Source organism: Mytilus edulis, chromosome 3 (genome assembly GCF_963676685.1).
Source record: "Mytilus edulis chromosome 3, xbMytEdul2.2, whole genome shotgun sequence".
Lineage (NCBI taxonomy): Eukaryota > Metazoa > Mollusca > Bivalvia > Mytilida > Mytilidae > Mytilus > Mytilus edulis.
The window spans coordinates 40,792,667-40,907,924 of record NC_092346.1 but is presented as its reverse complement, the minus strand read 5'-3'; the positions used below and the strand labels follow the sequence as shown (position 1 = coordinate 40,907,924).

The following is a 115,258-nucleotide window of genomic DNA, read 5'->3' as shown; positions in this document are numbered from 1 at the left end:
GACTTAGTTTAACATAGGACCCTATGGGAAATGCATACAAATGACTTCTTTTAGAGAACCACTGAATGGAATGAAATCAAACATGGCATGAATGTTCCTAATGTGGTGCTGACCAAGTGTTGTTACTTTGTAGCCGATCCATTATCCAAGATTGCCGCCAGCGGGGGACTTAGTTTAACATAGGACCCTATGGGAAATGCATACAAATGACTTCTTTTAGAGAACCACTGAATGGAATAAAACCAAACATTGCATGAATCTTCCTTATGAGGTGCTGACCAAGTGTTGTTACTTTGTAGCCGATCCATCATCCAAGATGGCCGCCAGCAGGGGACTTAGTTTAACATAGGACCCTATGGGAAATGCATACAAATGACTTCTTTTAGAGAACCACTGAATGGAATAAAACCAAACATGGCATGAATGTTCCTTATGAGGTGCTGACCAAGTGTTGTTACTTTGTAGCCGATCCGTCATCCAAGATGGCGGCTAGTGGGGGACTTTTGAATGAAATTAAACATGTTCCTTTCCTTATAAATGAGGTTGTGTTGTCACTTTTAGCCAAATTTTATATTTTTTTATATGATTTCAAAAACCCAAGTAGAATCAGGTGAGCGATACAGGCTCTTGAGAGCCTCTAGTTATTATATCTACTAGAACACACCCCTGATATCGCGGGTCCGTGACTGAATTAAAGTATATAACTATGCGCAAGCCTTATCTTAGTATTAGTACTGTCATCTGATAAAGTCATGCCAATTATAAGATACACAATTTTCTCTGCTTTAAAATTTTTCTGTTTGAACCCGTCGAACTGGAACTTATCAATTATTGGTAATATTAATTATTTGGAAAACAAAAGATCATGGAATGGAGTATTTTTTAATCAACAGCATTGTCCTATATTAGTTATAAATAAAGTTGAATTCTTTGATTCGCTGTTTTACGTCATGCCCGCTAACAAATTGAAACTTATTTTTAGTCTAGATTTTTAGTATTCGTATTGTTATCTTAGAAAGTCTTACGGATTAAAATACTACAATAGGTAACAATTTGACAATTTAGTAGTGTCAACCCTGTGATTATGACTGTGATTATGACCTGTATATATAGCATATTAATCCTGAATACACCGTTTGGTGGTGCGCCTGTCAGATGCGGAACGTACAGATAAGGTAATAGGTAACAGGTGATTATACTATTGGTATCGGTATCGGACTCGACCCAGAACTTCCTAATTATTTGCAAACGTGGAAAACAAAAGGGCCTGGAGTGGTGTAATTTTTAATCTACACCTTTGTACTATATTAGTTGTATATAAAGTTGAATTCGTTGATTCGCCGTTTTTACGTGATGACGGCTGACAAATTGGACCTCGTAATTTTAGTATTATAGATACATTTTACATGATACCGATTAGTTATAATATTAGGAAGAAAACATAGTGTAAATCAACAAGTTTACCTCAGCAATTTATTCATGCAACTTGCAAATGTGTCAAAGTAAATCTCCTCTCATATGAAAATATAAAATAGTAAGGATATCTTGAAAAAGAAATTGCTGCAGAGTTTGCTTGAAAGGGCTGAATGTGAAGTAGAAAAAACATACACAAATGAAATAACATCGGAAAAAAGATAATTTGGTTTCCAGTATAGGTATAGCACCACTAATTCAGGCTTGATCGAAAAGAACATACAAGAAAGTAGTACATATTTTAAACAAAATAGTTCCTACTTATAGCTGTATCTTTGTCAATAGTGGGAATATTTGGGTAGTTTTTGTATCAACCCTTGTTGAAAGTTTTACTTGAATAATGAAGAAGCATATGAAATTTTGATAGGAGGGCACATTTTTGGCCTGTTGTTCAGATGAGATCAGAAGTTCCTGTTTTTGTACTATCAAACTTTCGGGAACCAGTATGCTCTAATATGCAATTAAAAGTATGTTGATTCTTTCAGCACAAGTCAAGATAAGGTACAGTTTTGACATGAAATAACTGCCACTCTGTTTGAACTTAAGACAAAGTAGCTATTAATGCTTGAAATAGCAGAATTTAACATAGAAAGCAATGGGGCGATGAATTAGTGGTTTTATACCTATAATAGACTCATCAATCCCTTTTTGTTTCAAAAAATTTTCCTGTGTGATACCAGAGAAGACTTTTAAAAAAGATGATTACAATAAAATACTGTATTGCTTTTAGAAACCAGTTTTTTTTTTTTTATTGAAACCCTAAATGACAGTCATTCGTAGATCTAGAGGACCTTCCATAAATGCTTTATGTCAAGACTTAAATTTACTACTTGGTTCATGGAAAAGTTGAACATGATTTTTGAAGATTTCATTGGAAAATATGATAAAAAAAAATGTTGGCACCAAAGGAGATGCTGATGATTCAATTTTCTCGACAAAAAATCCCCCATAAGGACTACATTTTCTAAAAAAAAATTCTCTTTATATGCCCCACCTACGATAGTAGAGGGGCATTATGTTTTCTGGTCTGTGCGTCCTTTCGTCCGTCTGTCTGTCTGTCTGTTCGTTCGTTCGTCCGTCTGTCCCGCTTCAGGTTAAGTTTTGGTCAAGGTAGTTTTTGATGAAGTTGAAGTCGAATCAACTTGAAACTTAGTATACATGTGCCCTATGATATGATCTTTCTAATTTAAATGCCAAATTATAGTTTTGACCCCAATTTTACGGTTCACTGAACATAGAAAATGATAGTGCAAATTTCAGGTTAAAGTTTTTGGTCAAGGTAGTTTTTGATAAAGTAGAAGTCCAATCAACTTGAAACTTAGTATACATGTTCCCTTTGATAAGATCATTCTAATTTTAATGCCAAATTAGAGAATTTATTCCAATTTCATTGTCCACTAAACATAGAAAATGATAGTGCGAGTGGGGCATCCGTGTACTGTGGACACATTCTTGTTTTGTTATATGAAAAGATAAAAGACTGGCCATTGGGCAGTGTAGGTGACATTTTCTCATGTGATCAGAACAAAAAGATCCTTAATAAAGGACCTCCAAAAACATGTTTCAGAGAGAGACGACTGGTTAATTATTTCAAAGATTTTAATGCATCACTCAGGGGCATAATGTTTTTCGGTGTTTGTTTTGTCCATCCCTGTGTCTGTCCCGCTCCAGGGTGAAGTTTTTGGTCAAGATAGTTTTTCCTGAAGTCCAATCCACTAGTAACTTACTACTTAGAACACATGGTCTTTTAATTTTATTACCACAATTTCACGGGACATATTCATGTTCCTCTTGCTGCTGTGTTCTTCATCTGATGAGACATATTGTTTTATGATAGACCTTCCATGTGCTATTCCTGTTGTGTTTGGTTAAAGTTATCACAAACTAAAAGAAAAACAAATGAACAGAAACCACATGTATGTGCCTAAAATGTTTAGATCAGATTAAGAGATGTTGAAAATGTGAATTAACTACAGAATGCATATGATGCAAAGTGAGAACAACAGTAAATTGTTAAGGTAATATCAAAATTTTTAAGGGAATGGACAATTTAAAACAAGTGGAGACAACAACAAATAGTGGATTAGCAGGCCATTCATTAGGAGGCGGTACCCAGTACTTTTACCCTCCTATGCTATTGACAAGTACCGCCTAAATGTAGGAATTTTTATATAAGATATTCATGGAATAAATTGAAAAGTACCACCTAGAAATGTGGAAAGTACTAGTCAACATGAAAGATAATGAAACCCCTGGATTAGAACAGACAAAGAGTGTGTGGTAAGCGCATGCAACCCTCCCTCTTATATAGAAAATTTATTTGAAACCACTTCAATACAATAAATCTTTTAAATCAGTCAACGCTTTATTCCTTAAAAGTCCTTAGGACAATAACTTTAATAGAGCTTGATGATAGACAGCATTAATGACCTTGAAATTCTTGCAGTTCAAAATCCAAAATTATTTGATATAAATGTGTTTTCCTTGATCAGAATATTAGTCAATACACCTCTGGTCATATTTGGTGTAAAAACATTGCCGATCAAAATCTGATAATTTGAGCGATGTCAAAAGTAATAACATAATTTAATTATTTTACCGCAAACAATAATTCCAAATTTCATTAACAGCAGGAACAGTATAAATAAAGAATAGACCGGTGTATACACATTATGTTTAACCTTTTGTCTTTGGTCTTGAAAAGGAATAAATTAAAAAGCAACTATCCAATATCTGGCATTAGCACCACATTCCTCAGTATGAAAGTTATGAGGTTGGGACCAATATTGCAGAAAAAGGGACAAAACAATTATGAAGAGAAAAAAATACAGAAATGGAGCACCCCCATCCAGACCCTCATTTATATATACTGATTAAATACAGGAAATTACTGGATATGTTTGCATCAATCCTAATATCTTGACAAAAAAGGAATGTATACACAAAATCATAGATCTTTTAAAGTGGTATAATTTTAAAAATGTACTGAAAGATCAAATCCTAACCTAGATATACTTGAATCAGTCATGAGATTTAAAACATTTGACTCATTACGAAACCCAGTAATGTACAGAGGTAGTAAAGAAATTGTTATATTGTAGGATTATTGGTGAGTTTATATGGGCAGTGGAGGATCCAGAAATTTTCATACGAAGGGGCCCACTGACTGCCAAAGAGTGGGCCTGCTCTGGTTATGCTTGTGATCCCCAATATAATCAACCAAATTTTTCCCACACAAGGGGAAGCCTTGACCCCTAAATAATTGATAATTAATCAATAAACTGAGAATTATTCCTGAATTTGTAAATTTATTGATTTAATACTGGACATCCATGACCTAGACAACATTGATGTCCATGTATGAACAAGACCATGTACGTAATACATTTTAAAGTGAATACAACAATAAATAGAATCTAAATTGATAACTGAAATAAAAACAAACATATAATCAATTACCCTCAAGCCATTGACTAAGATTTTTTTAACCAAAAATACATTTTTATAAAGATATTTATAGTAAAAAAAAAATCTGAGACGTGCCTGTGCAATTACACCAGATAACATATAATCAATTACCCTCAAGCCATTGCCGTAGATTTTTTAAAACCGAAATACTTTTATAAAGGTATATAGATGAGAAAAAAAATCTTAGGCAAGTGCATGTGCAATAACCCCATGTAGTAGTAATATGATACAATGTATATCACACAACTTCTTCAACCCTCGTTAGTTAACCAAAAACAGATGGTTCAATCAGAAACACATGTTTATCATCTACTTTATGTATAAGCTGGAAACAGTAAAATGATCTTGTCAGTGGCGGATCCAGAAATTTTCGTAAGTGGGACCCACTAACTGACCTAAGAGGGGGCCCGCTCTAGTCATGCTTCAGTGATTCCCTATATAAGCAACCAAATTTTTTCCCAAAAAAGGGGGGCCCCCTTGGCCCCCCCCCCCTAAATCCGCCTCTGCTTGTAATAATGATTATGTTTACATATATACTAATGTATATCTTAATAAAATTATAGAAATAAATAAAAATATATATAATTTTCAAGGAAATACACCCTGTTAGAAGTAAAAATTTATAGGGTTAAAATGATGATTTTTTTGCATGCTGACTTATTTGCAGATCTGATTTACAGAATATTGTTACTACATGTATTTACAAATTCTAGATATAAAAAGATGTGGTATGAGTGCCAATGAATCAACTCTCCATCCAAGTCACAATTTGTAAAAGTAAACCAATTTAGGTCTAAGTACAATCTTCATAGCGTAGCCTTGGCTCACACCAAACAGCAAGCTATAAAGGGCCAAAAAAATGACTAGGGTTAAACATTTCAAACAGGAAAACAAACAGTCTAAACTATATATAACAAGAAACACTGAACATCAAGTTCCTTAGGACAGGTGCAAACAAATGCAGTGGGATTAAATGTTTTGATGTATACCAATCTTCACCCTTACCTGAAACAATAGTGTCTTTCTATTTTCTTTTCTTCAATCATCTTATAAGAGCAACTTTTCCTATAAGGCTTCAATTTACTATTTACTGATTCTACGACAGTGACTTACTTTTGATAGTTCCTACCTGAAGTGAGCTTTTCTCATCACTTTGCGTTCGTCATCCCTCATCGTCGTCGTTAACTTTTACAAAACTCATTTGGGTGTCTAGTTTAAAAAATGTGTCCCGTGACCCAACAAACCAACCAAGATGGCTGCCATGGCTAAAAAAAGAACATAGGGGTAAAATGTAGATTTTGGCTTATAACTCTGAAACCAAAGCATTTAGAGCAAGGGATTAAATTGTTTATCAAGTCAATATCTACTTGCCCTGAAATTTTCAGATGAATCGGTCAACTGGTTGTTGGGTTGCTGTATCTAAAGGGCCAAGTTTATTATAGATAAGGAAATTGTAAGTAGCAAGAATGTTCAGTAAAGTAAGATCTACAAACACATCAACATCACCAAAACACAATTTTGTCATGAATCCATCTGTGTCCTTAGTTTAATATGCACGTCATAGATCAAGGTGAGCGACACAGGCTCTTTAGAGCTTATAGTTGGGTTTTTTTTACATTTTTAAAATTGAAAATTTTTCAGTCTACAAGTTTATGCAAAAGAAATAAAAAGCATTATTCAAAGAGACGATTTCTGTTGAGCTGACTTTTTAGCTCACCTGGCCCAAAGGGCCAAGTGAGCTTTTCTCATCACTTGGCGTCCGTCGTCCATCGTTAACTTTTACAAAAATCTTCTCCTCTGAAACTACTGGGCCAAATTAAACCAAACTTGGCCACAATCATCATTGGGGTATCTAGTTTAAGAATTTTGTGTCCGGTGACCTGGTCAACCAACCAAGATGGCCGCCATGGCTAAAAATAGAACATAGGGGTAAAATGCAGTTTTTGGCTTATAACTCAAAAACCAAAGCATTTAGAGCAAATCTGACTGGGGGTAAAATTGTTTATCAGGTCAAGATCTATCTGCCCTGAAATTTTCAGATGAATCAGACAACCCATTGTTGGGTTGCTGCCCCTGAATTGGTAATTTTAAGGAAATTTTGCTGTTTTTGGATATTATCTTGAATATTATTATGGATAGAGATAAACTGTAAACAGCAAAAATGTTTAGCAAAGTAAGATTTACAAATAAGTCAACAGGACCAAAATGGTCAGTTGACCCCTTTAGGAGTTATTGCCCTTTATAGTCAATTTTTATCCATTTTTCGTAAATCTTCATGATCTTTTACAAAAATCTTCTCTGAAACTACCGGGCCAAATTAATCCAAACTTGGCCACAATCATCATTGATGTATCTAGTTTAAAATTTGTGTTTTTAGCTCACCTGGCCTTAAAGGCCAAGTGAGCTTTTCTCATCACTTGGCGTCCGTCGTCCGGCGTCGTCCGGCGTCGTCCGGCGTCGTCCGGCGTCGTTAACTTTTACAAAAATCTTCTCCTCTGAAACTACTGGGCCAAATTACACCAAACTTGGCCACAATCATCATTGGGGTATCTAGTTTAAAAAATGTGTCCGGTGACTTGGCCAACCATCCAAGATTGCCGCCATGGCTAAAAATAGAACATAGGGGTAAAATGCAGTTTTTGGCTTATAACTCAAAAACCAAAGCATTTAGAGCAAATCTGACATGGGGTGGAATTGTTTATCAGGTGAAAATCTATCTGCCCTGAAATTTTCAGATGAATTGGATAACCCGTTGTTGGGTTGCTGCCCCTGAATTAGTAATTTTAAGGAAATTTTGCTGTTTTTGGTTATTATCTTGAATATTATTATAGATAGAGATCAACTGTAAACAGCAATAATGTTCAGCAAAGTCAGATTTACAAATAAGTCAACATGACCGAAATGGTCAGTTGACCCCTTTAGGAGTTATTGCCCTTTATAGTCAATTTTTAACCATTTTTCGAAAATCTTAGTTATCTTGTACAAAAATCTTCTCCTCTGAAACTACAGGGCCAAATTAAATTTAACTTGGCCACAATCATCATTGGGGTATCTAGTTTAAAAAATTTGTCCGGTGACCCTGCCATCCAACCAAGATGGCCGCCATGGCTAAAAATAGAACATAGGGTAAAATGCAGTTTTTGGCTTGTAACTCAATAACCAAAGCATTTAGAGCAAATCTGACAAGGGGTAAAATTGTTTATCAGGTCAAGATCTATCTGCCCTGAATTTTCCGATGAATCAGATAACCCGTTGTTGGGTTGCTGGCCCTGAATTAGTAATTTTAAGGAAATTTTGCTCTTTTCGGTTAATATCTTGAATATTATTATAGGTAAAGATAAACTATAAACAGCAATAATGTTCAGCAAAGTAAGATTTACAAATAAGTCAACATGACTGAAATGGTTAGTTGACCCCTTTAGGATTTATTGCCCTTTATAGTCAATTTTTAACCATTTTTCGTAAATCTTAGTAATCTTTTACAAAAATCTTCTCCTCTGAAACTACTGGGCCTAATTTAACCAAACTTGGTCACAATCATCATTGGGGTATATAGTTTAAAAAATGTGTCCGATGACCCGGTCAACCAACCAAGATGGCCGCCACAGATAAAAATAGAACATAGGGGTAAAATGCAGTTTTTGGCTTATAACTAAAAAACCAAAGCATTTAAAGCAAATCTGACATTGGTAAAATTGTTTATCAGGGCAAGATCTATCTGCCCTGAAATTTTCAGATGGATCGGACAACCCGCTGTTAGGTTGCTGCCCCTGAATTGGTAATTTTAAGGAAATTTTGCTGTTTTTGGTTATTATCTTGAATATTATTATAGATAGAAATCAACTGTAAACAGCAATAATGTTCAGCAAAGTCAGATTTACAAATAAGTCAACATGACCGAAATGGTCAGTTGACCCCTTTAGGAGTTATTGCCCTTTATAGTCAATTTTTAACCATTTTTCGAAAATCTTAGTTATCTTGTACAAAAATCTTCTCTGAAACTACAGGGCCAAATTAAATTTAACTTGGCCACAATCATCATTGGGGTATCTAGTTTAAAAAATGTGTCCGGTGACCCTGCCATCCAACCAAGATGGCCGCCATGGCTAAAAATAGAACATAGGGGTAAAATGCAGTTTTTGGCTTGTAACTCAATAACCAAAGCATTTAGAGCAAATCTGACAAGGGGTAAAATTGTTTATCAGGTCAAGATCTATCTGCCCTGAATTTTCAGATGAATCAGATAACCCGTTGTTGGGTTGCTGGCCCTGAATTAGTAATTTTAAGGAAATTTTGCTCTTTTCGGTTAATATCTTGAATATTATTATAGGTAAAGATAAACTATAAACAGCAATAATGTTCAGCAAAGTAAGATTTACAAATAAGTCAACATGACTGAAATGGTTAGTTGACCCCTTTAGGATTTATTGCCCTTTATAGTCAATTTTTAACCATTTTTCGTAAATCTTAGTAATCTTTTACAAAAATCTTCTCCTCTGAAACTACTGGGCCTAATTTAACCAAACTTGGTCACAATCATCATTGGGGTATATAGTTTAAAAAATGTGTCCGATGACCCGGTCAACCAACCAAGATGGCCGCCACAGATAAAAATAGAACATAGGGGTAAAATGCAGTTTTTGGCTTATAACTAAAAAACCAAAGCATTTAAAGCAAATCTGACATTGGTAAAATTGTTTATCAGGGCAAGATCTATCTGCCCTGAAATTTTCAGATGGATCGGACAACCCGCTGTTAGGTTGCTGCCCCTGAATTGGTAATTTTAAGGAAATTTTGCTGTTTTTGGTTATTATCTTGAATATTATTATAGATAGAAATCAACTGTAAACAGCAATAATGTTCAGCAAAGTCAGATTTACAAATAAGTCAACATGACCGAAATGGTCAGTTGACCCCTTTAGGAGTTATTGCCCTTTATAGTCAATTTTTAACCATTTTTCGAAAATCTTAGTTATCTTGTACAAAAATCTTCTCTGAAACTACAGGGCCAAATTAAATTTAACTTGGCCACAATCATCATTGGGGTATCTAGTTTAAAAAATGTGTCCGGTGACCCTGCCATCCAACCAAGATGGCCGCCATGGCTAAAAATAGAACATAGGGGTAAAATGCAGTTTTTGGCTTGTAACTCAATAACCAAAGCATTTAGAGCAAATCTGACAAGGGGTAAAATTGTTTATCAGGTCAAGATCTATTTGCCCTGAATTTTCAGATGAATCAGATAACCCGTTGTTGGGTTGCTGGCCCTGAATTAGTAATTTTAAGGAAATTTTGCTCTTTTCGGTTAATATCTTGAATATTATTATAGGTAAAGATAAACTATAAACAGCAATAATGTTCAGCAAAGTAAGATTTACAAATAAGTCAACATGACTGAAATGGTTAGTTGACCCCTTTAGGATTTATTGCCCTTTATAGTCAATTTTTAACCATTTTTCGTAAATCTTAGTAATCTTTTACAAAAATCTTCTCCTCTGAAACTACTTGGCCTAATTTAACCAAACTTGGTCACAATCATCATTGGGGTATATAGTTTAAAAAATGTGTCCGATGACCCGGTCAACCAACCAAGATGGCCGCCACAGATAAAAATAGAACATAGGGGTAAAATGCAGTTTTTGGCTTATAACTAAAAAACCAAAGCATTTAAAGCAAATCTGACATTGGTAAAATTGTTTATCAGGGCAAGATCTATCTGCCCTGAAATTTTCAGATGGATCGGACAACCCGCTGTTAGGTTGCTGCCCCTGAATTGGTAATTTTAAGGAAATTTTGCTGTTTTTGGTTATTATCTTGAATATTATTATAGATAGAAATCAACTGTAAACAGCAATAATGTTCAGCAAAGTCAGATTTACAAATAAGTCAACATGACCGAAATGGTCAGTTGACCCCTTTAGGAGTTATTGCCCTTTATAGTCAATTTTTAACCATTTTTCGAAAATCTTAGTTATCTTGTACAAAAATCTTCTCTGAAACTACAGGGCCAAATTAAATTTAACTTGGCCACAATCATCATTGGGGTATCTAGTTTAAAAAATGTGTCCAGTGACCCCGCCATCCAACCAAGATGGCCGCAATGGCTAAAAATAGAACATAGGGGGAAAATGCAGTTTTTGGCTTGTAACTCAATAACCAAAGCATTTAGAGCAAATCTGACAAGGGGTAAAATTGTTTATCAGGTCAAGATCTATCTGCCCTGAATTTTCAGATGAATCAGATAACCCGTTGTTGGGTTGCTGGCCCTGAATTAGTAATTTTAAGGAAATTTTGCTCTTTTCGGTTAATATCTTGAATATTATTATAGGTAAAGATAAACTATAAACAGCAATAATGTTCAGCAAAGTAAGATTTACAAATAAGTCAACATGACTGAAATGGTTAGTTGACCCCTTTAGGATTTATTGCCCTTTATAGTCAATTTTTAACCATTTTTCGTAAATCTTAGTAATCTTTTACAAAAATCTTCTCCTCTGAAACTACTGGGCCTAATTTAACCAAACTTGGTCACAATCATCATTGGGGTATATAGTTTAAAAAATGTGTCCGATGACCGATGACCCGGTCAACCAACCAAGATGGCCGCCACAGATAAAAATAGAACATAGGGGTAAAATGCAGTTTTTGGCTTATAACTAAAAAACCAAAGCATTTAAAGCAAATCTGACATTGGTAAAATTGTTTATCAGGGCAAGATCTATGTGCCCTGAAATTTTCAGATGGATCGGACAACCCGCTGTTAGGTTGCTGCCCCTGAATTGGTAATTTTAAGGAAATTTTGCTGTTTTTGGTTATTATCTTGAATATTATTATAGATAGAAATCAACTGTAAACAGCAATAATGTTCAGCAAAGTCAGATTTACAAATAAGTCAACATGACCGAAATGGTCAGTTGACCCCTTTAGGAGTTATTGCCCTTTATAGTCAATTTTTAACCATTTTTCGAAAATCTTAGTTATCTTGTACAAAAATCTTCTCTGAAACTACAGAGCCAAATTAAATTTAACTTGGCCACAATCATCATTGGGGTATCTAGTTTGAAAAATGTGTCCAGTGACCCCGCCATCCAATCAAGATGGCCGCAATGGCTAAAAATAGAACATAGGGGGAAAATGCAGTTTTTGGCTTGTAACTCAATAACCAAAGCATTTAGAGAAAATCTGACAAGGGGTAAAATTGTTTATCAGGTCAAGATCTATTGGCCCTGAATTTTCAGATGAATCAGATCACCCGTTGTTGGGTTGCTGGCCCTGAATTAGTAATTTTAAGGAAATTTTGCTCTTTTTGGTTAATATCTTGAATATTATTATAGATAAAGATAAACTATAAACAGCAATAATGTTCAGCAAAGTCAGATTTACAAATAAGTCAACATGACCGAAATGGTCAGTTGACCCCTTTAGGAGTTATTGCCCTTTATAGTCAATTTTTAACCATTTTTCGAAAATCTTAGTTATCTTGTACAAAAATCTTCTCTGAAACTACAGGGCCAAATTAAATTTAACTTGGCCACAATCATCATTGGGGTATCTAGTTTAAAAAATGTGTCCAGTGACCCCGCCATCCAACCAAGATGGCCGCAATGGCTAAAAATAGAACATAGGGGGAAAATGCAGTTTTTGGCTTGTAACTCAATAACCAAAGCATTTAGAGAAAATCTGACAAGGGGTAAAATTGTTTATCAGGTCAAGATCTATTTGCCCTGAATTTTCAGATGAATCAGATAACCCGTTGTTGGGTTGCTGGCCCTGAATTAGTAATTTTAAGGAAATTTTGCTCTTTTTGGTTAATATCTTGAATATTATTATAGATAAAGATAAACTATAAACAGCAATAATGTTCAGCAAAGTAAGATTTACAAATAAGTCAACATGACTGAAATGGTTAGTTGACCCCTTTAGGATTTATTGCCCTTTATAGTCAATTTTTAACCATTTTTCGTAAATCTTAGTAATCTTTTACAAAAATCTACTTCTCTGATACTATGTGGCCAAATTAAACCAAACTTGGCCACAATCATCATTTGAGTATCTAGTTTTAAATATGTGTGGCTTGACCCAGTCAACCAACCAAGATGGCTGCCACGGCTAAAAATAGAACATAGGGGTAAAATTCAGTTTTTGGCTTAGAACTAAAAAACCAAAGCATTTAAAGCAAATCTGACACGGGGTAAAATTGTTTATCAGGTCAAGATCTATCTGCCCTCAAATTTTCAGATGAATCTGACAACCCGTTATTGGGTTGCTGCCCCTGAACTGGTAATTTTAGGTAATTTTGCTGTTTTTGGCTATTATCTTAAATATTATTATAGATAGAGATAAACTGTAAACAGCAATAATGTTCAGTAAAGTAAGATTTACAAAAAGTCAACATGTCCAAAATGGTCAGTTGACCCCTTTAGGAGTTATTGACCTTTATAGTCAATTTTTAACCATTTTTCGTAAATCTTAGTAATCTTTTACAAAAATCTTCTCCTCTAAAACTACTGGGCCAAATCAATCCAAACTTTGCCACAATCATCTTTGGGATATCTTGTTTAAAAAATGTGTGGCGTGACCCGGCCAACCAACCAAAATGGCCGCCATGGCTAAAAATAGAACATAGGGGTAAAATGCAGTTTTTGGCTTATAACTCAAAAACCAAACCATTTAGAGCAAATCTGACAGCGATAAAAGTGTTTATCAGGTCAAGATCTATCTGTCCTGAAATTTTCAGATGAATCGGACAACCTGTTGTTGGGTTGCTGCCCCTGAATTGGTAATTTTAAGGAAATTTTGCTGTTTTTGGTTATTATCTTGAATATTATTATAGATAGAGATAAACTGTAAACAGCAATAATGTTCAGCAAAGTAAGATTTACAAATAAGTCAACATGACCAAAATGGTCAGTTGACCCCTTTAGGAGTTATTGACCTTTATAGTCAATTTTTAACCATGTTTCGTAAATTTTTGTTAATTTTTAGAAAATATTTTCCACTGTAATTACTGGGCCAAGTTCATTATAGATAGAGATAATTGTAGCAACAAGAATGTTCAGTAAAGTAAGATCTACAAACACATCACTATCACCAAAACACAATTATGTCATGAATATATCCGTGTCCATTGTTTAATATGCACAAGACCAAGGTGAGCGACACAGGCTCTTTAGAGCCTCTAGTTTTACCAGGCCAACCAACGAAGATGGCCGCCACAGCAAAAAATAGAACATGGAGGTTAAATGCAGTTTTTGGTTATTACTCAAAAACCAAAGCATTTAGAGCAAATCTGACAAGGGGTAAAATTGTTTATCTGGTCAAGATCTATCTGCCCTGAAATTTTAAGATGAATGAGACAACCCGTTGTTGGGTTGCTGCCCCTGAATTGGTAATTTTAAGGAAATTTTGCTGTTTTTGGATATTATCTTGAATAATATTATGGATAGAGATAAACTGTGAACAGCAAAAATGTTTAGCAAAGTAAGATTTACAAATAAGTCAACAAGACCAAAATGGTCAGTTGACCCCTTTAGGATTTATTGCCCTTTATAGTCAATTTTTATCCATTTTTCGTAGATCTTAGTTAACTTTTACAAAAATCTGCTCCTCTGAAACTACTGGGCCAAACATAGCCAGAATCATTATTAGGCTATCTAGTTTAAAACTTGTGTTTTGTGACCGGGCAAACCAACCAAGATGGCCGCTAAGGCTAAAAATAGAACATAAGGGTAAAATGCAGTTTTTGGCTTATAACTCAAATCAAGATCTATCTGCCCTGAAATTTTTATTTGAATCGGACAACTCGTTGTTAGGTTGCTGCCCCTAAATTGGTAATTTTAAGGAAATTTTGCTGTTTTGGGTTATTATCTTGAATATTATTATAGATAGAGATAAACTGTAAACAGCAATAATGTACAACAATTTAAGACTCAAAAATAAGTCAAAATGACCAAAATGGTCAATTGACCCCCTAAGAAGTTATTGTCCTTTATAATCAATTTTTAACAATTTTCATAAAATTTGTAAATTTTTACTAACATTTTCCACTGAAACTACACGGACAAGTTCATTATAGATAGAAATAATTGTGAGCAGCAAGAATGTTCAGTAAAGGGAGATGTACAAACACATCACAATCACCTAAACACAATTTTGTCATGAACTGTCTGCTTCCTTTGTTTAATTCACCAAGGTGAGCGACACAGGCTCTTTAGAGCCTCTAGTTTGTAGATCTTGATGTTCTGGTTATTTTTGCTGTGAATTTTTTTGTTTTTGTTTTAGCCTTTTCAAGACATTAATCTTAAATTTCAAAACATTTTCATTCAAGGGCAATAACTATAAAATCGTAATTTTCTGAAAATTTCGCGTGAGATGGACCTTGACATGTTGGTTATTGTATATCTTTAAACGTTGTTTTCCCTAAGTTTAGAGACACAATGTAGAACCCAAAGGTTTTAACAAGATTCTATAGTAATATCTTTATCTTATCTTATAGTGAACATTTGGGTAATGTTTTGTTTCATTTGACCCAAGAGTTTTAAGGGATAAGATTTTAAAAAAAGTTTTATAAGACAACGGAGCGACGACGACGGCTGAGCTCACATGATGGCTACAAAAACATATCGTTTCTATGGACTTTTCGACATAGAATATTATTATCCACATTGAAGATTCAAAATAAAATGACTGTGTTACAGAAGATGCATGGCCGTCAATTATAGTAATACGACGGAAAACACCCGACCTTGCTATGATATTATATTGAAAATTATATGAATGCCATTGGTAAAATTTATGAAATTGTTAATAATATGAGAAAGCATTGGCGGATCCAGGGGTTGGACCCCTCCTTTTTTAAGGACGATCAAATGATGCATTTCAATGATGACATATAGTTGGAACCCCCCTTTGTCCTGGGTTGGGACCCCCCCCTTTCAAATGGCTGAATCCGCCCCAGGAAAGGCAAACACTACAGACGAAACAATTTTCAAAGACATATCATCTAGGAAAACCATTTTAAACAAACATATTTTGTCTATATTTAATTATTCTGAACATGCATGAAATATTTGCCACTGGACGTTAAGCAACCAACAATTAATCAATCTATATTTAACTAAAATTTCTTCACAAAATTTTGAGAAATAAAAAAAAAACAAATATAAAACACAAACTTAAAATATAATCTTATTGCTAGTACTTACAATTGCATTTTGCATTGTAATGTTTCTTTGGTGGGAAAATGTACTGTTGCCTGTAGATAAAACGCAAACAGTAAATCTGATACAGGAAACCTTATCCATCTACTTGAGAAAAATCAAAGATACTCGGAAACAAATATTCTACTAGTGACTAAGACTTGTGATATCAGATCACTTCCTTTTACACAAAATTATAAAAAAGAATATGAATAAGATTTTGAATTTATTTCTTTATAGAAATAAAATATTCTGTTATTTGTAGGTTGTGTTCTCATAGGGTATTTTTCCTGCAAACAGTTATCCTTCCTTAAAGTTTTTGTTTTAGTATTCAAAATAATACCAAAAATTTAAAAAAAAAAAATGAAATGAAAGGACAATAACTCCAGATAACTCCAAAATCGGTTGTCGTATATTCCAGGAAATTTCAAGGGAGATGGACATTGACATTTATGTCATTATTGTCAGTTTTGCGCTATGAATTTTGTTTTGTATTTTTTGGATAAAAAATTCTAAAAATTAAAATTAACCCCAAAACGTGTTGTTCGATGTGTCTTTAAATACCAGATTAGGGGGGTAGACCTTGATCTGATCATAATATTGGTCATGACCGTTTTGTTCTAACTGCTTTAGTTTTAGAGATATAGGCCCAAAACTGTATGTTATCCCCTTTTTCCCTTTTGTTTTTTTTCAGTAGCCACATCGGCCATGCCACATCGGCCATGTGTATTGGTGTTTGGTGTTTAAACCCAAGGATACATTTCAACAAGATTCCATAATGAACATTTTGGTTAAGTTGGGTTTCATTTGATAAGATTTTTGTCGAGCCTGCAACTTTTGTTGCAGAAAGCTCGACATAGGGATAGTGATCCGGCGGCGGCGTTAGCTCACTTCTTTAAAGCTTTATATTTTAGAAGGTAGAAGACCTGGATGCTTCATACTTTGTATATAGAGGCCCCATGTTACGAAGTTTCCGTCAGTCACATGTCCAATGTCCTTGACCTCATTTTCATGGTTCAGTGATTGATTGAAAAAAAAGTTCAATTTTTTTGTAATGTTAAATTCTCTCTTATCATAAGTAATAAGATAACTATATTTGGTATGTGCGTACCTTGCAAGGTCCTCATGCCCGTCAGACAGTTTTCACCTGACCTCGACCTCATTTCATGGATCAGTAAACATTTTGTGGTCAAGTCCATATCTGAGATACTATAAGCAGTAGGTCTAGTATATTCGGTGTATGGAAGGACTGTAAGGTGTACATGTCCAACTGGCAGGTGTCATCTGACCTTGACCTCATTTTCATGGTTCAGTGGTTACAGTTAGATTTTTGTGTTTTGGTCTGTTTTTCTCATGCTTTATGCAATAGGTCTGCTATAATTGTTGTATGGAATGATTGGAAGGTGTGCATGTCTAGCGTGCAGATGTCATCTGACCTCGACCTCATTTTCATGTTTCAGTGGTCAAAGTAATGTTTTTCAGATTTGGTGTTTTTCTCTAATACTATATGCCATAAATCAACTATATTTGGTGTATGGAAATATTTTATGATCTATATGTCAGTAGCGCAGGTTTTATTTGACCTTGACCTCATTTTCAAGGTTCATTGCTCAGTGTTGACTTTTTGTGTTTTGGTTTGTTTTTCTTAAACTATATAAGCAATAGGTCAACTGTATTTGTTGTATGTAAAAATTGTTAGCTGTTCCTGTCTGCCTGCCATGGTTCATCTGACCTTGACCTCATTTTCATGGTTCATTGGTATATGTTTAGTTATCTTGGTTCATGTTAAGTTTATGTGACAGTTTTAATGAGGCTTTATATTTAGGACTATCAACATAATATCAATGTATAATAAAGAAGGCGAGACATTTCAGTGTGTGCACTCTTGTTTAAAAAAAATAAAGACTATGGACGAACAGACGTCGACCTAGCTCACTAGGCTTAAACAAAACATACATTTTCTCTGACTTTTCAGCAAGATCAGTATAAGATAAGATATTTTTATGAGCAAAGTAATTTATTACAAAATGATTTTCGTTTATAATTGACCCAATAATGTTGATATAAATCATATCTAAATATGAATATAACCATCTCAATTCTTAAATGATAAACCACAGCTAGATCAGAGCCATAATTTAAAAGAAATTACTTTCAAATACGAAAACAATCATAAGCATACAAACAAACATTTTGTCTGTATGTACTTCCTGCACAAAATTCATAAATTAGATAACAAAATTCAATCTTAAATCACAATGTTATGTTATGAGCCTTTTGGAAAAACAGGGGGAAATTAAATAATTTCAATTATAAAACAGTTTATCTGATACAAAAACTTATATCGCCATGGTCCTCTTAAAAAGATCAAAGTTAGAAACAGATACTCATGCACTAACTATATAATATCTCTTCCCCTTTCACATTAGTTTAAGATTTAGTGAAATTCTAGATGCAGTATACAGTGCTTCAGAAATCTATGAAAATTTATAAAACGATGTTATTAAAACGTAATTTCATCGGCTGTTTAATATATAAACAAATTTTAAGAAATATGAATTAAGAAACATAAAGGACACAGACAAACCGAGGAACCTGGAGTTCCTGAAAAAAAAACCTGACAATTCTAGTCAATTACGATTGGAGTCGAATGCACCCGCACGAGCGCAGAGGCGGATCTGGGGGGGGGGGGGGCAGGGGCCGGGTCCCCTTCTTGGGAAAAAATGCTTATATAGGGAATCACTGAAGCGTGACTGGTGTGGGTCCCCTCTTAGATCAGTCATTGGGCCCCCACTTATGAAAATTTCTGGATCCGCCACTGGAGCGTGGTTCGAATTAAGAACATCAGTTTTGACTGGCTAGTGATTACAGTAGACAGACTAGTAAAACTAGTTAAACCACTCAGCCAACGAATTCCCTTAATCATATACGTCATGTATTACGATTCAAAAGTGACACCAAGGATTTTTATAATGAAGTTACAGAAACAGATAAGAAATAGTTAAAAAAAAAATACTGATATAGATTAACTGGACAGTAAAAACCAAAAATGATGGGATGACACGAGGGGCTTATTTTGAAAATCCTGTCTTTTTTTGTATCCCCGGCCCCACTCCATCCCCCACATCCCGCGTTTTACCTTCTCTTTGCCAGATTCCTCTTTTTCATCCCACATCCCCACTTTATATTCCCCTTATATTCATCATCCCCATTGTTTCAACCCTAAATAATAAGATAAGAAAAAAATATTTTGACCCAACACAACTCAATTATACAACACAAGCTCTTTGCCGGAGCTTTTGGTCGAATATAAAAACATGTACATAGCATACAAACAGTCTAGGATATAAACAACATGTAATATATGGTTGAATCTCACACATAGCATGCAATGAAAATTGAGCAACACATTTAGAATGAAGGAAAGCAAAAGTAAAAGTGTCCCACATCCCCGAGAAACGTGTCATCCCCGGGTGACAAAAAGGTTGGTCCAGTCGACAAAGGTGGACAATATAAAATTGAGAATGGAAATGGGGAATGTGTCAAAGAGACAACAACCCGACCAAATAAAAAACAACAGCATAACTTCACCAACAGGTCTTCAATGTAGTGAGAAATTCCCGCACCCGGAGGCGTCCTTCAGCTGGCCCCTAAACAAATATATACTAGTTCAGTGATAATGAACGCCATACTAATTTCCAAATTGTACACAAGAAACTAAAATTAAAATAATACAAGACTAACAAAGGCCAGAGGCTCCTGACTTGGGACAGGCGCAAAAATGCGGCGGGGTTAAACATGTGCACATTTAATGCTAGATCAAATGAATTTTCAAACATTTAAAAGCATTAAAAAATCATTGAAGTGAAGATTTTCTTTTACATACATCAATGATTTCTATAGTGACACTTACTATACAAATCCTTGCATATATTTTCAGAGTAAAGGGGAAGGAAAATTTGTTATTATTGTCATTGATATGTGTCCACACTAAAGAAAATTTTCACTACATAACACACTAAGAAAAAACCCGAAATGTCCGAAAGAGATAAATGATTCACGCATGCGGAAACAAACGGAAGATGTTATGGCAGACAAAACATCAAAAGCGATGGGATCGGGTTTAAAACCCGTTCCTATGAAATTATTTGCGACTTGGGAAGTAGAAAAAACTCCGCCCAATTGTATACCAAGGTTTGTCATCTTTGTCAATCTTCTTATGCATGGAACAGGTATATGTGAGCCAAAATTTGTTCCTGTGAAAAAAGTTCCAGTGGAACTAATTTCACATGAAATTTGTTCTGGGAGAACTTTTTTCACAGACAATTTCCATATAATTTGTTCCATCTCTATGAAATAAGTTCCACACTCTACCTGGTGGAATAAGTTCTGGGTTGGTGAAATTTGTTCCTTACCTAGTGAAATAAGTTCCATGTTTGTGAGATTTGTTCCTTACCTGGTGAAATGAGTTCTGGATTTGTGAAACTTGTCCCTCACCTGGTGAAATAAGTTCCTCGTCTATGAAATATGTTCCACTGGTTAAACAAGTTATCTTATATACTGAGCACTTGTCATCAGTGAGTTTAAAGTCATTATAAAGCATGTATTATATTGATAATGTAATAAATAATACATTGCAATGTAAGTGTAATTATTCAATTTGGATCCTGTTGAGTAAATCAATAGTCTAATAACATTCTCAATTAATACGACTAAAATGACACTTATGGACCAGGAAAGAGTAGGATAAGAAATAATAATAAAAGTAATTTCGAAAAAAAGTATTATAGTTAAAGTTGAACATTTGTACTAATTTGAAAAGGACAATGTAACTGATCAATTAATTTAATGGCATAAAGAAACAAAAGACACACTCTTTTAAAACTGTGTAATGACCATAGCTAGGTACATGTATGATTAGAACACACACGACAGATCAGCAGGAAACAAGGAGGTTGAATACTACATAAATGATAATACATACATTGTAGATACAAATAATGATACATTATCATCGCTTTTATTTCTTATCTTCATCCTACAGTCATGCCTTAATTGCAAATGTACCCCATGCAAGCATAGTACAGCATCCAGCTTGCATTTATATAATTTTTAAGTGTAACAAGAAAATATTTCGCTGTGCAATAGGTTAAAGGTACTTATTTTCTGTGAAATAGGTCCGAGCAGAACATTTTCATTGATTCCTGAAAAATAATTTCGTGAAAAACTAATATCCAAGGAACTTATTTTTTTTTTAATATTGGAACAAAACTCATGGAGCTGTGATTTTTGTTCCGGAACTTATTTTACATTTAGTTAAAAAATTAGTTCCGGAACAAATTTTATAGTGCTGGAACAAATTTTCTGTGATATAAGTTCCGATGGAACTTATTTCCTATGAAATTTGTTCCGACGGAACAAATGTCACGCCGGAACAAATTTTTTGTTACATATACATGTCGCTGCAAACAGTTATCGTAGTCTGCAACTTTTTGTCAATGTTCGATTCTCTGATTCTGACTGTTGTTGATGCTGCTGTTCATCTATTATTTCTTGCATGTTAAAGTGTGAATAGTGCATAATTTGATCGACTTTGTTCTTTGTGAAGACATTCTGTAGTAATATGGGTGAAAAGTTCACAATCAAGACTTTTCCCTTAAAGTTTAAGATAATGAGAAAAGAGATCTGCTGAGGCTTGCACTTGCAGTCAAGCTGTGTATGTTTACACACATTTCAAGTCTGACTTGCACTGGCATACATGAATATTTGTATAGGCTAATACGAGGCAAGAGTCACCTTAATCTTATAAGGGATCGGTGCTACCTCAGAAAGAGGAAGTAGTTGTTACTTCTATTGATATTGGCCAGAGAACACAGTTGTTTTGAGGTCTCACTATTTAGGGACAAGAAGCAACAAGAAGGAAAAAAAACGACATCTAGGGAAAAAAGTGTTCAGAAGATAAATTTATAAACAATAAAGTTCATATACTATCATTTGTCAACTATTGATAAACTAAATTTATCTTTCATTTTGAAAGGGCTTTATCATGTTTATGTTAGTGCTAATAAGAAAAAGTGATTTCTTGAGTTATTGCCCTTGTAAATGTTCAATTCAAAATATTTTATTGTTCAATGTACATTTAAACAAAGGGATTGTAAATGTACCTTGGATAGATAAAAAAATGCAAGGTGGGGGACCTTGGAACTCTGTTCATTTATTTGAATTAAAACAACATCATTTGAACATATAGATACGCTGTCGCAGATTTAGATATAAGAACGAATGATGCATCATCAAAAGATGATGATTAATTGAATTGATTTAATTTATTTAACATTCCTATATTTAATTTATCTAAAATTCCTGTTGGCTGTTATTCTGACTCACCACAAATGAGTTAATTGGTTAAGCTATTTGAACATAGATTATCTTAATCATTGTTAACATATATCTTTGATCAAATTTCAAATGTTCATGTACATGTATCTTTTTATCCATATCATCATATTATTTATGTACACATCAAACAGTTGTCAAATGAGCTAACTATAGATATATTGAACCTTGATAATTATTAGGATTATGTCTCAATTTTGTTGGTTCAATGCTAAACATAGGGAATTTTTCTATAAAATTCACAGCCTTTCCTCTTGTACTCTGAAACTTTACAAATTGATACTTATTTCTAGAGATGATTACTGCTTGCAGTGCTAGCAGTGATTTACCTCCAGCAGGTCTTTTATACTCCATACGATAGTAGAGGGGCATTATGTTTTCGTGTCTGCATTTGTTTTTCTATCAGTCTGTTCATTCGTCTGTCTGTCTGTCCAGCTTCAGGTTAGAGTTTTTGGTCAAGGTAGAGTTTGAAGAAGTTGAAGTCCAATCAACTTGAAACTTAGTACACATGTTCCCTATGAGGCTATGATACTACATTTCTAATTTAAAAGCCAAATTATAAATTAGATTTTTGACCCAAGTCCACTGAACATAGAAAAGGATAGTGCCAGTAGGGCACATGTGTACTAAGTTGTATTTTTTAAATTTTAGTTTCTTGTGTACAGTTTGGAAATTAGTATGGCGTTCATTATCACTGAACTAGTATATATTTTTTAAGGGGCCAGCTGAAGGACGCCTCTGGGTGCGGGAATTTCTCGCTACAATTTGAAGACCTGTTGGTGACCTTCTGCTGTTGTTTTTTATATGGTCGGGTTGTTGTCTCTTTGACATATGGACCATAATTTGGTATTCGGCCTTTGGTTTCTTTTGGTATCCTTTTTTATAAGTTCTAAAACTTTAAATTTTATTCTGTGGGTTGTGTTGGTGTTAGAATAGTATTAATGGAACAATTGAGTTTTTCAAGAAAAAATTAATACATTTTGATTCACCATTTACGTGACAGGAAACCTAACAGGAAACCAATCTTTATTTCCTTTATTTTGCACAGTATATTTCAAAAGACATAAATGAACACCATTACAAGTGTTACTTGCTTCATGTTAATATTTAAAATGTATTTTCAATGTTTAATTAAAGTATTTTTTAAACGCGACAGGAAACCATAAGAAACCGAAAGCAATTTTTAAGTTTTATTTTATTGCAAAATCTGCTTAAAATAATCTGAACAGTATACTTTTTCTTAAAATCCATCTTTAATGTAACAGTATTATAAAACTCCTAAATATGTGCTTGTTTTGAAAACAACTAGTACAATTTATTCAGAAATTTCCACTTTTCTTCATTGATACAGGATACCATAATCCTTGTATCTTGATGTTTAAGCCAAAAAAATGTATTTATATTTGGTTTTGAAATTCCAGTTATATACAATTTATTCCAAATCATTGGCAATGTAAAATTCTTTAACTCCAGTAAAGAAAAAAACTTTTAACTTGGAATTAAAATCTTTAAAATAGGCACCATGTGATATTTGTGACCTGTACACCATCTACATGGTTTCCACATTTTAACCTACTTTAGTGGGCTAAAATCAATAAAGTACTTCCTTTCAAGTCATGCATGGTAAAAATTTACTTCTCCTTTGACAAGTTTATTGCGTTTCTGATAAGTGTTTGCAGAACATTAATAAAAAAAAAAAATTAAAAATTGTGACAAGATACCAACTTTGTACATTCCAAGTGTAACGGTATATTTACATGTATTTTTTATTAAATTATATTTATTCACCTAAAATATCCAGTAATATTTACTGCTGAAGTAAAATCAATCCAACGAGCATTGGTACAATGCTAAGAGACGTAATTTCGATTGAATTTTCCAAAGACTCTTTACATCATTATCGGGAAACAAAGTGTGTTCTAACGTCTGTCAAATCTGAAATCGATTTTGTCAAGTCATTGGGCATTTATTTTCACACAGGATCGTATGTAACATTATGCACATAGGAAAAATAATAGACCCCCGGCGGATTCTCTTTGAAAATTGTATTTTCCTCTTTTAAACAAGACGAAACAAGTCTACAGATTATGTTTGCTAACATCCCGTTGGAAACAAAAACGATGTTTAGACCTAGTATTTCGTAAATCAGGCCGTAATGGTGTGATCACATGTTAGTCACATGTTTCACGTATGACCGGAAATGAATAGACAAACAATTTTAATTAAAAAAAAGGAAATAACTGGACTTATGTTTCGTGTGAAATGTAACGCATAACGATAACGTCATTTTCTAACTGAATTATTACGAAGAACAGAACTAGAATGTAAATCCTCTCTGATTTACCTGTTTGAACATCTCGCGAGAGTTCATATTTGCATATTGTTATAAAGAATTCTATTACAACAAAGCAGGTTACATCATCTAAAATATGCGTTACGAAATCGGACTCCAAAGTCACGCCACTGTTCTCACACCTGCTACAGAAATACTTATAATTCTCGGCATTTTCTGCTGACTATTCTTATTGGTCGATGTTCTTTATTTTTTGAAAGCAAAAGTTACGAATTTGCCGGTGACGATTATCTATAAATCAGTCCGCGTTATGCTCTTCGGAAGCAAAAAGTAACGTGAGAAACGACACAAAAATACGGTTGTAGAATCTTTGAAATTCGTATATTTCAATTTTTTTTCTAGGGAAGAGTAGCATACACTTGTATGTTGATAAAAATAATGGCATCTTTAGATGTAGTTACAACTTTTCTTACAGTAATTCACATTTTATCACTTTTCTATAGTTATACTATAGGAAACGGAGCCCAATAGCAAATTATGGTCCATATTCCCCATTTCCATTTTCAATTTTATGAACTCATTTTTGTTTTTAAACATATATATATCATGTATATAGACTATTACATTGATACAAGTGGATTATCAGATTTATTCAATCAACATAGTTTAATTTATAATTTAACTTATAAATTTAACTATGGAGATTGGATATCTTACTATGTAATAATCTGTTTCTCTAATGATTAAAAGATAAATTTCCTTTTCAAAATCCCCTTCGAATGCCTTCCACTATCCACAAGGTTGTCAATTCCATTAACACCTGTTAGGACATTTTGATCATATCAGGGAGCTGAGAAAGAATATGACCCTGTGATTCAACCAATCATTTTCTGAGATCACCGGCAACCACACGGTTTAAATTTTTTTTATACAATGGGTTTGGAAAAAGATATTTTTCAATAGAATTAGAGAAACATGTATATTACATTTAGTAATATCAGTTAGGCTGTATCTGTTTCTAACTGACTTTCAATATTGAACTATAAACATTTACTTCCTTTTACAGATTGTGCAGTTTAACCCTTGACAGGTTGCAGGTTTTAAAGGCACTTGAAAATGATTTGGCAACAGTTATTATTGCTGTTAAAATGCAGGTAAATTACTCAATATACATGTTGTGAAATGAATTTTAATTTAATGAGTCCAGGTATGTTGAAAATGGCAAAAAAAAATAATCAATTTCTATAAATGTATCATCATAAAAAAATGAGTTGTGAATATGATAAGGTTATGTTGTGGTGCAACTGGAAACATCATCCCTTTTACCACAGAAGATCGTCAGTACAATGTATATGTATACAACCAATTTGTATAATTACCACCAAGTGTCATAAAAGATAAAGATATAGATGCATCTGATAATAATTAAACACTTGTTAAGTCACAAAACATTGAAATACATAGTATAAAAAATTGTGTGTGATGTTTAAAATCCATATACCAAAAATATTTTTTGTGTGTCTCAAGGCAAATATTTTCATATCACATTCACAATGTCCTATGATGCATTTCCCCCCAGAAATTACCCCATTTCAACATGGGTACCTGTAGTTGTTCATTCATAAATCTGATAAAAGTTTATTTTCTTCATATATAAGATTTAGGAATAGATTCATGTGAAAATAAAGAAAACATAGTTGGTTAGATGAAGTTTTCTATTATCTTGATCAATAATGATTTAAGGTTGAGTTCATGAAGATCTTCGACGTCATGATAGAATTCAATCACCAGAACACATTTGTGGCTTGAATTTTCAAGGTTTTTTAAGTTATTTAAGTTAGTTACTTCATTTGAAAAAAAATTGTGCAGGGATCAATATTTACATGTATCTAGTGGTTCAGGTGTATGTTTTGGAACCTTTGTATGTATTAAAGGTAAAGTCTGTAGAAAAAGTGGAAGAGATTAAGTAAATCATGCTTAATCAGTGAATGCATGTTTTTTTTTCAAAACATATTGATTTTAGATAAATATTATACTGTTATAAGTTTTATTTATTTTTCAGTATTTTGACTGCGTACACAGCCATTTCTTCTCTTTTTGCGCCATCGGTAAAGTCCTTTTTAAAAAGACTGTTGAAATAAAAACAATAATCAGGGGGGGATCCAGCTATTTTAAAAAGGGAGGGTCCCATCCCAGGACAAAAAAAGGGGGGGTTCCAACTATATGTCCCCACTCAAATACATTGATCGGCAAAAAAAAGGGAGGGGGGGGGGGGGGGGGGGGGGTGTCCAACGCCCTGGATCTGCCACTGATACTGACTTGTCTCACAAATAATAATCTTAATCAAGATGTTACATGTAGTTATTATGTTTAATTTTTGAAAAGAAGTTATTGAACAATAAATTAAATTATTAAAAAAAAAAACTCTCAGTTTGTTGTACATTGTAATACAACCAATGTATCTATTTTTCAGGGTTCTAAAAGAATATTACGATCCAATGAGATATCAGTTCCTGCTAATGGATTATTAGATACAGAATTGGACTTGTCCTTCTCATTACAGGTAAGTTCATATTATCAATGTTTGGATGGAAGATTGACTGAAATGATTGTGACTTATGGAGTAATAGGCATTTCAATTTTGAGTCTCAATTAAATGCATGTGGGCACCACCATTCTTAAACCCTCAGGGAAAAAATTGGGTTGTTATCGCTGTGTCTATCTGTATTTTTCAAACAAATATTTTGGTAATAGATATAAAGTTTGTTTTATAGTACAAAAATGTATATACAGTAGTATTGGTCATCCTCGTGACAGTAATGAGTTAAAATGTGTGATACACTTACTACATGTACTTGTTCCATAAAACTTTAAACTTTTCAATATGTAATTGTTGAAGGAACTTTGTCATACTAAGTGAATAATTAGGATGCCACACATGGCTGAAGGAGGGGCAGGACCTTTTTCGGACATTGGGATTGGGTTTTTAAGCTCAGGATTTCAGGATTCAGGAATTGTTTTTTTTTAATTTGGGGATGTTGGGATTTAAATTTCTTAAATTTGGGACCTCAAGATTATATGTTTTTGAGCAAGTGATTTCGGGATCCCGACCCCTCCAACCCCCTCAATGCTCCATACAAATAATGCTATCAAAATTTGAAAATTCAAGATTTTGTTTTCTTGATACCTGTAATGTTGCAATTTGTGCAATAATAAGAACATCACAAAAATTTCTGAATCTATTTCTTGAAAATAAATATTCTCTCTGTACGTAAACCATATTGCATATATATGTATGTTATATATGTGTGTACATGTATGTGTGTATCCAAATATATTTTGCAGTATCCCCATTACCTGAAGAGAGATGGTAATAACTTGCAAGTGATGCTACAGAGGAGAAAGAAATATAAAAATAGATCAATTCTGGGTTACAGAATTCTGGCCATTGGTCAAGTGAACATGGATCAGGTACACATTTTTTATATCAGCTCCAAAAATTCCAGCTTTTTCATTTCCTATGTTACAACATATTAAAAAGAAGATGTGGTATGATGCCAATGAGACAACTATCAACAAAATACCAAAATGACACAGACATTAACAACTATAGGTCACTGTACGGCCCTCAACAATGAGCAAAACCCATACATGATTCTTTTAAAGTTGATGTTTGATTTGGAGTGTAAGTTCAGACATTTTTATTGAATTAAGGCTTTTTAGCTCAATGTTTCTTCTCACATACTTTTTATAAAAACAATCATGACAAATACTTTTTTTGCGATAAAATTCTAGGTTTTCAAACTCCTTTATCACAAAAACTCTGACACAGACCTATCAATGATGTTTCATAGTAGTCTTGCCTTCAAATGGACATACAGGATTAAATAATTGTCATTTCATACCCTTGCAAAAACCATTTTTGTAAAGGTTTAAAAGACACAAACTTTAAAAACTGTCATTAAATCTTCATTTATAATTTAACAATACACTTATAGTTTAATTTCTTTTATTGTGCTATGAGATAGCCAGAAAATGAGCTATACAAGTTACTTGTATCACTGTGAATTGTATGACTGCCATGGGACTTTACTTCAACATGGTCTCCTTTCTTCAGCTTTAATATAATATTGGCTGTTCCTGTCGTATAAGTAGAACCTTTCAGCCAAACACTTTGTTGTTTGGTATTATTATGAGACAGGTAGACATGCAGATATTTTCCATTATCAGACATGACTGTATAAGAAAACTGATAAACTCCAGCAACAGGTGCAGTAAAAATACCAGTGGTTGGGTTGTAGCCATTGCGTATATTGGTGACAACTTTGTCAAACTTGATAACGCCATTGTCTCCAGGGGTTTGTGGTTGAGTCAGTACTGAAGAAAATGCTGGGATTTTGGTTCTACTTTGACACTGACAGACCTTATCTAAAATAGATATAACATGTACATGTTTAAAAAAATAAAGAAATGACAATTATTTTCACATCTTGAAAATAACCAAAATTGCATGAAGTGTGAGCCATTATATAGAGAAAATATTTAAAACATCAATTTATTATTCTAATGCAATTTTTAGGTAACAATTTTTTTCATTGGCTAAAACTTACCTTCAAATCCACAGTTGACCAGGCGTTAATAAGGAGGGACCTGCCATTTTGAATTGAACAAATGTTTGATTACTACAATAATATCAAAAATCAAATAACACCTTTTTAATATAATTTTATCTAAATTTGAATTGTAGGTGTAACATATTAACATCCAGTTTGTAAGTTTTCATTTGTATAACCTCACGGTTTAGCCATGATGTCCTTGCGCATAAATCATTTATGAAGTTTTGTGAAATTCGTTTGTATGTCAAATTTATATTTTTTTTCAAGCTTTAACGTATCATTTCTTTTTTGTAATGCATTAGAATCGGAATAACAGTACTGTAGTTAAAGATTTACTACCATCAATTTTGATTTGAAGGTCTCAAATATCTGTTTTACTGTCTCCACTATGTGTCGCCAGTAAAACTGCATTTGCGACTGTCAAATCAACAATTGACGGTGGCAACTCTTCAACTACAGTACTGTTATTCCTAAATTCTATTTCTGTGTGTCAAGTGTATAAGAATAAGTTTGTTAGTGTGTACAAAAAAGAAAATTGAATTCAGTAACATCCATTATTTAGTTCATGAACCTGTAAACTTAAATGACACTAAAGATAAAACTCAACAGTAGCATATTGTCAAATGTAACAAACAAGTCTTTGAACAAGTTAATAATTACATTAGATGTATATTTCATTATAATACGTTATTCTGATTGGCGAATTGCACATCACATATTATTCTGTAAGCAGTTGCATGAGACAATAACATTTCATTCATGATGACACGAGGTCCCACAATAAAGTGCACAGGTAAATTTAAAAATTTAACTTCATGAAAATCGTGTTTTTATAATCCTAGCTAAAAAATGTAATTATAAGTATTGAATGCTTCTTTTTGTAACTTTATAGGATTGTAAAAGCGTTGACCGTGCGTACATTTTTAGAATGAAGCGCTTCTGCGCTTCATACAAAATGTACTTCGGTCAACGCTTTTACACCCCAATAAATTTACAAAAAGAAGCATTCAATTCTTAAATGATAATCATAATAATAAGTTATAAAACTTACCTGGACTTTTATCGTGTTTATGTTTCATGGCCATTTCTAGGAGATCACCAAGAATCGAACACTCTGAAAATAAATATTGTGTCAAATAATGTTTTGATATAAAAGTGTTTAGTTTATAATTCAACTTATATGCTTAATGTTTTCTGGTATTTATTGTTATAGTGAACTCACTTAAATGGTGAGTTCATTATGATAAAATTGGAAAAAATATTATTTTTAGCTTTTTAAAGTTGGAAACGGCAATAAATAGTAAATTTGAAGCACTGTCTATTATCCAGTAAATATGTATTAGTACTTTATAATTTTTTTTTTTCTTGTTATCTCATTAAATAGCTGAAAAAGAGTTAATTTTATTTACCTAATTTAGTGTCACATGATCCCATTACCATTTCTGCAATTAATGATAGTGTCAATACAAACATGTAGTGTGTCAACTTCATCTTGAAAGTGACTCGGGACAAACTTAAAATAATCTGTACTGTTACACTTTTATACTGCTATTGCATTGTAGTAATCATTTAAACCAAGCTGTTAGATGAAATGGATATTGATAATGAGTTTTTGTCATGCACTATAACATGACAGGAATACTAATAATTCAGATTAAATTTCGGTCTGTTGGCAGCCAGTTTCTTTTAGTGGAGAATGCCAGGAAACCACCTTTGGCAGGAAAACTGTCATTCCTTTTTAGTTCAGATTGGAGACAAACACACTTCACAACAAGTAGGGTTTAAAGTCACAACATCAACAGTTAACAAACTAATGATCCATGTGAATGAACAACTTAGATAACTTTAAATTTGTCACCATGGACTAACTTCATATATACATTTGCCACTTTTAATAGGGTAATTGATACCTAGTATTCTTTAGAAAAGCTGTTGGTGACTTGATGGGAAATACAATTTCTTTGTAAAATAATATTTGTCCACTACCTTGTCCACCATCTACTATTAATCTAATGGGTGTCTTATTATTTTTATACGACCGCAAACATTTTAATTTTCGTCGTATATTGCTATCACGTTGGCGTCGTCGTCATCGTCTTGCATCGTCTTGAGTCGTCCGAATACTTTTAGTTTTCGCACTCTAACTTTAGTAAAAGTGAATAGAAATCAATGAAATTTTAACACAAGGTTTATGACAACAAAAGGAAGGTTGGGGTTGATTTTGGGAGTTTTGGTCCCAATATTTTAGGAATAAGGGGCCAAAAAGGGCCCAAATAAGCATTTTCTTGGTTTTCGCACAATAACTTCAGTTTAAGTAAATAGAAATCTATGAAATTTTGACACAAGGTTAATGACCACAAAAGGAAGGTTGGGATTGATTTTGGGAGTTTTGGTCCTAACAGTTTAGGAATAAGGGGCCAAAATAGGGCCCAAATAAGCATTATTCTTGGTTTTTGCACAATAACTTTAGTTTAAGTAAATAGAAATCTATGAAATTTAAACACAAGGTTTATGACTACAAAAGGAAGGTTGGTATTGATTTGGGGAGTTGATATCCCAACAGTTTAGGAATTTGGGGCCCAAATAAGCATTTTTCTTTTTGGTCCCAACAATTTAGGAATAAGGGGCCAAAAGGTCCAAAATTAAACTTTGTTTGATTTCATCAAAAATGAATAATTGGGGTTCCTTTGATATGCCAAATCTAACTGTGTATGTAGATTCTTAATTTTTGGTCCCATTTTCAAATTGGTCTACATTAAGGTCCAAAGGGTCCAAAATTAAACTTAGTTTTTGACAAAAATTGAATCCTTGGGGTTCTTTGATATGCTGAATCTTAAAATGTACTCAGATTTTTTATTATTGGCCCAGTTTTCAAGTTGGTCCAAATTGGGGTCCAAAATTAAACTTTGTTTGATATCATCAAAAATTGAGTAAATGGGGTTCTTTGATATGCCAAATCTAACTGTGTATGTAGATTCTTAATTTTTGGTCCCATTATCAAATTGGTCTAAATTAAAGTCCAAAGGGTCCAAAATTTAACTAAGTTTGATTTTAACAAAAATTGAATTCTTGGGCTTTTTTGATATGCTGAATCTTAAAATGTACTCAGATTTTTTATTATTGGCCCAGTTTTCAAGTTGGTTCAAATCAGGATCCAAAATTATTATATTAAGTATTGTGCAATAGCAAGAAATTTTCAATTGCACAGTATTCAGCAATAGCAAGAAATCTTCAATTGCACAATATTGTGCAATAGCAAGAAATTTTCAATTGCACAGTATTGCGCAATAGCAAGAAATATTCAATTGCACAGTATTGTGCAATAGCAAATATTTTCAATTACACAGTATTGCGCAATAGCAAGAAATATCTAATTGCAATTTCAATTGGAGTTATCTTTCTTTGTCCAGAATAGTAGTTGAATCAAATTAAATCATTGTTTTATACAATATATATAATTCATATTTCAATTGGAGTTATCTTTCTTTGTCCAGAATAGTAGTTGAATCAACTTAAATCATTGTTTTATACAATATACAATGTATATTCACTTTTACTTCCAACTGATAAATTAAAACAATCTTTACCATTCAGTGATAACAAGCACTTTATTTTACATTTTAATATTTTATGATGTATTTAAATGAGTAGTTATTGTTGCAAACTCCATTAGAAATTTGAATTGAGATCAGTTTTGGAAAAAGGGAAAGGGGGATGTGAAAAAAAAAATGGGGGGGGGGGGGTTAAATTTTTCTCATTTCAGATATCAGAAATAAAAAAAAAATTTCTTCAAACATTTTTTTGAGAGGATGGCCGCCATGGCTAAAAATAGCTATATTAGGATACATTTTTAGCTCACCTGGCCCAAATTGTACTAAGTCAAGGTCTATCTGCCCTGATATTTTCAGATGAATTGGACAATGGGTTGTTGGGTTGCTGCCCCTGATTTGGTAATTTTAAGGAAATTTTGTCTGTTTTCGGTTATTATCTTGAAAATTATTATAGATAGAGATAAACTGTAAACAGGAATGATGTTCAGCAAAGTAAGATCTACAAATAAGACAACATGATCAAAATGGTCAGTCTTATTGCCCTTAATAGTAATTTTTTACCATTTTTTTTCGTAAATTTTTGTAATCTTTTACAAAAATCTTTTCCTCTGAAACTACTGTACCAAATTTAACCAAACTTAGCCAAAATCATAATTAGGATATTTAGTTTATAAAATGTGTGCAGTGACCCACCCGGCCAACCAACCAAGATGGCCACCATGGCTAAAAATAGAACATAGGGGTAAAATGTAGATTTTGGCTTATAACTCTGAAACCAAAGCATTTAAAGCAAATCTTACATGGGGGTTAACATGTTTATCTAGTAAAAATCTATCTGGGACAATATCCCTAATGCGCCTTGAAATGAGGAACTCAAAAGTCACGTGTAAACAAAAAATCTCTGTGTAGTGATATTTGACACATTTCTATGATAAACAAGTGACTAAGCTGAACCATTTGTGTTAATTTAGAAAGTAAGGGAACACAGAATAAATGTGTAAAAACTATGGAGCCATTAAATGTGTTAAAAGTATTAAATTTTTAAAGAACTTATTGTGTCAAAAATGGGATTTTTTACCATGAGGAGCCACATCGCAAAAGGATACTCGGGGTTTGCTAATTTACGGAAAAATGAATCACACTTTGTACCCCAAAAATTTAACCACATATGTAAAAATGTCTCAGCTTCGAAACAAGCCATCATACATATACAAGTTTATGATATGGGCTGAGCAACAGAAGAAAACGTTACCATTACCGCCTATGTAGAAACAATTGCGCATATTGCCCCATCTGCCCTGAAATTTTCAGATGAATTGGACAACTGGTTGTTGGGTTGCTGCCCCCCAATTGGTAATTTATAAAGAAATCTAGCCACTTTTGGTTATTATATTGAATACTATTATAGATAGAGATAAACTGTAAACAGCAATAATGTTCAGCAAATTAAGATCTACAAATAAATCAACATGACCAAAATGGTCAGTTGACCCCTTAAAGAGTTATTGCCCTTTATATTCAATTTTTAACCATTTTCATTAATTTGGTAAATTTTGGTAAGTTTTTACAAAATGTTTTCCTCTGTAACTAAAGGGCCAAGTTCATTACAGATAGAGAAAATTGTAAGTAGCAAGAATGATGAGTAAAGTATGATCTACAAACACACCACCATCACCAAAACACAATTTTGTCATGAATCCATCTGTGTCCTTTGTTTAATATGCACATAGACCAAGGTGAGCGACACAGGCTCTAAAGAGCCTCTAGTTTGCACTGTGGTGGATAATTGTCTCATTGGCAATCATAGTGATCATACCATGTCTCTTTTTTTATATGAAGTATTTTTAGCTCTGGAAATTAAGTATTTTAAAACTTTTTTTCATAAATTATTTCAGGTTCTACAGAAAAATGTTGACAAAGAATTACATTTATTCAGTGATGCCAAAGAACACACCAAACATGTAGCACAAGTGAGAATGGTGTCATTATCTAGTCAACCAGTGGACCATGTAGAAAATGGACAAAGAAAAACAATATCATCAGATGTAGAAGTTGGTAAGATATTATATGGCATTGCAATTTAATCATTTGCACACAGATAATGATCAGATTGAGGATCTGGAAAAAGAGTTTGTCTTCTTTAATTCCTGAATTTTTAGTTTTGTTTTTCCATTTTTTTTTATTTCTTTATATTCTCTAGGCTATTTTTTTTAAACCAGTGTTTAAGAACACCAATTCTTAAACTCTGATTGTTTAACTTAATCTATCACTATATAATCTATATCTAACAATTATGAAAAAAATATTAATTTGTCTATACTTACACTATTTTTGAATAAGGCTGAAGGCCTAAGCATGTATTTTTTAATGCTGTTAGTCTTCAGAAAATCATGTGGGCCTATGGTCTTAATGATAGACCAGTTTCCATTACTGTCATCTACCTATGTATGACTTGTTCTTTTAACGATTCAGGGACTCAATTTTTGTCAAACATTGCTTTCTTGGGTATTGCTGTAAACGTAGAAATACGAGCGTTTATAATTTATAACTAAACACCATCCTTGTAGAAAGTAACACGATTTATTCACCCTGCATCAATTATACAGACGTAACATGAAATACAAAACACAATGCATACACTCAGACAGTTCAAACCATTTTCCGTCCAAAAACAACTCTCTCCGCTCACGTCACTTTCACACAACATTAAAATATAAAAAATAACGTTAACACTGTTTTGTGTTGTGTAATCATGGACATGAATACAAAGTCACAGTCACAACAGGTATTTAACAAATAACTTTTTAATCCCAAACAGATCGATCACCTGATGTTGACAACGACTCAGATGATGATGAGAATGAGGATGATGTTGAATATTGGTCTAATAACGAACTAAGTGACTTTGAACCAGTCTTGATTGGGCGGCCTCGGAAATCTAGTCGAGGGAAAATACATGCATCGAGAGGCAGGGTTGGAGCAGCACAGGTAAGTTGGTGAAATAACTTGTTTAACTTGAGATATGAAATTGAGAATGGAAAAAGGGAATACGTCAAAAATACAACTTGACAGAAAAGTAGAAAACAGCCCAAAAATCACAAATGGGTCTTAAATACAGCAAAATAATACAAAAATATATTATGGTTCAGCAAAAATGGACCTCATACTAAACTCTGAAACGTATAAATGAACCAAAGTTTAAAAAACATATAAGACTATCAAAGGCTAGAGTTTTCTGATTTTGGCCAGATGCAAACATGTCGTTAGTTAATGTGATTCATATGTGTTTCTGGTTCTTTGTTTTTTTATATAGGTTAGACCATTGTTTTTGCCGTTTGAATAGTTTTACACTAGTCATTTTTTGGGGCCCTTTATAGTTTGCTGTTGGATGTGAGCCAAGGCTCTGTGTTGAAGACCGTACTTTGACCTATGACGGTTTACTTTTACAAATTGAGACTTGGATGGAGAGTTGTCTCCTTGATACTCATATCTTCTTATATCTAATTAGTTCCACAATTTTAGACAACACTGTCATTGAACCTGTAATTTTTTTCTTCAAAGAGGAAAAAAAACATCAAATAACAAGGCAATGCATGACAAATCATTGGTTAAATTCAAATAATGTACAGTTCATATTGATAAGAAATTAAAGTTGATCTCAGTTTCAATTTGGTAGAGGAAATCAAGACCTTAACCTGCTCAAAATTGGCTTCTATTTTTTTTCAAACTGGCAACAAATTAGTGTAGATAGTGATTTTTCTGATTCCAACTGTTTTGGAGCCAGAGAAGCTTTTGCTGTATGTTTCTTTGTATGTTGTGTGTAACAGATCACAGAATCTTTTGTAGTTGCATCAGCCATAGCATTCTATAATATAAGATGTATTATTAAAATATTCCCTGAAAAATATTCAAATTATCTGCATTTTAGCAACAGAGAAATATAAAACAAAGATTCATAGCATTACTGAAGAGATTCAGGATAACAGAGGAGGTTAGTTGTATATATATCATTATTATATACTTAGAGAAAATAACATATAATTTTTACTGTATCATAGCATTAAATTAAAGTGAATTCCATATTTTACCGAAATGGTGTTTAGCGTGCTTCGATAATTATCACATGGCATTTCGGCAAGTCAGCAAATTCCGGAAAATACATCTCAATGGTACGTTGTCAGTGAAAAACATTACAAAATAGGATACTAAACAATTATTTGTATACTGGAAAGTATATTGTGTAAAATAGGTTATGTCTGATGACCTTGCAATTGAACCTTTCAGCTGATGCTAAAATAGATTAGCAGGATAAAGCACAAATAACAATCTTTTAATCCAGCCTATGTATTACCCTGTTGAAATGGTAGTGACAGTGTATACTATGCTACCATTTCCATTCTCAATTTTACCCATGAAGAAAGTTTATATGAATTTGTCTCTAAATCTAGAAATATTTGTATTATGTATAAACCTTTCATGAAAATATGTTGGACTGGCTAAATATGCAAGGGATTAATTTTTTTTTTATTAGAAACATTGAAAAAAATCATGCCTTTGCATTTTTCTGTGTTACTGTAAATTCAGAAATTATTGCGTGCATTTATTATTTTGATTTTGTCATTTTAGACTAAAATGCGATTTTTATCTTTGCCATGTTGAGAAAAAATCCTATTAAATTCATTTAAAGAATACCAAAACTCGAGTTTAAATTATTGCAATTATAACTATGTTGCATTTTTTGCAATAATAAAAACATCTCTATAATTTCTGAATTTACAGTACTTAAATTGGAATCTAAAGCTTGAGCATGCTTCATATAAAAAATGGCTAATGTTCTGATATCTTTATCAGGGTCTAGAATCTGAAGGGGATCATGGTCTGGAAATTGCTAATCCTGATGCTAGTGTAGATATTGATGAATTATTTGATGAATTAGAAGACCTAAGTGACAGCGGACCAGAATTAGATACAGTCAGTGTAATGTCCACTCCAAAACCACGTCTCAAGTATGTATAGTCCAACAATAATCTATGTAATGGTAGATCCCAAGCCATGTTAGATAAGCTGCCAACTTCAACAGCCAGGTTAAGATATCATTTGAAATGTGTGTCAACTCCAAAACTTAGTCTAGGCTTTGATATTGATAAAACCATGTCTCAATAATGAATTACAAAAGCTGTAAAACAAGATAGAGTAAGCCAAATTTTTCAATTCCACCCTATAAAATTTCAAAAGTGTGGTATTTAGCAAGTACTAAATTATCAGAAACATATAAAAAAGAAGAGAGTATATTTGCCAATGAGACAACTCTTCACAAGAGACCAAATAACACAAAAAGTAACAAATATAGAGAACTGTACAGCCTTCAACAACGAAAAGCCCATACAGCATAGTCAATATATTAAAGTCATAGATATGACAAACATGACAAATTTAAAAGAATTTAAACCAGGAAACTAACAGCTTAATTTATGTAAAAAAAAAATTTAACACTGCAACAAAACATGTCAATTCTGATATGAAATTTCAGTTATTGTCTCAAGTGAAAATATGTAACACAGCAGCACCAATAATTTGAATGTCAGAATTGCATTTTGAGTTTCAAATGTTATTTACTCCTATAATGAGACAGGAATATAGTGTATCTTTAATGTTGGATTATGTCTCACTGGCTTTAAAAATAATTGAGAACTTGAGGGGGTAGGAGTTGTATCACCAATGTCAGTGTTTATTTAAGTTATGATATGGTCAATTCAACATAACCCTGAATCTAATAAGTCAAATAATTTTTGCATGCAGGTGTATTGACCCTTCCTTGCACTATTTTTACACTAAATGGGGTCAGTAAATATATGTCAATTGTTGGTCTCAGAAAAGACTTGAGTTTTATATAAAAAATCTTACAGTAAAAAAATAATTGAGAACTTGAGGGGTAGGAGTTGTATCACCAATGTCAGTGTTTATTTAAGTTATGATATGGTCAATTCAACAGAACCCTGAATATAATAAGTCAAATAGTTTTTGCATGCAGGTGTATTGACCCTTCCTTGCACTATTTTTACACCAAATGGGGTCAGTAAATATTTTTTAATTGTTGGTCTCAGAAAAGACTTGAGTTTTATAAAAAAAAATCTTACAGTAAAATAACCTTGATGACTAATTCATTTTAATCAACGAAAATTGGTATCCAACGAATAATAATAAATCCACAGTATGAGTACCTTTTATCATATGATTATGTTTTTATAAAATGCAGATCATTTTTGAATGATTTCTAGAAAATATACTTTAAAATTATGGAATACCTGTATAATAATTAATTATTGTTATTTAATTTTAGACCTTTCTTTGCGGGCAAAGCAGGGAATGAAGATATGGCTGAATCTATGAAATCTGGGGTAAGCAAATACATAATAAAATTGAGAACAGAAACGGGGGAAAAGGTCAAAAAGACAACAACCTGACCGAAGAGCAGACAACTGCATAGGTCACCAATGGGTCTTCAACACAGTGAGGAAAATTCAGCACCCTATGTGTTACTCAGCTGGCCCCTAAATAAAATAAGCCTATAATGATATATATAAATAGCAATTAGGTGTATTTTTATACGACCGCAAAAATTGATAATTTTTTGGTAGTATATTGGTATGACCTTGATGTCGTCAACAGCATCCGAAGACATTTGGTTTTCGCACTATAACTTTAGTATAAGTAAATAAAAATCTATAAAATTTTAACACAAGGTTTATGACCACAAAAGGAAGGTTGGAATTGATTTTGGGAGTTTTGGTCCCAACAGTTTAGGAATTAGGGGCCAAAAGGGTTCAAAATTAAACTTTGTTTAATTACATCAAAAAATGAATTATTGGGGTTCTTTGATATGCCAAATCTAACCATGAATTTAGACTCTTAATTTTTGGTCCTGTTTTCAAATTGTTTTACATTAAGGTCCAAAGGGTCCAAAATTAAACTTAATTTGATTTTAACAAAAATTGAGTTCTTGGGGTTCTGTGATATGCTGAATCTAAACATGTACTTAGATTTTTGATTATGGGCCCAGTTTTCAAGTTGGTCCAAATCGGGGGTCCAAAATTAAACTTTGTTTGATTTCAACAAAAATTTGAATAAATGGGGTTCTTCAATATGCTGAATCTAACCATGTATTGAGATTATTTTTTTTATTTCGGCCCAGTTATCAAATTGGTCCACATTGAGGTCTAAAGGGTCTAAAATTGAACATTATTTGATTTCATAAAAAATTTAATTCTTGGAGTTCTATGATATGCTGAATCTAACCATGTATTTAGATTTTGGATATTGGACCATAATAGGTAAATGTCCAATTTAAAATTTTTAAGTTTTTAAGTTTAAGTTCTTAGACCAAATTCATTCTGTGTCAGAAACCTATGTTGTGTCAACTATTTAATCACAATCAAAATTCAGAGCTGTATCAAGCTTAAATGTTGTGTCCATACTTGCCCCAACTATTCAGGGTTCGACCTCTGCGGTCGTATAAAGCTGTGCCCTGCGGAGCATCTGGTTAAACAGTAAACTGATCTAAAGTGTTTAGTAAATTGAAAAGTCTGTTTTACAGCTAATTTACTACTGCATGTAGATCAAGACTTTGTTTATCTTGCTTGCTTTGTTTGTATATTGTACAATTATATTGGGTAACATCCAATTAAATTTAAATATAATATATACAGGTTTAACTATGCCTATATATATTGTTTAAAGATGTCAATCTTAATTACTAAGCTTAAATAAACATTTATACAAACAAAGCAAGCAAGCCAACTAAAGTTTTACTCTACAAGCATTAGGAAATAAGCTGTAAATCCAAGACAGTTTACAAGCAGGGTTTCCGCCGGCGGTTGCTGTTTTCGCAATTTGCGAAAAAATAATAATTGTGGCAATTAAAATTCGTCATTGGCGAAAGAATTTGGCGAAAGAAATATATATAACGATTTATTTTCAACCATCTTGTTTATTTACCTTTTCGGGATTCTCGGACTTTACCTGATCAGACAATACTCGGAATTCACCTTGAACTCGTTAAGATTTTGACAGAAAATCAATAATCAGCTGATTGCATTTTATAGCTGTCGACATCAAAGGACTACTTAATAAAGGTGTTGATTGTATTATATGACAAAATGATATGGTTAAATGTCGTCCGTCACATGTCAAATAAAGGATTTATTAACCAGTTTGCGACGAACGTGTTTGATGCAAAATTTTGACGATTCCTCTCCTTCTTTTAATGATAGTCCAGAAAAGAAAACTGTTGTTATGACGAAAAATGTTCAAAAGCAAGAAAGGTCTCTGGTTTAAAGCTTTATCATTTAACTTTAATTTATATAATTGATTTGAGTGGGTTCTTTAAAGTCACTACAGTGACACACCTGTTACAAGCATGGTTTTACTTATTTACGATGGTCTAGAACAGAAAACTGTCGTTATGAAGAAATCTATTCAAAAGGTTGGGAACAACCCCTCGAATGAGAGTACGGTAACCCTTCAATTTAATGACTACACCTTACATGAGGGATCAATTTCAAGTGGTAAAAACTTTTGTTTTGTTATAAAAACCACTTCTTAGTACAAAAGGGTATTATTTTATTTTGAAGAAACTTTACAACATCTTTCAGGTATCCAAGAATTTTCTATATTCCAGGACTTATATCTTCTTTATATTTAAAAGTAAGTGGTCCCCTTCTTGTAAAGTTGTTCAATATATTTGTGTTACTAGTACTTGGCAAAAAAAAAAAATAAAGTGGCAAAAAATATATTGTTTTGGCGAAAGAGGTGGCGAAAAAAATATTTGACCCAGGGGAAACCCTGTTTACAAGATTAAAGAATTATTTTGTGTAATTTATTTTTATAAAGAAATATAATGTGTATAATATTTTCAGGAGAGTGGTAGAATGAGCGATGATGGTTCCAAGAAAAATGATTGCGACAGTCATGTAAGTTTCAATGTAATTTGGAGCATGTAGTATTTGATGCATTTTGATACCAGTTATCAGTTATTAGTGTCACTGTGTGTCCCTTGTTTGGATTTAAAATTCATCCTTAATATATTTTATATACGCATGAAGTGATGTTGATCGTTGTATATTTAAATGATGTGCTATTAATACGTAAAATGAAACCCTTTATGCAGTTGGAATGGGTATTGAAATTTTTCCTCTCCAGATGGTTAAACATTTCAAATTCAAACTGTCATTAGATTTTTTCAATGTGAAAACAACTCAAATTAAAATGAATTGGTAGTTTGAATATTTGTCTGAGGATGAAATGATTTAAGTTTGAAATATAGTTATGCTCTGCAACTAAGATGGAGATTTATCCGATTCCTTGTGAAAAATAAAAGATAGATGATTTGGTAATTTCATTACAAGAATGACAACACTGTATGATAAGTGTAATGTCCTTGAGCATACTACCTCCTTTAGTTTTGTCAATCATCCATGCTTTTCTTCATAAGCTGTGTAAGATGAAAATTCATTTTACATAGGACTTCCAGAAGAGTTCTAAACAAGTAAAAAATTTAGAACCTTTGCAATGCCTAATAACATGAATAATCACGAGATTGTGATAAGCTTATCATGTCTCCCTTGGAAAAAATCAAAATGGGGAACAACAATTTTTTTATGTAGTATTTCATAAAATCATGTTTTGAGCTTTGATCACGATCAAATAATGCAATGGTGACCAGGAGTTCATGCCCAAATTGTTGAAGTTGACTTTTTGGCTGACAATAAATGTTGCTTTTTGTTTTCTTTTGCACTTTTTTTTAATATATAAGTTTAAGAACAACTTGCAAAAGTATAAACAATTATTCCTCTTTTGAATTCTAAGACTAATTTGCATGTTTTCGTGTATTTTATTTCTGCACAGTAGTAACATTTTATTACACCTAATATTTGGTTATATAGGAACAGGATATAGAACAGTCTGTAAGTGAACCTAATACACCTGACAGGAACCGACTTTTCGTTAAACAAGAATTTAATCACAAACGCAGTCGATCGTACAGAGAGAAAAAGATAAATCATGACAGTTTCCCTAGACGGCATAGTACGGGTGTAGTCAGCCAGACCGTGGTGTGTAATGGTTTGGTGTGGTGCTATAATATTTTAAATACTCTCTCTTCTTTTACATTATCATCAATAATAGTAACAAGCATGGAAGTATGAATATTCAATAATCTAAGCATGTTGAAATGTATATATTTGAATAACTGAATATTTATGAATGAGACTGGAATGAAAATATATAAAGAAGAGCATGTGTTGATTGGTTATTGACAAAGTCCTTAAGCTTTATTGAAAAATTCTGCATTTTCGCTTGAAGGCAAAGTTTACAGATTTCTATTGAATAACAAGATTTTAAAATGTTGTATCAATTGAGCACAAATATAATCATTTCATGACAAAAATTTAAAAAAAATCAAAACTTGATGTAATTTCCTTGCTCTATTTTGTTTTGGATTTGAAATAAGAATTGATATAATAACAAAATTTGAATTTCGCAGTAAGACTCACTATGGCTAAAAATGACTTGTCCTTGGACAGGCTTTCAAAATGGGCGTAATACGTTTCCGCAATTTAGCTAATATCCAGTTTTAATTTTCTGCATTTTCGTGCATTACTTTTTTCAAAATGAAAATAGATTCTACATTTCTACATTTTTACCTGTATTTCACATGTAAAAAAAATGGGAAAAATGACATATAAGACTTTATTTTATTATAGTATTTTTTCTTGATTTGTATTTTATTATGGATTTCTTTGGTATAAAGTGAAAGTATTGTACAGTTTTCTTGTTTGTTTTGTTTTGCAATGTTTGCATTTTTATACGCCCGGGACGGGACGTATTATGGTATACTGTTGTCCGTCCGTCTGTCCGTCCGTCCGTCTGTCCGTCCGTCGTCCACACTTCGGACAATAACTCAAAAACACCTTCATCAATTTCCATGAAACTTAAGTGAATTGTTTATATCTATTGACGTAAACTCCCTTTTAATTTTGTTTTTTTTAAATTTCAGATTTTAAGTTTTGGATTTATGGGGCTTTATTCATAAAAAAGGGGGGATTTTCAACACTTCGGACAATAACTCAAAAAGGCTTTCACCAATGTCCATGAAACTTTGGTGAATTGTTTATATCTATTGATGTAAGCTCCCTTTCGTTTTTTTTTAATTTCAGATTTTAAGTTTTGGATTTATGGGGCTTTATACATAAATAAAGGGGGATTTTTAACACTTCGGACAATTACTCAATAAGGCTTTCACCAATGTCCATGTAACTTTGGTGAATTGTTTATATCTATTGATGTAAGCTCCCTTTCAATTTTTATAAATTTCAGATTTTAAGTTTTGGATTTATGGGGCTTTATTCATAAAAAAAGGGTGATTTTTTACACTGAGGACAATAACCCAAAAAGGCTTTCACCAATGTCCATGAAACTTTGGTGAATTGTTTATATCTATTAATGTAAGCTCCCTTTCAATTTTTATAAATTTCAGATTTTACATTTCCGTGTTATGAATTTTTATGCTTAAAAAAGGGGGGATTTTTCCAATTTTGGGACTATAACTAACACTTTCACAAAATTTTATGTATGGATGAAAAATTAAAAAAACAAACTTAGTTAAATTTGAGGTAGCCTTAATAGTGCCAATTTTTTTGTGCATTTTTATTTATTATTTGTATTTGACAGGGCTCACACTATTTCTAGTTGATCATATAAATTCATTTAAAGCATAAAAGACAAGTTAAAAGAGCAACGGGCGTATCATGCGCCTAAGCGCAGCCCTTTATTGATTTTGTTGCCTTTTATAGCTGACTATGTGGTATGGGCTTTGCTTATTGTTGAAGGCCAAACGGTGACATATAGCTGTTAATTTCTGTGTGATTTGGTCTCTAGTAGTTTAGTGGTTTTTGATGGTTCATGTCTCTACTCATATTTGATATTTTGTAAAATGTTTTTTTATGTATAATTTTCGTTTGAATTGATTCACACTTTTTATTTCGGGCCTTCTCTAGACAACTTTACAGTACGGATTTTGTCATTATTGAAGGCCTAAATGTTGCCTATGATTGCTCACATCCACTTCACACTGATTTGAATTCTGGTGGAATATTTAACACTGGGCATAAACAAAATAGCAACAAACAAACAATCAATCAATTTACAATTAAAAACGAAAAATAGGCATTAGCTACATATTAAGACGAATAATCCCAGAATAATCCAATAGTGTTTTAAGAAGCGTTAAACACCAAACACTACTGAAGAACGAAAATAAAACACGCCCCAGGTTTACCTGGCAAAAGGAAGAGACATACATTAAAAATAAAAATGCCCTTTAACAAAATCATTGTAAAATAAATGCGGAAAAGAGTACTACAAAATGGGGAAAAGTATGAATTTTAATGAGGAAACGTAGTGCTAAATTGCTGAAACGTAAAAGGCCGCTTCAAAATACCTCATTGAGAACCCTGTAGAAATTCAAAGTACTGCCACTATGTATACCTTGCCTTAAAAGATCTCTTCACCAAAAAAGATAAAATGTATTGTCATCAGCTTGAAAAAGGGACAAATTAACAGAATGCTCTTACTTTTGTCCACACTTACTAAATTATATAGAATGCAGATATAGAATATATTTATATATTTAAACAACCACTCTTAACCAGCTATTGCAATTTTATGTAAAAAAAGTTAACAGTTTGAAAGGTGATAATATTTAATAATTTAAAAAAAAATATCTGTATTTGTTTTTACTTATTGATGATAATGTTTGAACCATAATCTTTTGTTACCACATAGCAGTAGAGCTTCGTTTTAGAAATAGAAACTCCTGGCTGCAGAAATCCGACTCTTTATTTATGAGATATACCAACAGTTTGTGATGTTTTTACCGTTGGAAATGAAGTTAGCTTTTCCATATAAATTATTTAAGACTTTTATTACATTTTATAGTACATGTATATTGCAACATCGGTAGGTTTATATTTCTTGTATGCTTTTAATTTTATTAATCAAATATTTTGTTATATATATGCTAAATTAACAATTAAGCTAATGTATATCAAAATAAAGATAGAAAATTAATATGAATTTCTTGATTGTCCGATTGCAGAAATTGCTTTTACTGCCTTGCTTTTAATTGAACAATTAAAAGATTGCTCCTTGGCTTATTCTATCTTCAAAACTAGAGCTGTAGTTGTTCCTAGCTCTGCCAAACTGTTTAAACATAGATTTTGATAAAGCTTATAAATTCAGCAGTTAGTTATATGTGTGCTAAGATAATGATAAGCATGGTCTGTGAAGAATCTCCCCATCTATTGTTAGCAAATGGTTCTTTGACTTTTCATTCAGGTACCATCAGCTTTTAAGGGCTTTATATTTCATAAAATATATCTCACTTGCTTAAATATGCAGCCTGTTCCTTTTCCATTGCAAATGATTTATAATTCATGTAATAGATATGATGACATAAATTAATCTTTCTTTGAATTTATATGTTTTATTATATTAAAGCAATGTTGCCAAAACAACATGCCAGATGGGAATGTGTTCTTATCTTCCCCTGGTACTTTATTATTTGCCCTTTAAGGTAGATTGATGGTATACCGCCATCTTGGATTGTACAATCCCAGTACAAATTCGGTCTAGTTATTTGCCAAAATCTGCAAATTTGGAGACACATTTGCAATTTAATGGTTATACTGTTTATTTATATTCCGAAAAATTGATGATTTATGGTATTATTCAAAATTTAAAAAAAAAAAAATCATTTTTTGGGGGTTTTGGAATCATTTTTTCAAATGAGCCATTTAAAGGGAGATAACTCTTTTAGTAAAAATTTATACTGGACTAATAGAGGTAATTTTCAACGACTCATAGCTTGAAAAATAGCACGGTGACCCACACTTTTTATTATATTTTTGAAAAAAAGCATTGTAAAATCTTCATTTTGGCAAATTATAAGACAATTCTGTCTCAAAAAGTATATACTTATGATCTACCTTAATTAAAATCAAAACATTATCTTACTGAGTGTTTTTTCAAGCTTCAGTTTAGAGTCAAAGTCTATCTGTCATAGTTAAGCAGATTTATTTGTCTGTAACAGATTTAGATTACTAATAGTTTATCATTTGTAGAACATTATAACATGTGTAGGACTTTACTAAAAGCCCAACTGCACTATTTTAAAGTAATAAAAATTGCAAGAATGATGCCTATTTATTTAGTCAGAGTGATTTGTATTGAATTAAACATGCTTCTGTAGCTTTGGAGATGTTTTTGATAGAATTATGTATAATATTTGCAGTCACCCCTTACAGATCAGGCTTTTTCATTGTTGATAAACAAAACATGCAAATCAAAATCCAAAATATTTTCCACAAAAGGGATGCAATAATTACATGGAAAGTCAACACTTAATGCCAAATTTAAAAAAAAATAAGTTTCACTATGTCACATTTATTTTTCACTACATGTTAGATTTGCAAGTAAATAGTATGACGGCACTTTGATTGTATTGTATTAGCAACTTTTTATATAGTTTCTGAAATAGAGATTATACAAAACCATGTAATGTCTTGATCCTTTATATAAGGATGAAGTTTTTTCACTAGTAATTTCTTTCTTTTGCTTGTATTAATTACATTATTAACCTAACATGATCTTAGTACCTACATTCCAAGGGAAACTGTATGTTATATGGAAATTTGTATTTATTATAAATTATACATTCCTGTCCTATTGACAGTAGCAGATCAAATCAAAGTGATAGTTTTTGTTCAGTAATTTGAAGACATTTAGGCATTTCATACCTTATATTCATAGAAGTCAAAGGTTATATGACTTGTTGACATTGTTCTGCACATCTGTCCAAGATTGTGTAGGAGTAGCACCACCTAAGTTTTTGTCACTTAACAGTACTTCAATTAAAGTCACAGGCACTCATTTACAATAGTGAATTCTAACCTTTTCTGTTACATTTGTAAAATTTTCAACTGTAATTCCATTTCAAATGAAAAAGTACACTTACCCAAAAGTAAAGTGAACAAAACTTGAATCTTCTGTTTTTAAGCTTCAGGCAAAGTTGTGGATTTACTTCAAATGTCATAGATTGTTTATATAACCAATAAGAAAAATAGCAAGTCCTTCTGTGTCTGATATATCATTTGTCTAGACAAAATTTGGTGATTTATGAAGTATTTTTGACATTATTGCAAGTGTTGATATATTTTATTTTATGTATTAAATTTTGAAAAAAGGGAAGTAACCTTTTGTTGTGGCACTTTTAGATATATATCATTTAAAGCAGCAAAGTGTTTCTTTTTTTGAAAATTTTAATGTCTCTGAAATGTGTTTGTGCTTTCATTGTAATGATTTAATCGAAACATTTGTAAAAATTATGTTTTGTAGCCAAGAAAAGCATTATTGGATCAATTAAGTGCAGTGTTAGCAGGTTCAGATGATCAGCTACCAGACAATATAATTCTAGTCAATACTGCTGATTGGCAGGGGCAGGTTAGTTGGTAACTCTAATCTGCTTTCTATAGTAAACTTTACTGAATTAATGAGATTCAGTTACATTAGATATAAAAAAGAAGATGTGGTATGATTGCAAACAAGACAACTCTCCACAAGAGACCCAATGACAGAAATTTTAAAACAGCTATAGGTCACCGTATGTTCTTCTACAATTAGCAAAGCCCACACTGCATAGTCAGCTATAAAAGGCCCAGATATCACAAATGTAAAACAATTCAACGAGAAAACTAACAAACCTAATTAATGCACAAAAAAAGAAACGAAAAATAAATATGTAAAACAGCAATAAATGACAACAGTGTTTTCCATTCGGCATTTAAGCCGGGTGTGCCGACCACCTTCTTTTGAAAGCCGACCACCTTTCGATTTTAGGAGGTGGTCGGCTTTTTTTACAAATTCCGGATTTTTTTTGGTTCCATACTGTTAAAATTTGAATACTAATGGCGCCTCGCTGATTTGTTTTCATTGACAAAGATGGCGTCCAATCGTCAAATTTCAATGTTTTCATTTATCAATCGGGGTAAAAGAAAGGCAGATGACAATGATGATAAAGAAAATACCAGACCAAATAAGTTAAATAAAATTGATAGTAATGTTGAAGTTGTCGAAATTGAACAAAAATCAACCAAACAACTGAAAAGACACGCAAGTGAAGACAAATATGAGCAAGACTTCAAATGGCTTATAGTCACAGAGGAAGGATACTACTGTTCTGTGTGCCAAAAATATGACAAAAGCAAGAAACAGGACATAAAATTGTAAATGAAAGAAGAGAGAAAAGAGATAAATTGTTGAAAAAAATCAAATCAAAAAATATTTGGCAATCCTTCTTCTTCTGTACGTATATACTTCCAATTATGGAACACCTCCGCAACTGATATTATCCAGACGGGAGTTAATTAAAACTTATATTGTATGCACTAAAAGTTATTAATATGACTACTTCTATTTATATTTGTTCAACTCCATTAAATGTGAATATTATACTGATCTTTATTTTTGTGACCCCCACGTGCACCCACAGTAAGTAAAAAAAAAAACGGTTGGACATTTAAAAAAAAAACCACCCGGTTGCAAGTGATTTTTTTAAAACACCCACCTTCCCTTAGTGAAAAAAGGAAAACACTGGACAACCACTGAATTACAGGCTCCTGAATTGGGACAGACACATACATACAGAATGTGGCAGGGTCCCAACCTTCCCATAACCTAGGACATTGGTGTTACAGTACAACATAAGATAAAACTATAAAAATCAGTTGAAAAATGCTAAACTTATCAGATGTATACAAATAGAAATATATCAATCAAAAACAAAGACTGGATGTGACCCAGTACTGATCATCCCAACAACAAAAAGATACCAAGTACAGACCTGAGAGTACTTCCAGTTACTGATAGCTTGTTCAAAGCCAATCACAATGAATAAAAAAAATCATGCATCTAAGAATAAATACTTCTAGTGAGTTTCCTCTTAACAAGAATTCAAGGTACTGGTACTTTAAAAGTTATAGTTTAAATCCTGATCATTACATATTGCATTTATGAAAACTGATGGGGTTTGTTAAAGGGCATATTTTCTTTAAGGACTAATATGTTTGTTTTATATTTTTTGTTCTATACCCTTTTGTAATTTACAGTTCAAGGTAATGACTTGTTGTTAATCAATTATTGCTATGTTTGAACATGAGAGTAAAGGAAGATGTAATCAGATTGTATTCTTCTATTCCAGTTTTTCCTGCAGAAGTTGCAAGAGAAACAGTTTAAAGTGATATGTACTTGTGGAAATGCTGATGTAAAAGCTGCTGTTAGTAATCTGGTGCATAAAATACAGAAATTGTAAGTGATATGGTCCTGAGAAAAACTCTTTATAATTAGTTTAATGAATTTGCCAAAGTCTGAAGAAAATTCAGAAATCTTGAACTTTATAGAAGGAAGTAATTTCTTATTTTATCACAGGTAATCAGTAACTTATGTTTTGATAGCTTATTCTGGAATTTGGATGTCTGCATTTGTATATTTAAGTAGGAACCATTTAAGAACAGGCTGTATAAAAATTTTTAAGTAATTACTGTGAATGCATTGTTGTACTGATTTGGAGAATTTTCCTTACATAGTTGCAATACAAATCCAAAGAAACCAAGCCCAGTAAAGATTGCAATAGCTGGGGCTGATGGTTATATTAACTCTGTATTAAGGCCATATGTAGAACAGTTCTCAGCTAAGCCGCCAGACTGGCAAGGATATGTTAGATTTCTAGTCATACCGTTTGGTAAGTACATATTCCTAAATGTATGTGACTTTTGTTCTAAACTTCTTTATAACATGTCATAACTGGAATAATGATTGAGACTACAATGGTAGAAAAAAGATGATGCATCTTTGCTTAGGCTTTAGTTTATTTGTTTTAGAAATTTCGAGGTGATGAAAGTGTTCAAAAGTTGACATACAATAGCTCTTCAAAATGGTGATATATTGGGAAGATAAACAAGATGTTCTCATAATTTTGTTAATTTTGACTTTCAATAGAATAAACTATAAATTTTGATTTATTGTGTACATTTATTATTGCTATTTTGAAAAGTTGACAAAAATGTGAGATTACTTATTGCGATGTCAGGAAAATCTTCATACAGATATATGTATCAGATTTAGGAATGTGAGTACTTTTTATTGCGATACTCACTCAGTCGCATTAATAAAAAACTCGCAATAATTTCTCAATTTTGAGTAAAAGAATATCATCTTTAAAAGGAGATTGATTACACATGGGAGTTATTACGTCTTTATTTCTACTCCAGATTGATTGTTGTTGTTGGTTTAATATATGGTGACCAATATTTTTGCAATAATCCTATTTTATTCTTATTGCAGGTAACAGTTGTATTGGTAAAAACTTGGGAACTTTAGATGCAACTTATTCAGCTTTATTTCTTGATCAATCATGGAAAGATACATTTGAGAAAGCAGAATCAATAAAACTAGGTATGGATTAAGTTATATTCCTTTATAATGTTATATGCAAGCAGGGGCACGTTCTCCATTTCGTTGATATTCAGAGATAAATACTATGAAAGTTTTGTAATGGTCAATGCAATTATACAGGAGTTTTTGAATTAAATTAATGATTATAGGTAGGGTTCTCAAAAACCATAAGCAAGTCAAATTTGTATAATGCCAGTGACGAAAGTGGCAATCTTTCATTTTTCTAAGTGAATAGATAGTGTTGCCAATTTTCAACATCTGCACAATACTATCAGAATAACAAGCATGCTGTATACATATTTTTAGGGGCCAGCTGAAGGACACCTACGGGTGCGGGAATTCTCGCTACATTGAAGACCCATTGGTGGCCTTCAGCTGTTGTCTGCTCTATGGTCGGGTTGTTGTTGCTTTAACACATTCCCCATTTCCTTTCTCAATTTTATTAACATATCTCTTGTGTCAAAAGTTAATTGAAAAACAAGTAGAGAAGTCATTTGTAATATAATTTCTGATTTATTTTTAGATTCACAAGAAATTATAAACAGAGTATCAAAGTATTTGAGTAGTGCCAGTACATTATTACAAATACCAATAGCAGAGGCTATGGTGATGTGTAAAGGTAAAAGGTAAGTAGGAACTTTAATTCATTTTATTTTACTTACTACTAGGTAAACATACACATTGTTACATTTCTCTGGAAAACAGTCTTTATACTTCTTGGTTTAAAATTGATGAGTACGTTCCTTTCTATTTCGTTTTTGTTTTTGTATTGAAGAGACCCTAAGAAATATAAGTAGAACAAATTAATTTAAACAGAAAAAAACTGGTAAAATAGTGGCGAAAGATACCAAAAAGGCATTTAAACTCATAAGTCAAAACAAACTGACAATGCACTTGTCAAAAACAAAAATCAACAAAAGACAAAGAACAGAATTTAAAACAACATAGAAAACCAAATATTAAGCAACACAAAACATACCAAAAACAGGTAAACTTAACATGCAGGCTTGTATTTATACTACTTTTATTGTCTAAGTGGAATATATTTTTTTCTAAAAACACTATGAATTAATTATTTTTTCAGTGGTGAAGATGAATCTTGCCAAACCTTTATCCCATTCTTCAGTGTAAGTAGTTTACATCTTTAAAATATCCTTTAAATGTATAAAAAAATAAGTGTCCATTTGTTGATCTGAAATGAAGTATAACTATTTTGGACATTTATTGCGAACCCTATGATAGTTTTCCATAGATTCACCTGCAAGTTACCTGTCGATTTAAACTTTTGTAAGTTCTATTGTCCCATCTAACAAATACAACAGGTATTGTTCTCTGTATAGTTTATTCACTAGGACCTTCAAATTTCTTCTAGGAGAAATATATCACTCATTGATTAATTTACCTGACCAAAAAATTATCTGTTTTTTTATTGAAATACTTCTATAAACTCACATAAACTGTATGCAATATTGTATTTATTCAATATATCATTAATATATTTTCAATCTGTTCAATATAAAATCTGATTTAATAATAAAAAGTTTATTTTAGACATATTTTTTAGTATTTTCCAATGAATTTGCATGTTTTTGTTGTTGTTAATTTATAGACTATGTTTATGAAGACCTTAATTTAAAAATAATAATATTCAAATTTTTATTTATCAAACACACAAAAATATTTATTGATTATTTGATCAGAAATCAACTTTTAATTTTTAAATCATTATTTATATTGAACACATTAAAAACGGGTTTTTGGTATTGAATAAATACAACACCACATGCAGTTTTGTGAGTCCTTACTTAGTATTTTTTCATCATTGACAGTTCAATTTTTTGTTCAGGTATATTAATCAATGAGTGATATATTTCTCCTAGAAGAAATTTAAAGGTCCTGGTGAATAAACTATACAGAGAACAATACCTGTTGTATTTGTTAGATGGGACAATAGAACTTACAAAAAAATCGACAGGTAACTTTCAGGTGAATCTATGGAAAACTATCATAGGGTTCGCTATAATATGAATCTGTTTACAACAACTGTTACAACAATGGAGACTGAATGTATCAAAAGTTGGTATTTTGAATTTATTGACTAGATTTTTATATGCCCATCATAGACACCATTTATTATGGTTTTCTATTATTAACTGATATGTTTTAGAAATATTTTAAAGTTTAAAACAGGCTTTTAAAGTGCAGCCTAACAGTAACTGGAGCTTGGTAATAATTTGAACTACATAGATGAAGTTAGTACATTTATGTAAGATAATTTTTACTAAATATTTGTAAATCTAGTTTTTCCCTGTTCAGTAATTTTAATGTCTGATCTTTATATTCGTCTTTTTTTACTTTTGTAGGAAGTAAAGATAGGAAATCCAGACTCAGCAAATGCATCAGGTTAGTATACAGATATATCTGATCTCAAGAGTTTCTTTTACTTTTATGAGACAGTGCTTTTTTTTTATTATTTTGGAAAAGTTTATAGTTTGAGGTTAACAGAACTTTTTCTATGTTATACATGTTATATCTGCCCCTAAAAGCAACAGAAAATGGAATAATGTCAAATTCTTAAATTTCGTTTTAACTTCTTCCTTTGAAATCCTTGAAATTCCTGTACCCGAGATGAATGTGAATATACTAATTTTTAAAGCAGCGCTTTGTTTGAAACTTTCTGGACTATAAATTAAAATTTCAGACTATGAAGCAGTGACAATTTTAAAAAGCTAAAAAAAATCCTTGATAAATAAAATGTAGTCAGAAAACAGTCAGAAAACAGTACATACATTACTTTAAAGATTGAGATATAATTGATTGATATCTTCCGTTTTGAATCATTTACACACTTTTTCCAGAGGATAACATTCCTAGGATGTTTAGAGAACAAGAGATATGTGTTTAACTCACAATAGTTTCAGGATTCGAAGGAAAAAAATCACTGCCAATTATTGGTACATACAGTAAATTATGCCAGACAGATAGGTTTATTTTAAATGATGAACATGTATTTATGATAGGTGCTGTTCAGATAAATGGTAGGAACATTTCTTAAATTATTTTTCATTTCTTAAAAAGGATGATTTATCTGCTATTGTTGATCTATAATACTAATATGGATGATATCTGAATGCTTAATTAAACCTATGTGTCACTTGTAAAAATAGGTTGTGACTTGGATGGAGAGTTATCTCATTGGCACTCATACCACATCATACCAAATCTTCCAATACATTTATAAGATTTAAGGATATGAAAAAGACTAACAATTGTGCAGCTAGAAGGATTGTTGCGCATGTCATAGTGCTTGCTTCATTAAGCTTATATCTGAAAGCATGCATTAAAACAAAAAAACAGCTGACAGGTGGCTTGATTTATACATTTGTATTAAAATAAAATATTTAAGATTTTTATCATTTTCTCTGAATTAAGTACTGTGTTGCCCTTTGCTAGAATAATATCGGCATTTTGCTGCATTCTCATATAGATATTAAATGCTTAGTTTTGATATCAAATTTATCAGTTGCTTGGCCAGTCTTAACATAATTTTTTTAGCTTTTTTATTTGTTGAAAATTTTTCACCTTACTAGAGCTATGTCCCTTTCTAAATGAAAAAATGCTGAATTTACCGCTTCCACACTAAAACTTTTGCCTCGATCAAATGTTATAAAACTTATTCCCAATGCTTATTACCATAAATTACTGATAAGCTTGAATTTGGGTTGCTTACTTTTGATGTTTCTGATTTTTGTTCATTTTAATTTTATGATTGAAAATTTGCTGTATACACACAAGCAGGGGGAATCTGTGTCCAGTGGACACATTTTTCTTTTATTTAAAATGTTTAGGTACCAGTAGAAATCAAGTAAGTCTCGGTAAAGTAAACTGGATTTATCTGTTTTACCTGATCAATATTGAATTTAACAATAGTGTAAATAGCCCTAGATAAAGTTTTTATTGAAAAATGGTTTGCTCAAGTATGGTTTTTGGTCGAATGAAATATAATGTTTTTACTATATTTAAGAAAATGTTAACGTATGTTATAAATTACTTTGTGTTTGTTATATATACATATTACATACTGTTGGACATTTATATAATTTTTAGAGGCCTGCTGTGTTGCTACTGTGCCAGGGGTCCTAGAGCTGGCCCGTGTATTGGGTAAAAATTTCATGCCTAGATATATGCAAATCTAACTAAATTTCTCATAGTAATGAATAGACTCATGTCCATCTGCACCAAGACAATCTCTTCCAGAACCACTCCATTGCCAAGTTGGACTGTTTTATTTGATTTTTTTTGCCAAAAATGTACTTTGATCCATACCAAAATTTATAATTTTGATCTTATTTTCATGCATGCATGCATATTTTAGCATGGTTTTTATGGTAGCTGAAAATATTAATGTTCCAAACCATATGTTTTAATGCATTTCAATCATGTATATCGCTTATTTTACATGGTTGTAGATGTGCACTATATTATATATAGGTTCCACAACTGCAACAAGTGTGTTAAAATATTTCTCCACCCTATACTGTTAAATTTTAATATTTAAAGTGCGAGGCTTGCCGATCTTTTTAAATAATTAAAATTTAACTGTGGAGAGTGGAGAAATATTATAATACACGAGTTATAGGGGTGGAATCTGTTTCTCTAATGATTTTTATCATTCTGTTTCAAAGATTTGAAGAAAGTTGTGTACTTTTTATGTGTCGTCATTAGGCATGGTTACCTTTTATCATGACGTCACAATGGAAAAATTCAGAAGAAACCAAGAAAAATTTAACATCAGAATTAAAATCCGCCCAATCATTTGCAGAGAACAGATTTTTCACTAGTGAGGAGAAATATTTTTCTCACATCAGTCAAGAAATGGGAAAAGAGTCCAAAAATTGGAGAAATATAATTACTATGTTTATAGACAGATCGGTTTCAGCATGATTTAAGTGACAAAAATATTTAATGTATAGGTTTTTTTTTTTAGAAAAAAATAAAAGATAGTTATTGTTTAAATGCTGTGAAGTTTTTCTGTAAATATTAGATTACTTTATTAATTATTCTACAGTAGATAGTTATATTATATAAGTAGTCAGATTTATACTGTCTAAGTTAACTCAAATTTGTATTCTATACCTAAAGTAACATAACATAAAACTTCTTCAATCTTCAATTAGGTTCAATATAGAGATGTTTAGATATACATGTACTAGTATCCATGCCATAGACTTTAAAATTTACTTGAATAGAATGATAAGAAAATATATATGCATTATTTTTTTTTACGGGTACTTGTATGGTTTGGAACATTAATGTAGGATAGTTGTGAATATTTGAATAAAATTCTGCATGCTAATATATTTATACATTTGAGATTTGGTCTGTATAATTAAAAGAATAAGGATTCTGTGTCCAAGCTTTGCTTACAAGGATTTGACAACACTCCATTTTACTTTCTGTTTTGGTAATGATGCCATTAGCCAATGAAATTTCAGCTTTCAAATTTTTGAAGGTGTGTATTCATATGACAAAACCAAAGAATTCAGAAAATTCTTTCAAACAGAAAGAAGGAAGGATGATTTTCATAACCTTTTAAACAAAGTTTGGGCACTGGATCTGCGTTTTAATCACCTTGTGAATTGGTCTGAATACTGTCAATGCATGTTACACTGGAAGGCTTTACTTAATAAAACTTTTTTCATCACTTTTACCTTTGTTCAGAACTAATTACAGGAAAGGAGTCTTTCTTATTTGGTTGTTCTGTAATTGAGATAGATAGTGTAGAAACTGTTAGTGAATAATTTTTTGGTGGTTGTTTTAAGTAGGCTATGCAATAGATCTCCATCTTTTAATTCATAGAATTTGCAGTAAATTATTTTTTTTTTATCATCTCAGCTGGGGAAGTTTGAAGTTCTTCTACCATCTTCTACCGGTATGCAATATAACATCTGATTTGAAATTTTCCTTCAAAAAAGATTATATAGACTCATATCTTTTTTGCTGAAATCGAAATACTTAAGCCAATATGAAGTATTTTTTAAAAAAATATGAAAATATCCGATAGAAAAAACTGTAATGAGTCCTTTCACTTTATAGCAACAAGAAAGTCCATTACAAATTTGTTATTCATGCTGTTTTAAAAATACTGTTCTGATACTTTCATAAAAATATCACAATGACCAGTAGTAATAAGGACTGACTTTCTAGCTAAATGCTTTTAAATTAAAAAATGTAGGTGGTTTGGGGGTTGAACTTTTATTTAATACCACACTTTTTATTTTTATTTGTAACATAAATTGTGTTTGCTTCAAATCCTCTTACCAACAGAAAAAATATCATGTGGAGTCCAACATTCCCATACATTTTCCCCTGGAATAGTTATAATCTAACTGGATTCAGACATTGTAACAATTTACATGAGTTAATATATATACTGGTGAAGGGATTAACATAACTAAAGCACTAGGCTTGACACCAGTTTGAAAGTAAGGATTTGTGGCATGATTGTCAACTAAAAGAGGCAAAGGCATAAGAAGCAGGATTAATAAAAAAATGCCTCTGACATATCCATATATCCAAAGTAGCTAAAAGTTACTGGATTTATAAAAATGTGACCCAATTATTTGGCCAAGGTAGCTGAAAGTTGACTGTATATTAAAAACTTACCCAGTTCATACAGTCAAGGTAGCTTAAAGTGGTGTTTTTGCACAAAAAAAGTCAAACTAGTTTTCAATATTTAGGGTTCTATGGTTTGAGAAGGTAAATCAGCAGGGTGGTTGATATTAAAAATAATTTAATTTTATGTCTTTGGTCCTTTTAGTGCTATACTTCTGCAATATTTAGAGTATTACACAGCATTTACATAGATACAGTTTCATTTATTGATATAAAGTAGCATGTAACAGTTACAGCTTTTGTATATACTTAATTAATGTTATAAGCTAGAAATATATTTTTTCTTGTTTTTTGCATAGGTAGTTGACTCCTAGGGAATCACTAACCATTGTGTTATGAGGTGTTTATCATCATAATTTTGTTACTCTGCAACTCATTGACACTGCTTACGAAGTTGTACAGGAAATGAAAGGGTGCACGTTTTAATTTTGATCACATTATTTGAATATGTGGAATTTTTAATGGACAAAAACGAGTTTATTAGTGTGTAAAAAAGAAGCACATTTATCTTATCTTCATATATCCTCCAAGATGAGTCTCCCAGCTCTCACAGGTGATAAAAAAAAAAAAAGGCTTGTTCAGACTTTTCTATGGAAAGAGAAGTTATGCACCATTTAAAAAAAAAAATTGAGATTATCTTTATTCCAGAGAATAGGAAATCTTATGGACTTTTTTTATGTGTATTGTTTCCATTGCCAACTTGTCAAAATTTGTCTTTGCAACAAAATACCAACCATGGAAAACCTCTTATCAGTATGAAAAGTTATAAAAGTGTCAAGATTTGTAACACTGAGGTGTGCAATTTCATGTTATACCTGTGCTAAGCAACAAATGTTGTCTATGAAAGAATTGTATCTTAGTTAGCATGATTAGTTTCAGTGTTTATTTTTTTGCTTTTACAGATTTGTACCATGCGGAAAGTGCATGTAAGACCTGCACCTATCTTCTCCTTGCTATATGTCAACTACTTAAGTTTTATTTTTGCTTATTTTAATGATTGTTTTCCTTTTTTTTTTTTTTTTTTTTTTTTTATAGTTTTGTGATTTGTATAAGTCTAATGTATTAATTACCTACCATATATATATATATATATACATAACAGTCATACATGTGAACCTTCAGCCTGGAGGTATAAATCTCCGGATTTTAAGAGAATTGTAAGCCAACCTTATTTTGCATTTACCCGTGTTCCTGCTGACTTTGCAAAAAAGTATTTTCCATGTTTTTCTAACTTTGTGGATAAATTTGTATTAGAGAAGAACCAGATTGACTAATACAACACAGTTAAAATTCATTTCATTTTCTTAGTACTGAACGAAGGTCTAGGAAATACATTATTGATAAAAGATAGTTAGTTTTTATCGTCAGAAAATTGTCAATCACTGGTTTAATTTTACTGTCTTATTGAAAATTTATAAAATTAATAACATTTCAGGGTGAGAAAGCAAAACTTTTAAGGTGAAATTTATGATTCTCTAGGTTTATCACATGTATAAAAACCTTGCATGCTTTTATGACTAAATTTCATCATGAATAGCTCATCTTCACTATATATTTGTGTTTTTATACCTTTGTAATATTATTCCTGTGTAACTAAGATTTAATACAAAACATTTTTGCTACTAACCAAAGTTTACCATTCAACCTGTCAATCATGTTTTTAATAGATATTGACTCACAAAGGTGTGGCAACATTCTGATTGTTGTATTATATAGAGTGCTGAACTGTAGGTAACAGTTGTATAACAAGGCAAATATAACTGGTTTCCTTGCAGGAATTGTTTTGTTTTACCCTCAAACCTACTTACTGGTGTTTCAATATTGGCCCTGAGACAAATTATTGTTCTTTGGGCCAAACAGAGCTGGTATCACTTTTGACAGTCTTACAGTCTTTCAACTTCCTTTACTTTTTCTGATTTTTGTCCTCTAATTTTTATCCAGTTCCCTGTCAAAAGTTCCTACTATTTATAAGATGTTGTATTTGTTTACATGTATCACATGTCTTCTATCTAAATTTTATTACTTTAAATGTTACTGTTGTATTTAGAACTCGCAAATACTAATAAAACATCTTCATGAAACTGTTGACTGTTATCATGAACACATATAGTTAGCATTTATTAAGTAAACACTTAAATGATAACCTTTGGGTAAACCAAGAAAGTGAAACCTGTGAAGAAAGGTAGGCTGAAAGGATGACTTACAATGATAATTCCATTTTCTTTAAGTTACATTGTAAGACTTGATTCATTTGTGTGGAATTTATTTGATTAGAATTCTCCGTTAATGTCTGTCTGTGACTGTATCATTTCATTGCATTGTAAAAATGTTTATCATTTTATATGAAAAATAGTAAAATTTGGTCCCCCCCTTATTTTAATAATAAAACCAAACAAAATTGAAGTTGAAAGTCTGATAATATAGCAGGTGAGACATTAAAGTGTATCAATTGTTTTATTTTTAGCATATTGATTTTCTGATGAAAAAGCTGTATAAAGTTTTTAAATCACTGCATGTTGTAATTTTTTTAAAATTTTAATTTGCATAATAACCCAACAAATATATATAATCTGATTTAATTCGATTTTTATTACAATATTTGAAATTGTCTATATCAATATTTTTTTCTGTTTAAGTGGATTTTGATGATGTTAGTACTGTTGTTAGTTCACCAGCATTATTATCCAGTTCTCCACCATCTAATAATACATTCGAGAAACAGAAAGATACAAATACACCACCAAATTCTCCCAATGTTGGCATTATGGCTACAGCCAATCAAAGGTAAGTATTTCTTCTATTTTTCAACTAAAATGGAATTGTAAAAAAACTGCTGAACCATATGTTTGGATTAGCAGCAACATGTATTATCTATAAAAAAGATTTATCTGTCTAGTAAAGCTTACAGTTCAACAGGAAATATATGACTCTTCTACAAAAATTGCTTGTGCTGTAAAAGTACAATTGTTACTGTGCCTAACCGATCACCTTTGGGGTATTATAATACCTACAGTGTTACCTGGATAAAAAATTGTCAACACAATTTGTCCATTTAAACTGTACAATAGGTTTTGTGAGAGATTATCAATAGGTGGTCATTTAACTACCTGAAAAAAAAATTTAGGGCAAAAAACAACCAGGTAAAATCTACAGGTAGTTAAATGACCACCTATTGATAATCTCTCACAAAACCTATTGTACAGTTTAAATGGACAAATTGTGTTGACAATTTTTTATCCAGGTAACACTGTAGGTATTATAATACCCCAAAGGTGATCGGTTAGGCACAGTAAAATAATGTCAATGTTTGTGGAGTCGTTGGTTCCCTTATAACCACAAAGTTTTGTATCTGATCAATTACATTTTTTTCATCAAGTCTGAAAAGGTTAATATCTTACAACTATGAATTTGAAACCCAACAAACCATCAATATTTTTTCACAGACCATGACTTTTAAATAAACAGTAAATAAATTTATTTTAACGCATCTGTTTCTTTCAATATTTGTTACTAAAAAAAAAGAAGCTTAGGTGCATCATAATTTATATATTTTTGTGATTCAACCAAAAATAAAATACAAAAAAAAACCAATACAGTAATAGAGGTCAATACCTGGTCTTCAACACACTATGTCTAATTCTACCTTGATCCGAGCATGAACAAGATTTATATATATAACTAGAGGTCAATATCTGGTCTTCAACACACTATGTCTAATTCTACCTTGATTCAAGCATGAATAAGATTTATAATCATTAATGAGTCATTCCGAAATAATACATGATGTCAGAAGCTCAAAACTCACTTAAAACTTCAACATTGAACAAAAAAACTTAATTTTTCATAGAATAAAGTTACTTGATTTTTTTTCAGTTCATCAACACCAATTCCTGTTCCTGGAGAATTGCTGGAGTTACAGATAGAATACTGGACTACTCCTGTAAAAGTTGAAACATCAGCCAGTAAAAAGGACAGTAATAAAATCACTCTAAAAACAACGTTTAAATACATACATGTACAACGATTAGCTCAACCCGGTATCCCAATGTCTGATCTACAGTCATCGACATTCACTATGTTATCTGTCATGAAGGAAAAGAAACAAAAAAGTAAGTTCCCATTGGATCTTCACACATTTGCTTACCTACATGGACCTTAACTTAGTCAAAGTAGAAATATAGGGATTACAATCTTTACTCCTTATGCTCTAGTGTAATGTCCTCGTCTTGGGTGTATTATGTTGTCTAAATCTTTTTGTTTTGTCAGACAACTCAATATAAACAGTATAACAGTAGTGTTGTCTTGGTATACTCTAAAGAATGAGTTTTAGGGTATTCCTTTTAAACATAAACACAATAAATCAACTAGTTTAAAGGTTTCAGACGATTTATATGAAGAGAGTTGGTGGTCGTTCAATATTTTACAATCATATTTATGTTTTCTGCTCTTTGTTCAGGTTGATGTCCCTTTGACACATTCCCCATGTCCATTCCATACCTGTCAACTGACCCGGATTCTGCGGGTGTGACCCGAGATTTTCACAATTTTGAGGGATCACCCGGATCACCCGCTGGGTCATTGAAATAATTTGGAAATTCCGAAAATGACCCGATTTCACCCGTATTTCTTAGCCTTGAGATGGATTTTCATAAGTAATATTCCTTTGAAATACCGGCAAATTCGTAATTCTTCCATGAACATGCATTTCATCTAGCTATGTAAACTGTCAAATTAAGTGACCCATTAAGTGCATGGCTTCACTTGACAGCTTTGGTGTCAAACAAACTGTTGATAAACACCAATTACCTTAGCTTTAGGTCGTAAATAAATTGCCCTGTTGTTTTACAAAGATATTTCAACTAAGAGTTACTTCCCCTAATTTGTCACCATTCAAAATTATTCCTTATTTTTACGTTTTATGGGTGAAAAAGATTAAATCATAATAATATAAAATTCAAATCGAATTGAAAAATAACTTTTCATTATTTTTATACCTTTATACAATTTTTAAAAAAAAGTTGAAAATTATTTTTTACATTTATACTTCCTCTGTATTACTATATTTTATCATAGTCTAATTTCCTTGTCAATTGAGGGATGAATGTTCATACATGTAATCTACATGGTATGTTTAAAGGCTAGTAGCCTCATTTTAAAATTACATTTGAAAAATAAATTTTAGATGAAGACAAGAAGTAAAGGACATAAGACTGTGATACACAAGTTAAAAAAATCTTTAAAAGTGTAATGAAATAATAATAAATAAGATTTAAAATGACTTAACCAAGTGAACATGCATTGATGTTTTGGTATCTTTGATATACATTATAAGAAAATGTACCATAACTCTTGAAATTCAGCTCGAAAAAGTTTGTACCGTTATGACCTGAGATTTGATTCTTCAATGCAGGTCATGACCTGCATTTTCATCGTCACAGGTTGACAGGTATGCCATTCTCAATATAAATATGTAGCTCTAGGTCCTAAAACTTGACTCAGAACTGGGGTATACAAAATTTGTGCTGAAAACACCAAATCCAGTACTTTGAGTGGTTGATTTGTGAGTTGAATTGAATTACAATAATTGCGCTTAAAAGAACTATGACCTCAAGGCCTGGGGTATAAATTAGAATACAGGAAAAAATTTGAAGCCTACTTGCATCATGAATCATCTTTTGTCTTGAAAGTTGTCAGTTTATTGTGACCTAATACAGTGATTTTTTTTTTAACACAAAGTTGTTGCATTTGACAACAGACCAATCAATACCTTTTGTATACGTTAAGAAGTGCATAATGAAATACTGGGATTAAAGAGATGGGCTTTTGAGATTAAAAAATATTTACTATTATCTAACAAGGGCAGTTAATATTTTTTTTTTTTTTTTTATATTTTTTTTTGCAGTAATGAGGTTGAAAAAGGCCAAAGAAACAGAATCAAAAAGTCATACAGTTGATGGAATAAATAGATTAATATGTACATCAAAAAGTCAAAATCATTCTCTAAAAGGTTTGTACTCTAAGAAATTTTTATGCATATAGTTTGTTTAAAACAATGCTCAATTGTATTCATTCAGGATAAACAGATTTAAATTAAAAAAAAGTAATATGTACATCAGATAAGATATCAGTAAAAAAATATATTTATACTCTGGCATTGCTTAAAAAATCAAATACAGATAATAAATTAATATACACTAAAACCTTAAATCTACCATATTTTCAGTAGCTCTGCCATGGATATATTATTAACCCATTCTAGAAGTTTGGGCTATTTTGCAATCATCAAGTCTGTTCAAGTTACACTTTTTATTGCATCTGTCTGTCTGTTTGTCCGAAAGATATTTTCAACACACATTGTTCTCTGGGACTGCTGAAAGAATGACTTCTAGCAGTAGCTTGACATTAATGAGTTGTAATGTTTGTGGCCTTCCTAATCTTTCAGCCAGCTACTTTTACTTTCTATTTGCTAATGCCTAGAATTTTTGCAATATGCTTAATGAAAATAAAATTTCTTCAGATTTTTCTTTGAATAATTATTGGGGTATGCATAGAATGACAAAGTGGCATTCTTTTTTTATGTACTGATTTTATTTTCGTTACATTACAGTAACTGTGGATGGTGTGGAATGGACAGGTGTCAAATTCTTCCAGTTATCAGCACAGTGGCAAACACATATCAAACATTTTCCCGTTGTTTTGTTTGGATTTTCTGACAGTTGACATCGACAGCAGCGTCCAGCTTGTTTATAACAGTTCAGCATTTCTTGGAAGATAATCAGAAATCTCAAGAGCTGATTAGATCTACTTAAAGAGCTGATATGGTTAATCTCAAGTGATATATTAAATACACTGCATTTGTTGTATTTTTTATTTGTTATATATATGTCGGTTTATATGACATAGGATAATCTTGGGTTTTGAGGGCTTTCATGCCAGTTTACCTGTATATAAGGCTTCAAAGACATTATACCAATTGAATACCAAGGCTTAGTTTGTAATTAATCATCAGTTAATATATTGAGTAGTAATGAACTTACATTTGGAATTAAAATTGTAATTGTATAACATCCACGGAAATGTTTTTTAAAAAGAAATGATTAAATATTAAAATTTTTATCATTGAATAATGTTACTGTGTATATCTTTTCATTGTTAATTTATTCCTCTCTATTTGGGACAAATAATACCGGTACCACATACAACATTCAATGGGTGTTATTTCTTGTACTTTTGAAAGCAGCCGATTTAAAGTTTCATTCCAATTTGAATATATACATCTATTTTGACCATAAATTATCATTATATTTGGTAAGATCATGTTTGGTAAATGTTTCATTGCCTTGTTGCTTTTATGCCCTGAATTACTGTCAAAACAGGACTACAAGAAGAATTACTAAGCTTGCTATGATGTGTTGTATGTACATTTCGTAAATTTATTTCTCCTTTTATTGCCAAAAATCAAATACTGTGGACTCATAATTGTTTGTGGGATACCCATTTTTGTTGATTTTATGAAGTGTAAACAAAGAATTTAAATGTTCCAACGAAGTAGACTGTGTTCGAATTTTAATATTATTTAAGTGTTCAGTTGATTAATCAAGCAAGTGTTTTTATGACCTGTATTTAATGGGTTTAATTCAAGATGAGGAAGGATATGTGGTTCTACATATTGGGTAGATTTAAAAATTGGTTTCGGCAAAATGTTAAAAAAAAATTTCAAAAATGTTGAATGAGTAATTTGAACAAATATACTTAACTGAACGAATTCATCTTTTACATATTGTGTATATTATCTGATATCCATTATGACACTGTATGATCTAAAGGTTGTAGAACAAGATTTATGAATGATAACTTAAACTGTTCATGTGTTGACCATCATATGTTGACCAATTGTCTACCAATTGGTCAGTCTAGTTTCATTATTTGAAATCTATTGACATCAGTTTTGCTTGGTGAAAAAGTTTTTAGGTTAGATTTATTTGTCTCCCAGCAGATTGTGTTTTCCTGGACTTATATATAAGATAGCTTTTGTTAGAATTAAAGTAGAAAATTTGTTAACCCATGCATGGTTTATGTTGTAAACAATTATGTATTTTTTTTATTTTTTTTTCAGCATTATTTTTGTCTTTGTTGTCTTTCATGTATAAAAATATTGTATTTAGAAATCCATATTGTACATTTCATTGAATAGATTGCGATTAACGTTTAATACAGCAAACAGTGTATTCCTTGTATATGAATCTTGATTTTATTAAGAAATATATCAAAAATATTTTAGTATAGTTCAAACGGGTTTTCCTTAACTTGCTTGTTAAAAGGAACAATAATTTAAGATTTCTGTTGATCCAAAGGTTTTTTTATTATATGGCTCACCTAACTCTGAATATTTGTTTTTGTTTTGATAGCACAATGATTTAAAAGATCACAGACACTGTTTATATTCCGATGAAAATTCACAACAGATAATGTCTAGTAAGATAATTGTTAAAATGAAAGAATTATATATAAAGAAGAAACTGAATATGAGGGCCTTCCCATACCAAATAAGTTATTTTACCAATTTCTTACCAAGATTCATTAACATATCCATTCCGTTGTTTGATTGAGCCAAAAAAAGAACTAAACTTTTGTATTGAGCCATGTAAATTTAGTAAAAAAAGATTTTGTGTACTTTTTTCAACATGCATTTTCTGCTTATTTGAATACATTATTTGTAATGGTAAACAAATCCAGAGGCCAGCTTTGACAGTATTTTATTGTTAAGTATTAAATGTAATTTTATTTCTTGCCACTTGTTGATTTTTTCACCGAATTGTTAGTTATTTTTTTTAATTCCATAGTTCGCCATATTGTTTGTTAATGTTCAGAAAGCAATAAACTTGTTGTTAGCGGAATGAATGCAAAATGGTGGTAGTTATAGAATACATATGTGAGAACGAGGGTATGATGTAATACATTATAGTTATTATGTAACGTTTTAATATTGATAACAAACAATCTGAGTCATGTTTTGTTAAAGTCTTTTCCATCTCCATAAATGCCTGGCCAAAAACATTAACAAGCTAAATTTTACTGGGAATTTTTTTTAGCCCCGCAATTGGCAGCCATTATGACATGGATGTATTACATTTAGGATCATTTTTAAGGCAAATCATTGTTTGGACAAGAAAGCGGGAACTGTTGTTTAATTCAATATTGTGTGTTCCAGTATTACACGACGGTGCTAATTATTGGTGTGTTCTCTTTTAAGTGCAATGTGTAAGGGTGAGTGACTTTGCAAGGTGAAAAATAAATGTTGTGTTTGTAATTTGTACATATGTATGTAATGTCATGAATTGTGGAAACTATGTTTAAATTATGTAAGTTATTAAGGGTTATTCCATTATAATTGATGTGGGAAGGTAGGAATAAATGTTTTATTTCAAGACATAAGTTGATGGTCATTTATGGTAGCACGTCCCTTTGTTTTTTTCAGAATTACTTGAAGCAAGTATCTTCCAGAACATGCATGAAATTTTTGGCACTTGACATTAAGCAAACATTTATCATTCAAAACAAGTATGTTATTTGGCTGGTAGGTTGGAGAAGGGGTCAAAGTCCATTCCTACCCACCCACCTTGGTTTTAATAGAATAATCCTAATTTGCATAAATTATACAAACTGTCAGAAAAAAGCTTTAAAGATTGCGCTTACATGCACTTGTTCAAACAATATTTTTACATACCCAAGTATTTTTTTCACTGTCAGATTATTGTTTTAAAACTTGTTTTTAACTTGTTTGTATGCTTCAAGATTATGTTGCATGATATGTACACTAACAGTAGTAATCTATATGTAAGTGACTAATCTTAAATACCTTGTTTCAAAAATTCCAATAGGGAACATATATTTGATAGTGAAAGTAAAATGTTTACCATGTAGTTGAGGAGGAAAATATAGAAACTAAAGAAGGCCAGTGACTGAAAAGTCTTAAAAATAAGGGTTTATTACTACAATAATCTTTAATAATCAATAACTTATAATTAATGATAAAATGTTAGTATTTTCTATACTGAATTCTAACATCTTTCTATGTCAGTTTGATATACCTTCCATCAAGAGCTTTGGTGAAACTGAAGTAAATTTTCCAGATTTTAACTATTTCAGATATTGTTTAGGTGAAACTCCAATAAATCTGTTGAAGGCCACAACTTAGGTCTATATTATATTACAGTTTGTCAGTTTAAAATGTCAATTTGTTCAAAAGGTGATATGTCTCTTCAAAACATATTATTGTTGAAACAGAATCATTATTGGGTAACTCTGGTGAATCTGATGTAAAGGTTCCAGAATTAGGCTATTTCAGCTAGGCAATATTTATCTGGTAAGAATGATATTTTAAAAGCTTTTTACTTTTATTTAAATGAACTTAAGAAAATATAGAAAAAAATACAGTTGGTTTCGAAAAAATATTTTCAAAAGGTTATTGGACAATATTTCTGTGAATATTTCATGTATAGAAAGCATTATTTTATTATAAATACATGTTGTTCAAGTAGATGTACATCTAATTAGAACAATATATATATATTAACTTATTTATTTTTGTTGTGTTTTGATTTTTATATGATTGTATAATAGATATATGAAGGTATACAGTTGTCTTTCTGTATGGCCTGGCATTTCATGAGTTAATTCCAACCTAATTCTACTAATCTTTGTTTTTTTGTTGATGCAGAGTAATGGGACTTGCTTCTTTGGGGTATGTGTAACAATAGCTCAAAATTTGTTTTTATTCATTGTAATTTTTAAAGGACATTTATTACATATCACAGAGTCTTTTTTTATTCACAAGCAATAATAATGTTCTTGTAGATGCTTTTTCATAAAATGACAATTATATGCTAAATTAATATTCAAGTTTTTTTTTTCATTCTTTATCAAAATTTCGCATAATTATCAAGAAATTAATTAAGGTTTCAAAAGATTGCATTGCAAATAGGATTTAAAGATTTCATGCATTAAATATTTCGCCTCATTTATACAGAACTCTAGAAGAATTCATATATACAGACTGCTTGAGTGCGCTTACCATTATTAAGTTATCAAACTATAGGCCAACCTAACAGAAATTTAATGCAAATTACAAAAAGGTTTATGTTAGTATACAGTCCCCAGTTCTAACAAAATACCAAATTATCTAAATCAATTTTGTTATATTTATTTTTAACCAACAAAGTTGCTTAATTTGCAATGATACAATACTATGCTTTCACTTTCCCTTACAAGTTTTTTTAAATGCTTCAAATAGTTTGATGTTTAGTTATAAGTTATTTTTCTTTTGAAACATTTAAGATATGGAGATAAATTACAATGTAAAATTTTAAAGTTTATGATCTCGAGATAATCATTTGATATATCTGAGAACAAATAAAACATCAAGGACAAAAGATATACAATTTTTTTCTTAAAGTGCCTTTTGGTAAAGCAGGATCATTTTTTCTTGATATGGCAGATATTATCTCTACAGAATAATAACAGGTTAAACTAAAGTTAATTGTGGTGCACATACATTGTACTTTAAAAACAACTTAAAATTCAAACATTTAAATAAAAGATTAAAATGATCGTCACATCTTCAAGGACATTAAGATTAAAAGATTGAATTGAGGTTGGCTTTATATTTGACAATTTATAGTTTGTTTCCATGTCAGTTGTCTCCCTTGTGATTTGTTGTGTTTGCTTACTAGTTACTGTCTGTAAATTTGGTAAATTTATTTTTACCATAATTTCTATTAAAAGTAATAATAAATCTGTTTCGTTTTTTACTGTTCCATAATTTATTGTTGTTTTCCAATCAGTCTTAAAGACTTTCAGAGAGATAAGAAGATGTGGTAATGAGACAACTCTCCATCCAAGTCACATTGTGTAAAAAGTAAACAATTATAGGTCAAAGTACAGCCTTCGACACGAAGTCTTGGCTCATACCAAACAATAAGCAATAAAGGGCCCAAAATGACAAGTGCAAAATAACGCAAACAGGAAAAACAAAGGTATAGTCTGCAAAAAAAACAAGAAATGAGAAATAAATGAGAGAGTTCTCTCATTGGCACTCACACCACATCTTCTTATATCTATTATGAACCACATCAAGTTGTCAACAAACAACCACTGAAAAACAGGTTTCAGACTTAGTACAGGTGCTAACAAATGCAGTGAGATTAAAATTGTTTGTTGGCACCAAACCCTCGCCCTTACCTAGGGCAGTGGCGAAAAGGCACATCATAAGAACACACTTATTAAAAACAAATATGAGAAACAGTGAAAAAACAACTACTACAATTATTTACAGGCTCCTGACTTGAGCCAGGCATATATAGAATGTTCATACATATTGCTTTCAGTTTAAAACTAATGAGATGTGCTGTAAAGTCTCATTGAGACAGCTGCCTATATATGGAAAAAAGGTTAATGGTTCTAACTTCAATGTCACCATATGGCCTACTTTGAGCTACGCATCAAATGCGTGGCAAAAAGTAAAATCACAAAAATACTGAACTTAGAGGAAGATCAATTGGGAAAGTCCATAATCACATGGCAAAATCAAATAACAAAACGCATCAAAAACGAATAGACAAGAACTGTCATATTCCTGACTTGGTACAGGCATTTTCAAATGTAGAAAATGGTGGATTAAACCTGGTTCTATAGCGCTAACCCTCTCACTTTAATGACAGTCTCATCAATTTCCGATATTTTTACATTGATGCGTAAGTGTGTCTGTTTTGAATGTAGATGTCATATGAAAGATTAATAAAGAATGTCAATGAGAAGGTAATAAATTGACCTCAACTTACAACACATTACTTTTAGAGAAAAACTTTGGAATTGTTGGCAGCTTACCCAACATGGTACTTCATATTTTATGTTAATATTAAAACACTTAACATGATAATGTATGTCAACTTATCAGCAGTATGCTTTTTTCAGGATTTTAGAATTTTTTTGAAGATTCTATCCTTAAAAGTAAATTCAAGTGTGTTTGCAATAAGCCAACATATTCCTAAGTTACATGTATGAAAGGTTAGTGCATAGATGGTGATAAAATTATGTTTAAGAATATTCTGCCAACAGACATAAGATAATTGAAAAGTCAATATTAAACAATTATAGGTCAAAGTACAGCCTTCGACACAGGGAAAATGTGTTTGTTTCTTTCATACCAAGATCTTAGACAAACTTTGCCTGCATGAGACTCGTCTTTCTCCACTGAAGCATCACTGACCAATCGCACATCCTCATGCACATCAAAGTTAAATAATGGTCCACTTTTTCCTGGGATGGTTTCTCAATGCATGTTTTTTGTTCACAGTGTTCCCATTGTTCCACTTCTACTTCTTTGCTAGTTGATTTTATATGCCTGTTTACGGGACATATTATGCTATACCATTGTCTGTCCCTCTGTCTGCTTGTCTGTCATCAACATGTTGGGCAATATCACAAAAATATTTGAGCAATTTTCATGAAACTTTGGTAAATTACTTGTATCCATTGATGTAAGCTCCCTTTCTATATTTATAAATTTAGATTCTACATTTCCAAGTAATCTGATTTTATTCATAAAAAAGGGATGCTTTTTTAAGTTTTCAAAGTGTTTTGAGTACTTTTCATGAAACTTTGGTGACTTTTTTAGATCTATTTAAAAACCTCCCTTTAGTTTTTATAAACTTTTGATTTGACATTGAGAAATGATTAAACTTCATTCTTTGAAAAAGTGACAGGAATGTCATGTGCTCAAGGCCCAGCTGTTTTTTTAACTTTGTATAATCATCAATAAAAAAAGTTCACCCATCATTCAAACCATTCAATATTCACTCATTATAATTTCCTGAGATAACAGTTTTAGTTTTAACTAATCTGATGGAAATATTACTCACTATAGTGAACACAACTACATATTTAAGGAACATACTTTTTCTTGAGCATAAATGTAACTTAAAATTGTTCACAATTCATAAAATGATTAATGTACTAATTACATTTCAGTTGTAAATAACTCATCACTCATTCAATGAGCCCCTTGAAGAATTGTAGTTATTTTATAAAGATAAAACTGAACTATTATGGAACTACATGTATTATGAACAAACCATTTCAGACACAGAATATTACAATTTTTAAATGGACCAATCCATTTTCTACCAGGAACAAACCATTTCTGACATAGAACAGTCCGTTCCTGACATGAAAAACATTCCGTTTTAGATATGGAAAAATGCGTTTCTTACATGGAACAACCCATTTCAAACATGTGTACAAATCTAATATGGGCATAACTTAATTGGGATAATCCATATTTTCTGCAATGGACAACACTGCTTCAGGATAAAATTATTATTTTTAGTAAAATAAATCCACTTGTGGTTCATATCTCTTTTGTCAACTACAATGTATGTTACAATTTGATAATTGAATTTATACACCTTACAATCATTTCATACAGCAAATATATTTGACCGATTGCTTTATATTCATGATCATTTACTTATCATACGTGGTTATCCTTAAACTGATCTAACCAGAAACTTTACATGTAAACTATCAAAAAGTTACCAAGTCAATAGACAAGAAACAACTCAACTGGGGAAATAAGAAGTACCAATGTTTATACAACTGCATACTAAATATCATTGACTTTTCATTAGGGGTTCCCATCAAACTGATGATGATCTAATCACAAAATATAAAATATTAATTGAGGGTCCACAAATTTTTTCATGAAAATAAAAGATTTGCCAATGCTTATACAACTGAATACCAAATATCATTGACTTATTTGTGGTTCCCCTTAAACTGACCTTATCTCAAACTTTAACATTTAATTTAAGCAGTTGTTTTAGGGATATTTAAATTGACTGGAATGGCGTAAAATAATCTCCATATAAATGAGGTATGCCAATACAACTCCATACCAAATATTATTTATTTTATCATGAGTGGTTCCTGTTAAACTGATATAATAACAACAACAATGTTGAGGCGTCGCTACCTATGGATGGATCGATTGATTAGTGCTTTCAAAACTTGTGCTATTTTATTGCAGTTAGTTTTTGTCTCGCCTGGACAGAGTCAAAAAGCGAGACATATGCTGTTTCCTGGAGTTGGTGGCGTCAACAATGTATTAGTTTGTGATTAGGTCTAGTTTATGGTGAACCTCAAGTGGTAGGTCAATCATATTTGGTATGCAGTTGTATAAGCATTGGCACATCTTATTTCCATGGAGAATATATGGCCCTGCCCCCTCAGTCATGGTCTATTGACTTCGAAACGTTTGCTTATTTTACATGTATTAGTTTGTGATTCGGTCAGTTTATGGGGAACCACAAGTGGTAGGTCAATGATATTTGGTATGCAGTTGTGTTAGCATCGGCATACCTCATTTCCATGGCGATAATTTAACTCCGCCCCCTTAGTCATGGTCTATTGACTTTGAAACTTTTGCTTATTTTACATGTATTAGTTTGTGATTAGGTCAGTTTATGGGGAACCACAAGTGGTAGATCAATGATATTTGGTATGTAGTTGTGTAAGCATCGGCATATCTCATTTCCATGGAGATAATTTGGTTCTGCCCCCTTAGTCATGGTCTATTGACTTTGAAAATTTTTCTGAGTTATCATGTATTAGTTTGTGATTAGGTCAATTCAAGGGGAACCATTAGTGGTAGGCCAATGTTAAATGGTCTTCAGTTGTATAAGCATTGGCACATCTCAATTCCATGGAGAATATTTGGCCTCACCCCTCAGTCACAGTCTAATGACTTATCTTAGTTTACATGTATTAGTTTTTGATTAGATCAGTTTAAGATGAACTGCTAATGTTAAGTCAATGATATTTGGTATGCAAATTTTCCAGTATTGTTTCCATGGAGATTATATAGCCCACCCACTCTTCATGCTTCATTGACTTTTAAACTTTTAAATAGTTTTACAAGTTAATTTTTGTATTTAGATTTCGGAACGACTTATAACATAAGTCAATGGTATTTGGTATGCAGTTGTATTAGCATTGGCACATCTCATTTACATGTAACTCAGTCATGGTTCATTGACTTTGAATATTTTCATAACTTGTGTAAGATGTTAAAGTATTGCTATTTTGATTTCAACATTTGCATTATCAAAATTACAAAAAGGCAAGACATATCTCTGTGATAACAGTTTATTATTGATGGAGTTCCAAGAGAGATCAAACCATACTTGGGTAGGAAAACTGACAATCCTTGTCAATTAACATTGGAGTAGAGTGCAACAGAAACTTGCAGTTTTGAAATTTACAACTTCAGAGTTGACAGGCTAGTGATACAGTAGTCGATGTCTTAGATCACTGGGCCATCAAGGCACCTGTGCACCATATACCTATATATAAATCACTTTTAAATCAAGTTATGACTCTGTCAAGGTGAGACAAAATTCACCGTTGGCACATAGTCAAATCAGGTTATTTTTCTTTGCAGGAGTTGGTGCTTTGGCAGATTCTTGATAGTCTTTGTTAAATTTATTAACAGTTTTCTAGACTCCTGACAATTAAGAGCATGGCATATTGTACAAACACTTGTTTATTGTTACAGACTGTAGGTTGTAGATATCTTTCCTACCTTGTGTTGTTGTCTCATTGACAGATTAAGTTGCTTCTATTATTAATTGCTGTAAATGAACCCAAATAAATGTAAAAAATCTATATTTTATCAATTTTATTGTATGATGATAATGATAATTTGAAGATGCATTCAGTAATGGGTAATAACTTATTTTACCATAATTTTTATGGCATTTTTATCTGACACAGTATAAGAGTCCCATCGTTTCTCTGGATCATATGGTTCCCATCGACTAGCAGGGAAAATGTGTTTGTTTCTTTCATACCAAGATCTTAGACAAACTTTGCCTGCATGAGACTCGTCTTTCTCCACTGAAGCGTCACTGACCAATCGCACATCCTCATGCACATCAAAGTTAAATAATGGTCCACTTTTTCCTCTTGCTTTTGTCACTATAAAATCGTAGAAAGTATAATGTTGTGCAATAATTAAGTCTTCCTTCACGTACATTAACTGATCAACAGTGACTGATTTCAAATCATTGAATTCTCTCCTTAATCCTTCTAAACACTTCTGCAAGAACTGTTGGATACTGTTCCCTTTCCTCATTCGTACCTGTCTACGATGTCCAGAACCATCCCAGTAACTGTATGTTATTTCAATCTCTTCATTCTTTAATTTCTCTTGCTTAGTGGCCCATTCTTCACGGAGTTGTTCCCTATAAATCAACAAAGTAAACATTCATTGAAAAGTGTCATACAAATTCAAATCAACTGGGATATACTCAATAGATTCCTTAATTTTGACCAAAAGACAACTCTGACCCTGTCTGTCCCTGATTGTCTTTTAAGTTACGTACTTAGCCTAGGTGAGGTTTTGGAATTTGTGTGAAATGTTTGGACTCCTTGTTTTTTTACCAAAGACCTTTTCACCGAGACCACAATTGTCGTCCCTTGATTTTCGTTGTACACGAATGTAGTCCCTAGTGTGGACAGTGTGTTACTTGCCAATTTTGTTTATACCCCTTCCAAATGTATTTCTTCATGTTTTATGCCTCAAATAGTAAGTCAAACATAAGGGATGAAATGACACTGTCAAAAAATTTGGGTAATGAATTTTAAAGTAAAGTAGTGATTTGGTCCAGTTGAAAAAGTTAAACATGTTAAAAATTAGCACTTCGGAAGCTGTCAAAAGATTTCAAGACCCCCTTAACATAAAATTGTCCATATTTTGAGTTGGAGCCGATGAAGTTTTCTATAATTTTGATATAATTTGTCCTAAAAGTAGTACAACACACTGTAAAAAATTTATTGAGAAAGCGCAGGTGGAATTTTTTTAATTTGCATTTATTGTCTAAAAGAAATGCACTACGAAATAATTGTGCTATCGGACCAGATACAAGGTAAAATATTTTGCACTATAACACTTATTTATCTTTTCATATCAGACCTATTTATAGCTCATAAAGAACATTTACCAAAATTTAAGCAGATTGTATATTTCTTTTCTTTTGATTTGAAACCAAAACAATACCTATGCAAATATGAAGGAAAAGTTCCGATTAGCTTTTTCACGCCAAGGAGCTCTATGACCTATCTATATTGTTAGCTTCTTTGTTCCTTAACTAATGCTCTTCTGGTTAATAGTATCAATTTTAAATTATTGATTTTTTTTAATTTCACCTAAGTACATCCTTAAACTATCAAGTTTACAACTGAAAGAAGTCATCTCTGATGACAAATTTTCATTAGTTTTCATGAAAATAACAAATTCAAACCTTATAGATTCAGTGGAACATGACTTTAAATTCATGCTATAGCTATGTCAACAAATACTACATTTAAATTCACATGGACAAGAGTTTACTTGACCTTGTACGAGGTTGAATTCAAATATCTGTGATGAAGAAAAATTTTATCATTGCTTTTACATTTTTACAGCTATTTTCCAAATGCATGTAATTTAAAGGTTTGGTTGGCTTGCTTGCTTTATTTGTTTAAATGTTTGCTCAAGCATCCAATAACATTATACAATCTGAAGTCCTACCTATCTATTGATTTCAATAGTAAACCTTTACTACAATGCTTGAGTAAACAGTTTTACAAGCAAGCGAACATGACCTGTAAACTACATGCATTTGGAAAATAGCTGTAACAGTATCTTAAATCCTAGTGAAAAAAGCTATGATACCTCAAATTCTATTATTGATAGGAATATATACCTGAGTTTGTTTTCTTCTTCTTCCCTGTCTCTGTCTGGCAGGAAACTTGTATCAACATCAGGATTCTTACCTGCAAATATAGAGTTACCTCCCTTTACATCCAGAAACTATGGACACAACAAACAGCTGGACTGAAGTGCTCCCTATGCCCAATCTCAACATTATTATATTTTTTAAAAGCTTATATAGTATTATTTTAAATTGTTAAGTTTGTATTATGAATTTCAACATTTTTTTCCAAAGCAAATTTCATTTTAAATTGTTTTGCCAGGAAAGTGAGGAATCAAGTATGCCTAATCCTAACTGGTCTACAGTTTGGCAAAATAGAGCCTGATAAAAACTTCTTGAGGCGGGATCCTACTTCTTAATATTTTACTTTTAACAACCCTTCTTACAAGAATGTTGAGTAAAACCAATGTAATTATAGTTTTAGTAAAATAACATCTAAATGTATCAAAACCAATAAAAACAAACAATTAAAACATATCTAAATATTTATAATCCTTCATTGTGTAGTCTGTACATTTGCAAATAATTTAGTAGCATTTATATGAATTTTTTTCATTAAAAACATCTAATCTTATATGGTTCAGTGTATTATGTGTTTGGTTGTTCGACCTTTGACATTGGTCGTTTACATTTCCAAATCTTTATTTATTTTTTTATTTCAGTTTCAAAAACACTTTGAAACTTTTTTTTTGGTTAGTTAATCAATGCTTACATTTTCATTTTGGTTAAAAGTATTTTATCCTTTGTTCAAATTAAACAATAGCAATCTTCTTATCATAATGTTTTATTGTTTGTGTGAAAATTTGTGTCAATAGTTATGGCCTTTATGGCATACCCAATCTTTTCTTTTTTCCTGTGTCAGCTTTTGGAATTTCAATCACTTCTTCTTCCTCTTCTTCTTCGTCCTCATCTTCATCTTCATTCATTACGAATGACAAATTGGCTATCTAAATATAGAGGAGGAAAATAACATAAATTATAAATAAATACATGGAAAATACATCAAGGTGATATTGATGATGCGCCTGCTTGCATATAATGTTATATTTAAGAATTGAATACTTCTTTTTGTAACTTCATTGGGGTGTAAAAGCGTTGACCGAAGTACATTTTGTATGAAGCGTGGAGGCGCTTCATTCTAAAAATGTGCGCACGGTCAACGCTTTTACAACCCTATGAAGTTACAAAAAGAAGCATTCAATACTTATAATTACATTTTTTAGCTAGGATCATGAAAATACGAATTTTATCAATTTTTTATTTAATTCACCTGTGCACTTTATTGTGGAACCTCGTGTTATCATGAATGATAAGTTTTATTGTGTAGTGCAATTGCGTAAGGAATAACATGTGATGTGCAGCTGGCCAATCAGAATAACGTATTATAATGAAACATACATCTAATGTAATTATTTTGTGGTAATAAGCATTGTGTATAAATTTCATAACATTAAGCATGTTAAGTTAGAGAATGGAAACCAATTTTGGGATGCACCTATGGACAATGCTAACACTTAAAGTCCTCTCCGGTGACAGCAGAGGCATAGAAACCTAAAGAAGATGTATGTCACACGTTGTCCTCAAGTACATGTATTATAAGCAAAAATGTACTTTTTATTTGGGTATAGGAAACCTAAAATTCACTGTTAAAAATTTTAATAGCAGGTACAAACATGTAAGCAATTTCAAGTTTTGTAAATTATATGTGCATGTTTGGCTGAAATTTGCCCTGTCATTTTGAAGGAAGGTGCTGTTTTACGAAATAATAAAAGAAGAAATAGTCAATCCAGATTTTGGTATGAAAAACTCCAAAAAAAAACCATTCAGATTTTTTTTTACAGGTGCACAACTTTATGACCTGTAGAATAATTATTGAAATTTCAGTACAATTCATTAAACCTTTTCATGAAGTTACTGATTAACAAAGGTATATTAGCAGAAATTGCTAAGTCCATGGTTATGTATAGAAAACCTCAAAAATTATTTATATCAAACATTATATTAGTCTGTACATAACTTCATATCCAGAAGAAAATTTTTTGCAAGTTTGGTTGAAATCTGTTATGCTGTTCTCAAGGAGTGACATTTAACGAAATGTGATTGGTGTGAGATGAAGACTCAAGATGACAAAAGTTATCGCTAAGTGAAACATGTACACCAGTTAGACCCTGTCAGATGAGACAATAATAATTGCTCTAAAGGGCCTTATTTTCTTTCTTGTCTAAAGCCTATGATTCTGTTAAATTTTTGTTGTACTGCTATGCTACGAAATTAGCAAATATAAAAGAGTAAATGTAGTTTTTGCGAACAGTATACATATTTGCTTGAAATAATTATAACTCAAACTATTACTACTGATGTACCTTCAACTTTTCCTTTTTCTTTCTGTCCTCTTTTTGTTTTTCTATCAACTGAGCTTCAGCATTTTTCTTTGCCAATTGTTTTTCTCTCTTTTTAACAATATCTTCTTGCTTAGCTTTCATTTCATCCAATGTAACAAGACCTACAAAATTAATCACAGAAGTTTTATATGACACATATATTGTTCAATAGATTAGAAAAAAAACCAAGAAGTGTCACACTTTTTAATGTTATTATGAAATTTAAAAGTGTTAAGTGAATTAACATAAACATTTATATATGTGGAATTATACCCTATAAATTTCTGAGATTTTTAGGCAGGACAAGTAATTATCTATGAAACAAAACACCATATTGCTATTTATCCCAATCTGGATAAGTTCTAAAATCACACATCTTTCATGACGTCACAAACCAGCTCAAGCTATCTAGGGCCCTGTTTAAACACTGTATTGTGCATACAATTTTTCAAAGAGACATGTTGGAACCATCGTAAACATGTCAAATAAAGCCTTACTTTGCCTAGGCCTTTCATTTGTGTTTAAAAAAGTAAACTTTCTAAATATTCCATCCCTCGGCTCATTACTGATGACCTTTATTTTTGAAACACAGAACAAGAAAGACTGATTTTTCCAGATTTGACTAAATAGTGACATGGTGTATCTATGCTTAATACAGTAATCATCATGTTTAGACTTTCTTGGTCTATCTGATATTTGGTACAAGATATGATTTATAATATAAGATAGCTACATGTATTAAACACAATTTATGAAAAATACTGGTGATTCATTATTATTCTTAGAAAAACAATTTTCATGGAACTTTAGGAACACATGAATCTCATATTCAAATCGTCAACAAAGTACAAACTTATATAGTGCTAAGAATTCCGCTCTAAACTTATAGTGATGTGAGAAGTTATATGCTCTGCTTTAAAGGCCTCACTGTGACTTTGAGACGAAGAACAGAAATTTCAATACAAGCACTGTGTTTGGTTTTTTGTATGTATTGATTTTGTGTCAATAATTGATGCCTCATGCCACCAATATTTTTCAAAAAGAATCTTTAAATTATTGTGCATGATCAAATATAGAAACATAGCTGAACCCGTCTTCTCCTTTTTCTCTCTCTTTTATTTCTTCTAGGTTAATCAATCTATCATATGCTTTGTTTTTTATTATGTACTTAGAATTGTACAACAAAATTACATCAATCCACATGACCGTGTATCCATGAAAATATATGAATCCACAGTACATTATCTATAATAAGCCACCAAACTTTGTTTGTCACATAAGAATTGATTTACCTATAGTATTGGACTTTAATTGTGCTTCAATTGCATCATAATGAGTAGCAAATTTATTCTGTATGTTGCCAATTTTAAGTTCTTCTTCAATTTTTTTCTTCTTTGCTTCTACTTCTTCCTGTTCTTTTTGTCTCTTCTTCATAAGAATCATTGCTCTTCCTCCTTCTGAGGCTGCTCCCTTGTAATGTGCCATAGTTCTTCAGTAGCTACTACAAAATATAATATCATGTTTATTAAATTATCTGTTTTGATGCCAAGCATGAAATAAGAAATTACACATCATAAAGCTGTGGAAATTAATGTCAGAGTCAACAGTGAATTTCAAAACCTTCATGATCTTTGAATTCATATATGATAGAATGTACATGTATACATTTTTAATAGTTCAGTTGATTAGAAAAAATTCCCCACAGGTTTATATCCCCATGTTGTGTGAATATTATAAATGTAATTCTTCAATTTAAGAGAACAGTGTTATTTTGAATATGGCGAGATTCAGTTATCAAACAGGTTTCAGAAAGAAAGATAAATGAGAACATTTTGATCTCCTACATCAACTTAATAGTATAAAGCCTGATTTGTATGCAGATAATTGTAAATATTTCTCACATTCCATTAATGGTACATGTATATGTTTATGTGATAAGCTGAATGCCATAATGAGGAGCTGCCAAAATTTAAAATAATGTGTGAAAATAATCATGATATATATTGATTCTTTTTTTAATATAAAAATCCAAATCTATGTTACATATTTGTACTTGGATCAAATACATGAAATAGCATGCTTCAAGACTTACAAGAATCATAAAAGATAGAATACAGTGGAAATCTTTTTCAAATTAATGTAAACAGCAAAAAATAACTTAGTTTATCAATTATTGTCTTTCTTGTAATGATCAACAGTTAAACATTTAGTATGTATGTAGACATTTATTGACTGATGAACACATGCATTGTGATAGTTTAATGCAGATTTATGACATATTATCCTCGTCTCATGCTATTAAGAATGTTGTGACGTCACAATTTCCATTCAAGAAGCATGCAAAGATCATGTTTTTCTCTGACTGTTTATGACATCTTTACTAACTAAGTCCGTTGGATGTTGGATGTGTACGGATTGATAATTTAGTCTAAGATGCATCATTTTTTTTGTTAGTTGTTAGTGGCTTTAACTACATGTAGCTGCCAGTTAACTGTGAGTACTCTCTGATCTGTATCTAGTGTCCTTTTGTTGTTGTGATGTACAAGTACCGGTCTATGTCCACTTATATTTTTGTCCATCTGATGAGTTAAGCCTTTTTCAACTGCTTTTTTACTGTTCGTTCTTATGTTATACCACTGTCCCAGGTTAGGGGAGGGTCAGGGCTTTCCCTTGAAATTGAAGTAGCAAGCTTATCTAGATGTGGCTGTAACATGCTTTTGGCGAAGCCGGATACCAACCAAGCTATAAGCTTGGTGCCTTACAACAGGGGGTCTGGGGGCCACTCTGGCATAAATAGAGCAAAATCCTGCATTCTCGCAATCTCCTGGCACCTAATTAATTAATTTCATCTTTCAAATGACAATTTTTTATGTATGAAATTTAAGAAAAAAAAAATCTCAAAGAAATTGTTTTTTATTTTCTTTACCTTATGCTTTAAATTCATTTGCTTTAAAGGAGTTTTATTTACATAATAATCCTATTTGTTAGAGATCTTGATCGATTTATTTTGCATAACTACATGTATTTGTAAACAAATGACACCCCTTTTTTCTCCAAAGACTGTTACCCGTATATAAATCGTACAATTATTTCTCAAGCATTGACAGAAAATTTATATATCTTCTGATTTTCTCTTTTTTTTATAAACTGTTCAATAAGTCGGATACATAAATCATTGGGAAATGTTGTGGTCCATCACATAAGATTGTCATCCTATCTGATCGTCTTCACGTTCTAAAAGCCAAAACCAACAAGTTAATGACCACCAGAATGTCTCTCTTGTTATCTTTGAAAAGAAACGATGCATTCTGACTTAAAATAGACAACCAATCAGTGACCTGAATTCATGTGAACTATATTATATTTAGCCCAAGGTAAACACTGACTTTTCTCCTTGTTTATCATGACCGCGACTTTGCGACTTCTCTCTGCTGCCTGTAAATATTTGAAATAGATAATATTTTTATACGACCGCAAAATTTGAAAAATTTTTCGTCGTATATTGCTATCACGTTGGCGTCGGCGTCGTCGTCCGGCGTCCGAATACTTTTAGTTTTCGCACTCTAACTTTAGTAAAAGTGAATGGAAATCTATGAAATTTTAACTCAAGGTTTATGACCACAAAAGGAAGGTTGGTATTGATTTTGGGAGTTTTGGTCCCAACATTTTAGGAATTAGGGGCCAAAAAGGGCCCAAATAAGCATTTTCTTGGTTTTCGCACTATAACTTTAGTTTAAGTTAATAGAAATCTATGAAATTTTGACACAAGGTTTATGACCACAAAAGAACGGTTGGGATTGATTTTGGGAGTTTAGGTTTCAACAGTTTAGGAATTAGGGGCCAAAAAAGGGCCCAAATAAGCATTATTCTTGGTTTTCGCACAATAACTTTAGTTTAAGTAAATAGAAATCAATGAAATTTAAACACAATGTTAATGACTACAAAAGGAAGGTTGGTATTGATTTTGGGAGTTTAGGTCCCAACAGTTTAGGAATTAGGGGCCAAAAAGGGACCCAAATAAGCATTTTTCTTGGTTTTCGCACCATAACGTTAGTATAAGTAAATAGAAATCTATGAAATTTAAACACAAGGTTTATGACCATAAAAGGAAGGTTGGTATTGATTTTGGGAGTTTTGGTCCCAACAGAATAAGGGGCCCAAAGGGTCCAAAATTAAACTTTGTTTGATTTCATCAAAATTGAATTATTGGGGTTCTTTGATATGCCGAATCTAACTGTCATGACTGTGTATGTAGATTCTTAACTTTTGGTCCCGTTTTCAAATTGGTCTACATTACAGGTCCAAAGGGTCCAAAATTAAACTTAGTTTGATTTTGACAAAAAAAATGAATCAGTTAGGTTCTTTGATATGCTGAATCTAAAAATGTACTTTGATTCTTGATTATTGGCCCAGTTTTCAAGTTGGTCCAAATCGGGGTCCAAAATTAAACTTTGTTTGATTTCATCAAAAATTGAATAAATGGGGTTCTTTGATATACCAAATCTAACTGTGTATGTAGATTCTTCATTTTTGGTCCTGTTTTCAAATTGGTCTACACTAAAGTCCAAAGGGTCCAAAATTAAACTTAGTCTGATTTCAACAAAAATTGAAATCTTGGGGTTCTTTGATATGCTGAATCCAAAAATGTACTTAGATTTTTATTATGGGCCCAGTTTTCAAGTTGGTCCAAATCAGGATCTAAAATTATTATATTAAGTATTGTGCAATAGCAAGTCTTTTCAATTGCACAGTATTGCGCAATGGCAAGAAATATCTAATTGCACAATATTGTGAAATAGCAAATTTTTTTTTAATTAGAGTTATCTTTCTTTGTCCAGAATAGTAAGCAAGAAATATCTAATTGCAAAATATTGTGCAATAGCAAGATTTTTTTTTAATTGGAGTTATCTTTCTTTGTCCAGAATCAACTTAAATCTTTGTTATATACAATATACAATGTATATTCACTTTTTACTACCAACTGATAAATTATAATAAATAACATTCAGTGATAACAAGCAGTTTTTTTTACATCTTAATATTTTATGATGTATTTAAATGAGTAGTTATTGTTGCAAACTCCATTAGAAATTTTAATTGAGATTAGTTTTGGAATAAGGGAAAGGGGGATGTGATTAAAAAAATTGGGTTCAATTTTTCTCATTTGAAATTTCATAAATAAAAAAGAAAATTTCTTCAAACATTTTTATGCCCCACCTACGATAGTAGAGGGGCATTATGTTTTCTGGTCTGTGCGTCCGTCCATCCGTCCGTCTGTCCGTTCGTCCGTCCGTCTGTCCCGCTTCAGGTTAAAGTTTTTGGTGAAGGTAGTTTTTGATGAAGTTTAAGTCCAATCGACTTCAAACTTAGTACACATGTCCCCTATGATATGATCTTTCTAATTTTAATGCCAAATTAGAGTTTTTACCTCAATTTCACGGTCCACTGAACATGGAAAATGATAGTGCGAGTGGGGCATTCGTGTACTGAGGACACATTCTTGTTTTGAGAGGATTAATATTCAACAGCATAGTGAATTGCTCTAAGAGAAAACAAAAATTTTAAGTTCATTAGAACACATTCATTCTGTGTCAGAAACCTATACTGTGTCAACTATTTAATCACAATCCAAATTTAGAGCTGATTTATAATTTATAATTTGGTCAGTGAAGTAGCCTGCACTTGAAGCAACTGTAAAAGGCGGAAATTCGCCGTCTTCCGGCTACTTTGGAAAGCCCTGGAGGGTTGGTATCCCGCTAACATGTTTAACCCCTCCACATTCTGTATGTATGTGCCTGTCCCAAGTCAGGAGCCTGTAATTCAGTGGTTGTCTATTGTTTATGTGTTACATATTTGTTTTTCATTCATTTTTTGTACATAAATAAGGTCATTAGTTTTCTCGTTTGAATTGTTTTACATTGTCATTTCAGGGTCTTTTATAGCTGACTTTGCTCATTGTTGAAGGCCATACAGTGACCTATTGTTGTTAATTTCTGCGTTATTTTGGCCTCTTGTGGAGAGTTGTCTCATTGGCAATCATACAACATCTTTTTTTTTTATAAAAGTACAAATTCATATGAGATGACATACAAAAAACATATGACTAAGCATACATGAGGGTACCTTCATAACAAATCACGGTAAAAATTCTTGTAAAAATTAGATTAACTGTTGTTTTTGTTGTATGACAATAAAATCTACACTTTCTGTTTGACGATAACAAATTATTTAATTTGATTTCACATTATTTTTTTAATATTTTTCCAAAAATGATATTATTGAAATTATTTGAGACCTCTGAACATCACAAGGATATTTTGACAGATCAACAAAAAAAATAAAAAAATTTGAAGCTAACGAAAATAGTGGTTTCACGCCTGATGGTAGAGGGCATTAGTAATGGCATTAGCAGTACCATCATACATTTCAGTGGAATAGACCACCACATAATCCCATTCTTGTGACAGAAATTCATATCTCAAAAATGCAAGATGGGTATCTTGTGCTATATAACGTTTCATATAGAGGTAAATAAAATATATCTTAGACTAGAGACAAGTGCCTGTGTGGTTAGTCCAAATAATTATGACGTCTTGAAAGGCTATTATAATTTTTTTCTTTGACGCCTTACATCGACCACTGTGTGGTCAGGGCTTCTAATTTTGTTCAGGGCATAATTTCATCATATTGTTAATCGTTTGTTGTGGAGTTTACTTGAAAATAACTTACAACAGAAAAAAGTCAAACAATTGTCAGGGCATGCAAATAACTTTCAGGGAGGTAAACGTTATTAAAACTTTTCTTGCTTTTTCCTTCACGAAAAAAAATAAATATTGCAGAGTCGAATTAAAACTTATTTTTAAACACGGATTTGCTTCTTAATAAACGCAATAATGACTTAGAAACTTTTCTTTTCGATAAATAATTAATTTGTGGTTTTTCACATTTTAGTTGAATAAAACCAGAGAACCATCGAAAAGAATATTTTAGCGTTCATAGAAACATGGATCTCGTTCAAAGACTGAAACAAAAAGTAACTACAGAACCACCTCCTGTTGATATTACAGAAAATTTAGAGACTTTACAATTTGAGAGTGCTTTAACAGAAGAAGAGAAAACCATACTCCATTTACGATTTAGATCACATGCATTGACAGTTACAGCATGTGCACAGGCAACATACTTTACAGTTGTTCTCAATGAAGCAAGGTACACGTATATTCAGATTTGACATCTTAAAGCATTATTAATCAATCATATTGTACCAAGTAATAGCAAATTAATTACAATTTTATTATCGCTATAAAACAATTGAACACACATGAAATGAAAAAGAATGAGGGGTTGAATAAACCTAATCACTATAAATTTACCTGACATCATCACTGGACATCACAAATGTCCTGTAAAATTTTAACGTCATAATACAAACTATCTGACACCAAAAAGAATGGAATATTGATTGCTGTATGACGTCAATAGTTCAAGCAGCGCAGATTTCCAAATAGTGATATGGTGTTTTTCGAATTATAGTATATATAGTCGTTTTGTACTCTAGATGTTAAACAGTTAAATTAAAATGTTAGCCCCTACACACTTTCCAGACGTTTCAATAATGAAACTGTTAGGCTTTAATATGAGGCAGGCATTACCTGTGAAAGGGGACGAAGTTTGTATGAATTTTTTTTTTTAATTCAAACATATTAAAAATAAAGAAACGGAAATACCGTGACGTTTCTGATTTTGGTTCTGTTGTTAGTGAATTTAGTTGTGACATTGTCTAAATTATGAAGTCATATTCAAAGTAAACAAAGAAACGCTGTCATCAGGTAACGTTTTTTTCATAACAAACAATTTTTAAAAATGAATTAGTATTGAGTTCCTTTCTATATATTTTACTAGACTGATTTTTATTTAAATTTCATGCAAACAAGACTGGAAAAGGAAGTAGATTTCTGCGCAGATACAGGGATTTAAAAAAGTCTGAAAAAAAAGTTAATGATTTTGAGTTTATTAGTAGAATGTTAAATTCAGGAAATTTTTCCCAATTTTTTTTTCTACCGTAATTGGGGACTTTGTCCCCATAATATGAGGCAGGCATTATCTGTGAAAGGGGACGAAGTCTGTTTGATTTTTTTTTAATTCAAACATATCTAAATTTCAAAACGGAAATACTGTAAAGTTTCTGATTTTGGTTGTGTTGTTAGGGATTTTAGTTGTGACGTTATTTAAGTTATGACGTCATATGCAATGTAAACAAAGAAAAGCTATCATTAGGTAACGTTTTTTCATATCAAGGAATTATTAAAACTGAAATTGATACATGTATTGCGTTCCTTCCTATTTTATACTAGACTGATAAATATATATTTTACTCAAAGTTTCATGCAAACGAGACCTGAAAAAGGAAGTACATTGTAGATTTCTGCGCAGATGCAGGAATTCAAAACACGACATAAAAAAGTTTGAACGATTTTGAGTTCATTAGTACAATGAAAATAATAAATAAAAATAATAAAAAAATGAATAAATTCAATTAAAATATATGTCTTTATTTTCTATTAAGTATATACTCCACTTACAGGTGATGTTTTGTTTGTTTTAATAATGTTTCTTAGGTATGAAAAACCAACACTGTCAGAACAAATGCTGAATATATTTTTGATAAATAAAGTTGTGCAGGATTCTTTAATAAAATCATATCTCTGATTAAATTTAACAAATCTTACACTTTTCATCATTTTTGTGACTGTCATTTAATGACAGAAAACACAAGAAATGTTTATTGTAGTCATCAACTACTGGTACACTTTAAAGGTAAACATAGCAATAAAAATCATGGTGTTGGGAGAAACCACACCAAGGTAATAAACAATTAAGGAGTTTTAGGGAGGAATTACTCCAAGTTTTTCCCAATTTCCTCCCAAGATTTGGAGAGTGTTGCTGGAGTTTCCTGGTGTGACACCAAGTTTTTACACAGTATGGGGGGGGAGAGGGGGGGGGGGTATGAGATTACATCCTCTCTGTGTACTGTATTCGTACCTTAACCATTTCATACCTCATGGAATATTTCTATAATAATCCCAAGTCAGGAACCTCTGGTCTTTGTAAGTCTTGTCTGTTTTTAACTTTAGTTCATTTATATGTTTTTATGTTTAGCATGACATCAATTTTCACTGAACTAGTACACTTTTTTATTTAGGGGTCAGTTGATGGCCACTTCTGGGTGCAGGATTTTCTTGCTGCATTGAAGAACCATTGGTGGTGTTTGGCTGTTATCTGCTCTTTGGTCAGGTTGCTGTCTTTTTGACATATTCCCAATTTCCATTATTAATATTATTCTATGTATGCCATTTTGTAACTTATGAAATATTTATATGTATGTAGTTTCATATCTCATGGAATATTTATATGTATGTAGTCATATATCATGGAATATTATATGTATGTAGTTTCATATCTCATGGAATATTTATATGTATACCATTTTGTACCTCAAGGAATATTTGTATTTTTACCATTTTATGCCTCATGTGATATTAATATGTTTATATATTTGTAAAATGTATATAATTATTTATGCCATTGTATACATACCATATTTCTCAAAATTGAAAAAGCCATAGTAAGGTCTTTTATTGGTCACATCAGTTGCAAATTCTTTGATTGGTCACACAAGGGACTAATTTTTTTAAATATAATATGACAAAATCTCCAATATAGATGTTGGGACAAAATTTTAACAATTCTAATTTAACAAATATATGATACCAAATAGTTAACATGTATTCAGTCTATGAGGCACAAAATGGTTTATCCAGTTGACCAATTCATGGGAAATGGATACTAATAATCAATCCTCCCAGTTGTATTGTGTACTTTGTGGACGTCAATAATAAATATCTTTTAAAGTTTTGCTTAGACAAGTTTTATCTCCTTAGTTTTAAATTTCAGGCAACTGAGACGACAAATCAAAAGTCCACAGAAGAAAACTGCAAAAATTTTGCAAGACAGAGAACCTAAAGATCAAGTGAAGGTTGGAATACTTGGCTGTGGTCGCCTAGGAAGCCAGTTAGCACATTGCTTGTTAACTTATGGTGGTGTCAGACCAAAGGACCTTAAAGTTTCTACAAGACGACCAGAAACATTAGGTAATAATGTAGGAACATTAATTTTCGTGGTGTTAAAATTTCATGGTTTTGTCTATATATAAGATTTCATGGGGATTTAATTTGGTTTGCTGTAAATGGAAGTGATATTATATGAAGGTTTAATTTTTGTGGGTTTTTAATTTCGTGGATATATTCTTTCCCCGAAATAAAGGAAATTAAATCCTCCACGAAAATTTCTGCTTTAACAGTACATCTTTTATTAAGATCAAACAAAATAATTGCAAGATATTTAACTCTCTTTAAGGATCTGTAACATAGATTTAGAGTATTAGATAACATAAAGCAATTAACAATCAATTTTAATACTATAACAATGGGAGATAACTCCATTATTTGTGATTTCTGAAGCACTGTTCTTGTGCCTAAGTTTTTTGTTTTAACCATTTTTATGCCCATTTATGGGCATTATGTATTCTGGTCTGTGCGTTTGTATGTCTGTTAGCTCATCCTTTCGTTTGTTCTTCTATCCCTCTTCAGGTTAAAGTTTTTGGTTAAGGTAGTTTTTGATGCAGTTGAAGTCCAATTGACTTAAAACTTAGTACACATGTTCCTTATAATATGATCTTTCTAATTTTAATGCCAACTTAGAGTTTTCACCCCATTTTCACGGTCCACTAAACATAGAAAATGATAGTGCGGATGGGGCATCTGTATACTAGGGACTCATTCTTGTTTAAAATGCTTCCAACCTCTGATTACAACTGTTTATTAACAATGAACCTTATTTCTCATAATTGACAAAGTTCTTTCCTATTACAAAATTATAAGTATATGTTATGATTATACAAATGTTCACAAAAATGTACTAATCTTATCTTATGATAATAATTATTGATAAGACAATAGCAATAATTTAATTTTCATTTTTCAGAATACCTTCAGAGTAAAGGTGTTGACTGTTTCTATGACAACATTAAGTTAATAACCACATCGCATATAGTGTATTTATGTGTACTACCATCGCAGATTCCATCAATTGCTGAGGAACTTAAACATAACATACCACCAACAGTTATATTTTATTCTCTGGTCAGCACTTACACAACAAAGAAGTTGAAACAGCTTTTACTGACATCAAACATCATACATCCCGAGTTTACATGGAGAGATGATAGTCATACAAACACATGGGACTGTACACTTAATGTTAATGCAGCCTTAGAGAATCCAGACACTGTTGAGATGACATGTCCAATAGGATACAAAAAGTCAGGTAAAGTTGTCATACATGTACAACTTACAGCTCTCTATTGCTAAATGTTTTCCATTTTTTTGTACCGGTACTATCCATTTAACTTCATGAGAACCAGGCCTTTTAGTCATAAAACTTTACCTACTGCCCAGTACTCAGGGTTCAAACACAAAATCAAATTATTTTGATTGTTTTGTTTTGTTTGGATCACGTATATTTAGAATTTTTAATGTTACAATGTGTAAATTGGTATTATTGTATATATTTTTATTTATCTAAAAAAAATGAATATGTATACATATCACAAAAAGACCTCTTTATAAATATAAACAATGTAGCTGGCCTTAAAAGACAAATTACTTTGTGATAAAAACATCTTTGTTGTGTTTGTAAACGAAATTCAATTGAGTCATCTCCCCTTTAAAGTAAAAAAAAATAGAAATATTTTTTTTATCATTTGTTTTTCAAAATTAATCTTTTAAAAAAATAAATATTTTTATTATGAATATATTCGTTATCTTATCTACTGGTTTATTTTTTAGAAAGCATAATTTGTACCAATGAAAAGTTTGCAGAGCAAATGCTATTTGCTTTAATGAACTGGTGTACACAGTTACAACTGACAAAAGTAGAAACTCTGGAAGTCATTCATTCTGTATTGTTTCAAGATTTAATGGAAGATAAATTCAGGGAAGAAGATTTCATCAAGAGGACAGATAATCTAGTTGGGTAAGTATATGAACATCTTTTAATAATTGCAAATAATATAGAATTCGATATGCATTCTTTCAATTTTTTTTGGTAAGGGGGACAATGAGACAAACATTTTAAAAATCTTAATAAAAGGTTTGACACTAATAATGTTTAAAAAAAAAAAGGTTATGTAAATATCACATATTATGCGGTCCAACAATTTAGAGAAAAGAGCAACGATTTACAGAAAAGAACCGAAAAGAGCATACATATAATTATTATTTAAAGTTAAAACAATGTATATATATATATACACCATTTTTTTTTTTCACTCGTAATAAAGGAATGTATAATTCAAATTTAGATTGTACATTTTTAGGGATATGTAGACTTACAAAAAAAGTTAGATTTCCTGTATCAGATTAAGGCATTTATAAATGTTTTTGAAAAAAAAATCAAGGTGTCATTTCTTTGTTTTAGAAAATAGAATTGTAAAAAACGTTTGAAGAAAATTTCAATTCCTGCTACATGTAGTAAACCTTGGCAAACTTTAAGATGTTCTTGATTCGTTTCAATTTCTTAATTCAGGGTTGAGTTCAATATCGTAGCTGCTATCAATATCTATGTAACAACTAGTCTATAGCTATACGTTCAATAATCAAAATCTATGTAGCACTACGTAGCTGCTACGATATTGAACGCAACCCAGTTAACGGTATAAAACGATTGGCTACATGGAAATAAAAGGAGATTAATCAATAAAAAAAAATACATCATTATCTATATATTATAAATTTTGTGCACTTTACAGTCATTTCATTTCGTCTTTCAGGAAATATAAATCAATGAAAAGTACACCCGCTTTCGGTATGATTGATAATTGTTTACTCTTCATATAGCGTATAGATTAAAGGGTGTGCATAATACAATCAAAGAAAAGAGGTCAGGATATATTTTTATAGTACATTATGTACTGGTATGAGAAAACCCAAAATTTTTATTGAATAGGGAAAGTGATTTCTATAGTTATATTCCTTTTAGAATGAATTTACAATGTTAGTTTATTAACTTCTTCTTTCAGAATGTTTCCAAGATTTGATTTGGTAAAAGTTTTCCAGGTAAAGACACCTGTCCAAAGAAAGCTAGTAGAAGATGAACACCTAAGGAAAACATTTGTACAGAAATATTTGTCTGTTTTTGATACATATATCAAACAGAGAGCACAGGCATTGTTATCAGGAATTGCAGATAACTGAGAAATGTTAAGCTGAAAAATCATTTTTATGGAATAACTGTGATATGATTATTTATTTTTTTGTTGTTTTTAATAAAATATTTTTATTACTCATATCTTTTTTTAACAGATGATGGATTTTGCATGTCCTTTGTTAAGGTCTGGATTGGGGGGTGCATTATTTTTTTACTCTTTTTAATTTTTAGACCATTTCCATATCTTTATCTTTTTTTTTACCCAACATTCTCTATTCTTTATATTTTAACTCCCCATTATAATTTTCTTTAATTTGTCCCCTCTTAATCAAGCACCATTTGTCCATAATAGAAATAGGAAGATGTGGTGTGAGTGCCAATGAGACAACTCTCCATTCAAATAACAATTTATAAAAGTAAACTATCCTAGGTCAATGTACGGCCTTCAACACAGAGCCTTGACTCACACCGAACAACACGCTATAAAGGGCCCCAAAATGACTAGTGTAAAACCATTCAAACGGGAAAACCAACGGTCTAATCTTTATAAAAAACGAGAAACGAGAAACATATATGAATAACCTAAACAAACGACAACTACTGTACATCAGATTCCTGAATGGGCAGGTGCAAACATTTGCAGCAGGATTAAACGTTTTAATGGTACCAAACCTTCTCCCTATACATATTTTCTCTATTCTGTAAACCGCAAACGAACCCTCATTTGTTAACATGTCATGTAAAAGTTGGTGATTATAAAAATGATGACACTGGACTCTTAAGAATGGTAAATTACATGTATTCAATTTGTCTTCGACAGGCTTAAAAAGAATATGAAATAAGGGATCAGGTCTCCACAGGTCCTTCAAATCTGCTGTTGATAAAACATTTATAGGATGAAAAAGATTTTAGAGATTATTGGTTAAATGTAAGTTTATTGTTGCAATTTCTGTCACAACTTGATATTTGATTAGCTTTGATTACACACAATAAAAGCTGGTTATATTTGGTTCATCACTGAACTATCACCTGATTTGGAAGTTGTGTACTAAAAGTAATGCCAGGATTAAGGTAACCTGCCATTTTTCAAGCAAACTTTTCCTAATCTTTAAAAATCATTGGTATGTAGTTACATACATTTGCTTTTCAACATTAAACTGGTCTGACAGGTCAAATGGAAGGCTTGAAAATTTGGTATTTTCTGTTTCATCACAAAGCATGCTGAAATTAGGTTTAAAAGCAATGACTGGTTGGTTATGAATCCGAATAATGTGTCCTGGTAGTGTGACATTTCTTCCAGCAAATTGTTAAGCTATGAATTAGCAGGTTAAAATCTGGGTCATCATGTTGATCTGGTGCAGGTATTCATGTTCAGAATATAGTTTAATTTGCCACTGGAATCCATCCTAATTAATGAGAAGGAGAGCTAGTATAATTACATGGAACTTTGGAATATCATAACAGATAGCAATGACTACTGTCTGAAAAGGGAGTGAACAAAAAACAGGACAATATTTGAATGAGACTTACAAGAAGCAGTAAGGATATTGTACAGACAAACAAGCAAAGACAAGTACACACTACCACCAAAACTGGGAGACACATTGGTTAGAAAAAAACGTTGCAAGCTTTCCGATTGTTACTGAGTAAACGTGTGTACCTGATCAATACGCACTAATATCTATTTTAAAAGTAGAAGTTTTCAAAATTCTTGCATTTATCTTGGTGTTGTAGATTGTTGTTGTCTTATTAAATATTGATTTCATGCAAAGCGTATAAGTGATATAAAAACTTAGTAAGTTTAAAGTTCGACGCCTGTGACAATTAATTGTTTATTCAAAGTTCTGACTTATAACAGCCCACCTTAACCTCATTTTCATAGTTCATATTTTTTACTCTTTTACTTATGTAAATATGATTGTTGAATAAAAGCACAAAAAACTCACGAAAAAATGATAAGTTGTAAACTATTATCAAATGTTAACCTCATAACTTTGATTGAATGACTGATTGTTGTTTCCCTAAAGTACAGTGACAAATAGTTAAGGACGATCAGATCTTTGAATTTCAACTCTTTTGTTTTAAATGTCAATAACGTTTCGGAAGTAGTGATTTAATAAAAGGAAACATAAATCCAAAACACGAAATAGAAAAGTACAATAGTAATGAGAATTTTACATAGATCGACGAGAAAAGGTACAGTAATTTAGGCAATATGAAGTACCATTAACCCTTGAATGGTAGGCATATCCGTGGCTCGTTTCTACGAACTTTAATGTTTCATTAGAACAAAAAAACACCACCTCAAAGATAATAAATTGACTATTAGTTGATACATATTTTGTTATTTAACAGAAGGTTTCCCTAGCGGTACCGTTTATAATCATGGTATGCATTTGTCCAATCATAGTGCCACATTAGACAATCTTAAAAAAATAAAAATAAACACGACTGATAAAAACTCAGATTAATTCTCAAAAATCAACATAGGTTCTGAAGATGAAGGAATTATGTGTGTAGAAGAAGATGAGTACATGCTAATTATTGGGACTGAATATATATGAATATGACCATAAATTGCAGAAAGTTGGACGGGAAGTCAGATTAAGCATTTTTTTTAAACCTGTTTTGATTTTATTTCGAAGGTCGTATTTGTTTGGCACTCTTTCAGGGTATTATTTTCATTAAAGTTTTAAAATAAAGTAATCAAATCTTGGCTTTATTTGTTTTCCGTAATATTATACGAGTTCATTGTTTTGTTTTGTCTTTAATTCACCTGCACTAAATAAAATACAAAAAAAAAAAAAAAGTTTATTATCATGCGTATATCAGCTTACTAAGTTTATTTTCAATGGTACAAAGTGGTAAGTAATATTTATTATGAATTTTTGCGTTTTACGATACATTTTCTTTCTTTTACAAATTTTTTTTTCAGAAAGTAGAGATATTAAAAGAAGATGCTTATGTGTGTATTCAAATAGCAATACACATCTATTATATGACAAAAGACATCACTTTAAAAGCTCTTTAAATGTGATTGAAAGACAATGCTTGTAATACGTTTATGAGGCACTAAAACATAGACACAATTTCAAAATATGAATAAAATGTTTCCCACTGGACGTTAATCAAACAGGAATCAATCCATCTAGCCTTGGAACAGTCACCTTGAAGAGCAACTGCTCCTAGACCTTTTGAGTGCTCAATTGTCCAATTTTACATAATCCATATAATATGCAGATTAAATGTTCGATTCAACTTATTTACCAAACACAAGTTCTTTAATTAATAGTTTTAATGTGATTTTAACTATAGAAAAAATAAATGAAAACGGTATATACTCATGATATTAACCTAAATATATATTGTTTATTTCTTATAGGAAACTATAAATCGTTTCTAATAGATATACAAGGGGTATTTTATAAGAAGTACACATGGCGAGCCAGAGGGTAAGTAGTTAAAATGAGAATAAAACTTTTTGAATATGTATCACAATTTCATTTTACACGCTTTATCAGTTTGTTCTATTGTTATACCGTTACACTACTGTCATAGGTTTGTGCAAGGTTGAGTGCTCGCAAATATTTCGAACCCCGCCACATCTCTTTATGACTGTCTCAAGTCAGAAGCAAGCAATTGGTTGCTGTCTGTTATTTGATTTTCTGTTATTGTTTTATCATTAATCAATCCTTTGCTTTTACAATCTAATAAAAATATAGATCTCCGATTTCGTTATACTTTCAACGTATATTTGTTCCTCCTAACAGAAGTTCCATTGGAAACTTTGTTATAAACAATGTCATAATATCTGTTCCTGTTGGAACACATATTCTATACCATTTATTCCGTTAGGAACATTAACTGTAATATTTATTCTTGTGGAAATAATATTCCAGAATATTTTTCCTTTTGGAACTTATATTATGAAGGAACTTCTATTCCGTGACAATACTACGTTACTCATATGTAGTAACGTAGTATATATATATAACGAAATCGGAGATTTACATGTTAGGTCAATAATTGTTGAATATACGAAATGGGTTTTGCTCATTTTTGGAAGAATGTACTGTAATTGTTGATATCATCCACGTTATCAGTTCTATGGTGGACACTTGTTTCATTGACCCATCTCATTTTACATAGTTCGTTAAATGGTATCTCACTACCTGAATAATATGATATCGATACAACAGTTGTCGTGTCAACGTATATTTGTTCCTCCTAACAGAAGTTCCATTGGAAACTTCGTTATAAACAATGTCATAATATCTGTTCCTGTTGGAACAAATATTCTATACCATTTATTCCGTTAGGAACATTAACTGTAATATTTATTCTTGTGGAAATAATAATCCAGAATATTTTTTCCTTTTGGAACTTATATTATGAAGGAACTTCTATTCCGTGACAGTCGCATGTAAAAGAGGATGCTGTTGACATTCATGAGACATCTCTTGTAAGTGTAGATGTTTGCATTATCTGCAAGTTTTACTCTTTTCTTGTATGCCCGGTATCCCCATAAAACGTTGATATATCAGATGTACCAAATCTAATCGATTGTAATTATTTCTCTAAGGAGACAGCGATGGTCGAAGAAGCATTTCTACATGCTTTGAAGAAAAAGAGACACCAAGAGGCACTAGACCTACTTAACAGAACAACATTCCACTATACCAACCGTAAAGATGAGGTAAAAGTTGACACTGGTATACAAACTAAATAAATAAGGTTCTGATAAAGTATGTTTTTTATTTAAAAGCAAGTGATCTAGCTTTTCCCAATAATAATGATGTCTTGTAAGGCTATTTTTGGCTGTTCGACGTCCAAGCAAAAAAAAAAAGGGGGGGGGGGAGGAGGTGGAGAAAAAAAGTAATTGAAAAATGAAAGAACCTGAAAAAGAAAGAATTTCAAGAAGTCGCAATTATTTGAACTAAAAATCTTTCTAACTTATAAGGAATTTTGAAATACCAGCGTTTGTTTTTCACTGGTAAAAGTATCTCTGGAATTATTTTTTTGTAAAGATTTTATTGAAAGCAAAATACTCTTCCTAATTATTAGAGTTATAAAACAAATTCCTTATCAAGCCAGGAATATGACAGTTGTTATTCATTAGTTTGTGATGTGTTTGAGCTTTTGATTTTGTAATTTGATTAAAGACTTCGTTTTGAATTTTCCTCGGAGTTCGGTATTTTTTGTAATTTTACTTTTTGCACGAAAGTAGAAGACTTCTGTTTTATTGCAGGCTACAGGAAAACAATGTTTGCATTTTGCAGCCTCTGAAGGTTACGTTGAAATTGTTTCCAAATTATTAGAACATGAAGCAGAAGTTAATAGTAAAGATAAGGTTAGTTTAAAGAAAGCTTTGATGTGACTTTTATAGATTAAATTCTGGGACTTTAGTTTTCAAGTTGTCATAAATCGACTATATATGTTGATTTTGCATAATATAATAATAAAAAAAAGACTGATGTTTTTTTAAAGATGAGATATATCTGAATAGGATAAATTGATTTCATAAATTGAATTGAATTTTTAATTAAATTGAATTGAATTGAATTTTGGATTGAATTGAATTGAATTGAATTGAATTGAATTTTGAATTGAATTGAATTGAATTGAATTGAATTGAATGTTGAATTAAATTGAATTGAATTTTGAATTGAATTGAATTTTGAATTGAATAGAATTGATTTGGATTCAATCGAATTGAATTGAATTGAATTGAATTGATAAATTCAAGTGAATTGCATTGGACATTTTTTTTCAGAATGGAGATACACCACTTCATTTAGCCACAAAGGGTCAACACGAGAAGGTCATTGCTTTGCTGATGGCGTTTGGTGCTAAACTGGATGAAAAGAATAAGGTTAATTTTACTTTGTACCATATTGTGGTTTGTATTGTTGCAAATTAAGTATGAAATACTGAAGACAGAGCTGTCTATCACAATGACTTTGAAATTTGCCAAATGCTAATTTTGTTCACGTAAAATCAACATTATTTTTAATCATTACCTACTCTATGCATATGTTCCTACTAACTAGAGTTTTTATTCACAAAACAAAAATATTTCACGCAATAGTTCAATTGAATAAATATTGATCAAATCAGGAAATGTTTTTCTGATTTTTAGGGTGGCTGTCATATTTTTAAACCGTTTCATCGATCACGTAAATTTAGTTCCTGCCTTTTTTAACTGAAATTATGTCTGTATTTTATGTGTTACCAGTTTTTGACATGCAAATCTTAAATTATGATTTATCTCAATTTTAAAAGATATTATTTGAACTCTGAAATATTTTCCAAACATATACAGAAAGTTAAATATAAATCTGACACAAATACAGGATTCAATCCTTGTATCTATGATGAGTTTATTATTAAAAATACTAATTAATTGTTACAAAATATTCAAATAATATTGCTATTTTTTTCCAGAATAAACATTCAGCATTATATATCGCAGTACAAAACAAATATCCTAGAATTGTGGACATGCTATTGAAGTTTGGAAAACAACCAAACTTAACAGAATGGGTAGAGCATGTTATTTCTCTCTTATAGTTAGATCTCATTATTAAATTACCAAATGACAAATTTTTTATGATATCAGTTTTTTTCAATATAACAACCGAACGTCTTATCTCTCCAAGATCCCACCAAATAGATATACAAAAACATATAAGACACAAAAAAACAAAAACAAACCCAAACCCAAAACCACCCACAAATAATGAATAAATGCCCAAAACCAAACACAATCATCCACTCTTTAGATACAATAGTTAAGTGATATTTGATAATGAACCCCCAAAATATTTTCGGGAATTAAAGACGATATTGTTTTAAAATATGATCCAATATGATCTAGTACAGCATTTTTTAAATTCATTTATTTATATATTTTACTCTCTACAATAGTCAAGTTAAGATAAAATTGTGCAGAGTTTATCTTTGTTTCAAATAAAGAAATACTTGGCACGAGTAAAGTGTTATCCTGTCCAGTTCTATAGCAAAAAATTCACATAACATTTCATCGCATATAAGAAAATAACCATCACTGGAATTTAAACAGCCAAAAATACAATGTAAAAAGCAAAATCACACAAATACTGAACTCCGAGGAAAATTCTGAATGGAAAGTCCCTAAACAAATGGCATTATCAAATTAAAGCTCAAATACATCAAACGTATGGATAACGATTGTCATATTCCTGACTTGTTACATGTATATTCTTATGTAGGAAAATTCCCTTTATATAAAAAAGAAGATGTGGTATGATTGCCAATGACACAACTGTCCACAAGAGACCAAAATGATATTAACAACTATAGGTCACTGTTGACTATGCACTTAACTTTTGTATTTTCTAATCTGATAGGAATGGGATATTCGAAAAAAATTAAGTGATAAAGAGGAAGAAATAGTAAACGCACTTGGTAGACAATGCTCATTCGTACCCGGATTTGAAAGTGGGTAAGAAAATATTTATAACACACTGAATGCGCAGGCACGTGGGTCATGTACACTGTTTTTCTTTTTTTATTTAATGTTATTTTCAAGGTCAATATTCTCAAGTATTTCAACTTCTTTTCGCTTCTTAAATGTACTTTTGGTCTTACCAATACGATATTACAACACTAGTAGTTTATATGTGCTGCTCCTTATGTGACTGAATAGACACATTTTTCATGAAATTAAATCCCTCTCCAGTTTACTTTATGAGTCTAGTTAATTGGCACTAATGTTTTAATTTGGGAATTGAAATATGGTCATCATGGACTTTTGCTGTCCGTCAGTGAATCCTCGGCTTAATTGGAGCATCAAGTTTGGCATGTGCGGGATGTCGGTCGGAATGGGGACATAACATCCGATACCTTATGTTGTGTGAGAGTAATGCGCTTTATATAATTTGAATATGTCTCACTTGCAACACCTCTCTGGGGGTGCCAGGGGTGGTCAATTGCAATGAGAGTTTTTCCACCTTGCAGTGTTACCCACATTCTACATTTGTAGTTCAAATTCAGCCCATCAGCCTGGGCGAGCTACGCTTTAGAACCTAACTATTGCATTGCTAATGTGTTTTTGTTTGGAATATTCATGAAATACTTTCTATTGGATGTTAAGGAACATTTTATTATTTGTTACTTTTTTCTTACTATATATATATTTAGATTGACCATGTACCATGCTTTAAGGTGGAACCAAACACCTTGACTAAAATTAATTTGGCTCGTTTAATTTTCATAAAATTTTGACAAGATATTCACTAAGACACTTTTCAAAAGAAATGAACCACTCACTTTATTGGGGAACTTTCGTTTGGCTATTCTACCTCAGGAGTACATTACCTTAGCTGTATTTGGCAAAACATTGATGAATCTGGTCCTCAATGCTCTTTAACATCGACCTTTATTTGGCCTTTTTAAATTTTTGTCTTTTGTAAACGAAACGTGCGTTTGGCGTAATTACAAAATTTAATCCTGGTATCTATGATGAGTTTATTTACAACCACTATGTCGATGCCACTGCTAGTGGAGTTTTAATTCTCCGAGGGTATCACAACTCCACAAGCCCAGTAGTCAGCAGTTTGTGCTGACATGAATTATCATTGATATGGTCATATTTATTAATTAAATGTTTACAAAACTTTAGAATCTTTAAATACTAAGGCTTTTCTACCTCAGGAATAGATTACATTAGCTGTATTTGGCAAAACTTTTAGGAATGTTCTTCCTCAATGCTCTTCAAGTTCGTACTTTATTTGGCAATTTAAATTTTTGGGATTTGAGCGTCACTGATGAGTCTTTTGTAGACGAAACTCATTTCTGGCGTAAATGCAAAATTTTATCCCGGTATCTATGATGAGTTTATTTGGTATATAGCAGTTTGACAAAAAATTATTATGATAATTGAGAAGTTTAATATTTCCTTTACATGGAACGTGATAAAAACATTCAGATGATTTTTCAGAGTTACATGTTTCTCCATGTAGTGTTATGTACCATATTTTTGTTCTTCAGATTGATCAAGAAAGAGGTATTCTATGTGAAGCCAAATACCAAGTGCTATAGTGAATCAATGCAAGTTGAACTTGTTACAGAGAACATAACATCATCATTTGTTTTCCAACTTTACAAAATGCAAAGTGAATATGCGGATAAAATCAATTTGAAAAAAGAGCAAGAATCATTTAGTAATTTTTATGAATGTAGAACATGGAATTGTAAGGAAAAAGAACTACAACTAATAGTGACTGTAGGTGATACAGTTGGCAAAGGTCGAAAGCTAAAGTATATATCTGTAGACAACAGTGTTGGAAAAGTAAAAATATCGGATAAAACGAGCAATAGTAATGGGAGTAAAGAAGTAAGCACATTGTAATTGATATTACTGATTTTCTTTAAAAAAAGGTGATGTAAACGACATAACAAATAAATACAATTCTTTGTCCAATATGTTCTCCTATGTATTTGAATTGTAGTCCTGAAATGTTATTTTGTCATTTTAATGTTATATTTAAAATTGCAATTAATGCGGGAGGTTTAGCATGCCACAAAACCAGATTCAACCCACCATTTTTTCTTTAAAAAATGTCATGTACCAAGTCAGGAATATGGCCATTGTTATATTATAGTTTGTTTCTGTGTGTGTTACATTTCAAAGTTGTGTTTCTGTTGTGTCGTTTGTTTCCTCTTATATTTGAGTGTGCATTCACATTACTAAAGGACGTGTCACGGTACTTTTCTATCCCAAATCCATGTATTTAGTTTTGATGTTATATTTCTTATTCTTGTCGGATTTTGTCTAATGCTTAGTTTGTTTCTGTGTGTGCTACGTTTTAATGTTGTGTCGTTGTTCTCCTGTTATATTTAATGAGTTTCCCTCAGTTTAAGTTTGTAACCCGGATTTGTTTTTCTATCGATTTACGAGTAAACTGCTGTTGTCTTCATATAAAGTAACCCCTGGTGAGATACCGCAATCGGGACAACCCAATTCAAATGTGGTAGGGATATCCATTTTGATATCTCGCACACTTCTTTATCACATCAAATGCTCTTCAACTTCGTACTTTATTTAGCCTTTTTATTTTTTTTGGATTCGAACGTCACTGATGAACGCGCGTCTGGCGTATATACTAAATTTAGTCCTGGTATCTATGATGAGTTTATTTGCCACAATGGCAAAACATTTAATAAAATTTAGTATTGATTAGATGCAACAGTAGTTAATAGATGCATCAGTAGTTAATAGCGCATCGATCATAATTCTATCTAGAAGATACAAATCAAAACCAGAGGAAACCTCATGAACTCTGGAAGGAACGAAACAGATAACGATGACATCTGATAAGCGTCTAATGTTATGCGAGCATCGCACGACATTTGAATCATAGAATTCAGGAATTGCACATAATTAAACATTTGAAGTACTAAATATTATAATTTGATGCTGCCTTATAATAAGCAATACCAAATAAATATCGTATTTATTTGCTTGCACAAATATTCTGTCAAATATTGAACCATTTTCATTTGATCACTGATTCATTTTTACTTAAGAAAAAATTTCTAACGCACAAAAAACAAAAATTAAATGTTTTTTTTCTTCAGAAATGAGACATGGCATCTATTATAATCACGTTTTTATGTTTGTGTTTTTGTTTTGTCCCTAGGAAACACTTGTAACAGTTAACATTGAAATAAAGGATTGTGAATATACCAAATTCATAATAGCAACTGTTCCAAAAACCGAAAAAATGAATATTTCAAAAGAAGGAGTAATTCTTAAACCCAAAACATCTCCTGGAACAGAAATATCTATTCCACAAGACGCATTTGAAGAGGACTCCAAACTCTCCTTAAATGTAAGTTTGTATGAAGTAAAATATTATGAAAGGTTCCAGGATTATGATTTAATACGCCAGACGCGCGTTTCGTCTACATAAGACTCATCAGTGACGCTCAGATCAAAAAAGTTATAAAGCCAAACAAGTACAAAGTTGAAGAGCATTGAGGACCCAAAATTCCAAAAATGTTGTGCCAAATAAGGCTAAGGTAATCTATTCCTGGGATAAATAGATATGCAATTCAAAGTGTTTAATCTTATTTGAGCAGGTGATTGACACAGAGGAGACAAATATTGAAGAGGAAAAATTCCTGATAGCCACTGACGCTATAGCTGTGCATACATCCGATGGGGTCCAACCACATAAAGACATTGACATGAAACTTCCAATTCATACTGAACTCGAAAGCAATGATGTTATAGTAATTGGTTCAAATGATGAACATCCTGATTCTATTGATGACTGGGAAATTATGGAACTTTCCGATGGTGGTGATGTAGGATCCGTATCTTTTAAGACTAACCATTTCTCAATGTAAGTATAGAAAAAGAGAGAATACAGAATCTTTAAGGTTAATTGAAACCAAGAGTCAGAAAGAGGCCATTAGAGAAAATAAATAAATACAATAGTCAACTCGGTATGAATAATAGCAGATCATATCGAGGTGGTCCACCCCAATTGCATAATGGCACAACCCACAGATGATTTGTTTTTTAATTTCCAAAATACTATGAGATAAAAGCGGGATAATAAAAATTAACTTACTTGACAGTAAAATGTTACTGCAACTTAAACATCATTTAACACATTCAGTGATAAAAGACAAAACAACATCATACACGCTAGAAACAAAACTTAGAACTGAATTAATAAATTTCTACTGGTATCTTAGTCACCACCTGGATCCGACCCTGGCATGTGCGATTGACTGTCCTGTGAATGGGTAGTTGTTACGGTCTTTTTATAGCCACATCATTATAAAATGAGACGATAGATACCAAAATTCAAACAGACTGATAACGCCATGACAAAAAACTAAAAGCGAAGAAAAGAAAACAAAATCAACAATACGAAAACACAACAAAGAAAACTAACCACTGAGCAACACGAGCCCCACCAAACATAATATACATGTTTTATATCATAAGTTATTTCATTCTGTATACTGAATTTTATTTGCTGGTAGGTTTGTTGGAGTTTCCAAAGCTTTAGCCAAAACACAAGAAGGTCTGATCGAGATACACGAAGCACTGGAAAAGACGATAGCAAGAAAGAAAAGGGTTGTGTTCTTGGTATTTACAAAATTAGCTCATGAAAATGACAATGGAAACACTTCTTCGGCTGATAAAAATACCAATCCTCAAAATCAAGGCGAATTTAGTGTGGTGGTCTATTGTGCGTTGTCAAGGAAACAACAAACTGTACAAGAGGACTGGAAAGAGAAAGGCTATCAGCTGGTTTGCACGTCTACAGATCAAATTTGTACGGTTAACAGTGTATTCCAGGTAAATTGGTTCTGTTACAATTTCAAGAGATATTAATATTTTTAATTTAATTTAAACGTATGTAGAGTAAACAAGTAACCAAATTTGTGATGTATTCGTGTCATGTGAATTGTAAAAAAGACAGTAAACAATACTTAGTCAAGAAAACCCACAAAACATGCTGTTTTATGCTTTTCATTTGCAGCAACATAAAAACTTTTGATTTTTCTACGCTATATACTACTATTCCCCATGCTCAGTTGAAAGATCGACTTCACCATCTCATAAAACAGAGCTTTTTCTATAAAAGTGGGAATCGCAGATACAAATTTCTTGTTTTGGGTTACAATAATTCATATTTTGTGAAGAATCACACTGAATCTTCCAGAAAATATACTGAAGATGATATTATCAAAATGCTGGACTTTTTGATCGACAATATATTTGTTGAGTTTGGAGGATTTATATTTCAACAGACAATCGGCATTCCAATGGGTACTAATTGTGCACCCCTGCTGGCTGATTTGTTTTTGTACTCGTATGAAGCAGAGTTCATTCAAAACCTTCTAAAAGACAAAAAGAAAAAGCACCTTGCGAAATTCTTTAATTTTACTTTCCGATATATTGATGATGTTCTATCATTGAATAACCCATACTTCAGCCAATATTTACATCTCATATATCCCAGTGAACTTGAAATTAAGGATACTACTGATACTAGAAGGACTGCTTCATACCTTGATCTTTTCCTCAATATTGACGTAGATGGACGACTTCACACGAAAATCTATGACAAACGGGACGATTTCAACTTCCCAATTATCAGTTTCCCATTTCTCAGCAGTAACATACCATCTGCCCCTTCGTATGGTGTTTACATATCACAATTGATACGTTATTCACGTGCTTGTTCACACTATACGGACTTCATATACAGGAGTGTGCTACTTACGCAGAAACTTTTCCAACAAAGTTATGAGGAGGACAGATTAAAATTGACACTCCGTAAATTTTATGGACACCAGCACGAATTGGTGGATCCATACGATGTGTGTTTAACCAAACTAGCTAAGGACATTTTTACCACATGATAGATTGTGGTTTGTCATTATGTCTTCTAATCTTTTAATTACCAAACGTGACTTATTCCCGATTGTTACTGTTTTGCTGAGTGTGAATTCGCATTACTATAAGACGTGTTACGGTACTTGTCTATCCCAAACTCATGTATTTAGTTTAAATGTTTAATGTTATATTTGTAATTCTCATCGGATTTTGTCAAATGTGTTGACGTCTTTTCTATTATATTTATGTGTTATGGAAACAAAAATTAATCACCGCCGTCATTTATTAGATTTAATTTTGGTCAACATAATCTGTACGATAATTTAAGTTTAAAGTTGGATTCATAACAAACTGCACATATATATATATATTATAGTTAATTGCTATTAATAAGTATTGCAATATGCATTGTGTTTAAATGCAATATCAGTATTTAGTTCTATTTTAATCTTTAATCAATCCTATTCTATCTTACTTTTGAGATATAGTTTTTCATATGTGACGTAATTTTTCTGCTGTTTCAGAAATTTCATATGTTCAAATTTTTAATGCCTTTTCACCATCGTATGTGACGAAATTTTAATGCCTTTTCACCGTCGTATGTGACGTCATTTTCATAATTCACTGCGTTGAGGCCTGGACTGAGTCGGGTGTGTCTATTCTGTGTTGGTCATTCATTATGTATTCGTGTTTATTTTAGGTAATGAGTTAATACTTCAGTTTCATTATGTATGTCTGTTATATTCATTTGATAAAATTTACTGTTTGCAATAGCATTAATTGTTCTAAATAATTAGGATGTTCTTATTCCAAGCATACACACTTAGCCGTATTTGAAACAACCTTTTTTCAACTTTTGATCGTCAGTGCTGTACAACTTTGTACTTTTTTTCGCTTTCGATCTTTTATATCTGGGCGTCACTGGTTAGTCTTTGTGGACGAGGCGCGTTTTTGGCGTATTAAATTTTAAACCTGATGCTTTTTGTTATTCATTAATCATGTGTTTCTTTGTCTAATACGTTTTCCTATTTATTTGTATTGTAGTCCTGTAATATTATGTTGTCATTTCTATGTTATATTTAACATTGCCATTAAAGTGCGAGGTTTGGCATGCCACAAAACCAGGTTCAACCCACCATTTTTTCCTTTAAAAATGTCCTGTACCAATTCAGGAATATGGCCATTGTTATATTATAGTTCGTTTCTGTGTGTGTTACAATTTAACGTTGCGTCGTTTGTTTTATCTTATTTTTGAGTGTAAATTGACATTGCGATAAGGCGTGTCACGGTACTTGTCTATCCCAAATTCATGTATTTGGTTTTGATGTTATATTTGTTATTCTCGTGGGATTTTGTCTGATGCTTGGTCCGTTTCTGTGTGTGTTAGTTACATTGTAGTGTTGTGTCGTTGTTCTCCTCTTATATTTATGCGTTTCCGTCAGTTTTAGTTTGTAACCCCGATTTTGTTTTTTGTCCATGGATTTATGAGTTTGAACAGCGGTATACTACTGTTGCCTTTATTTGACCATTTTGATCTAAGGTTAAACTGAGATGTCTGATATTTTAGTGATAAAAATCAAGTTGACACGAAATTAAAAAGTAAATACAACACAACGTCTTTTGGTAATGCACTATCATGCCAATAATTCATATAACCAGTGTTTTAAGGGGTCTAGAGGGTACAAAAAAATCAGCAAAATTTAATGTTTTTGTTTCATTACAAATTTTATTTATTACACTATTAGTTGTTACTTTTTGATATGGTACAAAAATTAACCAAAAAAAACAAAAACAATTCGTTTTGACCCCAGGTGACTTTAAAAAAAAAATGTTAATAGCATTGAAAAAAGCTCCAAATTATCTCCCTCTGGTGAATTATCGAAAAAATGCCATTTCTTGACATTAAAATTAAAATAACTTTTAAACTTATCGGTGGCCTATACTTTTTATTATTTGTTTTCAAAAAAGAACTGTACTTAAACTAAATTATTGTAAAATTTAAGCGATTTCTGTTTTTTTTTTCTTTATTTATATTTGTATTTCGATAATACTTTTTTTATCCTCTTAGTTCAACCGAAAACCTTAAAAAATGCATGCTTTCAAAGGCAGATTGTGAGCTTAAATGAACGGTGACCCCATATTTTCATTTTATTTTTCCATTAAGTATAGGATAAAGTTTATTTATAGAAAAAATATCGAAATCCTATATTTTTTTTTTTTATTTATACCTGCGAGCCCTCTTAAGGATGTATTCTTCTGACGTTTCAGTCTCGTTGAAATCTCGTTGTGGAATTATATCCAAAATATGTGATAGAAGTGGAAAATATCAATGAATTTTAAAAATATTATTATCAAACATTTCTCTGTGAAAATTGTGTATTTACAAGGAATATTTTTTCAGTAATCCAGTTATCAAATTTTACGACCAATTAAGTCTGTCTTTTTAGCCAAACTATGGAGAAAATGGGTGAGGGGTACACAAAATGATTTTACAAGAATCATATTCATCCCAAAGGGCCGTAGCAAAAAAAGAAGTGCACCACCATATGATTTTTCTTCACCGATTTTTTTTACAGTCATATAAACCCCAAAATCAGGTAAAGAAAATAGTTTAATTCTAGAAATTTTTGGCTCCTCAGAGGTGTACATCCTTATGATGAACGGTTTTGGAAGAGAAAAGATTGTATTAAAAAAACAAGAAAAAAAAAAGAAATACAACCAAACATAATGTTTTGATTTGTTGTGAAGGTGAAACAAAAAATGTGATACAATTCTATCAATTTTGATACAATTTTCATTTTTCAGATATCTATATCTGGAAACGTTGAGGAAGTTTACCATTCAAAAATAATTGAGTTGGAATTTCATCTGAAACGGGAAAACTATAGAATTATTAACGTTTGTCGTGTGGAGAAAGAAATCGAACCGGAAGGTCAAATGGAAATAAAACAAATAGAAGTAACAGTAAAAGAAAACATGATCACTGTGCCTTCTAAAACCTGTTTATTTTGTACAGAAATGACACAAGTTGTCAAAAAGGTTGAAAACATCATGCTCAAACCACTTTTTGACTGCAAGTTCAGTTTTATAGAACCATCAGCAACACCATTACCATCACCACCACCAGGTATTGTTATTGATTATGCCCCCTGATTAAAATGTTTGAGAGAACATTATCGTCGCTATGTCTTTTTCTTGGGCCGAAGCAAATGCTTTTAATATATTACTTGATTCTCCCTTAATAGATTTTAATAAATCGTATATAGATGAAAGAATTTTGGAAGGGGGAGAAGCCTATTGAATGATTAAATTCTGTATTTTCAAAGCAATAGTTTCATAGTATAGCAAGACATGTGACGCACGATAAACAACAGAGAACAATATTCTTATATAGTACAGAGTAAAATCACAAAAATACTGAACTCCGATGAAAATTGAATCGGAAAGTCCCTAATCACATGGCAAAATCAAATGACAAAACATATCAAACAAATGGACAACAACTGTCATATTCCTGACATGGTACAGGCATTTTTAAATGTAGAAAATGGTGAATTGAACCTGGTTTTATAGCGCTAAACCTCTCACTTGTATGACAGTCGCATCAAATTCCGTTATATTTACAACGATGTGTGAACAAAACAGGCATTAATAAGATAGTCAAACAGTAGACCGACAATCAATTGTCTAGTGATCTACTACTACTATTTTGTTAGTTTATCAATATGTATCTATCGTCATTTTTGTGAAATCGTCACAGAAAAAATGTGTGCGGATAATGTACATTGACAAAAGCGTTAAACAATATTTAAAAAAAATCAGATGAGCATATCAAAGACCCGAAATCATAAGTAAAAAGACAGAAGATAGCAAATAGACATTTAAAACGCACAAGTCGAAGAAAAGCTGAAAACACCTTGGAAAACTATTTAAAATCAATGAAACTACAAGCAGCTGTGTACAAAAAAACACACACTACACCCAAAATCTGGGGTAATGCGGAGTTATGCAGATATACTGCTGCAAAAATAAAAGCTTTAAAAATTCAATGCTTACAACCAACAAGGATTCTGGATGATTTGAAATTTCGTTTATTCGCTGTATTTGACAGAAAATGTGTTTAACATTTATGCTTTAAACAAAAAAAAAACAAAACAAAAAACAAACAAACAAACAAAAGCAACAACACCGGATTTGCCTACTAAACAGCTTTGTTTTTCCCTTTTATTTCTTGTCGTCCTTGTATATAGACAAGTACAGAACATAAAATGTTGGTATGGCTGCCAATTATACAAAATGTATACAAAGACTGTATGATAAATACAATATATGATTTAGTTATTGATGGCGTTACTGAAATAGCATTATTATTAAAGAATAATGTAAAATTAAAACTTATTATAAACTGGTATGTTTTTGATTTAACAAAACTGATATTGTTCTTTCATTTCGATCATTTGTAGAACCCGTCCAAGAGCCCGAAAAAGTTGATAAAAGTAGAGAAAGGTTGAGGAAAGCGTAAGTTTCATGTAATTTTTAATAAGACAAAAATAACCATAAACACATATTTTATACTAGTATCATCAAACATCAAAACATTTATACACTGCAAAACAACAGAATACCGACATATTTGCATGTTTCAATAGCAGTAAAACATTTTTAACAATTGCATTTCAATGAATACGCTACATTAGAACATTACCTTTTTGAACATTATATATTTATGAAAAAAACGTCAACCTTTTATTATAACTTTTTTTTTCAGATTTCAAGGTTTTAGACTGGTGTACAAAGCAGTTCAAAGGAAGGACGGATAATATGATCAACATATAATGTGCCATTACATTTTAATGTAGATAATTGTCGGTTATGAACAATATTTGTGTTCAATTATTGATTTCATGAAGGTGTTTTATTTTTTGTTAGTTTAAAAAGATTGAAGTTTAATTCTTTAAAAGATTTCTTGATATATTATGATGTAGATATTTATGAAAAAATTAGGAAAGTATTTACATGGTGAAATGAGTCTTATGAGAATCTATACTATTAAACGAGAAGACCTCATTTTGGGTGTCGCTTCTCTTCTTTCCACAATAAATTAATCAACACGCCTCTGTGTCATATAGGTACAGTGCATAGTCGCATTTGTCATCCATTCATATGATTATTCAGATTAAGTTATTTTTGGAGTAAAACGAGAAAAAAGGCATCCGGATATTGTCCCGTCATTGGACGAAATTTTAAGTCAGATTAGACTTCCGGTTTGCGTTTTTCTGTATACTTTGAACATACATATACAAAGAATAAAGTGTATTTTCAGAATTCTATCTGCTATCATTTGCAAGTTTACTATCTACGGCGGTCACAGAGTTTATTAAATAGAGAGAGTCTGTATACCCTATCAATGACCACCATGGACGGATTAGTAAACTTAGAATTTACTATCTACGGCGGTCACAGAGTTTAGAGTCTGTATACTCACGTGTGTATACTATACCAATGACCACCATGAATCGATTAGTAAACTTAGAATTGAAAGTAAATACACTATATTTATATAGTTACTGTAATGAATATTCATAATATACAGATAAGCGCTAAAAATATTCATGTGAACTTTTGATACCTTTTTTAAAATTCTCCAGTCATTAAATCTTTTACAAAATTCATTGATTACAAAAAAAAGAAGATGTGGTATGATTGCCATGTTCAGACAACTCTAGATAAGAGCTAAAAATATTCAAATGAACTTTTGATACCTTTTCTAAAATTCTCCAGTCATTAAATCTTTTACAAAATTCATTGATTACAAAAAAAAAGAAGATGTGGTATGATTGCCATGTTGAGACAACTCTTCACAAGACACCAATATGACACAGAAATTAACAACTATAGGTCACCGTACGACCTTCAACAACAAGCAAAGCCCATATCCCATACTCAGCTTTAAAAGGCCCCGAACTGACAATGTAAAACAATTCAACCCAGAAAACAAGCGGCCTTATTTATGCACAAAAAATGAACGAAAAACGAAAAAACACATAAACAAACGACAACCACTGAATTACAGGATCCTTACTTAAATGTTCATAACATACTAAATGTATGTTCATATTGAAATTGATAGAAAACCAAAAATTGGGAATTTTGGAAATAATGACCTATGACTTATGATACTTTTGCTGAAATTCTCCAGTCATTCAATATTTTACAAAATCTTCCAACAACACTTTACATACTTTAAACTACGCTCTGAATGACCGCGATTTCGCGGGTGTGTTCTAGTATTTTCTAAAAACAAAATATATGTTATTTATATTGTGGAATAGATATACACCATCGAAATATGTGCACTAGTTTTTCGGAAATAAGTTTTTTTGCGGACAAATACTCAATCACCTTCAGAATTCTTGTCTTAGACAACATAGTGTTCACGTAAATAATCAAGATATGCTTCAAAATAATCTAGAACTAGTTATGAATTTATAAAATTTTGGAATAATACTACATGGACATTTGGAAAATATCATAATGATATTTTGTAAGAAGTTTCATACTTTGCTCTGTATTTCAATAATTACCAATATCGGCCAAAGGTAGGTGCTTCTCTCCGGTTGTCGGACCCCTCCACCAATAGAATATGATATAGCAACAGTTGTTAAAAATTGCGTTAAACCTCAATCAAACAAACAAACTATATTTTCAAACGGATTATTTACCCAGAAAATCTATCAACTGTACAACCGTACTAAGAAACATAGATCTTTTTAATTTATATAAAACACTTTAATTGCATTACCGATTAATTTTGTATTTCGAGGCTATGTATGATACCTTTAATGAAGAAATATATATTTCTCCCTTACAAAGACATCAATTCAACACATGTTATAGGTGTAACGGGGACCCTATGTTTTAGAACAGTATTATGTCCCTTTAAAATGGACTGTTGTAAAATTAACATTTAATTACTATTGGTAATATGAATTATTGATAAAAATTGTTGTTTAACATGTTTATATATTTAGTTACATTATGGTGCTATAGTTCATTGAATTTATTCTCATATTTTGTTGAATTTGCAACTTATAATTTAGTTATAGAGTGTTTATATTTGAATAGTATTTGTTAAATAAGTGATGATTTAAATAATTGTACTGGGCTTGTTTTCATAAGCCATTTGGTTGATTAAACGACCGCTTATTTTAGCTTTTTAGTAAGAGCTTACTGGTGTTGCACACCTCACTGTCTAACTGGTCTTGCACAGACCTCAGTCACTGTCTACACGTAAGGTCCAGCACAGACTTTGCTGACTAAATGGTCTTGCACAGACCTTGCTCACTGTGTACACGAAAGGTGTTGTCTACACGAAAGGTGTGATGCATTTCACATCATCTAGACACAATGTCGCTACTGTGTCTAGAATTATAATGCATCTAGACAAAGGGCTATGTCACTTTTATGTGAATTTTAACTTGCTTTTTATATTCATGTTTCATGTTTTTATTTTTACAAATTGTTGATATTTGTTGAATTATGTAGTTTGCTAATAAACTATGAAAACTTGCTAGTGTTAAGTTTTGCAAAGCCAAATATGAAGGATCAGAGACTCAGGATTCCTATACCTACTCTTTACACGGTCTGGGGTAAACTATGTTAAAGATGACACAGAAAATATACAACGTAAAAACCCCTCCGGTTATATTTTGGTGGCAGCGGTGGGATCCTGAGGTGAAACATCTGATCTTCTCATTAGGCGGCAATGCTATTGATACAGTTAAATATGTTAAGAAAAATTGTCAAATTTTAATATTGTGAAATAAATGTCATTATGCTTGCTTGATGTTAATTTTGATTTTAAAAGATATTGCCATGTATATATGTTCCAGACCATATGAGTATTTGGACCGTACGCGTACGGTCCGGACCGTATACGTATACTCATACGGTCCGACCATACGCGTACGGTCGGACCGTATGAGTATACGCGTACGGTCCAGTACGATCTGACCATACATGTTATTTGATCATATGGATTAAATTAAAACAATCTTTATTTTTAGTTTTACCAATTGTTATTGATAATTTGTTATAATTAGATAGATAAAATGAACAAACGAACAATTGAAATTAGGTATTTGTTTAATTGTATATCTGAATCCTATTTTGATACTCTCGCCCAAGGTGACACAATTCAAGTAACGTAATATTTTTAGCATTTTTATGTATGCAGTTCATGCATGTTCTTTTGCATTTGCATTTTTTAGTAAAGTTGCTAAATATTCTAAAACAATTGAACTCCCACTTTATGTTTTTCTTCCGATATCTTCAATTTCAGCGTTCATAATACTATTAATGTACTACTGATCGACATGCTTAATACAAGAGATAAGCATATTTAATTAGCGTGAATTAAAAACAAGTTAAAATATAAAGTTTTTGTTTCAATTACAATTGAACTTTTTTATATGAATTTGATAGTTAAGTTATGTTGATCTGCTATATGCATTTGTATCTAATAAACTTGACCAACTTTTTAATATTAGTCAGACCGTACGCGTACGGTCCGACCGTATGAGTATTTTGAAAATGTACGCATACGGTCCAGACCGTACGCGTACGGTCCAAATACTCATACGGTCTGGAACATATACATGTAATAATGATGAGTAATCATTTCAGTTTAACTTTACAAAGACTGATTTTAGATTGGCACAGAGATAAAGTATGTATTGATAGTTATAGAATGTATAAGCAATTAATTGCATAGATGAAAAAATTCAAATGGTTTAAAGAAAGCTTAACTTAGATTGTTTAGATAGAATGGTATATTTTGATCATATTTGTCTTACTTAACACATTCAGTAATTACACATAGCTCAAGATGAATGTGTATGAAAGTGAATCGACAGGAACAGCATTGTAAAGTACCTCATTGTTGTATCCTTTAGACCCATGAAAAGGGCTGTCGCTTACATCATTTTATTTTATGCTAACTTGCTTCAAAATTATCATGTTTATGTGGATATAAGCTTGGATGCCAACATAATTGTTTCTGCCCGATTGACGTGTTTTAATCGCTAATGTGAGCCTCTGATTCACGTAATCGCTTTTGGCCTTTTATAATAAAGTGCTGGTTGTTGCATGATTGTTTTAT

General features: G+C 31.6%; 5 protein-coding genes across 14 annotated transcripts; 3 read left to right on the top strand and 2 right to left on the bottom strand.

The window, feature by feature from the left end:
* The first annotated feature begins 20,195 nt into the window (after nucleotides 1-20,195).
* LOC139516517 (phosphofurin acidic cluster sorting protein 2-like) lies at nucleotides 20,196-68,051 on the top strand. Of its 10 annotated transcripts, none has more exons than XM_071306676.1 (24): nucleotides 20,212-20,333; nucleotides 25,895-25,982; nucleotides 27,302-27,391; nucleotides 28,174-28,299; nucleotides 34,891-35,050; nucleotides 35,814-35,983; nucleotides 36,924-36,986; nucleotides 37,847-38,001; nucleotides 39,336-39,393; nucleotides 41,911-41,964; nucleotides 45,989-46,009; nucleotides 48,446-48,550; nucleotides 50,307-50,413; nucleotides 50,692-50,846; nucleotides 51,449-51,559; nucleotides 52,083-52,185; nucleotides 52,644-52,686; nucleotides 53,923-53,962; nucleotides 54,580-54,597; nucleotides 55,667-55,720; nucleotides 60,871-61,018; nucleotides 62,108-62,343; nucleotides 64,137-64,241; nucleotides 64,842-68,051. In XM_071306676.1, the coding sequence occupies exons 1-24, from the start codon at nucleotides 20,227-20,229 to the stop codon at nucleotides 64,952-64,954; spliced, it is 2,430 nt and encodes an 809-aa protein (XP_071162777.1). In that variant the 5' UTR covers nucleotides 20,212-20,226; the 3' UTR covers nucleotides 64,955-68,051. The 10 variants fall into 10 exon arrangements, with proteins under 10 accessions (XP_071162779.1, XP_071162774.1, XP_071162778.1 ...); XM_071306671.1 differs by lacking the exons at nucleotides 45,989-46,009; nucleotides 55,667-55,720 and adding exons at nucleotides 42,937-43,104; nucleotides 59,137-59,160; XM_071306670.1 differs by lacking the exon at nucleotides 45,989-46,009 and adding an exon at nucleotides 42,937-43,104.
* LOC139516521 (complement C1q-like protein 3) lies at nucleotides 28,823-30,958 on the bottom strand. Its single transcript, XM_071306683.1, has 3 exons — nucleotides 30,854-30,958; nucleotides 30,496-30,558; nucleotides 28,823-29,256 (listed from the first exon to the last, which is right to left on the bottom strand). Exons 1-3 carry the CDS (start codon nucleotides 30,933-30,935, stop codon nucleotides 28,838-28,840), a joined length of 564 nt encoding a protein of 187 aa, XP_071162784.1. The 5' UTR covers nucleotides 30,936-30,958; the 3' UTR covers nucleotides 28,823-28,837.
* A 6,903-nt stretch (nucleotides 68,052-74,954) lies between the features above and the next one.
* LOC139516520 (protein FAM50A-B-like) lies at nucleotides 74,955-86,273 on the bottom strand. Its single transcript, XM_071306682.1, has 6 exons — nucleotides 86,157-86,273; nucleotides 80,720-80,928; nucleotides 79,410-79,549; nucleotides 77,882-77,993; nucleotides 77,038-77,107; nucleotides 74,955-75,534 (listed from the first exon to the last, which is right to left on the bottom strand). The coding sequence occupies exons 2-6, from the start codon at nucleotides 80,910-80,912 to the stop codon at nucleotides 75,024-75,026; spliced, it is 1,026 nt and encodes a 341-aa protein (XP_071162783.1). The 5' UTR covers nucleotides 80,913-80,928; nucleotides 86,157-86,273; the 3' UTR covers nucleotides 74,955-75,023.
* Nucleotides 86,274-86,382: 109 nt separating this feature from the next.
* Nucleotides 86,383-92,834, top strand: LOC139516515 (NADP-dependent oxidoreductase domain-containing protein 1-like). The gene is made up of 5 exons (XM_071306668.1): nucleotides 86,383-86,636; nucleotides 89,382-89,578; nucleotides 90,471-90,812; nucleotides 91,334-91,520; nucleotides 92,566-92,834. Exons 1-5 carry the CDS (start codon nucleotides 86,431-86,433, stop codon nucleotides 92,738-92,740), a joined length of 1,107 nt encoding a protein of 368 aa, XP_071162769.1. The 5' UTR covers nucleotides 86,383-86,430; the 3' UTR covers nucleotides 92,741-92,834.
* Nucleotides 92,835-95,512: 2,678 nt separating this feature from the next.
* Nucleotides 95,513-111,129, top strand: LOC139516483 (uncharacterized). The gene is made up of 14 exons (XM_071306620.1): nucleotides 95,513-95,557; nucleotides 96,076-96,145; nucleotides 97,276-97,389; nucleotides 97,942-98,043; nucleotides 98,467-98,565; nucleotides 99,138-99,236; nucleotides 100,082-100,176; nucleotides 101,724-102,069; nucleotides 103,376-103,567; nucleotides 103,818-104,083; nucleotides 104,736-105,054; nucleotides 108,904-109,225; nucleotides 110,562-110,616; nucleotides 110,867-111,129. The coding sequence occupies exons 2-14, from the start codon at nucleotides 96,131-96,133 to the stop codon at nucleotides 110,916-110,918; spliced, it is 2,076 nt and encodes a 691-aa protein (XP_071162721.1). The 5' UTR covers nucleotides 95,513-95,557; nucleotides 96,076-96,130; the 3' UTR covers nucleotides 110,919-111,129.
* Nucleotides 111,130-115,258: the final 4,129 nt, after the last annotated feature.

What these genes read in the sequence shown, in the direction of transcription:
- LOC139516483 (XM_071306620.1), top strand. An exon ending in AAGTTAATAGTAAAGATAAG is followed by an intron (nt 98,044 to 98,466) that starts GTTAGTTTAAAG and finishes ATTTTTTTTCAG; the next exon opens with AATGGAGATACACCACTTCA. An exon ending in GTACCCGGATTTGAAAGTGG is followed by an intron (nt 100,177 to 101,723) that starts GTAAGAAAATAT and finishes TTTGTTCTTCAG; the next exon opens with ATTGATCAAGAAAGAGGTAT.
- LOC139516515 (XM_071306668.1), top strand. Translation starts at nt 86,431, where the DNA reads ATGGATCTCGTTCAAAGACTGAAACAAAAAGTAACTACAGAACCACCT. An exon ending in GTTGTTCTCAATGAAGCAAG is followed by an intron (nt 86,637 to 89,381) that starts GTACACGTATAT and finishes TTTAAATTTCAG; the next exon opens with GCAACTGAGACGACAAATCA. An exon ending in AGGACAGATAATCTAGTTGG is followed by an intron (nt 91,521 to 92,565) that starts GTAAGTATATGA and finishes TTCTTCTTTCAG; the next exon opens with AATGTTTCCAAGATTTGATT.
- LOC139516521 (XM_071306683.1), bottom strand. Translation starts at nt 30,935, where the DNA reads ATGAAGTTGACACACTACATGTTTGTATTGACACTATCATTAATTGCA. An exon ending in ATCATGTGACACTAAATTAG is followed by an intron (nt 30,559 to 30,853) that starts GTAAATAAAATT and finishes ATTTATTTTCAG; the next exon opens with AGTGTTCGATTCTTGGTGAT. An exon ending in TAAACACGATAAAAGTCCAG is followed by an intron (nt 29,257 to 30,495) that starts GTAAGTTTTATA and finishes TATCTATTTTAG; the next exon opens with ATAAGGTCTGTCAGTGTCAA.
- LOC139516517 (XM_071306670.1), top strand. Translation starts at nt 20,227, where the DNA reads ATGGCAGACAAAACATCAAAAGCGATGGGATCGGGTTTAAAACCCGTT. An exon ending in ACTTGTCCTTCTCATTACAG is followed by an intron (nt 27,392 to 28,173) that starts GTAAGTTCATAT and finishes TATATTTTGCAG; the next exon opens with TATCCCCATTACCTGAAGAG. An exon ending in ATCATCAGATGTAGAAGTTG is followed by an intron (nt 35,051 to 35,813) that starts GTAAGATATTAT and finishes AATCCCAAACAG; the next exon opens with ATCGATCACCTGATGTTGAC.
- LOC139516520 (XM_071306682.1), bottom strand. Translation starts at nt 80,912, where the DNA reads ATGGCACATTACAAGGGAGCAGCCTCAGAAGGAGGAAGAGCAATGATT. An exon ending in AGAAAAAGGAAAAGTTGAAG is followed by an intron (nt 77,994 to 79,409) that starts GTACATCAGTAG and finishes CTCTATATTTAG; the next exon opens with ATAGCCAATTTGTCATTCGT. An exon ending in AGGAAAAAAGAAAAGATTGG is followed by an intron (nt 77,108 to 77,881) that starts GTATGCCATAAA and finishes CTATATTTGCAG; the next exon opens with GTAAGAATCCTGATGTTGAT.